Source organism: Hyperoodon ampullatus, assembly GCF_949752795.1.
Source record: "Hyperoodon ampullatus genome assembly, chromosome: 12".
NCBI lineage: Eukaryota > Metazoa > Chordata > Mammalia > Artiodactyla > Ziphiidae > Hyperoodon > Hyperoodon ampullatus.
In genome coordinates this window covers 39,546,750-39,673,736 of record NC_136925.1, presented here as the reverse complement: position 1 = coordinate 39,673,736, position 126,987 = coordinate 39,546,750, and the positions used below count along the sequence as shown (strand labels likewise).

Below are 126,987 nucleotides of genomic sequence, written 5' to 3'. Positions count from 1 at the left end.
TATTTAGTCAGGTTATCAAATTTGAAATGCAAACAGGCTTGAAAAAATGTACTAAGTACTTTGTATTCTGGAGGCATGAATTGCTTTTGAAGTCTGTCAGTATTATTGGTATTTTTCAATAAAGAATAATTTTTCTCCAATTTTTTTTGCTGTCTCAGTCTCTTAAAAAGTCATGACTTCACAATCGGTAGCTATTCTGTTTCTTTTGACTTTTTCATTAGCCATCACACTTAAATAATTCTGTAATCAGATGAGAGACTATTAAATGGCAAACCCTTGAAGTCACTTTGAAACATATAAAGAAAAGTTTTATTTTGGAAATAACTGGTACAGCCCCATGCCTTGTCCATTTTGGACTGAGATGTTTTAGGGGCCAAATAGAATTATTAAAAATTATTAGAAGCAAAGGCTAATTAGGGAGCCACTACAGAACAAAAAATGACACTGTCAAACAATTAGAAATAGCTCTAAATTTAATCAGAGCTGTTGTAATAACTCTCTTACTCATCGAAACATTTATTGAGCTCCATCTAGTGCCTATACATTTATAGTGTGCGATGGGAGGCACAGTTTTTTTTTTCTTTTTTTGCGGTACGCGGGGCCTCTCACTGTTGTGGCCTCTCCCGTTGCGGGGCACAGGCTCCGGACGCGCAGGCTCAGCGGCCATGGCTCACGGGCCCAGCCGCTCCGCGGCATGTGGGATCCTCCCAGACCGGGGCACGAACCCGTATCCCCTGCATCGGCAGGCGGACTCTCAACCACTGCGCCACCAGGGAAGCCCGGAGGCACAGTTTTGAATGGAGGTGATGTACTTACCTTCATGGCTGTACACCCTATTGAGAAGATAAGACTATCACCTTAGATAAAAATTATCTTCAATATATTTAAAGATATACATAAGCCCATTTCTAGTCAGCTTACAATAATATACAAATGGTCTTACCTATTGAACTTGCGTCATACCTCTGCCCTTTTCTGTCTGCTGCTGGGTTTTTTCATCATAGCAATACAGGTGAATCCAACAAGTAAAGTTGCACTGGATTTAGTTAAATTTTTACTCATTCTGCTTCTGCTCTTTGTTCTTTGCACTTGCTCTTGAAAATACAAAATTTCTAATAGAGGTTCTAATCAGTAGTAGGATGATCACAAAACAAGATAAACTGAGTTCATTACCTTCTTTCACTGAAGCTTATAAACTACTTACAAATCACGATTTGACATTTTAATGAGTAAAAAAGTGTGCTTATATCTAAAGTAAAAAGGCATGCCTGTGATACAAAGTTGATGTTTCACTACCTCCCATTTAACAGGTGTTTATTACTCAATGTTTTCTCAAAACTAAACACATAGGATTTCTAATGTCACTATAATCTTTGAAACTAATAGTTTCCAAGATAACTGGGGATGGTAAAATAGAATACACTATGGAATACCAAAACTCTCCCCAACAAGAGGAATTTTTTTTCTTAATCATGAATAGATTTCTGGTTGAGGTTTCCAAGATTCAATTTTTAAATCAGTTTTTTTGGTAAAAATTGGGGAACTTTTTTATTAGGTGAAACTTAATTCAGTATCTCTTACTATAAGAATGAGATTAAATTCTAAACATTTATGTATTTACCACAATTATTAACTTCATATAAGTAATGGTGATATTTTTAACTTAAAATTCATTTAAGAGTTAAGAGATTTTTAATTCTTCTAATGGTTTACCTATTTTCAAATTATTTTGATAACAGACCATTGGTAGATAAGTAAATAAATAAAACTTGTTGGATAAGCATGTTTTCCAAGCTTCCACATTTCACTCATTAAGATACTCAAATTTTGTCACATATTTGTGACTAGTGAATATCAAGGGAAAGCAAAAGGCAGGTAGATGAGGAGTGACATCACCAGTGAAGCTCCAGGTCCTTGTTCCCCATGAGACTGAGCTAACAACAATATAAGGACCAAAATACCTTTGTGAGAACTCTAGAAACCCCTTGGGAAGCTATAGCTCAGGCAAACACAAAACCACGAGAAGGCTGCACCAAAAGGTGTTAAGAAAATTTGGGGCATTTTGCTTGCCCTAGCCCTTTCCTTTGCCTAGCACAGCATGATGCAATTGAGAGGAAACTCCCAATTCGTGGCTCCTCCCTCAGGACAGAAAGGAAAAAGGTGAACTTGTGTCCAATATTCAGCTTGTCTGGGGGCTGTTTCAGGGACTGAATTCTGTCTCACCTGACTTGGAGCACTAGTGGGAGTGGCAGCATGGTTTGGATGCTGGTTGTGGGCCACTGAAAACAGAAGTGAGCATAGAGGTGCATTAGAGCAGCAGGGAGTCTACAGTTATGTAGCTAGGTACAGGAGATCCAAGAGAGTACAGCCAGGAATAAAATAGAAATTGGAACAGGAAGCTCCTGAGAAGAAACAGAGACAAGCCTCTTAGGTAAATTAAGACAGTTAAAAGCAGATATATATCTTGGAATAAAAGCATACACACATGCCCAAAGAAGATACGTCCCTGGAAGTAGCTATTTTTCAAATGCCCAAATCTCAACAAAGTTCACAAGGTATATAAATAAACAGAAGAATGTGGCAAAATCTAAGAAACAAATCTAGAGAAACCAACCCTAAAGCAATGTGGAAATCTGATTTACGTAACAGAATTTTTAACAGTTGTCTTAAAGATGCTCAATGAACTAAAAAAGAACAAGACTGACAAATCAGGAAAATGATGCATGAACAAAATGAGAATGTCACTAAAGAGAATAAAGAAGAATCAAATTCTGGAGCTGAAGAATACAATTAAGGGGAAAAAACCGAGTTCAACTGGAGATTTGATCAGAGAGAAGAATTAATCAGTGACCTTGAAGAGTTATTGATATTATCAATAACTTTGGAGTTACTCTTAGTAACCTTGGAGGTTATTTGATATTATCAAGTCAGAGGGACCAAAAGAGAAATGAAGAAAAGTGAGGAGAGCCTAAGGGACGTAGGGGGACATCAATAACCAAGTGGGGAGTGGGCAGAACTGTAAAGGAATGGCGTTTTGTATGCAAATCGAGTTCTTATCAGCTTAAAATATTCTTATAACTGTAACATTTTTAAACGTAATCCCCATGGTAATCACGAAGAAAATCTCTTTAGAATTTACACAAAAAGAAATGAGAAGGAAATCAAAGCATGTCACTACAAAAAAAAAAAAAAAAAAGTCAATGAAACACAAAGGGGGAAGAGGGGAAATGAGGTACAAAAAAGCTACAAAACTTGCAGAAAACAATTAACAAAATGGCAATAGTAAGTCCTTCCCTGTCAGTAATTACATCAAATGTAAATGAACTGAATCCCCCAATCAAAAGACATAGATTGGCCAAATGGATAAAATAAAAAAGAGGATTCAACTATATGCTATCTATAAGAAACTAACTTTAGATCTAAGGACACATATAGACTGAGAGTGAAAGGCTGGAAAAAGATATTCCATGCAAATGGTAACCAAAAGAGAGCAGAGGTGGCTATATGAATATCAGACAAAAGGGTCAATTCACCAGGAAGCTATAACAATTATAAACATATAGGCACCAAATACCTAAATATATGAAGCAAATGTTAATAGAATTGAAGAGAGAAATAGATAGCAACACAATAATAGTAGGAGATTCAATACCCACTTCCAAAAATGAATAGAACCAACAGAAGATAAATAAGGAAACAGAGGACATGAACAACACTATAGATTAGTTGGATCTATCAGACATATACAGAACATTTAAACAACAGAAGAATATACATTCTTCTCAAGTGCACATGGAACATTCTCCAGGACTGACCACATATTAAGTCACAAAACAAGTCTTAACAAATTTTAAAAGACTGAAATCATACAAAGTATCTTTTCTGATCATAATGGAATGAAACTAGTAATCGATTGCAGAAAGAAAAACTGGAAAGCCCACAAGTATGGAGAAATTAAACAGCACATTCTTAAAAAGCCATTGCAAAGAAGAAATCACAAATGGAATTAGAAAATATCTCGAGATAAATTAAAAACAGAACACACCAAAATTTATGGATGCAGTGCTAAGAGGGAAGTTTAGAGCTATAAACTCTTACATTAAAAAAGCAAAAAAGATCGCAAATCAACAACCTAACTTCACACGTCAAGGAACTAGACAAAGAACAATCCAAACCCAGAGCTAGCAGAAGGAAGGAAACATAGAGCAGAGATAAATAAAACAGACAACAGAAAACAACAGAAACAATAACAACAAAACAGTTGTTTGAAAAGATCAACAAAATTGACAAACCTTTAACTACATTAAGAAAAAAATCAAATATATAAAATCAGAAATGAAAAGTGGGACATTAACAACCAATGTAAAAAAAAAAAAAAAAAAGGATAGAGACTATTATGTATTGGGTGGGCCAAAAAGTGCCTTCGGTTTTTTAAGTAAAAATAAAAGACATTTTTCATTTTTACCAAGAACTTTACTGAACAATGCATTCACCCTTTTGTTCCACTTCCTTCTGCCATTTTTCAGGCAGCTTCATAATTCCATCTTCCCAAAACTTTTTTATCTTTTTTTAATACATTTTAAAATTAATTAATTATTTTTGGCTGAGTTGGGTCTTTGTTGCTGCGTGTGGGCTTTCTCTAGTTGTGGCGGGGGGGGCTACTCTTCATTGCGGCGCTCAGGCTTCTCATTGCAGTGGCTTCTCTTGTTGTGGAGCGCAGGCTCTAGGCATGTGGGCTTCAGTAGTTGTGGCTCGCAGGCTCTAGAGTGCAGGCTCAGTAGTTGTGGCACACGGGCTTAGTTGCTCCACAGCATGTGGGATCTTCCCAGACCAGGGCTCGAACCCCTGTCCCCTGCATTGGCAGGCAGATTCTTAACCACTGTGCCACCAGGGAAGCCCAACTTTTATCTTTTTGAGCAAAGAACTGTTCCAGGTGCCTTCTACAGTCTAAAATTTCAAAAAATTGAAATTTTTTCCATTAAGAGAATTTTGTAAAGAGCAAAATAAATGGAAATCCGAAGGTTCAATGTCCAGTGAATACGGCAGACGAATCAGAACTTCCCAGCCAGCTGTAACAGTTTTCACCTGGTCATCAAAGAAACATGCAGTCTTGCGTTATCCTGATGGAAGATTACGTGTTTCCTGTTGACTAATTCTGGATGCTTTTTGTCAAGTGATGCTTTCAGTTGGTTTAGTTGGGAGCAGTACTTGTTGGAATTAATCGTTTGGTTTTCTGGAAGGAGCTCATAATAGAGGACTCCCTTCCAATCCCGCCATATACACAACATCACCTTCTTTGGATGAAGACCAGCCTTTGGTGTGGTTGGTGGTCGTTCATTTCACTTGCCCCACGATCTCTTCCATTACACATTGTTGTACAGTATCCACTTTTCATCGTCTGTCACAATTTGTCTTAAAAACAATGTTTTCATTACATTTCAGTAGAGAATCACATGCAGAAATATGGTCGAGAAGGTTTTTTTCACTTAACTCATGTGGAATCCAAACATCAAAGCGATTCACATAACCAAGCTGGTGCAAATGATTTCAGTGCTTGATCTGGATATTTTGAGTATGTCGGCTATCTCCCACCAGGTATAACATTCATTGTTCTCAATTACTGTTTCAATTTGATCGCTATCAACTTCAACTGGTCTACCTGACCGTGGAGCATTGTCCAGTGAGAAATCTCCAACACGAAACTTCGCAAACCACTTCTGACACAATCAGTCACGGCACCTTCTCTATAAACTGCACAAATCTTTTTGTGCATTTCAGTTGTGTTTTTATCTTTCTTGAAATAATAAAGCATAATATGCCAAAAATGTTTTTTCTTCCATCTTCAATATTAAAATGGCTACGCAAAAATTCACCAATTTTGATGTCTTTTTTTAAATGCATGCTGATATGACAGCTGTCACATACAATCTAACAAAATTGTTCTGAATGACGTTAAAAACAACTAACGGCTACTACAGCCATCTTATGGAAAAAAACGAATGAAACTTTTGGCCAATGCAATAAACAAATTGGATAACTTAGAAACACACAACCTACCAAGACTGAATCATGAAGAAACAGAAAATCTGAACAGACCTATAACTAGTATGGAGATTGGAATCAGTAATCAAAAGCTCTCAACAAAGCCCAGGACCAAATGGTTTCACGGAAAAATTATGCCAAACATTTAAAGAAGAGTCAACACCAAACTCATCCAAAAAATTGAAGAAGAGGGGCTTCCCTGGCGGCGCAGTGGTTGAGAGTCCGCCTGCTGATGCAGGGGACACGGGTTCGTGCCCCAGTCTGGGAAGATACCACATGCCGCAGAGCAGCTGGGCCCGTGAGCCATGGCTGCCGAGCCTGTGCGTCTGGAGCCTGTGCTCCACAACGGGAGAGGCCACAACAGTAAGAGGCCTGCATACTGGAAAAAAAAAAAAAATTGAAGAAGAGGGAACACTTCCAAACTCATTCTATGAGGTCAGCATTACCCTGAAACCAAAGCCAGACAAAGCGGCTACAAGAAAACTACAGACCAATATCTCTGATGAATACTGTTGCAAAAATCCTTAATACTAGTAAAGAGAATTCAATGGCACATTTTAAAAATGAAGATAGGGCTTCCCTGGGGGCGCAGTGGTTGAGAGTCCGCCTGCCGATGCAGGGGACACGGGTTCGTATCCCGGTCCAGGAGGATCCCACATGCCGCAGAACGGCTGGGCCCGTGAGCCGTGGCCGCTGAGCCTGCGCGTCTGGAGCCTGTGCTCCGTGACGGGAGAGGCCACAGCAGTGAGAGGCCCGTGTAGCAAAGCAAAAAAAATAAGGGCTTCCCTGGTGGCGCAGTGGTTGAGAGTCCACCTGCCGATGCAGGGGACGTGGGTTCGTGCCCTGGTCCGGGAGGATCCCACATGCCGCGGAGCGGCTGGACCCATGAGGCTGGGCCCGTGAGCCATGGTCACTGAGCCTGCGCGTCCGGAGCCTGTGCTCCGCAACGGGAGAGGCCACAGCAGTGAGAGGCCCGCGTATCGCAAAAAAAAAAAAAAAAAAAAAAAAGAAGATAGATTCCTGAAATGCAAGGATGATTCAACATATAAAAATTGATCAGTGTAATACACCATGTTAACAGAATGAAGGGGGGAAAAACATATGATCATATCAATTGATGCAGAAAAATCATTTGGCATAATTCAACACCCTTTCATGATAAAAAATACTCAACAAACTAGTAGAAGGAAACAATCTCAATGTAATAAAGGTCATATGTGAAAAGCCCATAGCTAACATCATACTCTGTGAAAGACAAAGCTTTTCCTCTAAGATCAGGAACAAAACAAGGATGCCTACTCGCACGACTCATAGTACCAGAAGTCCTAGCCAGAGCAATTAGGCAAGAAAAAGACGTCCAAATTAGAAAAGAAATGTAAAATTATCTCTGTTTGCAAATGACATGATCTTATATATAGAAAATTCCCCCCTCACACACACACACAATAAAAAATTACATTTTAAAAACCTGTTGAAACTAAAATATTCAGCAAAGTTGCAAGATACAAAATCAGTTGCATTTTTATACACTAACAATGAGCAATCTAATAAGGAAACTATGGCAACAATTCCATTTATAATAGCATCAAAAAGAATAAAATACTTAGAAATAAATTTAACCAAAAGAGTTTAAAGACTTGACACTGAAAACTATAAAACATTACTATAAAAAACTAAAGGAGACACAAATAAATGGAAAAGGACCATTCAATGAGGAAAGGACTGTCTTTTCAACAAATGGTTCTGGGAAAACTGGATATCCACATGCAAAAACAATGAAGTTAGACCTTTACCTTACAACCATACACAAAAACTAACTAAAATGGATTAAAGACCTAAATGTAAAAACTAAAACTTTAAAACTCCTAGAAGAAAACATAGGGGGCAAAGCTTCAGGACACTGGATTTGGCAATGATTTATTTGACATAAGACCAAAAGGCAATGGAAAAAATAGATAAATGGAACTACATCAAACTTCTATGCATCAAAGGGCACAATCAACAGTAAAAAGGTAACCTACAGAATGGGAGAAAATATTTGTAAATCATGTATCTGATAAAGGCTTAATATCCAGAATATATAAAACTCCTTTAACTCAACAACTACCACCAAAAAACAACAAAACAAACAAAAACCCCACAAATAGAGACTGATTAAAAAATGGGCATCTTATAGTTTTCAGAGTACAGGTCTTTTGCCTCCTTAGGTAGGTTTATTCCTAGGTACATTATTCTTTTTGATGCTATCGTAAATGGGATTGTTTCCTTAACTTCTTTGTCTGATATTTCATTGTCGGTGTATGGAAAAGCAACAGATTTCTGTATATTAATTTTGTATCCTGCAAATTTACTGAATTTATTGATGAGGTCTAGTAGTTTTCTGGTGGCATCTAGGATTTTCTATGTATAGTATCATGTCATATGCAAACAGTGATAATCATACTACTTCTTTTCCAATTTGGATTCCTTTTAATTCTTTTTCTTCTCTGATTGCTATGATGAGGACTTCCAAAACTATGTTGAATAAAAGTGGTGAGAGTGGGCATCCTTTTCTTGTTCCTGATCTTAGAGGAAATGCTTTCAGATTTTTACTGTTGAGTATGATGTTAGCTGTGGGTTTGTCATATATGGCCTTTGTTATGTTGAAGTATGTTCCCTCTGTGACCACTTTCTGGAGAGTTTTTATTATAAATGGATGTTGAATTTTATCAAAAGCTTTTTCTGCATCTATTGAGATGATCATGTGATTTTTATTCTTCAGTTTGTTAATGTGGTGTATCACACTGATTGATTTGCAGATATTGAAAAATCCTTGCATCCCTGGGATAAAACCCACTTGATCATGGTGTATGATCCTTTTAATGTATTGTTGGAGTCAGTTTGCTAGTATTTTGTTGAGGATTTTTGCATCTATGTTTGTCAGTGATATTGGCCTGTAGTTTTCTTTTTTGTGATATCTTTGTCTGGTTTTGGTATCAGGGTGATGCTGGGCAAAAAGAGTGAGTTTGGAAGTGTTCTGTCCTCTGCAATTTTTTGGAATAGTTTCAGAAGAATAGGTGTTAACTCTTCTCTAAATGTTTGGTAGAATTCACCTGTGAAGCCATCTGGTCCTGGACTTTTGTTTATTGGAAGCCTTAAAATTACTGATTCAACGTCAGTACTGGTAATTGGTCTGTTCATATTTTCTATTTCTTCCTCATTCAGTCTTGGGAGACTGTACCTTTCTAAGAATTTGTCCATTTCTTCTAGGTTGTCCATTTTATTGGTGTAGAGTTACTCATAGTAGTCTCTTATGGTCCTTCTGGTATTCTGTGGTATGGTATTTCTGTGGAGTCTGTTGTAACTTCTTTTTCATTTCTGATTTTATTGATTTGGGCCTTCTCTCTTTTTATTCTTGGTGAGTCTGGCTAAAGGTTTATCAATTTTGTTTATCTTTTCAAAGAGCCAGCTTTTAGTTTCATTGATCTTTTGTGTGTGTGTGTGTGTCTCTATTTCATTTATTTCTGCTCTGATCTTAATGATTTCTTTCCTTCTACTAACTTTGGGTTTTGTTTGTTCTTTATCTAGTTGCTTTAGGTGTAAGGTTAGGTTGCTTGAGATTTTTCTTCTTTTTTTTTTCTTTTTTTTTTTTTTTGCGCGGTAAGCAGGCCTCTTACTGTTGTGGCCTCTCCCGTTGCGGAGCACAGGCTCCAGACTCACAGGCTCAGCGGCCATGGCTCACGGGCCCAGGCACTCCACGGCATGTGGGATCTTCCCAGACCAGGACATGAACCCATATCCCCTGCATCGGCAGGCGAACTCTCAACCACTGTGCCACCAGGGAAGCCCTCTTGTTTCTTGAGGTAAGCTCGTATTGCTATACACTTCCCTCTTAGAACTGCTTTTGCTGCATCCCATAGGTTTTGGATCATCATGTTTTCATTGTCATTTGTCTCCCGGCATTTTTTTATTTCCTCTTTGATTTACTCAGTGATCGATTGGTTGTTCAGTAGCATATTGTTTAGCCTCCACATGTTTGCGTTTTTTACAGTTTTTCCCTTGTAGCTGATTTCTAATCTCATAGTGTTGTGGTCAGAAAAGATGCTTGATATAATTTCAATTGTCTTAAATTGACCAAGGCCTGCTTTGAGGCTGAGTATGTGATCTATCCTGGAGAATGTTCCATGTGCACTTGAAAAGAATGTGTATTCTGCTGCTTTCAGACAGAATGCTCTGTAAATTAATCAGTTAAGTCCATCTGGTATAATGTGTCATATAAGGCTTACTGATCTTCTGTGTGGTTGATCTTTCCATCGATATAAGTGGAGTGTTAAAGTCCCCCACTATTGTGTTACTGTCAATTTCTCCTTTTATATCTGTTAACATAAGCCTTATATATTGAGGCGCCCCTATGTTGGGTGTATATATATTTACAATTGTTATATCTTCTTCTTAGATTGATCCCTTGATCATTATGTAGTGTCCTTCTTTGTCTCTTGTAACAGTCTTTATTTTAAAGTCTGTTTTGTCTGATATAAGTATTGCTACTCTAGCTTTCTTTTCATTTCCATTTGCATGGAATACCTTTTTCCATCTTCTCACTTTCAGGCTGTATGTGTCTCTAGATCTGAAGTCGCTCTCTTGTAGACAGTATATATATGGTTCTTGTTTTTGTATCCATTCAGCCAGTCTATGTCTTTTGGTCGGAGCATTCAGTCCATTTACATTTAAGGTAGTTATCATTACGAATGTTTTTTACTGCCATTTTGTTAATTGTTTTGGATTTGTTTTGGGAGGCCTTTTTTCTTTCCTTCTTCTTTTGTCCTCTTGTTATTTGATGACTATCTTTAGTGTTATGCTTTGATTCCTTTTTCTTTTTTGTGTGTATAGATTTTTGATTTGTGGTTACCATGAGGTTTTGGTATAGCAGTCTGTATATATACATGATTGTCTTAGTTGCTGATCTCTTAGTTTCAAATGCATTTTAAATACTTGCATTTGTACTCTCCTCCCCTCATGATTACTGGTTTTGATATATTTTACATCTAATTGTTTTGCATATCTCTTAACTGCTTATTGTGGATACAGATGATTTTACTACTTTTGTCTTTTAACTTCCCTATTTGTGTGTGGATGATTTCCTATCTTTACTGTATGTTTGCCTTTACTGGTGAGCTTTTCCATTTCATAATTTTCTTGTTTCTAGATGTGGTCTTTTCTTTTCTACCTAAAGAATTTCCTTTAGCATTTGTTGTAAAGCTAGTTTGGTGGTGCTGAATTCTTTGAGCTTTTGCTTGTCTGTAAAGCTTTTGATTTCTCTGTCAAAGTACAAGACCATAAACTATAAGTCCATGTACTCCATAAACTATAAGATGCTGATGAAAGAAATTGAAAATGACACAAACAGATGGAAAGATATACCATGTTCTTGGGTTGAAAGAATCAATATTGTTAAAATGACCATACGATCCAAGGCAATCTATAGATTCAATGCAATCCCTGTCAAATCATCAATGCCATTTTTCACAGAACTAGAACAAAATTTTTTAAAATTTGTATGTGAACACAAAAGACCCCAAGAGCCGAAGCCAGCTTGAGAAAGAAAAATGGAGCTGGAGAAATCACACTCCCTGACTTCAGACTATACTACAAAGCTATATTAATCAAAACAGTATGGTACAGGCACAAAAACAGGCATACAGATCAATGGAACAAATCAATGGAAAGCCCAGAAATAAACCCACACATCTACGGTCAATTAACATATGACAAAGGAGGCAAGAATATACAATGGAGAAGAGACAGTCTCTTCAACAAATGGTGCTGGGAAAACTGGACAGATACGTGTAAAAGAATGAAATTAGAACATTCATAAACTCAAAATGGATTAAAGACCTACTGTCAGACCTAAATGTAAGACCAGATACTATAAAACTTCTAGAGGAAAACTTAGGCAGAACACTCTTTACCATAAATCACAGCAATAGTTTTTTTGGATCCCTCTCCTAGAGTAATGGAAATAAAAACCAAAATAAACAAACAGGACCTAATTAAACTTAAAAGCTTTTGCACAGCAAAGGAAATCATAAACAAAACAAAAAGACAACCTACAGAATGGGAGAAAATATTTGCAAATGATGTGACCGACAAGAGATTAATTTCCAAAATATACAAACAGCTCATACAGCTTAATATCAAAAAAATAAACAGTCCAATCAAAAAATGGGCAGAAGATCTAAATAGACATTTCTCCAAAGAAGACATACAGATGGCCAATAGGCACATGAAAAGATGCTCAATTTTGCTAATTATTAGAGAAATGCAAATCAAAACTACAATGAGGTATCACTTCACTCCGATCAGAAAGGCCATCATCAAAAAGTGTACAAATAATAAATGCTGGAGAAGCTGTGGAGAAAAGGGAAGCCTCCTACACTGTTGGTGGGAATGTAAATTAGTGCAGCCACTATGGAGAACAGTATGGAGGTTCCTTAAAAAAAAACTAAAAATAGAGCTACCATATGACCCACCAATCCCACTCCTGGGCATATATTTGGAGAAACCTATAATTCGAAAAGATACACGCACCCCAATGTTCATAGCAGCACTATTTACAATATCCAAGATATGGAAGCAACCTAAGTGTCCACTGACAGATGAATGGAAAAAGAAGATGTGGTATATATACACAATGGAATATTACTCAGTCATAAAAGAAGAATGAAATAATGCCATTTACAGCAACATGGATGGACCTAGAGATTATTATACCAAGTGAAGTAAGTCAGACAGAGAAAGATAAATATAACGATATCACTTACTTATATGTGGAATCTAAAAAAATGATACAAATGAACTTATTTACAAACAGATATAGACTCACAGACATAGAAAGCAAACTTATGCTTACCAAAGGCGAAAGCGGGGTGGGAGAGGGATAAATTAGGAGTTTGGGATTAACATATACACACTACTATATATAAAATAGATAACAAGGACCTACTGTATAGCACAGGGAACTGTACTCAGTATCTTGTAATAACCTATAATGGAAATGAATCTAACAAATGTATGTATGTGTGTGTGTGTGTGTGTGTATTATATATATATATATATATCTGAATCACTTTGCTGTAAACCTGAAACTAACAGAACATTGTAAATCAACGATATTTCAATAAAAATTTTAAAATAATTATTTTTCAAAATAAATAAATAAAAATGGGCAAAGGACTTGAATAGACGTTTCTCCAAAGATGATATATATGGCCAAAAACCATACGAAAAGATACTCAATATCACTAATTATTAGAGAAATGCAAATCAAAACCAGAATGAGATACCATTTCACAACCATTAGGATGGCTACTATCAAAAAACCCCAAAAAACAAAAACAAAACAAACAAAAAACAGAAAATAGCAGGTGTTGGAGATGATGTAAAGAAATGGGAACCCTTGTGCACTGTTGGTGATGTGAAATAGCACAGCCTCTGTGGAAACCAGTATAGAGATTCCTCAAAAAATTAAAAATATTACTACTATATGATCCAGTAATTCCATTTCTGGGTATACACCCAAAGGAATTGAAAGCAGGATCTCAAAGATGTATTTACACACCCATGTTCATAGTAGCATTATTCACAATAGCCCTGAGAGAGAAGCAACCCAAATGTCCTTTGATGAATGAATGGATTAAAAAGTGTGATATAAACATACAAGGAAATATTATTCAGCCTTAAAAAGGAAGGAAATCCCATCACATGCCACAACATGGATGAACTTTGAGGACATTATGGCTAAGTAAAATAAGCCAGTCACAAAAAGACAAATGCTGTATGAAATATCTAAACTAGTCAAATCAAATTAATGGAAACAAAGTAGAATGGTGGTTTCTAGGGCCTGGGGAGAGGAGGAAATGGAGAGTTGTTTAATGGATTATAGAGTTTCAGTTTTGCAAGATGAAAAAGTTCTGGTGAACTGTTGCAGAACAATGTGAATAAAGTTAACACTACTGAACTGTACATTTAAAAATAGTTAAGATGGGGACTTCCCTGGTGGTCTAGTGGTTAAGACTCCACACTTCCTCCACAGGGGATGTGGGTTTGACCCCTGGTTGGGGAACTAAGATCCTACATGCCACACAGCACACCCCCCCAAAAAAATTTCTTTTTAAATTAAAAAAAAAATAGTTAAGATGGTAAATTTTATGTGTTTTTCACCATAATTTTTTTTTAAGGCAGGTAGATGGTTCCAAATGGTCCAGCTTGCACATAAGTCTGAGTATAACATGGAGGACAGGTACAATGGTATTCCACTATGAGTTATTATATTAGTTATAAATACAGAGGGTGCTGTTTTAGGGGGAAGAGAGTTTTATCTTTTTCACTGAAAGTAGAATATATAGCCTTCTATGGTTAAAATAAAGACTTAGATCTTCAAATGTTTTTGAGAGATTAGCCTGTCAGCCTTTTTAAAAATGATTTCAACTACTGGAGTGAATCTACTAGCATATAATTATGGATGAAAGACTTATGGATAAGGTGAGTGTCTCTAGAGGATTTTGCTGAGCCCCAACCAGGGATGAGCCCCAAACTAGAGGAGCCCTTGGTAAGTCTATTTGTTCCTGGAAATTTAGTTTTTTTCTAATAGATTTTAAGAACCCATCTAGGCGGGGATGCCTGCCTTCGTCCCATTAGTCTTGGTATTTTGTTAGCATGAGAGATGAGCTTTTTGGTTATTAATGGCTCATCTCTCACCCTACAGAGCAGAGTAGTAAATCTACTTTTATTTCCAAATCGCCTTTGGCTAATATGGGATAACAACGGTTATCTCAATTTCTTTGGTTTTTATCATTTATTCAAAGGCCAAACTTATCCTACAAAGAGTGGCAAACTAATTACCATCATAATTTATTGAGCACCTACTATACATCAGTCACTATACTGGACAATTTGCCCATTTTGTTTTTTTCCTAAACTACACGATATTAAAATAGATATTAATGCCATTTTACAGTTGAAGCTAAATAAATCAAGTTACTTGCCCAAGGCCGAAGCAGGAGAGAGCTAGGATTCAAACTGAGATCTGCCGTGCACTTAAGCCTACACTCTTTCTAGTACATTATATCACCTCCCTAGTCACAGAGAGTTATAAGTAGAAGAATTGTCTGGTCTACTCATTTTATTTCAAATGAAAATAAAAAGGTAAAATACTTCCTTTTCCATCTATTTTACTTATTTAGTAAAGAGTAGATGGCCCCAAGCAATCTTCTCTAAACGTTTCTGCTTACCCCTTCCCTTAATATGACAACCAGAAAAATACTGATACCTAACCAGAAAATTATTATTAGATGCTGTAAGAATTAGTGCAGATGCTTATGTAGTAATGTATTCCTAATAGTGTTGACCACCATTCTTTCTATACACAAAACCTAACAGTCTTCATTGCACAGTTCATTTACTGAACTGACAAGCACTTAAATTCTAGAATTGTTAAGTCAGGATTTTAAGACTAGAACTAAATTATTTAATAGAGAATAGAAGAAAAAGTCATTTACTTAGAAATCCCATGCATATATTTTCATCTTACATTTCTCATAGCAGAAAGTACAACATGTATATTCATTTTTCCATAATACCTAACAAGAAGAAATGCTTATTTCTTTTAAAATACTAAGACTACTCACTAAAATCAGTACCTGAAAAACTTTCAATATTTGTGAATACTGAAAAAAAGTTCACGTATGTTGCCACTTCTTAAGAATGAAGGAGACCTGACTTCCTGTTTCTGTTGTTAATCTGCATCATGTTAGAAAGAAGGAACAGGCAGGGGTTCCAGGAAGGTGTGATGACTCTGAATTCGGTTTAGAAGCTGCTGTGCCACCGGTTTAAATTCTGTTTCCCAATGGAGTTTGTGATAGTTTTTTAGGTCTTGGTCAAAACTCCCATTCAGTGCTAGTTCTTCATCTGTATCAGAAAAATTAACATGACAGCAATTATTTAGAAACATAATCCTACCGAATAAAGTTTAATTTTTGATGGCATGAGTTAAACTCATCCTGGGTCATCTCTAATTCCAACAAGGCTTTTTTTTTATGGGAGTAGTTCTTTAACTCTTTTCTGTTCTTTACAAAAACTTTAAGTATAGGTTAGTCTCTTATTTTAAAAAAGACAATAATCTTCTCAAAAAAAAAAAAATCCTAGATTGACTTGAGCTCTTACTTCAATTTATCCCTAACGTTTACATGTAAGTCTACATCCAAAAGTCAGATCACAATTTCTCAGAATAAACAAAGTATTAATAGTTTATTTCCTCATCTGCACATTAGAAAAGTTAATTACTTCAGTGGTTAACAGATATAAGTTAGGAAATCTTTGAGGAAAGTAGCACAGTTGAATTTGACACTGTAAACTTGACTAAAAATCAAATTGCTCATTTCAGAGCAGGCCGGACATACTTCTTTGAAAAGACAACCCCTCCCCCTGCCACCTTATGCTCTCACCAATAAAAGTGAAAAGTGGGAGACTGAGAATCCTAAGGAGTATCAGAATCCCAAGTGAGTCCATGGATAATGCAGAAAAGCACTTGTAAAAAAAAAATGCAATATTACAACCTTGATTTGCTTCTTAATCCAAGGGCACTCTGAATTCTGTGAATGTCATAAGTATATCCAACCCAAGTAGGAAGACAAATGGCGACTGAGGTTTCTGCACCGACCTGCCACTGCATTTTTCTTTGTTTATATTGGACCCCATGTGAAGGACTTCAGGGCAATGCACTGGCCTGCCAGTCGGAAGGTTGCTCTGCTACTTCCTAGGTCTGAGGCCTTCTTAAGTGGTAACCACTAAGTCCTAAAGTGACCACAAATATTGCTACTTGCATAATTTGCAAACTCTTTTCATAAGGCCAATTAAAATCCTACCATAAAATGCTTCATTAGTGTTTACATCAAATTTTCTACCCTGAATATTTTCAGTACACAGAGTGTACTTTGGCACTACTGGTGTTAGTGTCACCATCCAGGATAAGATAAGTCTGGAATCCCAGTCTGTACCTTCCCCTCCTCTCCTCCAGCCAAGTGGACAGCTATGCAGCTCCGAGATAAGTTCCGGGCAGACACACACACTTCAGCAAGGCTCTCCACGGAGACCCCTGTAAGCAAACCTGGCTCTCCCCACCCATGTGATAATCAGGGCCTTGAAAGAAAGAGAATACAGATGGCGTCCAATGCCTTCAAAGTCCTTCCCGTTGGGCTACTTCCAAACAAAAGGAGTCTGTGAGACTCTGAGTGCTTCTGAATTTCTAGATCTTCTTCCTGCTCATTCTTCTCCAGATTTTCTGAGCACTAAACTTTCATTAAAAATGAATTCTTGGGCTTCCCTGGTGGCGCAGTGGTTGAGAGTCCGCCTGCCGATGCAGGGGACGCGGGTTCGTGCCCTGGTCTGGGAGGATCCCACATGCCGCGGAGCGGCTGGGCCCGTGAGCCATGGCCACTGAGCCTGCGCGTCCGGAGCCTGTGCTCTTCAATGGGAGAGGCCACAACAGTGAGAGGCCCGCGTACCGCAAAAAAAAAAAAAAAAAGAGTTCTCTTGTTTCATGCCCTTCTTTCCCAAGCAGCTTAGGGCTGAGGGCTGCCCAGGCACCCCACAGTCCTTTCCTCTGCCCAGGGCTTTTGGTTGGATTTGATGGTTTTAGCCATCAAAGGCTTAGCATATAATTAGTTAATCTACACTCAGACCCTATTAATTGTAAATTGGGTTAGGCAAGATAACAAAAGTGGCCAAATACCTATAGGTAAGACAAAAGCAGTCTCAAGTTTCAAAGTAAATACAGCAAATGCATAAAATGTGTCATATTGCACTAGGTATTAAATTTTGGAACTTGTACTGCAAAGAATAGCAGAGGCTAATCCAAGAAAAATTTAGGTCTATGATTTTCAAACTTTTTTTTTTTACTGTGACCTAAGAAGCCCATATTACATGATGACTATATACACACACTTAAATATTCATATACAAATAGCAAATGTTTCACAATAGAATACTTATTTTTACTTTACTTATTTTACTTATTTATATATTACTACATGTACTATATATTTTTTTTTAAATAAATTTATTTATTTTTTGCTGCATTGGGTCTTTGTTGCTGTGTGTGGGCTTTCTCTAGTTGTGGTGAGCGGGGGCTACTCATTGCGGTGGCTTCTCTTGTTGTGAAGCACAGGCTCTAGGCACACGGGCTTCAGCAGTTGTAGCACGTGGGCTCAGTAGTTGTGGCGCACGGGCTTAGTTGCCCTCCGGCATGTGGGATCTTCCTGGACCAGGGATCAAACCCGAGTCCCCTACATTGGCAGGCGGATTCTCAACCACTGCACCACCAGGGAAGCCCCATGTACTATATTCTGATATTGTTTCTTTGCTACTTCATTTTTTAAAGATGCTGGTCACAGTGTGAAAAGTGCTGATTCAGATAACCAATTATTCTTAAGCTTTCTTTGTGCACAACATACTTCCAAATACTAGAATTTTAGGTAAGATATTAGAAAGGATTAAAGGACTCAAAACAAGTTTGTCAGTGACCATTATAACACAATCTCTATCTATTACAGTTGAAGGATCCTGCAGCATCAATAAAAGCTTCCCCTACTCACTGCACCATTTCCTAGCTTGCTGTTCAGCAGCAGGTGGCTCCTGAGGGTTCGATTATTGTTGTGACTATTATAAGGCACAGTCCTTACATGTTCCAGAAGCACCTGATGGCTCTTTGGCATGGGCTTGGTGATGTGATCCTCTAACTTGAACACTGGGTCCCCCTCTACCCCGTCATATAACCTAGGTGCTAAGTTCCACATACCACAGACGAACGTAAAATAACCTAGTGTCGTTTACGTTCACAATAACAAACTGCACACACTAATCACCATTTTCAGGCAACCCTGAGAGAAGCTCACAGTAGACTAGTGTGCCAGGGCACACCACTTAAGAACTTCAAGATAAACACATTGCTAATGAGTTTATAAGAAGTGGCTGCAGTACATCAGGAAGTTTCAGACAACATTCTTTTTAAGCCACTTTCCTAAAAGACTGTTAACATCCCAACCACATTGAGGACCATTACTTTCTTTTTCCAGTTCCCCATCAAGAAAAAGTTGGTTAACTTATTACATTGCTTTATCAATTGCCCTACCATTATTTCTAAAAACAGCGCTCACACTTCAGCGTGGGACTTTTGTGATTTAACAGCTCATCCTGTTTTCAAAATGGCCTGTTTTTTAGCTATTTTTGTAAAAGAATTGAAATTTAAGTATACTCTCACTCATATATCGATTTCACCTGGTGCCACCCAACTGGCCAGATGCAGCTACAACCCTGTCAGAAGTAAGGGTCTGATGCCCACACTGTGGAGAGAAGAGCCAGCAAGCAGCCGGTCCTCCACAGTGTGATGACCTGGCTCCCTGATGGACTATGTTGATTTTGGTTACCCATGCCTCTATCCCCTTCCACGGCAGGGTAGGGTAAGGGTATACTATGTAATGGAACAGCAGAAAAACACAGGGGCTAGATGTTTACTTTCTGATGAAGAGCCCTGGCCTTGCTACAGTATGATCTTAAACAAGTCACCTAACCCTCCTAGACCTACCTACCTCATCTGTCACCTAGCTGATGACCTTAGAGAGATCTTACAAGGATAGAATGAACGTGCTTTTAAAAGTATACAGCACTATTAAAGATACCACTATTGGGCTTCCCTGGTGGCACAGTGGTTAAGAGTCCGCCTGCCGATGCAGGGGATACGGGTTCGTGCCCCAGTCTGGGAGGATCCCACATGCCGCGGAGCGGCTGGGCCCGTGAGCCATGGCCGCTGAGTCTGAGCGTCCGGAGCCTGTGCTCCGCAACGGGAGAGGCCACAACAGTGAGAGGCCCGCGTACTGCAAAAAAAAAAAAAAAAAAGATACCACTATTGTCAGTTAATCCACAAGCATCAAGAACCTGCTTTGCACAAGGCAATATCCTTCCCCTAAAGTGTCTCCACTGGAGTGGGGAAAAAAGATAAAAGTTACAAAACAATAATACAGAACAAGTTACACAGCTCATGATTAATTGCTATATAAGTAGTATAGATTTCCTATGACCATGGGCTTGAAAAGCTCATGGGAAGGGCCTGCAAGGACTGGCAGCATTGGGCCAGGTAGGTAAGGGATACGGCACGAGCAAAGGTACAAGGTTAGGGAAGCACGCGAAGCCCAACCCGGCTGTAGGGAAGGTTGGGGGAGGGAAGAGGTAGGAACAGGCCCATTACAGTCGAGTGTCCGCCCGGTGTGCTGCCCCCTGCCGCGCAGCCAGCCGTGCCCACATCCCTTCAAGGTGCCACACGGCCCCACCATTTTGTTATATATCACTGACTGCCCCAGACTTAGGTGCCAAAGGAAACCACAGACAGCCTGTGGTCGAGGCAGCTGCTGCCTGAGGCACGAAAGCCCGACACCGCAGGAGAGTGACTCACGGAACCAGTCACACCTCCCCAATGGGACACAGAAAGTCATGCCAACAACAGAGGAGGCAGAGTCCCACTCACGGAGCACGGCAAGAAGCAGCCTCGAGGCAGCTGAAGCCACGGCCATGCAGGAGCCTAGAGGAAACGAGGGGGAGGAAGGGCTTTTCCCGCAAGAGCTGAGACGGAGCACGGCTGGGTCTCAGCAGGGTGCAGCAGACGACACCCGCTACTGAGGGGGCCACGCGGGGTCTCTGCTTTTCCACCTGGAACAACCTTCCTGGTCCTGAGTGCCTGTCCAGCGGGCTCTGGGCAATGCGCGTGTTTCCCGGCTTCCTTCCTCCCCGACATCCTCTCCTTCCACTCCTTCATTAACCAGGGCAGAGGTTCTCAGTGCTGCCTGAAGAGCACACTCACCTGTGGAACATTTTAACGCTGCAGATCATCAGCCTCCCACCCAGAGCTCCTGAAATCAATTCCTGGGGATGGGGCCAGGACAAGTGGTTTTTTGTGGTTGTTTTTGTTTTTTAATTCCACAGCTGATTCCAATGTTCTGCCACAGTTGAGAACTGAACTAAGGCAAGTTGAGCACGCCTCTGCTCCCGGCAACCTGAGAAAGTTTCATGTCCACGGAGCAGACTGTGAACCTCAATGATTTAAAATCACGCTCATTTTTCCTACTCTTATGCAAAATTTTATTTACCGGGAAAAAAGCAAATTTCACATCAACCTAGCACACCCTATTCTTTCAAATAGCTTCAAGTTCCGAGTTCCTGTTTAATAACATGCTGTTACGACACTTAGCGTCTATGAAGCACTTTCACAACCGTGATTTGAGGCCTTGCTGTGTGTCAGGCTCTGTATCAGGTTCTTTGTACAGGTCTGCTCATTTATTATCCTTACAAGTCTGCAAAGTGGACATCAATCATCCCCATCTTAGACATGAGAAAATATAAGCTCAGAGAGGTTAAGCCCAAGGTTAAAAGCTTGATAAAGCGAAGCCTTAACTCAGAATTGTCTGACTACAGCCTTCTGGTCTTCCCGGAGTGTTCTTAGGATGCTTGTTTGATTTTCACGACTCCCTGCAACAGGGCAGGGATATCATGTCCCCATTTTACAGACGAAAAGACAGGTTCTGAGAGATTCTCCTATCGAGTCACCCCACCCCACCCCCTCCCCCAGAGAGGCTGGATTTGAATCCACAGCCTCTGAGTCAAACCGAGTCTTTCCACACAGCCTTGCTGATCCAGCACAGTGCCTAGGCAATGGTAGGGACACCTCCGTTTTGGAAAAGAGATTATTTAAACACTCAAACTCATTTAATGACCCAAACCACTGCTGTTAGACCTAAGCCAGGATGAAAAAATTATCCTAAAAATAGAAATTTTTCAAGGTAAGACACTCTCATCTTTCCTTTGGTTTGCATCAGTGATTTCCCACCGTTCAATGTAGGGCGCCACTGTAATGTCACATAGTTTCACAGACCCTCCCTCATATAATTAACATAGATGCTAATCAAAACGTACGGGTTCATGAAAAGCGTGACTTAATTCAGAGTAGCTTTTAGCTGTATTTTCTCAATCACGACGTCTATATACTTTTTAAACAACAGCAATACATTTATGCCTAGATCTTCTATTTATGCAGTTTACAGAAAATGCAAACAAGGGGGAAAAGCCACGGAAGAAATCATGACATCAGGCAATGAGTTAAAAGTCCTTGCATCCCACTGTAAATAACATTCAGCCTCTTCCAGAGAGCTCCAAATTATAATAATCTTTAACATGCTCTTGTTACTTATAGAAACAAAGCCACCCAAACGCCTACCAATCTTTATCCATACAGGTCACAGAAAAAAAATTTTTCTCAATTTGATAAAACTCACAGACTCACAGTCAGGAGTCTTACCTAAAAACGACGAGAGCAGGACTAAGAGTGTGTTGGCGGCCTCATCTCCAAAACATGACGAAGCACTGGTGATATTTTCACTGAAGTTCCATAAAGTTTTGCACACCAAGCAGGCCAGCTGCCAATCAGTGGGGCCAAAATCCCTTAAACAATCCACTAACCTGAGTTAATAAAAGTCAAATTGAGAAGTTATTAGGACAGGATCTCTTTAATTTTTATATTTTTAACATGATGCTTAACTTTCTGTGATATTTCATATGCATTATATATAATTCAGTGTTATTAAAATTAATTTCATATCTACAAATTTAAGCAGCTCTAAAGTAGCAATAACCTACTTCTGAATTATTTTAAACATCCAATGGAACCTAAATCCCCCCTTTAGCCCTAGCTTGGCACTTCCAAATGTTGAAATACCTCTGCCTGGGAGAAATGAGGAGAGGGACCCAAGCTCCCCGGAAAACTGTGTCCTCTGAATCCTGACAGAGTCAGGACTCCATGCCTTGAACTTACTTTTTAATGCCACCTCCTTCTTTTAGGATGACACGCTTGTCTTTATCCACGGTGAGATTTAGAAGAACACCACAGGCAGAAAAGCAAATATCCTGATGCTTAGCATCCAGCAGAGCAATCATGAACTTGTGAACTGGGAGGGCAGAGAACGAATGCAGGCCAGTAAAGCTCAGGAGCCGCAGCTGTATTTCATTTCTCAAATGGCAAAGGGGAAATGGGGAGCAGCTTGCAAAACTGGAAACCCTGCTAGGGGACTCGGTCCACTCTTCCTAAGTGGACTTCACCCACTGCTCAGAAGCACCTTCCCCAACATCCACCACTTCAGAACCTGCTTCCCGCCGCCCAGGCCCCCTGTCGCGATATTGCTGTATCTGACGCAGGCATCAGCTCCCCCTCCCAAGCCGTGGTAGAGCCCCCGCCCATGGAGAGGAGGGAACCACGGCCTTCCAATCACACAGGTGCCATTCATTTCATCTCTACACAGGTGCCATTCATTTCATCTCTAACTTCTGGTTGTTCTCCAGGGCCCTTATGAACCTCCAGCAGCAACTTTCTTTAAATACACAGCCCTGGGAGAGGAGAGCACAGGCTCCAGTGGAGATCTTTCTGGAAGTCTTCCAGGGTCACAGCTTGTAAGAGAAGACTCGCGCAGACCGCAGGAAACAAGCCTGTAGTGAGGCTGGACTTCCAGGGTAGGGGATGTCTCATATCAGGACAGGCTCCCAGCCTTCCCTTATTCCTAGAAATGGAACTGCTTGTCCTGTCTTCTCATCCCCCAGCAGGGGCTGGGCAAAGGGTTGGGGGAGAACGAGTAAGGTGTGCGCTCTGTTCTCCTGCTCACCTGAGAGGTGGCCACCCTGTGCTGAGCTTGGCCTACTGATGTGTCACACAGTGAGCTTGGCAAAGGCTGCATCACATGTAAGTGTGTTTTTAAGAGTCTAAAGAATATACACTAAAATGTTAACAGTTATCTCTGGGGTAGTGTTTTTTTTTAATCTGTATTATCCAAAGTTTCTATCATGAACATAAATAATTCGGTATTTTTTACCGTTTTTACATGAAATATTTAAGACATACAAACAGTATGTTTAGTATACACTCTTGTGTACCTGCTACCCAGTTTAAGAAATAAAACATTACAGATTCAATTTTATATTTGGGGGCAACCATTCAAATGCAACTTTGTCTTAAATGTGGAGTTTATCATTTCCAACTACATTTATACCTTATTCCATTACCATGTGAGTATTACATAAATAATACCCAAGACTGTTTTGCAGGTTTTAAAACTATATTAATGGCATTATTTCATATATGTCCTCCGATTACTAGCCTTTTTGCTCCTATATTACACGTTTGAGGTTGACACATGGTGATACATGAACTTCTAGACCATTTATTTTCACTGCTATAGAAGCTTGGTTGCATGAATATAATGTAATGTACTTATCCTCTTACCTGCTGATGGACATTTAGGTTATTTCCATTTTTCACTATTACAAGCAGTACTATAATAGACATTCCAGTATATGATGGAGAATGTCTTTTGAGTCCATTCCCATGGACAGAGATGATGTGTACAGATTACTTGTTTTCCTTAAACACACACACAAGCACACATACACAGGCACACATGTGCCATCTCAAAACTCAGAAGACCACTTATGAAGGAGAGGGAAACGCTAAGAACACAGCCTAGGTCCGTCTTGGCATCCTGGGCTGAGAGCCTTACGGATGTACGGAACAGAATGTGAGGCACCACTTGTCCCAAAGCAGAAACAAGTATCACGTTGACATGACCCAAGCTGCAAAACCGCTCAGCTGTTTATTGGCAAGACATGCCTGTTTATGAATTTGAGTGTCATTAACTCACCATTTTTCTGCACAATGAAATCACAGATGTCATGGTCCTGGGAGAGATTTCCAAAAACGCGCACAGCCTCCAGGATTCCATCCATGTTGTGGCTCACAAGGAGCTTTAAGAGCACTGGGTTTTGTGACCAGAGAAATAAAATTAGTGAACTTAAGTTTCAAGTTAAAGGCTATTAGAAACCAATATCATGCTAAATACTGATAATTTTAACATTAAAAATGATAATAAAATTGCAACTGTAGGGGACTTTAGCCAGAACTAAGAAACTAATGTGTCCCCATATTCAACTTTCTTAGAAGTAAATCAGGCTCTTAGATAGCAGTACCAGAAATCAGAAAATATAAATGCCTCCAGTTCTGTGTTTAGTTAGTAAAGTCAAAACCTTAAATGAACATGCATTTACCCAAACCCGACTCTGAACCTTACATTCAGCAATATATAGCTTTTTGTCTTGAATTATGGAATTCTTCACTTGGTAGTAAGATAAGTTGTTGATCGCTGCCGTAGTGTTGATCACCAGCTCCTCACAATCATCAATGGACTTAGATTCTGAAATAAAGTGAGGACAAGGGTGTCAAAGACTCACTGCAGGGCAGAAACCACAACATCCTCACTGCAACCCCAGCAGTGGCAGGGACAAGCCGTTGTCCCAGGCAAGGGCTGTATGAGGGCAGTGTTTGCCCTTGCTGTTTGCTGCTTTATTTCCCATGACTCTTCCTGCAGGGAAATGCACCAAAGGCAGGGGACCACTCTGGGCCAGGGTTTAGAACACTCTAAGCTCAGTCCCTCCAGCCAAGGGTCTGGAAAAGTTGGGCTGATCTAGTTCCTGTGTACAAAGGTGCCAACACCAGTGAGCAGAGCTTGTTTGCCCTGACCCAGAGTCCCCCGGGCCCCCCACCCTGGAAGTCTGTTCCCCAGACCTGCCCCCCTCCCAGAAGAATGGCCCTCAGGTCATAATCCATCTGTAACTCCTATCAACGCTGCCTTCGAAACACGCAGTCTGATCGCCTCTCAGCTCCTCTGCTACCACCTAATCCACCTTTCACCTCCTCACTGGCTTCTCTTCTTCTGCCTTTGCCTCTCTGAGCCTGTCCTCGACGTGGTGGTCCTTTAAAATTCCCTCCGATATCACCACTCATCTCATCCGGCCCACAGCCCTGCCCCAGCTGCCCCAGTCCTGGCCTCCCCGGCCTCATTTGCCGCTCCAGCCCCCAGCTCCCCCCATCCCCATGCCCACCTCACCAGTCTTCTTGCTCTTTTTGAGCATGTCAGCCTGATCCTGCCAAAGAACCTCTGCACTGCTAGTCCCCCTGTCTGGAATGTTCCTTCCTCCAGTCATCCTGGCTCACTCCTCATGTCCTTTGGGCTGCTGCTTAGCTGTCACCTTACTGGACATACTTTCCTCAGCCACCCTATATAAAATAGCACTGCTACTCACTTTCCCCTCCCCCTCTTCTCTGTAACACGTGACCACCTGACTTGTTATGTTTAATGTCTGTCTTCCAGCTCTAAGGTGTAAGCTCCACAAGACTAGGGACTTGTTTTATTCATCACTGCATTCCCAGCATCTAGAACAGTGTCTGCACAGAGCGGTGCTCAATAGATAACTAATAAGAACCTACTGTACAGCACAGGGAACTCTACTCAATACTCTGTAATGACCTACATGGGAAAGGAATCTAAAAAAGAGGGGATGTGTGCATATATATAAACACAATATTGTAAATTAACTATACTCCAATAAAAATTAAAAAAAAGAAATCATTCCCTCTGGAGCTGAGCAGGAGGACTGTGCTAGCTCTTACATTCTCTGATTTAATTCTCTCTCCTTTTGGTCTTCTTTTCATTAAAGAGAATGACCTTTTTACAGTTTACTCTATTCAAAGGGAAATTCAGACATTTGTTACGCTACAGAAAACACATACTGGCCCTTCAGCCAGTCGTTCCTCCACCCACAGCAGCCAGCATGGGTGCAGTACCTGGTAGACACTCAATGAATACCTGGAGAAAGAAAGAATAAATGAGGCCCTAATTGCCTGGTTTGTTAGTTTAAATACATGGGAAGGGAATAAAGAACATAATTATCTTGGACTTCAGTATGGATTCCACAGCAAGGAAATATCCTAGTGGCCTCAGGCTTCTAGGAGATCTGTGAAAAGATCCCAGGTGTTTTTGAGGGAGGCAAGGTAAAAGTAGGGACATAGGACCCCCAAAAGTATCCTCGCTTGCTTCGCTGGGACACTGGAGCTGGAATCCTGATCTTCTACCTGCTGGCTGTGTGACCTTGTTCAAGTCATTTAACCTCCTTGGGCCTCAGTTTCCTTGTCTGAAAAGTGGGATAATAACTGCACCTACATTACAGATTTGTTACAAAGTTTAAATGCATTAATATTTGTAAAGGGCTTATAAAAGTGCACGGCACACTGTGGGTGCTAAATAAACATCTGTTAATGAACAGGAGGGCTATCCAGAATGATGGCTCATGGGGAATGGCTTGAGTGAATGTCTAAAACTTAGCAAAGAGGAAGTCTCATCCCTGGTTCCCTCCATCCCTGGACTGATGACCAAAGATCTTGGGCAGTGTCTAGGGATGTGTTTTTTTCTCTTGCCTTGGTAGGAGAATTTATTAGTTTGCCCAGAAAAAGGAATGTAGCTCTTATGTGTCACCACCCCCCTGTAGGATCTCATGTTTGGGAGCAGGGATAATGTCTGTCATCTGGGGCAAGAGGAGAGACATTCACAGCTACTAGGCATCTATCATGAACAGCACCAAGCACTTTCCATGCATGTAACCCCACAGAAGTTATTTATTAATAACGCTTTAAATGCACTTACATTTAAACCCACAATAATTAATACTCTAAAGGTGCACCTGCCTCAGTCAGCTCAGGCTGCCATAACAGAATGCCCTAAACTGAGTGGCTTAAACAACAGGAAATCATTTAACAGCTCTGGAGGTGAGAAGTCCAAGATCAGGGAGCCCGTATTGCTGGGCTCTGGTGAGGGCTCCTCCTGGCTTGCAGATGGCTGCTTTCTCTCTGTGTCCTCATGTAAAGCTAATTATTTCCCAAGTGCTCCATCTCCAAATACCATCACACTGGGGGTTAGCGCTTCAACACATGAATTTGAGGGACACAGTTTAGTCCACAGCAGCCTCTAATATCCCATTTTCTCCTCCCAGATGAGAACATTGAGGCTTAGAGAAGTTAAATACCTTGCCTGATTTCACAGAGCAGACATGTGAATCCAGGTCTGCCTGACTCCACCATCCTGCTCTTTGCACAGCATCTTGCTGAGTGCCTATTAGAGCCAGTTGGGGCAATAATTTGCCTCCAAAGAGCATGAGACACCCACACAGCCCTCTGTAGCTGACTCATGAATATAAGAGAATCTGGAATTTGGAGATTCCACTAAGGCAGCAAATCGCTGCATCTGGGCGCTTGCCGAGAAGGCTGGTCCTCACTAGAAATAATTTTGATTTTAAAAGACCCTCTGCAATGAGACTGGCCTCTGGAAGGGAGTCCTGGGGCACAAGCAACTCCTCTGTGAGGGGAGTAGGGCTGGGGAGACGGGGAGGACAAGGTCCCAAGGGACGCCTTTCCCACATGCCTGGGGGGAGGGTGCAGCGCAGCAAAGGTGTCAGGCTGGGAGGAGTGAGGACTAAGTGAGCACTGGGGACTCACAGGGCAACAGCTGCCTTGCCCTCAGCCAAGTGAGCAAGTCAGAGTCAAGCCGGCCCTGGCCTGCTTTCCAAAGCCACTACCAAGCTGGCTAAGGGAGGCAGGCGCTCTGAAGACCAGCTCCCTCTACCAGGATCTGATGGCCCTTCACTGATGCAGAGACTCCAGGTAGGAACCAGCAGAGACCAGTTTAGGGGGGCCTCGTAGGGCTCAGGACATTCACCCCTGCAGCTGAACTGCCAAGGGGAGGGTGAAGGCATATGATCCTCTGTCGAGGTGACTTCACCCCACTAGAGCTTTTCGTGGGAGGTCAAATCATTCAGGAGATAAAACAGACAAGGGATCCCACTGCCTCTGCCCAAACAGCTGCCCAGCATGGCAGGCTAGAGAGCAGGGTTTCTTCACTCAGGCTTAACCTCAGATGGCACTGAGCTCTAACATGCAGAGACTGAAGCATTCTCAAGTGAGACCTTCCACCACCCACATCAGGACCAGCCAAGGAGCTTTAAAAAAAAGCAGACTCCTGGGCTCCACACCTCACTTCATCAGTCACAACTTCTGAGGGTAGGGTGAAGAATCTGTGTCTTCCATAAGCTCCTTGCATGATTCTATGCACAAAGAAGTTTGCGAAGTACCAGATTTGAGTTTCACTGATTGCTTTAGAGCAAAAGCAAGAAAGCAGGCTATTCCCGAGTGACAGTAACCTCAAGAGGGTGCACTGGAGAGACCTCCCATGGGAATCCCCCAGTGACCAAGACAGAGCACCTACCCTCCCAGAGGACTTGGTGATGGAGGAACGCAGGGGACAGGCCCTAGCCTCCTAAGGACTCTAGCCAGGCCCCCCTGGTTAACCCTTTCAGCTCTGGCCAAATCTGCTTCTCAGCCTTTCTTCTGCCTCCAAAGCCTCAGTTTCCTAGAAGTCAAACACAAATTATCCATTGTACCTTTAGTTCATAGGTAGAAATGTAATTTCTAAGCTCAGAAAATACATATAAGACCAGGAATTTTCTCACTTCACATGTGAATATTAATAATTGCAGGAAAATGAATCATGTAGAGCTTTATTTCTTGACTAGCCACAGTGATGTGTCCAGGTGTCTAAGGGCAGGTCCTCAGGCTCTCCCCAGGTAGCTACAGTCAGGTGAAGCGATTTGGCCTGCCAGCAGATAAGAACTCACCGGGTGGGTTTCAGACACCTGCCAGCGCCTCACTAGCCAGAGAGGCTAAAGGTGGTTCTCTGGGCAGGTGGGTTTCAACATTTAAGGGGCAGGGGAGTAGTTGAAACGCATATTTCAAGACCCTAAAACCGTCCTTCAGGTAAAGCCTTTTTCTGGGTAAGACCAGAAACTGGAAAGGGTATTTTAATGAGCCCCATAGCTGACTCTGAGGCAGCTGGATCCCTGACTTCTGGGTGGAGAAGAATTGATCCTCCAGATACAGAAGGATCACCAGAAGACAGGGAGATAGTATGGTCCAAGTGCTGAAAGTTTTGAGGTTGTCAGAGAAACTGCATTTCTGGAACAGCTTGATGCAGGTTTGCACAGACGGTTTAATGTGCCGTCAGCAGCTTGGAAGACAGTCCCGCACTAAATGTGTAGGTTTTTGAGTTATCATGTGGAAGTGATTAAGTCACAAGGAAAGACCTCAGTCAGAATTTAATAATCCTTCCTTAAGACCAGCAACATGTAGGGACTTCCCTGGTGATCCAGTGGCTAAGACTCAGAGCTCCCAAAGCAGGGGGCCCTGGCTCGATCCCTAGTCAGGGAACTAAGATCCCAAGTGCAGCAACAAAGATCCTGCGTGCCTCAACTAAGACCCTGCAGAGCCAAAGAAATAAATAAACATTAAAAATAAAAACAAAAAAAAAAAGGATCAGCAACATGCAGAGTAACCCTGTCACTTACTAACTTTGTGACCTCTAAAAGTCACTTTATCTCACTAAGCCTGTTTCCTCCTCTGTGAAATGGCTAAAATAACAACAACCTAGCACAGCTGCTGTGAGGTAACAGATGTGAACATGCTTCTTACACTGTGCAGCTATGATGGTGATCATTTTATAATGTATAGAAATATCAAATCACTATGTTGTGTACCGGGAACTAATATAATGTTTTCGGTCAATTATACCCCAGTTAAAAAATAAATAAAATAGGGCTTCCCTGGTGGCACAGCGGTTGGGAGTCTGCCTGCCAACGCTGGGGACACGGGTTCGAGCCCTGGCCCGGGAGGGTCCCACATGCCGCGGAGCAGCTAGGCCCGTGCGCCACAACTGCTGAGCCTGAGCTCTGGGGCCCGCGGGCCACAACTGCTGGACCCACGTGCCACGGCTGTTGGGGCCTGCACGCCTGGAGCCCGTGCCCCGCAGCGGGAGAGGCCACGACGATGAGAGGCCCGTGCACTGCGGCAAGGGGTAGCCCCCGCTCGCCACAACTGGAGAGGGCCCGCGCACAGCAACGAGGAACCAACAGAGCCAAAAATAAATAAATAAATAAGCTTCTTAAAAAATTAAACAAATAAATAAATAAATACAATAAAAATAAATTACACAGCTCCACAACGAGGGAAGGCACGGTCACTTACACCCCCACACACCAAAAGCTGGGCCCCGTGGCTCTGTCCTCTCAGCTTTCATGTTCTGTGTACCCCTTGCTGCTGGCACTTTTCATAAGCTTCTTGTCTATACACCTGATATTCCTCCACCACATACCCTGAGTTCCTTGAAAGCAGATACCAACCTATACTTTTTTAAATGTTGTGCTGGCCTGAGTGTTTGTGTTCCCCTCCAAATTCATATGTTGAAGCCCTACCCGCAATGTGACTATATTTGGAGATAGGGCCTGTGAGGTGGTAAAAGTTAAATGAGGTCGTAAAGGTGGGGCCCTCATCCGATAGGGCTGGTGCCCTTAGAAGAAAAGGAGGAGACACCAGAGCTCTCTCTCCACCATGTGAGGACACAGCAAGAAGGTGGCCCTATACAAGCCAGAAAGAGGATTCTCACCAGACACCAACCCTGCTGGCACCTTGACCTTGGAATTCCAGCCTACAGACTGTGAGAAATAGATTTCTATTGTTTAAGTTACCCAGTCTGTGGTATTTTGTTACGGCATCCTGAGCAAACTAAGACAAACCTCTTTTAACATACAGCATAGGACTGATTATGCAGTGAAGACTCAATAAATGAGTGGCAAAGGGGCAAAGTTCAAAGATTACCCCAACACATCATTGTCATCAGGCATGAATGCTTCTTCCACAACAACACAATCTTTCAGAGTCTGGTAAGTAGTGGCAAAGTAGATCACTCTAGATGGCAGTCAATTTCCTTGCACACTGGTAGGCAGAGGTGCCCATGGGAAATGACAGGGTCTAAAAAGTGGAAGGGGGGTGCTATGGACTGAACTGTGCCCCTCCCAAATTTGTGTGTTGAAGCCCTCACCTCTAATGTGCCTGTTTTTGGAGGTAGAGCTGTTAGGAGGTAATTAGGGTTAGATGAGATCCTAAGGGTGGAGTCCTTATCCAATAGGATTGGTGGCATTAGAAGAAGAGGAAGAGAGAGAGAAGGCAGCCGTCTATAAGCCAGGAAGAGAGGCCTCACCAGAACCAACCACGCTGGCACCCTGATCTCAGACTTTCAGCCTCCGGAAGTGTGAGAAAGTGTCTGTTGTTTGAGCCACCCAGCCTATGCTATTTTATTGTGGCACCCTAAACAGACTGAGACAGGTTTGGGTGCCTAGCAGTGAGGTGCTACTGTAACAAATACCTAAAAGTATGGAGGCGGCTTTGGAACTGGGTAATGGGTAGAGGCTGGAGGAGTTCTGAGATGTATACAAGAAATACGGATGTTAAAGGTTGTGAAATAAAATTCATGTTTTATGGCAAGACAAGAAAAACTTAAACATAGAACTTCTTCTCTGCTCTTTGGCCTCCTCTCTCCCCACACTGTGCTTTGTGTATCTGCCTTATGCATCGACCAAACCTCTCCCATCGGTAGGAATACCTGTTCAACCATAAAGAGCAACATTCTTCCAGCACACAAGATGACTCCCTCCTTAAAAGATAACATTCCTTCTTGATCTTGTAAGGGGTCACATGACCCACCAGGATGATGCTTAGATCTGGATTATGTAAACTGCCAATAACACATCATTTGACGTACAGCCCTCTGTCTCAAAAAAACTTATGTAACTGTGCCTTGACTTCTAACCAGTGGAACAGTTCTCAGAGCTTTCTGAGATGCTCTTCCTGGGTTATAATCCTCAAATTTGGCTCGAATAAAATTTTCCAATTCTTTCTTTGATCCACTGATTATTTTTTTAAAGATAAATTTATTTATTTATTTATTTATTATTTTTGGCTGTGTTGAGTCTTCGTTGCTGCACGCGGGCTTTCTCTAGTTGCGGCGAGCAGGGGCTACTCTTTGTTACAGTGAGTGGGCTTCTCATTGCGGTGGCTTCTCTTGTTGCGGAGCAAGGGCTCTAGGCTCACAGGCTTCAGTAGTTGTGACACACGGGCTCAGTAGTTGTAGCACACAGGCTCAGTAGTTGTGGCTCACGGGCTCTAGAGCGCAGGCTCAGTAGTTGTGGTGCATGGGCTTAGCTGCTCCGCGGCATGTGGGATCTTCCCAGACCAGGGCTCGAACCCGTGTCCCCTGCATTGGCAGGCGGATTCTTAACCACTGCACCACCAGGGAAGCCCACTACTGATTAATTTTTTGTCAACTGGGTGATTCTGGCAAAGGCTCAAAGACAAGAGAGAGCTGGAGAGAAAGCTTCCATCTTCTTAGAGAACACAGAAATAATCATGAATACAATGCTGTTAGAAAGATGGACATTAAAGGCCACTCTGACAAAGTCTCAGATGGAAAGGAGGAACAGGTCCTTGGAAACTGCAGGAAAGGTGATCCTTGTTATTAAGTGGCAAAGAATTTGGCTGAATTGCTTGTGTTCTAGTGTTTTGTGGAAGGTCTAGTTTGCGAGCAATGATACTGGGTATTAGCTGAGAATTCCAAGCAAAGTGTTTAAGGAGAGGCTTGGCTCTTCCTGACTGCTTACAGTAACATATAAGAAGAGAGGGATGAAATGAAGAAGGAGTTGTTAAGCAAAAGGAACTAGAACTTGAAGATTTGGAAAATTCTCAGCCTGTCCATATTGCAAGAAAGAAGAAAGCATGTGCTGGACAGAATACCAAGGGTGTGGTTGGCCTATCACTCAGTAAAGAGTTTACAGGATTATGTGAGCAGAAACACTGCCAATTTGAACTGAAGCTGAGACAGGATCAAACGAAGGAAGGCTGTCAGACTCCTTGGATTTGACAGGACAGAGTGTACAGCTATTTGGCTGTGAATATGCACTATTCTAGTAGAGAAGAGAATGACCCCAGTGGTGATTCAGAGATCACCAGGGTCACTGCCTCAGTTTCAACAGGCCACACTGGCCTTCACCCCAAAGTTTTGAGGGCAAGACTGCCCTGCAGAGCCCTGGTGGCCTAGCTGACAGAGCTGTGGAGGAAGGGCCACTGCCCCAGCGGGTCTGCAAGGCAAAGCATCTAACCAAAGAGGATTATTCTCAAGCCTTAAGATCTGATGGGGGCTTCCCTGGTGGTGCAGTGGTTAAGAATCTGCCTGCCAATACAGGGGACACAGGTTCGAGCCCTGGTCCAGGAAGATCCCACATGCCGTGGAGCAGCTAAGCCCATACACCACAACTACTGAGCCTGCGCTCTAGAGCCTGCGAGCCATGACTACTGAGCCCGTGTGCCACAACTACTCAAGTCCACGTCCCTAGAGCCCAGCTTCACAACAAGAGAAGCCACCGCAATGAGAAGCCCACGCACTGCAACAAAGAGTAGCCCCCGCACTGCAACGAAGAGTAGCCCCCGCTCGCCACAACTAGAGAAAGCCCACACGCAGCCAAAAATAAAAAAATAAAATAAATAAATTTGTTTAAAAAAAAAAAAGATCTGATGGAATTCGCCTTACTAGGTTTGGGACTTGCTTGGGACCCATCACACTTTCTTTTTTTTTCCTATTTCTCTCTTCTGGATTGGGAATGTCTATCCTGTGCCTGTCCCACCATTGTATCTTGCATATAACTTGTCTGGTTTCACAGGTTCAAGCAAGAGAGGAATTGTTCCTCAGGATGCATCATATCTATCCGATTTAGATGATATTTAAATGAGATTTTGGACCTTAGACTTTAGAGTTGATGCTGGAATGAGTTAAAATTTGGGGGGCTGTTGGGATGGAATGAATGTATTTTGCATGTGAGAAGGACATGAATTTGGGGGACCAGGGGTAGAATACTATTGACTGAATTGTGTCCCTTCCCCCAAATTCATATATTGAAGCTCTAACCCCTAATGTCATTATTTTTGGAGACAGGGATTTTAGGAGGTAAAGTTAAATGAGGTCGTAAGGGTGGTGTCCGTATCTGATAGGGTGGTCTTATAAGAAGAGAAAAATCATTCTCTTTCCCATGTGCACATGCACACACTGAAGAAAAGTCACAAGAAGACTTAGTGAGAATGCAGCCACCTGCAAGCCAGGAAGAGGGCTCTCCCCAGAACAGAATCAGCGGGCACTTTGATCTTGGATTTCCAGCCTCCAGAGCTCTGAGAAATAAACTTGTGTTGCTTAAGCCACCCAGTCTGCAGCATTTTGTTATGGCAGCTCCAACTGACTAATGTGGGGTGGGCGGGGGAATGGGACCTGAATGACTAGGGGCTATAATTACTGATAATGTAAAAAGCTGAAAAAATAAAAAGATAAATAAACTTTAATCATGTGGACTATCCCAGGAAAAATTTGGGATTTTAAACTCTGTGGTTAGTTTGGCCAATTTGATTGGTATGCTTTCAAAAAAAATTGTGATATAATTCACATACTATAACATTCACCCTTTTAAATTGTACAGTTCAGTGAGTTTTAGTAATAATTTGTATTACTATTTTTTTCTTTTTTATCTTTTTTAAAAAAAATCTGGATGACTTTTGAGGCAGTTCTGAACAGAAAAGGAATGCTTCACAGCTGAGAAGGCCTGTTAAAGCGAGCCGACGGTACTGCTAAAGCCCCCATGGCACCCGAGCCCCGGGCCATCTCCTGGCAACACTCTTGCCACCAGGGGGCCTCGCTTCTTACCCAGCATGGCGATGAGCAGGCCCACGATGCGTGGGTGGGCGGCGATGGCTGGGCCCACGCTCGGGTGGATGGCCAGGTTGGCGAGCACGCGGGTCAGCTTGATGAGCACGTCCTCCGCCTGGGCCGGCCTCGGCGCCTTGGGCCTCTCTTCTCCTTCCCCCAGGGGCTTCTGGGAATGCAGATCCAGTTTGTAGAATGTATGGAATAAAGACAGCAGAGTTGGGATGCTCCCTTTCTCTTTGGAAAACTGCTCACGAGCCTGGTTATTTTTCGCTGTCAGGTTGCCAAGAATAAAAACAATACGAACAACTAAATCCTGCAATAAATTAAAGAGTCACAAGACCAAAGGGGTTGGGACAAGTTGTTGGGAAGAGGACAGTATTTAATTAATTCACAATTTAATTAATAGTAAAATGGAACACATCTGGCTTCTTCTGACTTGTACAGTATTTGATTCCCAAGATTGGTGCAAAGTGACAGAGGAGATTAAAAGCATTTGGCAACAATGAAAGAATACAAACTGATTGATGCTGTTAGCAAGGTCTATTAACTTCAGATCCTTCATCTGAAATGCTGGCTGGCCTTTTTTTGTTTTTTTTCCTGGAGAACAATTAGTTAAGCGGGATGACATTACTAACAATGTGTCATATAAATCTTAAGTCTTGACCCAAACAGGTTTCTTGAGCAGCCAAATCTTTTCCTAAAAGTCCATCTCTTGCTGAAGCACTGTGTTTCTAAACAGGGTGTTTGTCCCATAGTGGCTCATCAGCTTGTGTTACAGCAGGCTTTCTCAGCCTGGGCACTGCTGACTTTGGGGCCTGGATAATTCTTTGCTATGGGGGGCTGTTTATGTTTAATGGCATTCCTTTCCTACTAGATACCAGAAGCACTTCCCCAGATACCACAAGCAAAAATGTTTCAACGTCCCCTGGGAGCAAAATGGCCCCCAGGTGAGAACCACTGTTACAAAGTGTTCACCACTTTAAAGCAGTATTTGTCTTTCTTGACCAGGGTAGTGGTTACACGGGTGACACTTTTATAACCGTTTGCTAAATGGTACAAATGTGTTTTGCGCACTTTTCTGTATATAAGTCATATTTCACAATAAATAAACGTTTCTAAAAAATCCCAAGCTGAGAACACTTTACAACTGAACAAGAAACAGAAACAATTATGTTCTTAATTTGACAACAGCAGGCAGACATACCAGTTCGGTTGTTAAAGGAACACTTACTGAGGGGCTACAACTGGCCAGGGTGCTAATGCTCACTGTGCAGGTGCTGTGCTATTTACAGACAAGAAACTGGCTTGGAGAAGCTGCCTTGGTCACAGCCAGTGAGGGGTGGAGTCAGGATTTGAACCCAGGATTACCCAGACCTGGAGTCCTTCCTACACCCATGCCTGTCACGTGGCCTGTTATTTACGAACCTCCTTCGCCTACCCTGCTTTCAGAGCAGTAAAGGAATTATCTCCTTTTAAATGTAAATATGTCACCAGGAGGGATTCTGATAAACACTAATTTATCAGATCTGTAGTCAGCAATAGCCTTAAGGAACTGGGACAAAGGGCAAAGGGCTGGGTTGGTTTTTCTCCAGGTGGGACCTGGGGGATGGGAGCAGCACTGAGCACTGTGTGTGGCCTAGAGAGAGTGGGTGACCCAGGACAAAGGACAAGACACTGGGGTTTGCCTGGGTCTGCTCTGCCAATACCAACTTGTTCCTGCTTGTTCCTGAAAAAGTTTTCCCTGGCCCTGGTGAAGAAGCAGCCAGGCTGCTGCTTTTGAAGCTGGGAATCATTTGCCAACATTAAGAAAGGATGGAGTCTAACACGATGCGCTGGCCCAGGAGAGCATTCACACCGGTGGGGGGGATAAACCTCAGCTGGGCAGTGTGCAACCAATCACAGCAGGTGGTCCAGTCAGGGGACCCACTCCTGCCCCCACCCCAACTGGAATGCTAATCCTTGGGTATATTTTGAATGCTGGGGTCTGGGGGAAATACACACAAACAAGGATAAGGCAAGGTGCTCTGAAGAGTTAGAATCGACTTGAGAAAACAAGGCTAATGCATGAGGGGACACAGCAAAGACAGAAAGGCTAATAAGGAAGAAGTTAGACACCCTAGGGGATTACGACTCCCAGCAAGAGAGCCAGGCAGCCTGCGTCACACTTCACTTAGCTTCTTTGTGACTCGATTAACTCATCTGTAAAATGGGGGGAATATTGTGTTGCAAAATTAAGACAAAACAGATAAAGCACTTCCCTGGTGGCTCAGTGGTTAAGAATCCACCTGCCAATGCAGGGGACATGGGTTTGATCCCTGGTCCGGGAAGATCCCACATGCTGCGGAGCAACTAAGCCCGTGCACCACAACTACTGAGCCTGCGCTCTAGAGCCCGTGCAATGAGAAGCCCGCGCACCGCAACAAAGAGTAGCCCCCGCTCACCGGAACTAGAGGAAGCGCCGTGCACAGCAACGAAGACCCAACACAGACAAAAATAAACAAAAATAAAAATAAATTCATTAAAAAAAAAAACAGGTAAAGCACAGATTGTGGTGAGTGATGATTCAGGTACTGTTTTGGGTTTTGTTTTTTTTTTTGGCTACACCACGTGGCTTGTGGGATCTCAGTTCTCTGACCAGAGATTGAACCCGGGCCACGAGAGCGACGAATCCCAACCACTAGACCATGAGGGAACTCCCCTCAGGCACTGTTAAGAACCCTTTACTATCAATAGAATGTTAGTAGCGTTAACCGTGGTAAGTTCAACCTTGAAAAATGAATGAAAGCAGAGATGTGGCGGGGAACACAGGTGGGTTGGCAGGGGGAAAAGGAGCATGTCTTGAGAAAGAGGACCTAGAGCAGTCCCTTTCCGTGGCCTGGGGTCACCTAGTTTGTGTCTGATCACCAGACAGTTCCCTAAAGAAGCCGAAGCCTGTAGGCCTTAAATCTAAACCAAACACACAAAGTTTCGTTACAATACTCCAGTCGCCCTTCGCATGAAACCAATGGTTACTTCATGTAATTCCCGATGGTGCAAGCCCCTCCCTGGGCTCTGGAAGGAGAGCAGTCCTCCACCCTGGCAACACCCAGCAGCAAAGCAGACCATTTTCCAACCAGGACAGAGGCTACTTCTGAGAATTAGGCTCCCTGAAGGAAAATTCCACTGTATTTTCTAAATTGAGGAATATGAGCTTTTCACACAAACTGATACAAGATTTCTGATTAAACACACTCTACACTAGTCTTACCTCTGAAAATTGTAATAATTACTATTACTACTGATAGTAGTAGCAGCAACTAATACACTGTGTTTATGATGCACCAGGCACTGTTCCAAGCACCTAGGTACACAAATTAACTAATGCACTAAAAGTGACAATTTGCAGTTCTTTAATTTGAACAAAACGTTCCCAATCTCCACAATCTGGATAGACACCTCCCTCATGCCCCAGACAGCAGTTATGGCCAATATTTTTGGACTTCCTGGTATTCCCTGGATTGTGCTCTTATTTGCACAAAAGTACATTAAGCAAGTCAGGAAAGACATTATCAGTGCTCTTAAATGACTTCATAAAGAATACGATAAATAACTGTATTCTATTGGTTAAATCATTACCGGGACTAATCAAGTTACCTCCTAAAATGTCACTGCCGTCTTCTGAAGGATGCTAGACTATTTTTTTCTCCTTTCTCCCTCTTCCTAGCTCTGCTGCTTTACCTCCACCTCTGATGTTTGTTTTTCTGGTTGGTCTAACTCAGAAGGCTTCTCTGACCCTGTGCCACCTCCACCTGTCCCCGCTGATTTGCTGACCAGATCCCTGGCTGCAGGTAAAAAAAAAAAAAAGCAGGTTTCCTTAGAGGTCCTCATTGTTCATAATTCAAATGACCTCTACCCACTGTCACATGTGGTCAAATCTGGGAAGACTGAGTGCTGTTTTTCTTGTTTGAAAAATTCCCTCAGGCCCCTTCCACTTCTAAAATTCTTTGATTCAAATATCTCTGTGGATCCTAACATGGCACGGATTATTAAGCCTGATGTGGGAAGAAGAAACTTTAGGCTTCAGGGCAGGAAGAGTTAACCCTGCTGCAGTACCTCTCTCCCTTCCTTCAGATGGAAAAAGGAGGGGGTGGTTCCTGGCAGCAGTGGTGCCAACTGAAGGATGGCATGCAGAATCAACAAACGGGCTGGCAGATTGCAGCACCAAACTTCCAGCAACTGCTATGCTTGCTGTTTCTGTCCTCTTTCTCAGGGTTGGCTAAGGCATCTTTTTTTTTCCTCCCCCCATCCTCTCTCTCAAATATATTCTCTGTGAATCGAGGTAATAGGCCAGAAGAGCAGCAGTCTCACAGGAGGCTGGCAACAGTGGTGTTTCCTTACTCCCACGCCAGTGCTTGTCTGGACTCATCTGGAATCCGGAACAAGGAGGTTGACCAAGAGGGCTTAGCAGGGCCCCTGAGCTCCCTGCGGGTGGCCTCTGCGCTGTGCAGAGTACTGCCCCTGGATGGTGTTACGGAGAGGTTGTTTATTGTTCCGCAGCCCAATCTATCTCAAGTCTACCAAACATCACTTAATTAAAATCCTGTAAAGATTTGAAAAATTAGGCAAAGGCCAAAATCATCAGTCTGTAGAGAAACAATGTGCAGAAAACGATTTCATCGAGGGGCCATTCTCCTTTGAGGTTCAGAGGCTCTCCTTTATTCTTAGACAACATCTGAGAACCACCTATAAATCAACACTGCACTTTTTATAGCCTTCTTATTAAACTGAACACAAAGTTGCATATTCATACCACAACTATGTAGTTTTGAAACAGCAAAATGAAGATGAATCAGGAGACAGAATCTTATTTTTCTTTTTAAAGAAGGCAGTCTAGTATAACCAGTTCATATCGACTCTAATTTTGCTTAAAATGGAATCAGCCCAGCAACAGCTCCGGCCAACCAGAGCTCAGACAGGTACACCTACTGGACAAAGCCTGACTCAACTGTGCATCCCAGGTATAGCCTGTGGGATGTTCTCTTTGGTTTAGCATAAGCTATGCCCTCATGAGCAAGCATGTTACTCAGTCTGAATGGGCTCCCCATGCCTGTAAATAAAATTAACTGGAACAAAACAAGGAGCAGCACACTGCTGAAAAGAGTGGTCTCGGTCAAGTGTCAGCAGCAGCCGCCGTGTTGACTGTTACTTTCCACGTGAGAAAGACTGGCCTAAAGTCAATGGAGGAGATTCCCCACTACTCAGAGATGTAGAAACTGAGGCTTCAAGAGGCTCCCTGGCCCCAAAGTCCCACACTGGTGAAGAGAAGAGGCAGGACTTGGACAATCACTTCTGTACTCACAGATGGACTCCAAAACCACCTGAGCGCACCTGCTCATCTTCCCCAGGCTCAGCCCCAGAGGCATCTTCCATTCCTCCCTATCTCACTCCCCTCAGCAACCAGTCACCAAGTTCCCTCCAACCTGTCATCTCAAAATCAACCCTGGCTCCCCCGTCTGTAGACTCTTGTCGGAGACCCTTGACGGGCTCCACCCTCTGCGACCAAGGTGAACTCCACTTCTTGAAGCGCAGCTCTTACATCATCCCCTTGCTCAAAAACATCCACTGCCTATTAAATGCCAAAGCCAGCATCTAATGCACCATCTGGCCCCATGTGACCACTTCTACATTGCCTCACGTTATTCCCCACCCACGGCCCACCAATGGGATCGCACTCCTCCCCCACTCCCACACCCTTCCTACCGTAGTACCTTAAAATAACCCTTAAAACAGCCCACGTACATCATGTTGACCATGGGGAAGGAAATATATCGAGCTGTCACAGAAAGAATCAACGATGTCCAGCAGACTCCATTACTTACTTGGGAGAGGACTACTTCTTCGAAGTCAAGGAAAACATTTGAGAAAGGTTTTCAAGAATGGGTTGAAACTGAAAGAGCTGTAAACGTACTTAAAATCAGAACCCTCTCTTAACCAGAAAATTAAACTAATCAAGGTGCCCTGTTTAAATCTGGGTTAAAAAGCTCTCATGCGGGGGCTTCCCTGGTGGCGCAGTGGTTGAGAGCCCGCCTGCTGATGCAGGGGACACGGGTTCGTGCCCCGGTCCGGGAAGATCCCACATGCCACGGAGCGGCTGGGCCCGTGAGCCATGGCCGCTGAGCCTGCGCGTCCGGAGCCTGTGCTCCACAACGGGAGAGGCCACAACAGTGAGAGGCCCGCGTACAAAAAAAAAAAAAAAAGCTCTCATGCGATCTGGATCTGAGAGCTCAATCAGGATTTGCAATTTGCAACATTTATCCAACTTCTCACCCTCAAACAAAACCCCAACATTAATTGAGCTTATAGGTGGCTTGAAGAACAGATACATTTTACCAATCGGGAAGACAGACTGCAGTGCTGCAGAAATGCTAATTAACCTTAGGCTACTGAAAGTGGGTCAATGGTTTGCTGAAGCGCTGAGCCATACAGAGCGGAAGAATCTGAGATGTTGGAGACTCAAAACCAGAATCTAAGTAGAAAATCATTTGAAAACCAGAAGAGATTATCCTTGATGCTTCCATCCACCTATCCATTCCGTCAACAATCGTTTACTAAGCGCCCACTGTATGCTTCTGAATGCGGCTATCACTCAAAAGCACCAGGGCGATGTTAGAATTTCACTGGGCTCAGTTCTTTTTTAAGTCAGCAGACATAAATCAGGCATTTGGGTTCCGTGCTGAGTGGGGGAAAGAGCCAGTTCCACAAGGGCAAAGCAGCAGGAGCTGGAAAGAATGAACAAGCTAAGGGCTTGTTGTGCTGCCCGCCCGGTCAGGGGTACAGACCAAGGCCAAGGCCGAAAAAAGGAGCCAGCTCAGCCAAACGCTCGCGGCACCCACTGGGAATGTGCCTGCAGAGGGGCCGGGAAGAGAGCCACAGGGCGCGCTCCTGCCAGGCAGGAGGCGGAGGGCAAGCGGGGAGCCAAGTCACCATATAAAGGCGCCAGGGGAAGGGGTGGAGGCGCCTCCCTCACCAATCCTCTCCGGCCCCACAGAGGATGGAGGGGAGGGAGAGAGAGGTCGCGCTATCTCTGGCCTGCTCCTTGGCTGTGGCTGCATTGGAGGTGAACAGCTCCAAAAAGGGCAGATGTTTTTGCTTTCAGCCTATACTCTCCAGACATTCCAGGTCTCGTTTTCGACATCACGCTGCCTGAGCGCTCCAAATCAGACAGTGTTCCTCATGGCTGGAGACAGCTGCTTGCCCAGAAAGAGCTCTAAACAGGATGAGAGAGGCATGACTTTAAAAGCAACACAAGCAAGGACATGTCAGGGGATTCCCAGACAGTGTTCTCTGAGGTGCTGATGATTGCCCTGCATTTGGAGGTTCTATTTAAAAAAAGAAACACAAGAAGTTGACCATATCTAAAAGTGGAGAGGGTTAGACAGACAGTTGTTCAATGGACACAAGTGATGGGAATGTAGCTAAAGGTTATTCCTTTTGGACTGTGACCTTTGCAAAATAGTGCCAGTCTTATAAGTCTTATTTAAGGCATTTTACCAGATCTCCTGCCCAGTAGATATTTATAGAAGAAATGGGGGAAAATCCTTCCACGTTTTTCCAAAAAAGCAAACCCAAACGTATTTTGCTGAGCTGCTAAATGTGGCAACGCTGACGTCAGAGGCACCTCCTGAGGCGGGTCTGCTTCACAAGGCTGCTATGGCCAGCCCCTGCCCATGCCTTCGACACTAGGCCCATCTGTTTGCACATTTGGTTGTACCAAACGCAGTTTATACCATAAAGCATACAATATGTGCTTATTTCTAAATGAGATTTGCCATTTAATTGAATTTCAGTCAGCATTCTAAATAGATGCTTTACTTAATGTTAGAGTCTAGCTTACAAACTGCACCCAGCTGACTGAAGTGCTGCATTTTTCGGTCTCAGGTTCTGTGTGTGTGGGAACTGGGAGTTACTAGTTGGACCGTGGATCTTGGACAAATCAACCTCCTAGACAGACATGAGCCAAAGAAGTTTCCCTTGTTCTCCTTGGGGAAGTCCTTCATTAGAGCTGGGAGGAGTGGATTCCTTTTCTCTGAGACTGTTGATAACTAGAAACCCTTGGCTTATACCACAGCCATCATATTCTGACATGCCCCCGTCACTGAAGGGCTGTGTGTGGAGAGGGGTGTTATAAACCAAACCATGCGTTATTTAAAATGAACAAATCGCCCTCGGACTTTATCTGTTGCAAACTTACACGGTTAAGATATGGCTATCTACTGAAATGTCGCAAAGCAGACATAAAGCTTGGTGGTTGTTTCACTGACAAATGAATCAACAGCAGCTCGTGCTTGTCTAGCTAACGGAGGATAACGAACCCTCCCTTCTGCAGCCAATTCAAGGGTCCCGAGGGCCCGTGCTCACCTTTCCCCGTAGCCCACTCTGACCGGTGCCTGAAGCCCCATCGGTGCGATGGCCTAGTTATCAAATTGGGTTTGGTCTCAGGATGACTTGTTTGGACACAAATCTGGCAGAGAAAATTCCTGGAAGGGTCTAATGACCCATCTCATTTTCTCTGGCTAAGAAAGTGCTCCTTAGCTATTGTTGCAAAAGGCACAAGGCATGTGGTTATCACCACTCGCTGGCGAAACCTACACCAACACCTGGCATGTCTTGCTAATTTGGTTCCTACTTTGTGAGGGAGATTCAGTTTCAGCCACATGCCTGTAGAGAAAGACTGACCCTGTGTGGCTGCTTTGTTTTAATCACTTTAAAATCTCTTGAGGTTTTGTAGAAAACCCTCTGCTGTCGATATGGGGGAAAATATTGTTTTCAGGAGCCACCTTAATAATTTATACCACAGGTTCTCAAACCTGCTCTTCATTTGAATCACCTGTGCAGCCTCTTAAAAACAGGTTCTTGAGCCCTGTCCCAGATCTGAATCAAGATCTCCCAGGTGGGGCCTGAGAACCTGTATTTTATTTTTTTATTAGAGTATACTTGCTTTACAATATTGTGTTAGTTTCTGCTGTACAGCAAAGTGAATCAGCCACACATATACATATATCTCCTCTTCCTTGGACTTCCTTCCCATTTAGGTCATCAGAGGGCACTGAGTAGAGTTCCCCTGTGAGAACCTGTATTTTTAAAGCTCCCCAAGTTTAGGAGACACTGATTCAAGTCAAGAAAGACATAGAAATCTCACCACCTTAATACCTACTAACTGTTCTTATAATATCATGTTTAAAAATAATATGAATCCATGTTCCTTGTAAGTAATTCCCACAACACAGATGTGTAGAAAATAAAAGTGAAAATGCTCCTCCTACCCTTCATTATCAACTGACTCAATAGAGACAGATTAAGGACTTACCAAAAAGACCCATTCTCATATGCTGAAGTCAGACTTTACCCTTGAAAAGAGATGAATATGAATAATGTAAAAAAAAAAAAACAGGAAAACAATTTTTACTTTTGACATTTTCTCAAACAATTTTGTTTGTTTTTTTCCTTTAATGGGAAACAACATCGGATGGGGGAGGAAATATGCTACTTCTCCCATCAGCCATCAGCTCTCGTACTACCCAGTTCCAAGCAGGATTTCCTCCCGGGTGGACTGTGGAAGTGGCTGGGCAGTTTCCTGCCAAGCTCCTCACCTGGTTGATAAAAAACACTTAAAGAGGTGTGTGTAGGTGACAGTTCATCTATTACAAGAGAGGATTTTTCTTTTTGTTTTTGTTTGTTTTAGATTTTTGTTTCTATGTTCTTTGAAAATATACTTAGCCATAACATGAACTATGATTCATGATTTATGTTATGGCTAAGGCCCAGATAAATGAAATCTCCCAATTGCCAATGTAGTCTTCAGACTTCTAAGACAAAGGCAACACTAACCTCTCAAAACAAAGTCTATAGACTCTTTCTGATTATTAATCCCTGGGTGATATCTGTGTACATTAAGAGACTATAAAGCCTCCGAAGTACGTATGTGTCCACAATCCAAGTTAGCCTAAGAGAAACATTTCCTAGAGCTGAAACAAAAATAGTTCCAGGAAGTAATAACTCTATTTTAAAAGTTGCTGGAGGACTGGTGTATGTTTCAAAGATCAGTTCAAAGCCTCAGCGTCCAAGTAAACCTCAGATGGAGCAAAGTTTGAGCCACCAAAGATTAATACACTCACATCAGAATGTCATGTGCGGTTTCTGAAAATCACTTTTATCTCTAGGCAAAGAGGAAAAACAAATCTTATCCAACTGGTCACCTGGGCCAAGGGGAACAGGAACCTAAGATGCTGTGCTGGTCCAAAGTAATTTAAGATCCATCATTTCTGTTTTGCCATTGTGTATGGCAGCCCACCAATGTGAAAAATGTGGGGAAAATTATTATTTCCTCCTCCAAAGTAGGAAGAAGAAAGTAAACATTTAAGGAAGAAGTACTAGACGACTAGAAAAAAAAATACTGTATAATACTTTACAGATTCCAAAGCATCTCACATACTCAAAATTCATTCTTTCAGCACTTTAATCATGAGTCTGTTATGCCAAGAGTCATCTCAGTTTATAAAGACAAAGATTGTGTCCTTAGGAAATCCCAACAGTGGGTGAGGTAGCCACGCAAATGATAACCATTTGGAGAATCACAGTAGAAATATTTACAAAGACCTATGAGAGCTTTTGGTTAGTGATTTTAGGAAATAGTTGGGACACATAACTACTTCCTTGTAGCCTGAACAATTTCCCTGCTCTTCTAAAATATTTTGGTTTTGAGGAAAATATGAATTATACATATTTTTTCTTACTAGAAAAAAATCAAAGATGGTTCAAAACTGTAGTATTTCATTCTTCTACATAAGTAAAAGACAATATAGCGTCAAAGTATAATTTTTAAAAAGTTAACATGGCTCTCATAGAAATATAAAATTAACACATTAAAAAAATTATTTAATGAGGGAAGCCAATACAGTGGTAAAGTGGGCTCCAAGAACAATCAAAGAACTGGGGGGGGGGGGAGCCGTTTACAGGCATTAAAAAGAATGTTAGAATTAAGATTACTAGGTTAGATACACACCTGGCTAATAGCCTAAAGGTAACAAAACATAACTTTGAGGTTATCTTGTCTACCAGAGAGAAATCTACAAATTAATGTGTAACTTTATAGTGTCTGGGTTCTAATCAAATAGTAAACAGCAAGTTTAAACAAAGATATATTCTCCTTGAGAATTAAGCCCCGCCCATTAATGCCCCAGAATGACTTTGTCAGGACATCTAGGCTCCTACCCCACACCCTAGTTCTAAGTTTTCATTAATTTTTCTTAATAATAGTGAAATGGTTGAGGTTAGGGACATACTGCTTGGGTCCTGAGCTCTGGCTATACTAACTGGGTGTGCTAGCTACATTAAAGTCTTCAAAATGATGCATGCAGTATGTAAAATTTTGGGATTGGCTTTTTTTCACTCAGCATAATTGGAGATTCGTCCAAGTTGTAGTGTGTATAAATAGTTCACTCTTTTTTATTGCTGAATAGTATTCCATGGTATGGATATTCCACAGTTTGTTTAGCCATTTATCCAGTGAAGGACATCTGGTTGTTTCTAGTTTTTGACTATTACATATAAAGCTGCTACAAACATTTTAAAAATAAAAATAAAATGAAGCACTGATGAGGGAAAAATTGGCTGGTCTTAGAAGGCTTCACAGAGAAGGGAACACGAGCGCTACATCTTGAAACATGAATTGGCTTTTGAAGATGAGAAGGGACAAGAGAAACTTCATCAGAGAGTCCCTCCAGCCTTTCTCACTAAGAACCTATTCATGTTCAATTTTTAGACTATTTAGGTGTTACTTTTAACAAGTTTGGTTATGAGGTTCCCCTGCTAATTGCAAATAATTGCAAAAGACAGTTAATGATTACCAAAGGCAAAGTTAACAACCACGGAAAGGGAGAGAGAAATCTACAAGAAGAAGACACAGACATTTAAAGAACCTTATCAATAGACTCATGCTCCCAATGTAGAACAAGTAACCTCTAGAGTAACAATTAATACCTGTAATATTGACCTTTGGCATCAAGAAGAGGTTAAATTATTTTTAATATCCTCTAAGAAGGCAAGGAAATATGCAATATATTTGAATATGATTTTACCACAATGATTAAAATAATTTTGGTGATTAAGGGGATAAATTACACATTTCCTTGATGGTTCTGAAAACAACATATTACTGTACTTAGTTTGCAAGGTGCTCTTTATTCTTCTTTGGACCAAAATAACTTTAACAGGAACACAAAATTAAAACATAAATCAATAGAGAAGAATATGGCCTTTAAACACCAATTTTGCTTTACAGACAACTATTGGTCCAAAGTGAAAAGTAGTTCAGTAAGAAGTGCGTTAAAATTTTATGCCAATTAAACTTTAAGACATTTAGTCCCTTGAGACAGAAAAAGCATATCCTTAACCATACTGACATCTCAAGTATCTAATATTAGCAGGATACCAGGACTTTTCACTGTTTATTAAATATGACCATCATCTAAGCTACAATCAGAGAAACAGTTATGTGCTCATAATGCCGTAAGACAACAGGGATATTTGTCAGTACTGAAATGATAGGTTTTCTTCCTTTTCAAACAAATTACAGGTTATGACATAACTTGAAATCAAACTGTAAAACAGAAGTGTTTTCTTTCATCCACATTTGAAAACATCTTCTCCGGTTATGTCTAATCTAAGTCATCCATGATCAAAACACCAAAGCAAAAGAGAAACAATGATGGTAAAATAATATTACAATTAAAACCCATAAAGGAATCCCATAAAACAAAATTACAAAATAAAATCCATAACTAAATCCCTTTTTAGATATAATATTGAAAAGTTTCTTTTAATGTTATAGCAAACTATCTTTTCTACCCTTTTAATTTTTTCCTTAAAAAAGAAAACTAGGACTAGGAGTGCCTAAGCTCCTATGGGGTTAATTCACTTGTCTAAAGATTAGGGTTCTGGTAATATATTGTACCAAAATCTAAATCAATAAATGCTTAATGGACACTTAAATTAACACTGTGACTACTTTAAGATACATTAATCAAATTCATTCTCCACCTGACACAGCAAATTCTTATACCAGGAAATCTTTCAAGGTATGTAATTTAAAGAAAATACAAAATACACAAGGGAAAGCATTTGTAATCCAAATACTCAGAATCAGGAACTCAAGTGCCTATTTGTGAATCAGTTTTTTAAAGTTTAATAGAAACATTAACACTTTAAGCAAAGTTTTATCATCTTTAAAATGTAGTAATGGTGTAATATGAGCACAGAAATTTCTCTAACATCTGTATAACCAAAAAGACACTAGTAACCATTTAATAAATAGCCGATAATAGTGTAAAATATGACAAATTTAGTCATTCTGAGCAGAAGTACTTGGCTGGGTAAGAATAAGTGCAATGCTGTTTGTGGCAAACAGGGATTATATTTTGAGATGGTTTTGATATGGTTAATATAAACACAAAGCTTTATATTAAAATGGTCTTATATATAAATTATTTGGTTTTAAACTGGTGATACCTACTATGTGATTTTGAAAATTTACTGTATTTCAAATGAATATATATTGTCTTCATGTATAAACTGTCTCCACTAAAGAGTTGATGTCACTTTAAGCATTTTATTTATATACTGCATTTAATGAATATTCAAAAACTTATAATAAAAATTAACATTTGTACTAAGTATTATAATTTTATTAAGGGGAAGTCATTTGTGAGTTCCTTTTTTTTTCTTTTTAAACAGCTAAACACATTTTTGTCCGATCCATTAAAGCCAAATTATTTCCTTTAAATACTTACCTAGAAATGTCATCTTCTAAATACAGCAGTGTCAAGGAATTAGAGAATCTCAGGGCCAGAAGAATCTTTAGACTATATCCAGCATAGGAGATCCCAAACTTTAGTTTGCATCAGGAGTCCCTGCAGTTCTTGTTAAAGTGCAGATGGCTAGGCCCATGTGCACCCAGCTGGCTCAGCAGGCCTGGGGTGGGGCCTGGAAATAACCCGGTTAACCCCACCCCACCCAAAGATGCCTCTCATGTACGGGTCCACAAATCACTGGGAGGAGCAACACTGGGGGGGTCCACCCACCCTTCACCCCAAATTGTGAATCCTCCTACTGCATCCACATCCTACTGAGGCCATTTCTCCCTCAAACTACTCTCTCCCCACCTCCTCCATGGAACTCTGCCTCCTGGGGAAGCTCGTTACACATCGGATGGAAGCTTCTAATAGAAAACTATACATTCAAAACATAAAGTCATTCAACATGGGATTACACAGGGACTTGACTGGCAGTCCAGTGGTAAAGAATCTGCCTTCCAATGCAGGGGACGCAGGTTTGATCCCTGGTCAGGGAACTAAGATCCCACATGCTGCGGGGCAACTAAGCCCGCTGGCTGCAACTACTGAGCCTACGTGTCGCAGCTAAGACCCAACGCAGCCAAATAAATAAATATTTAAAAAAACAAAAAAAACATGGGCTTACACAAATACACCAATGCAAAGACACATTGAAGAATTAAATGTATGAAAAACTGACCTGCTTCGTCTGGTATTTGTTTATCAGATTCAAAAACAAGGCATAACATCTGGAGTAGTTGGCCAAGGCTACACAGCAGTCATGATAAGTAGTAACTTTGCTGCAGAAATGTCAAATGGAAAAAATTAAAATAAACTTTGTTTTTCAATAAAGTTCGACTATACCTAGGGTCACTTTAAATGCAGACCTTCAAAGCACTGTTCTGTGCATGAAAAGCAGTCTGGAAATACTGTACACACCAGTCCAGAGAAGCCTCAAGGAGGTGCACTGTCTGCTCTAGACTCCAGAGGCATAGAGTGGGAGGAGGGAAGATTTTTTTTCAAGTTCTTTGAAAAAGAGAAACCTGAAGCCTCTAACACATGTACAAGGTATGAATTTACACTGCCCATGTGGTTCAGAAAACACAAGCTAAGAAATTTACACAAAATCTGGCTGGATATCAACCAGTCAATCTCCTGGGACTCCAGTAGAAGTAAATGTTAAAATGCTCAAATATACTGGGCTGTTGGTGGTATATTAATATCAGGCAAGATAGACCTTAAGGCAAAAAGCCTTGAAAATAGCTTCAAATTTTCAAAAGCAAGAAAACAATGAAACTCAAAAGGTGGAGTTGACAAACCTACCTCAAACTGGGAGATGTTCATAAATTTCTCATTAAGTGATAGATTAATAGGTAAAACATCACTAATATTTTAAAAACTTGATCATGTGCCAGGCCATTAATAAGTCTCAGTAAATTTTCAGAGAACCAGTGTCTCAGATCACATTCTCTGGTCAAAGTACAATTAAATTAGAAATCAATGAAAAACAAAATGTTTAAAAAACTTACTTTTGGAAATTTAAAAACCCATAACTTATGGGTCAAATAAATAAGAAAATAGAAAAACACATATCTGAATAATAACAAAAACACTACAAATCAAAATTGAGATGCAGCTACAGCAGTAGCTAGAGGAAAATTTATAACCTTAAGAAAGCTGAAAAGAAGGGAATTGAATTTCTAATCAAAACAGAAGAAAGTATAATGTATCCAAAAAGAATAGAAGATAGGGATTATTAAGGATAAGAACAGAAGGAATAAAATACAAAATAAACATACAACAGAGTGGTTCGATAATCTGTTGGTTCTTCACAAAAACTAATAAATTGTCAAACCTTTGGCAAGACTGATCAATAGAAAAAGAGAAACCTCACAAATCATTAAAATAAGGAATAAAAATCAATATCAAAATGAAGAGGCGGTGTAACATAGCTTTTAAATGTATGAATTCTAGAGCCATACTACCTGGTTTAAATCATGACTGTGTGACCCTGGGAAAACTACCAAACCTCTCTATGCCTCAGTCTCCTCATATGTACAATGAAGATAATAATAATAGTACCCACCTTTTAAAGCTGTTATAAGGAATAAATGAATTAGTATCTGGAAAGTGCTTAGAACATTGCCTGGCACATAGTAGGCACTGTATAAGTATTTCTTAAATAAATAATATAAACAAAAGGGGCATAATTAGAGATGCAATAGAGATTAAAAGGATAATAGAATATTTGGGATGACTTTATGCAGTTTGAAAACTTAAATGGACAAATTCCTATAAAAATGTAACTTTTAGAAACTGAATCAAGTAGAAATAGGAAATATGACTAGACATGTAACTATTAAAGAAAGTGAATCAGTTGTCAATGACATTCACACATGCATGCATGCATGCATGCACACACACATATACACACACCAGGATAAAACAGCTTTCAAGCAAGTTCTACAAACTTCAAGAAACAGGTAAGTTTAATTTTCAGAAATTCTTCTAGAAGAGAGAAAATGTTGGTATATATCCCAGCTCATTTTATGAGGCTGGTATAAACTTGACATTAAAACCAGACACGGACAGTATGAGAGAGGAAACATACAGGTCAATGTAACTCATAACCATAGATGAAAAATACTAAACAGAATATTAGTTAAGCAAATCTAGCAATATATAATGGCTTAACATGAGAAAATCTGTTAAGAAAATCCACATAATCAAAATACATTTGAGGCAAGTATTCAAGGAAACTTAAAATCCATTAATGAGAGAAAATTGTTCCTTAACTGTCAAAGGGTATCTACAGAAACCTACAACAAACATTAATTTCAACTGGCAAAACCACAAGGATATTTCCTTTCAACTCAGGAGAAAGTCAGCTGGTTCAACACTCTCACAACTTTGTATTGGACATCCTAAGCCATGCACCTAAGAAAAAGGTGGGGACATGGGCCAAGAGTTGTAATCATGGGAAAAAACCCAAAAGTAGACTTATTTGCGTATATTTTGCATAGAAAATCGAAGAGAATCTATAGACTAACTCTTAGACCTAATGTTAATCAAGATGTCCTGGGGCTTCCCTGGTGGCGCAGGGGTTGAGAGTCTGCCTGCCAATGCAGGGGACACGGGTTCGTGCCCCAGTCCAGGAAGATCCCACATGCCGCGGAGCGGCTGGGCCCGTGCGCCATGGCCGCTCAGCCTGCGCGTCCGGAGCCTGTGCTCCGCAACGGGAGAGGCCACAACAGTGAGAGGCCCGCGTACCGCAAAAAAAAAAAAATGTTCTGGATACAAGATTAATAAGCAAACATCAATACTATCCATATACACTAGCAACACTCATTAGAATTGTTTTTTTTTGAAGATTGCATTCATAATTGCAGCAAGCGCCGTGAAGAAATGTATCTAACAAAAGATGTACAGAATCTTTTTGGAGAAAGTTATACAATTTTATTAAAAGAAGAAGACATCACAAATGTTTATGGATGGAAGACTCGATATCATAAAGATGCTAATCAATCATCCCCACGTCTGTCCCAGATACTCTATGCAGTCAATGTAGTTTCATGAAAAAATATCCAAAGTTCCTGTCATGGACTTTAGCTGATTCTCAAATTCATGACGAAGAGAAAATAAGAATTTGGATCTTAAAGGAGAAAAGAAGTGAGGGATTCATCTTATCCTACAGCAAGACTTAAATCCAGAATAGTAAAAACAGCATGGAACTGGTCTGAAGACAGACCAAACAGAATGTCCACAAACAGGCCTGCAAGTATATGGAACCTCGTGTTCTACTGACTAGGCATTCAAACGCAGTGAAAAAAGGATGGTGTATTCAATAACATGTGCTGGGAAAACTGTCCACGTGGGAAAAAAAATTAAATTGGATCTCTACATGCCACCATATACAAAAATAAACTCTTTATGATTTTATAGTGCTTCAAAATGGGACTAAGTACCCAGAATTAAGTACCCAGACAGGAAAGCACAGTGCTAAAAGATCAAAGCTGGACTCACATCCTCATATTGGGGTCAATTACCAATTCAGTCTTCAGGAAATTTTGTATTTCATTAAACAACTACAATATTATAGTTCAAGAAAGGCCCGGGTCTCTTGAGAAGGATCATTATGTAAAAACAATGGCAAAGAGCAGTGAGGGAAGAAATATAAATGCATAATTTAAAGACAGTTCCGAAATTTAGCCACATCTTGCTTTGAGGCAGCCTGGATTCAGGTGATCATTGCTTCTGGAGAAAAGTAAGTATAAACATGACTAGTGAATGTGTGAGCCAAAGTTCAGCCAAACAACTGAAATAAAATGACCTTCAATTACAAATTAAGTCAGATCAGTCTTTCTAAGCAGTGGCCTCCTTTTTCAGTTAAAATCCGTAAGCATTGTTTCCAAGCGCACCAGAAGGTTTGCCATGTTTTGTGATATAGTTCTTTTATCTCCAATAAGCTGAGAGGAAGTTTTGTTTGTTTGTTTTGTAAAAATACTAGGACAACTCACAACTTTAGTTACAGTAACTTAAAATCAATGAGTTTGGAATCACAATAGAAATACATAAGAAATGAAGTCATTAGTTTAAATCATTTTTTAAAAACTCGGGACACTAGATTTACCTTTTCTTTGAGGTGACATAAAAAGCAAAAACAGGGCTTCCCTGGTGGCGCAGTGGTTGAGAGTCCGCCTGCCCATGCAGGGGACGCGGGTTCGTGCCCCGGTCCGGGAGGATCCCACATGCCGCGGAGCGGCTGGGCCCGTGGGCCATGGCCGCTGGGCCTGCGCGTCCGGAGCCTGTGCTCCGCGGGGGGAGAGGCCACAACAGTGAGAGGCCCGCATAACGCAAAAAAAAAAAAAAAAAAAAAAAAGCAAAAACAGGATTCCTTGCCAGTCACACATACAAATATTAAAAATAACCCCCTAAATCTAAACATTAGCATTTTTGTAAGGCTACTTTGTTTTCCTAGTCTACCTACCTGAATATTCTGGCAACATTGGTGCAGACATCCTTGTCATCTATGTACTGTCCCATCACCGTGCAGAGCTGGGGAAGGGCACTGATGATTAGCAACTTACTTCTTGCTAGTGGTGAGTCAACCAAGTTTCTCAGCGTAGCAGTCATCTATGAAAAAAAACACATTAGTGCCATTTTTAAAAATTAGAAAATACAGCAACACTAATCGGCACAGCATAATTCATACCATAAGTTTCGTTACATCAGTAGCTAAACCGAGGCCCTGTTATGCATCTCCCATCAGAGAACATGGGCCTATATGCACAAGTAGCACAAAATGAAAACCAAGAAATGAATACAAAGAAAGCCTACTTTGGTTCAAAAGTAATGAATGAAATATTCGTGTTAAGAAGCAATTAGTATACCAAAACCCCAGGGTTAAGCAAATCGTCATCTGGGTTTAGTAGAAGTCATAAGATCATCCATTGACCCTGTGACATGCCACATGAGTTCCACAGAACAGAAATTCCTTGTTCCATATTCTTATAAATACCATCAAATGACAATGCTGTAGCCAAAGAATATTTAAGACTGTTAGTCTCATTCTCTTCCAAGTGGCAAGGATTGATGTCTTGCAAATTTATTTTATTTTGTAAAAAATGTTCAGAAAAGCTATGTACTTTAACCCTTGTCTGAAAGTGGAGAACAATTTAATAAATCCATAAACGAAAGTTGCTGTTATCTAATAATTTTAAATATGCAGGGTGATCTTTCCTCGTGAGATAGTACAGGCAGGCTACTGGTTAAGAGAGTCAGCTTGGGAGCTGGATGGCCTGGTCAAATCCCAGCCCTACCACTCACCAGTTTAGGTTAGTTAACCTCCCAGAGCACATTTTTCTCAACAGTAAAGCGGGGATGGTGATAATTGCCCTGGAGTTATTAGGATTCAGTGAGATGAGATGCATGAGTGGCATTGCCACTGCTGATTAACTAACAGGAGCTCAAAAGTCATGGGTCCCATCCCCGCCTTTGTTGTGGGTCTTCACACCCAAAATGCAGAAGAAGGGAGATCGCTGGTCGTAGAGTCAAAGGATGGAGATTCAAGTCTGAAATCTCTTCCTAAATAAATGACTGAGGCACTCACTCGTTCCTCAGCTTCCCCATTTCCTCATCTGTGAAAAGGGGGTTACAACTCCTGCTCACCAGCCAGGGTTGTGTGTATCAGGTGGAAAAAATGTAACACTGTTTTTGTACACTGTAGAGCATTATGTAAATATAAAGCCATAATTAATAAACTTTTAAAACACTTATTAAGATGACATGTATCTTTGATTAGTTTTCCCTTGTAACAACCACAACAAAAAGATTTTGTTAAAATATAACCCACTACCTTCTAAAGCAGAGAAAATAAAATTAATGCTTCAAATAAATGTGTGCAAGTCTTTTGTAGTCAATTCAATTATGCAGCAATTTAGTAAATTCTTCCCTGAAAGATTCAGTATCCAAAACACTGGAGGGGAAACAAACTATTCTACCATTCCACTTTACCAGAGATCTACAACGCAGTCTCTTGAGCTAAGGAAGGCTAACAAACCATTCTAGGCACTTCAAGCCATCACTGCCATAAAATGGAAAATTCTCATCATCGGACCTGGCTCTACCTGTTCTCCTTCTTCAGAGACAGCCCAGGCACTTGAGCACTGCTGGTTTATGTCAATCCAAAGGGAGACTCAGAGGCTTCCCCACTCCGACACCAAAGAGCACAGATGCCCAAGTGAATCCTGGCCTGAACCAGACAGAGACGGTGGCAGATCACGGAACACTCATTCCACCCACGGTGCACACAAACGCCTCCCCTTCCCTGGCCCCCACGGCTTCACAGACTGGGCACCTCAATCCGTTGTCATCTTCTGGCTTCCCAACTCAACCTCTGGCAGGGGGCGCTGTCAGCAGGAGGGACCAGACTTTTCTTAGGAGCTTTTATTTTCTTGTTTCAACCTCAGTTTTGGTGGGGTTTTTTTCTCCCTTTCAACCCTTTTTCTCACCTCATTAGCAAAAGTTAAGACAGCTCATGGTTCTTTTGCCCCGAATACATAACTTTTATAAATGGCCCAAATCAAGAGTGGAAGCACACATTTATATGTGACACATCACCTGATTTTAAATCCCTATCTATTTACTGTTTGTATCAATCACATTATATGGAGTACAGGGAGTTGAGTGAGTTGAATGTTTCCAAATTTGTCAGTTGTGATGCTAGTAGAATAATATACATGAAACATATACCATGCACTCGAAAAATACATAGTGATGCCTCAATATATGACACTACCATCAACACAGTGTCTCAAGTTGCAAAACTTCAGACACATTCCAGAACTTGCCTTTCTGCTTTCTGTCACCCTAAGCCCTACTGGCTTTTTGTCTATTGCTCCTAGAATATGACTCCATTTCCTGGCCTTGGTGTACAAGGCCTGGTATGGTCTGACTCTTGCCAACTCCTCAAATTTCATCTCATACCACACATCCCTCACAAACTACTTTATGTTAGGTTATTTAATATTACGTTTTGTTGTCTATTTCTCTATACTAGAAGCTTCAGTGAGGGTATACACTTTGTCTTTTCACCATTGTGCCTCCCAGGCCCAAATCTAGTGCCTGGCACACAGTGGGTCCTCAATAAACATTTGTTGATGGAATGGACGAATGGATTAATACCTACAAAGGAAACACTGGTATAAATAGAAAGGTTGGGATTCAGAAAACCATGGATGAACCAGACAATATCTCAGGTAGATGGACTTTAAGATGATTTAAAAGGAGCGGAGGGGGCTTCCCTGGTGGCGCAGTGGTTGAGAGTCCGCCTGCCGATGCAGGGGACACGGGTTCATTCCCCGGTCTGGGAGGATCCCACATGCCGCGGAGCGGCTGGGCCCGTGAGCCATGGCCGCTGAGCCTGCGCGTCCGGAGCCTGTGCTCCGCAACGGGAGAGGCCACAACAGTGAGAGGCCCGCGTACCGCAAAAAAAAAAATAAAAAAAAATAAAAATAAAAAAAATAAAAGGAGCGGAGGAATAAAAAAATAATCGATGAGAGAAAAGTGGACTTCCTGGAGGGGGACTAGTGTATTCCCTATTCATCTCCTTCACGACAGCAGCTCCTTCCTAGGCTCCTAACTCCTTTCCCTCCTTCCCTTTCAACAGCTGATTAATCACCTGATCTACCTCTTCTTCCCATCTTCAAGGCTGCTGGTTCTGTTTAAGCCCATTTCATCTCTCTCCCAAACTCTACACTCCCTGCATGGGCTCCTTCCACTCCCTCCACTGTTGGGCTCAACTCCCCACAGCGTCTCCCTGCCGCCAGAGGGAGCATCTTGAAACCCAACCTTCCCTGTTCAGACTTCCTCTGACTTCCGGTGGCCTACTGGGCAAAATCCATCTCCTAAAGGCTATTCACTCTCTAAAGCCCGGTTCACCCCCCGCAAGCTCATCCCCTTCACCTCCCCTTTCCTCCCTCTCCATCTTTCAGACTCTGCACCATACACAACCTCCTCATCCTTTCACAATTCCAAGCCTTTGAAGGGACTGCTGCCTCTGCCCCGAATGTCCCCCTCCATCACACTCTGCCGCCCCTTCTCCAACCTGCCCACCTCCTGCTCGGGTTTATGGACACAGCTCAGGCTCACTTCTCCTCTGTGAAGACTTTTCAGCGGTTGATTGCTTCTCTTCCAGGTGAACAGACCTTCCTGTTCCACACCCATCACAGACTCCTAACCACTAGTTTCAGGTACCTTCTCTCCCACTGTGAGCTCCTCCACAGTCCAAACAGTTTCTTATTCCTTTTCCTACCCAGAGGACAATAAATATGCCCATAAAAAGCTTACTGGATGGGGTTTCCCAGGTGGCGCAGTGGTTGAGAGTCCGCCTGCCGATGCTGGGGGCACGGGTTCGTGCCCCGGTCCGGGAAGATCCCACATGCCGCAGAGCGGCTGGGCCCGTGAGCCATGGCCGCTGAGCCTGCGCGTCCGGAGCCTGTGCTCCGCAACGGGAGAGGCCACAACAGTGAGAGGCCCGCGTACCGCAAAAAAAATAAAAATAAAAATAAAAAATCTTACTGGATGATACACATCAGGAAAAGGGAAGGAAGAGGGGATGAGGAGGGGAAAGAAGGAAAGGAGGAGGAGGAAGGAAATGAAGGGACAAGGGAGACGGGAGACAGAAAAGGAGGCTTTTCCCCTTTAAGAAGCCTCTGACAAGAAAGTGCCCCGGCATTAGCAGAGGCCTGGTGGTAAACCAGAGCTTAAATCCCTGGGGAGGAGGGTCAGGAGGAGGTCGCCAGGCAGATGCAGCCGTGAAGGCCCCCCATTTGAAAGACTGGCTGTGAGCCAATGATCTCACTGCGGGAGGGGCTGGGGCTGAACAGACAAGCGGCTTTTTCTGGGAAAAATATAAACAGATCAGTGGGAGGAGAGTCTAGCTAAATACTGTGGTAACAGTAAAGGCAAATTCCAAGTCAACCCACCTAACTCTCAGCCTCGCTCCAACTTTTTAAAAGAGATATATTTGCAGAAATTGTTAATGAGCTGTGTGCTCTGCCGCTGAGTCTTTGTTTTCCACCCCGCAGGAAAGCCCACCCACTGGGCCTGCACCCATAGCAGGAGTTCACCGAAGTCCGAGCTTCATGCTGGGAGAAATGTATCTGTTCCTTTCTTAACTTTCCTTTCTAGTTTATATTGTTCCTAATTCCACTGAGTTATGTACTCTTCTATTTTACTGCATACAATCTTTTAAGCCATCTAAAATACTTTATGACAAAAAAAAGAAAAAGAAGTACAAGTTAGATGCATATACAGATGCTTGTTTAGCTTCTAAAGGACTTTACTGGAACAATTCCCAACTTCTTAACTGTCATCTCACCAAGAAATAGCAAACTGAAAAACAGGAGTTTCCATTCTTCTTTTTCCCATCACTTAAATGTGCAACCCCTTGGGACAGATATACTGAGTCAGAAGGCAACCAGTGGGAAGAAGAAAAATGAGAAGAATATGGAACTGGTAATCCACAAAAAGGACTGATAAAAATTTAAGTGTCCTTGCTTATTAGCAGCTGTTAGATGATGTCTGGGACAAAAGGGGACCTAAATGTTTGGTATATATCAGGGAAGAAACATGCCGGTGTGATTCTGGTTGCTAATCTACTGCTGGAAAATGACTGAGCCACACACACACTCTACAGCTTTGTGGTGCTCACTTTTCCTGAGGCAGCTGGGTTTTCCCAAACTCCTTGATCGTCAGATTGGGCCCCAACCTCAATCAGCATCTCCAGGTAAAACACCTGGTGAGTTTGGTAAAGCTGTCCTATCTCACACTGAACTAGTTGGGCCTCAAAGTCTTCACCATGCAGTCAACATTGGGAGACCCATTTTAAAGGGAAAAATTCTATCAAGAAGTGATTATTTTATAAGGGCTCAAAAAGCATTTTAGTAAAGCAAAATTAGAATTCAAAAGATTTAGCATTAAAAAAATCAATTTAGGTACTTCATTATCGATTTTAAATTATGTTTCCAATTATTAATTATTTGAAAAACCTAAGCAAACACATGAAATATTTGCCTTAAAATATGAGGCCCTCCTGATTTATATCAATGAACTTAAGAATGACAGTGCAGGCCCAGCAGCTGTGGCCTCATCCCCAGCATTCTCTACTGCAGGGGGGTGGGTGCATGGTGGGGAGGGCTGGTTGGTCCACCTGGGCCTCCATATACTGCTCATTTCTCGAGTGGATGACTTCTCTACTCCCTTTGCACTCTCCCTCCATCAGAGTCCTCAGTCCCCAGGGAACTCACCAGATTCTTCTGCCCTAGGAGGCATTCAGCCATCAGAGCTGGCCCAGATCGGAGGGGCTTGCAGCTCACAGCCCACCACAGAATTCCTGTTTAGGTGCATCAGAAATTGAACAGGCTCTTTGGCTAGCCCGGGAACTTCACCGTCAATCATGGTATTATTCCTTGGAGAAATATTTTCCCAATTTCAAAAAACCGGCTTTCAAAGAAAACTTCGGAACATAATGCAATTGAAAATTGCACTAACAGTCTGAAAGTTATTATGCTTCCTCTACCAAAATTAGCATCATGAGTCATTTTATTTTTATACATTGAATGCTATTATGAAAAAAATATGAGCAGCTACTTTATTTTTTATAAAGCTATCTTGTGAGCTTGATCGCATTTGCTCCCTGAATGTTGTAGACAGGAAAGGTATCCTGAGCTCCAATTTTCAGATGAGGAAACGGAAGCTCAGAAAGTCTACCAGCTCCAGGTAGATGGGCATCTGGTGCTCTAACGACTCCTCATCTGTTGTCTCCCCAGCTCCATTTGACTGTCTCCTAAAAGCATTCATTTTATTGCTCAATCATCTGGAATATCCATAACCAAAATCCCTAGAGCTTTATCTCAACTTAACTGCCAACTGCAAAATGGTTCACTTCCCGCTGATGATGTGAAAGAATAAACACAGCCGCCAGAGACCACAAACAGTGTCAAATGATTTAAGACCAAAGCCACACCATTTTCCAACCTCAGCAAAACCATCTCCCTCTATTAATGAAAGCATATTCATTTTCTGGATTTGTACCCAATTGAGACCACATATATGCCAAAACCAGAGCCCATGTGGTAACCCAAGAAGTTTCATATTGTCTCATGTATGATTAGTACAGTTCTGCCTGAGAAAAAGGAAACCAATTGTAAGATGCCACTATATACATGAAACCACTAGTTCCAAAACTTCCTAAGCATTTTCTTGGAGTTAAGATACATGCATGTGAAAGTAATATTAATTCACAATCCTCAGTAATGCTTGGTGCCTGGCTGTGGAGCCTATTTGGCACATTCCTACCATGAGTGTCCTACTTCTGCGGGAAATGGTTCTGCCCTCCTCAAGCTCCAGTGCCCTACTTTGAGACTCTTATTTAACATTTGCCTATGTTTATTACTGTTTCTCCATTTACTGCCACTATGTCAGTTACACCTTGGTAAAATGAGTAGGTAGCTGGTTCTTCCAGTTGTGGCCGTTATATGTATCAATACAGCTGAAATTTGAATGTCATCTAAACTATACAGAATGCCAGAGCAGTAAAATAAAGAAAATGAGTCTGAAAAAGGTAATGCTTTAAGAACTACAGAGTAATAACACTGATTTTCAGAATTACATGTTAAAGTTAGTGACATTTCTTTATTGCCACAACTAATATGTCTACAGGGAAGAGATGAGACTGAGCAGATATGACAGCAATTGAAAAGCAAATGGCTCTCCCCAGAAGCAGGTGGCATAGGAATACTTACTTCCCACACCTGATGTTCCTTCCTTGTGAGGTGACTTTTCTTAGCATCATCTCCTGGTCACTCTCCACCCCTCACTTCCTGCTTGGTGAGCACAGGTGTTCTCTGCTCCTCCTGGGGCAGGCGTGGCCTGTGACTGGGTGGGCAAGTCTGATTCAGGGGTTCAGGATTAGAAAGCACACCCACCTCAGCTATAAACTACATCCTTCAACTTTCTTCCCCATCTGCCTTAGTCTCTTATTTCTAATTCAAAGCCCAAGGCGTTACATGTTTGGGATCTCTGACTCCCCCCAAGTCTTCAGGTATGCCATCCGTGGAGAGTCAAAGTTGAACAAGAGTTGCCTATATGTAGCCCTTTCCCAGGAAAGGGAAGAGTAGGCTCTGACTGCCCGCTCTCTCATGCCAGTTGGATGACTGAGTGGTCACTTACACTACTGGGTATTCCTTTATAGGAAGGAAACCTCATAAGTAGAAATAGCTCCCGTTCCCACTAACAAATACATCATTAAAAAATTAGCAAGCCTAATAACCAAACTAAAGACTGTGACAAAAAAAGAGACTCACCGAATCTCAAAAATAATATGCAAATAAGTAAAATAGTTAATGGTATCATACCCATATCAGTTTCCCCCTTTTAATAATGTCCTACAGTTATGTAAGATGTCATCATTGGGAGAAGCAGGGTGATTGGGAAAATAGGACCCCTCTACTATTTTTGCAACATCTTGTGAACCTATACTGAGTTCAGAATAAAAGATAAAAAGGAAAGCCACACACACACACAAAATACACAAAGATGAAATCCATCTTCAACTCTGTCATCTTAATTGTTGTGATTAATTTTTTCTTATCAGAAATAATTGCTCTTTGAAGCTTCAAGTTTTGGTGATTCTGATCTCACTTTGTTTAATAAATTTCTGCTGAGTGCCATCTACGTGCCATGTCTTGTTCTAGGTGCTTCAATAGATCATCTTGTTTAACTCTCCTGACTACCCTCTACCCCAGGCATGGCCAGTCACTGGGAGATGAGGAGGGCAAGGCTCACAGAATGTCAGCGCTGAACCGCCAGTTCAGGCCTGTGCTCCCGTCACTAGTCCACGAGGCAGCAATGAGCCCTGTCCCCGCCGGGCACAAAGCCAGAGGGACCATCAGGGCTCCGGAAGACGATGGTACCGCGTGCTGGGGACGTGGAATACACAATACAGGAGCGAACTCGCATCAGCCAAAGCAGGGAGTTTACTCTAGGGCTTAGAAATTAAAAAACAAAAACCCAACTGTATCAAAACATCTCTTAATTTAAAAGTGTAGAGATAAAGAAATCATTTAAGATTTAAAGAGAGTGCGGACAGACCCCCTGCAACAGGACGCGACCCCACCTGCCCACTCAAATTGCCCCACATGGTAGCGGAATTCCTCTTTCCCCGTGTGCTTGCCGTAGCACTTGCCAAAGCTGACCAATCCTTGCTCTACCCTCTTCTACACTGTCCTTTCTGAATTTTCTGGTCACTTCTCTTGTCTCTCCCTATTCCACACATCTGGCCATTTTATGGAACCTGTCCTCAGCCCTCCTCTAGCCCTACCCTCTCTCTCTACTCTCCCTTTGAGTAGTATCATTGTCTTTTCTCGACTTCAACGGTCAACTCCATGTAGATGATGCTAAGTCTGCTTTTTTGGCTTTACTTTCTCTGCTAAGCATGGGTTCTTCTCTCCAGTTTCCTACCGGACAGTCCCACTTGGCTGTTCTGCTGGCACCTTAAAGTTTTACACGAGGGCTAATTACATAATTTCCCTCCCTCCTCTCGCCAAATCAGTTCCCTTACATAACCCTCTAATTTCTGACAATAACATTATCATTTTCTGAGCTACCCAGGGTCAAATCTCTGTTTAATTCACTCTCCTTTTCCCCACACTCTAGAGCCAAAGTGGAGGAGAGGGACTGCCAAGGGGTGGGAAGACCGACCTTCCTGAGAAACTTCCGCTTAGAAAAAGGAAGAACTGGACAGTGGAGCTGTACTGAGCAAGAAGGGTGAAAGATTAGGACTTGAAGGACCCTCTGGGTGGCAGGTTTAGAGGTCAGAGAAGAGAGACCAGGTGTAAGACAAAGGAAAGAAACCATGTTATCTGGGGGGGTGCCAGACAGTTCTAACTTCAAAAATGTTAAGTCTAAAGCAGGGAAAGGATATATTTCTGTAAGAATTGAACTCAAAATCAAGTGGGTCAGGCTGTAAAGAAGAAAAGGCTGGAAATACAAAGGAATCCATAAAAATAGGAACATTAGTTTAAATCAACCTGGGTTTAATAGTTACGTTATATACCTACAAATTACCTAACTGTAAATGTGAGTACCTTGAGATTTTCTTCAATTACAGTAAAGCAGCTTTGTACATAGTGTCCTCAAGACACAAGAGGACAAATGAGACACCAGGGGAATTGGGGCTTGTTTGCGACTGTGACGCATACCAAAGACTCTTCTCCAGTCCCCAGAAGGGGGGCACGATGGAAACCACAACAGACTTACTGATGGAGGTGACTCCAGGAATTTTCCTCAGTTCCTGTATTATCCCCTCCCAACTGTCGGGCCTTAGAAGCCAGAAATGAACCCTAACACCTCCTGATAATCCACCGAGATTAATATTGACAAACCCCTATTTCGTCTGTGTCACCTCCTTAGGTGATGCAATTTAATGCTGGAACCTAGGGGGCCTAGCCTTTTAGCTGGTCTGTATTTCTCTTTTTCCAGGTTTCAAGGAGCTCTCCCGAAAGCCTAACATTCTGGAATTTAGTGATCATGCACAGATTAACCTTCTTTACGCTAATGATTTTGCAGACAAACTCCTGTCTCCAGTTTTGCCAGACTGGGAATATTAATACTTCCACTTAAGTGGAAAGTGGTGCTGGTCCCTCTGAGCATCAACGATCATCCTCTCAACCTTCTCAAAATGCTATTAAGCATCTGACAGGTAGAACTGAACTAGTGGAAGTACCAGAGTTTTGTCAAAGAACAGGGCATCAGAATACTATTATCTGGACATGGGGATCATCAAAAAGTAGGCCCCCTGGGCTTCCCTGATGGCGCAGTGGTTGAGAATCTGCCTGCCAATGCAGGGGATATGCGTCGAGCCCCGGTATGGGAGGATCCCACATGCCGCAGAGCAACTGGGCCCGTGAGCCACAACTACTAAGCCTGCCCGTCTGGAGCCTGTGCTCCGCAACAAGAGAGGCCGCGACAGTGAGAGGTCCACGCACCGCGATGAAGAGTGGCCCCTGCTTGCCACAACTAGAGAAAGCCCTTGCACAGAAACGAAGACCCAACACAGCCAAAAATAAATAAATAAATAAATTTAAAAAGTAGGCCCCTACTGGCAGCTCTCTTGCCCTCCACTGCCTTACTAATCACCCAAAGCATGCCTGGCACAGAGCAGCCACTGCACAAACACTTGTGAAATCAATGTCTCTTGATGTCAGTGGTGCAGTAATAAACATACATGTATGTGTATACAAATACATATATGTAAGAAACAATGCAAAGGAAACTTTCAAAAATCTCAACACTTCAGTATTTTTTCCTCTAAGCATCACTGGCCCCTATGCTGTGGAGGAGCTTTTTTTTCTTTCGTGCCCATTCCTTGATCTCGATCCTTTAGCTCCATTATAATCAGTCTAAAATCTAGTAACTGCAGCAACACCTCTTAATTGGGGCTGCTGTGTGTAAGATCTTAACCCTCCAATCCGTCCGTACCACTGACACACTCTCCTGCCACATTTCAGCTTTTCAGCCTTTATCAGTTTAACATCTTGCGCATGCCCACCTGTCTGCCACTCTGATCTCATCTCCTCCTCCCCTTGCACTGACCTCCAGCCGTTCTGTGTTACTCCAAGTCTGCAGTCTGTAGCCTGGTATTCGAGGCCCATGACCGTAGCCTCTGAATCTCACCTCCCACGCCTCCCCCACGGAACTCTCTGCTCTGGACAGACCTACCTTTTCAGCAGCCCCCAAACACACCGTATCCCTTTTCCTCAGTGACAGTTTCCCAAATCCTACACAACCTGTAGGACCCAGCTTCAGATGCCTTCTACTCTTTCAATGGCCTCCAACAGGGCTGCTTTAAGGAGACAGGACGACTCTAGCACTGGGTCGGATGGCAGCATGTGCAAAGTTTTAATAGCAGTTAAAGTCATAAAAGAGAGGAAGTCCTGCCTTTATCTTTTTGCCTTGCTGTGTTCTCTATGGCTTACAGACATTATTCTATTAGTACAGCCGTCATTTATTTATTTTTTCAATTGAACAAAGTTGCTTTTAAAAAATGCCTTGAGCTAGAGTTACCAGTTCTGAAGGCTGGCGTAATTGAACAATTCTGCCCATGGCCAGATCTGTTTGGGTGAATGTGCACATGAGCAAGTGGTAAAAAGCCAGTCAGTGCGACACATTCGCAAGAGTAGAGATTTTCATCTGTTCTTTTTTTTTTTTTTTTTTTTTGTGGTACGCGGGCCTCTCACCGCTGTGGCCCCTCCCACTGCGGAGCACAGGCTCCGGAAGCGCAGGCCCAGGGGCCATGGCTCACGGGCCCAGCCGCTCCACAGCATGTGGGATCTTCCCAGACGGGGGCATGAACCCATGTCCCCTGCATCGGCAGGCGGACTCTCAATCACTGCGCCACCAGGGAAGCCCTCATCTGTTCTTATAGTGAAGTCAAGTTGCTTACATTTTTAACTTTCGGATGATACAAAACAGATTTTCTTTGTTTTAATTAAACACAAGGGAATGTCCAGTTCAGGGGATTCTGCAAATGAAATAGCCTAAAACAATATCACCCTTCCCCCAAATTTGTAAACATACACACACATAGTGACAGTGTACAGTTGATACAAATGGCTCTTGGTGACCACAGCAGGAGCACATTCTCAGGTGGAAGCAATAATGGGCCCCTTTCTCCTGCTGGACAGGGATGTGGGCTGCTGACTGCGCTCCTGAGAGAGGCCTGGGGCTGTGTAAGACCCTCCCCCGCCAGATCCCAGGCAGGTTCAGAGGAAAGCTTTGGAGATGATGACAGTGCCCGGCGAGTGGTGGTGGGCAGCGAGGAGGGAGATACTACAGCGCCCTTTCCCCCACACCCTAGAGGGACGCAAGGATGTCGGGACAAGAAAGGGGCACCTGACCCACTGAGTCAGTTTGCGTTTGAGGAGGCCGAAGCAAGGGAAGAGGGAAAGGAGAGGAGCGTAGGGAGAAGTGCACTGTACTTACTGGCATACCAGAGGTTCTAGCTCTGGATTTGATGTATTTTTGGTCACAATAATACTCAATTCTCCTTTATACCAACTGATTTAATTATATATTTTTATTCTATACAAATACATTTATATATTTGTTTTTATTTTTAAATTTATAAATTATGTATAAATATATAAATGCATATACATATATCCAGTCAGCACTCCTATCTGTAGGTTCCACATCTGCAGATTCAACTAGCCATGGACGGTGTACTATATCCATGGATACAGAGGACCGAGTATGGGACCTGAGCATCTGTGGACTTTAGTATCTGGGGCAGGTCCCCCATGGATGCTGAGGGACAACTATATATACATAAAAGAGCTTTTTAAAACAAGACAAGAATTCCAAAAGCTTTTACATAAAAATTAAAAGCAGAGTTATCTCAATGGAAGAATGGTTGAGAATTTGAGGTACATCTTCATCACAGAATATTATGCTGCCAATAAAAAGAATAAGTCTCTTGAGTTTTTTACTATGTATTATTAAAATAGAAAAGAGAAGTGCACAGAATATTTCATTTTTGAAAACCTATGAGTGGGGTTTCCCTGCTGGCACTGTGGTTAAGAATCTGCCTGCCAATGCAGGTGACATGGGTTTGAGCCCTGGTCCAGTAAGATCCCACATGCCGTGGAGCAACTAAGCCCGTGCACCACAACTACTGAGCCTGCGCTCTAGAGCCCGCGAGCCACAACTACTGAGCCCACGTGCCACAACTACTGAAGCCCACATACCTAGACCATGTGATCCACAACAAGAGAAACCACCTCAATGAGAAGCCCGCGCACCTCAACAAAGAGTAGCCCCTGCTCGCCGCAACTAGAGAAAGCCCGCACACGGCAATGAAGACCCAACGCAGCCAAAAATAAATAAATAAAAATAAATTAAAAAAAAAAAAAAGAAAACCTATGAGTGTATTAAAAGGTGCTGAGCACATCTGTGTGAACAATATTGGCTAACAGGGAGAACCAGGAGGAGAAACAAGCAGGAAAAGAGGGTGACGGAAAACAAGCAAAAACAACTCTTAGAAAGAGGAAGTTCATGATAAAAAGCAAGAATTATATAAAATTATACATATGTAAGTATATATAATATATATGCATGTAAAATGCATGGAAGAATGGTTACTAAAATGTTGGAGGTGGATTATCTAAGGGTGAAAATAATTCAGGTGATTTTTACACTCTTCCTCATACTTCTTTTTTTGCATTTTAACAAGAAACATAATTATATAACCCAAATAACTATTTTCATTGAGGGAAAAATTTAAATAACTCCATAACACTGTCAGCATGAAAATAATGTTTCTTAAGTCTCCCTAGCCAAAAGATGGCACATCCAGTAGAATCCTGAATCACTCATAACTAAAGGAGGTTTTCACAGTCTTTTTCGAAATGGAGACAGACCACAAAGTCCAAAATTAATAATTATCATATACACTTGAAGCATCTTTAAGGCAGGGACTAAATCTAATTTTTAACACACTTTCCCCAAGGCTTCGAACACGCAGTCCTTGATCAAGACCCATTAACTGACAAGCACATTTCAAATCTCATCAATTATTACACCAAAGATGCTATTATCTGATATACAAATGCTATTAAAGAGTAAAATCTCTTCTAAAGAAGAATTCGAGACCTGAAGCAGCTCCAATGAAAGTAATTCAACTATGAAATTTAATCTGCCACAAAAGAAGTAATGAAACTCTAACACATAACACATTTTTTCTTCCTGCCCTGGTCATACTAAATGTATCTGGCTTTGCTACCACCGTCTACACACATCCTCAACAACTGTCCACTCAGTGTCATTAAATTCTGTTTTCTTTATTGTAGATACAATATTTATGATATAAGCTACCAATCTTCATGAACAATCTCCAGGCTAGACCTGTCTTAAACTCTGAAAGTTAACACTCTGCCTATTAAAATTCTGATTATAACATGCAATTGTTTTGAAGAGGTGCTAACTTTTCATTCTTCCAGGCCTGCTTTCTCCGCAGGGTAGTGGAAATAGATGTCTACATGCTGGAGACCTGCTCCGTGAAAAGCCATGGAATAGCCTTTCCAGAGGAAATGGGCACACACGGGGCAGAGGTGTGGCTAGGGCTGCTACCCTGATCCCCGAGGCCAGGCACCCTCACCTGGCTACAGATAACAGCCCACCTGTTTCCTGTTACACCCACTGGCAGGTAAGTGGTATTAGACAATGTGAAGGCTAACTTTACATGTCTAACTCTTTCAAGTAAAATACTTACTTGGACTAACAAGTGGCCTGAATTAGGCAAACATGTACCAGATTTCTTGGTGTTCTCGCTTATTTGCGTCATCAAATTCATCAATATTTCAACAGCACCTTTGCCAATCATCTCATGAAGAAATCCTGGATTTCCAGAAATGAATTTGATCACCCCCATGCAGTATAAGAAAGCTTCGGTGTTAGTTTGCAGCTCTTCACTTCTCAGGACCTCCAATAATGATTCTGTCAAAAAGATGAATTATTACAAATGGATGAGTAGATCAGCTGGAAAGAGAGATATTAAAGCACTTGTATGTGAACATCAAATACAATTTGTAAAATGTTAGCCAGAACCTACATTCAAATGCTTGTGAAGAGTTGCTCACATGGCATAAACAGGAAAGCTTACTTTTAGCTAAGACAAATCTCTGTAACAGTAATGACAGCAAAAAGATGGGATTATTATATATAAATAAGAACGTGTTCTTTTAACTGAATGCCATTCCTTGCCTCTTATTAATATTTGCCAAACTTTATTTTTGGTTACAAACAGTTTGAGTTATTATAGAATAACTAATAATCAAAGCAATTTAATCAAAGCAAATCAAAGAGTTAAATTTCAACAAACCTTTAAGAATATAGTGGTTGCTGTATGAATGGAAAGTTAATCAAGATAGGAACTTTTAAAAGTATCTCAACAGTAGAAAGGGGTGCTTCGAATATAACATCCACCCTTTCCCAAGACAACTTAAAGAACATCCATCCAAATAACATACAAGTACTAGGTTTTAGGATTAGTCCAGGCAGCTCTCATAAAGTTAAACATGCCTATCTCACATTAATTTTTATTAATGTCAGTGTGATCATCTGTCAGAACCTTTCTTTGTTTTTAGTCTGTTACTCTCAATGAGCTGATTCAGTGTTAGAAATTTCTTTCAGCACTGGCTTTGTCCCTGTCTGCTGGGATTAAAAAAAAAAAGAAAAAGAAAGAAGAAGACCATTTATCCTATGTTGCAAAAAGAGGACTTAAAGTCTTTTCCATGTTGCTGCCTTCCCTTAGATCAACAATACTAATTCATAAAAGATTTCTGTTTAGGTAACTATTTAAGCATCTTAAGTATTTAAGGGTATATAAAGAATTACACATGATTAGCTAGATAATTAGAACGTATTACAATTTCTCTACCTACATATTTGAAACACATCTGACACACTGTGATGTCAATTTTATACAACAGTTATAGATGTTTTCCCAGTTTTAACCATTCCTACTATATCAAAAGATCAAACATTTCAATTATGTCAAACACTATTAAATGTATTTTTTCTAGTAGTAAAACCAAGACCAGGAAATGAATTTTTAAATAGGAACCACTTTATAAATTATATATTATTACTACAGGCATTTAAAAAAAAATAGCAGGTTATCCTCCTAGGTTCCAAAGGATACATTAAATGAAACATGGAAAACATAGAGGACAGAGAAAAAACACGCATCACCTAACTTCTGCATATTATGAGAAAATAAAATATTCCAGCTATCATTAATTATAACTTTGCTCTCCAAACTTTTCATTCATACCCAAGTACAACATTTGCTCAATGGTAGTGCTGAATAATACTCACCCAGGATGCCATCATTTTGAATCAGAGAATCATTCTTCTCACTCCTGCTAATTTTAAATATAAGCTTGCAGACGTTAAGAAGATTCTTTCCACTCACTTTAAGCTGCAGAGAAAGAAATCACATTTCCACTGCAGGGAAATAAAGATATGCCGTAATTTTTAAACATAAACATCTAACTTAAAAAGTGCAGCAAGAGAATTTTAAAAACATAAATAAAAGTTCTAAGGAACTCAACTTTCAAAAGTTTTGGCCTCATATTTGCCAACTATGGTATCTAATTAACTCACTTATAGTAAGTACAATAGAAGTGATATTTAGAGTAAGCACATTTTAATGATAAGCCTTTATTTCTTACTTCATGAAGTCTCATGCTTATATGTGAAATTATTACTTTTTAAAGAATATATGAGGAAAAGGGGGGGCTGCTGTTGATAAATTTAATTAAATGGAGTAAATTGCCTTCCACAAAAGTAAAGGAAGATGGATACTAAAATTTCAGATTAAACTAACCTAGAAAAGAATACATCATGGAGGTGAAGGAAAGAAAAGAAAGGGGAAAAGTACAATTATATTTATCATTTGTATAAAATAAAATGAAAAAGTAATATTCTTTGATTAGATAATACATATGTATTTATTACAATATTTAAGCCTATTTCTGGAATGCTTTGAGAAAATCGCAAGTAACGTTCAAAGGTTAAAATTACCTTCTAAATCACAGAAAAATATTCAAGTAAATTAAGCAATAAGGAAGTATACTCTTTAAAAAAAAAACACAGGGGCTTCCCTGGTGGCGCAGTGGTTGAGAGTCCGCCTGCCGATGCAGGGGACACGGGTTCGTGCCCCGGTACGGGAGGATCCCGCATGCCGCGGAGCGGCTGGGCCCGTAAGCCATGGCCGCCGGGCCTGCGCGTCCGGAGCCTGTGCTCCGCGACGGGAGAGGCCACAACAGTGAGAGGCCCGCGTACCGCAAAAAAAAAATAAAAAATAATAAAAAAATAAAAAAAAACACAGTATAGGAGGACTGAATCAAATGGTCTAAATTAGCTGCATATTTATGTAAAGTAGTAAAAATTAAAATAAAAAATCCTAAATGCCCAACATTTACGAATAGTTTAATAAATTGTGGAACATCAATACTATTCATATTAAGCAGTCACAAAAGTATAACAGTGAACACCATGCATAAAAAGACATAACCTACTGTAAGATGGAAATACTATGTGCCCTCACTGCAAGAGTGTAGAATATATTTGTAGGAATGAGGTCATCCGAACAAATAAATATATCTGTGTGAAAAGGATGGCATATAGGTCATTATTTTATAATTAAAAAGTATCCTTAAAAAAAAAAAAAGGGTCTTCCCTGGTGGCACAGTGGTTAAGAATAAGCCTGCCAATGCAGGGGACACGGATTCGAGCACTAGTCTGGAACGATCCCACGTGCCGTGGAGCAACTAAGCCCATGCGTCATAACTACTGAGCCTGCACTCTAGAGCCACAACTACTGAGCCCACGTCCCTAGAGCCCGTGCTCCACAACAAGAAAAGCCACTGCAATGAGAAGCCCGCGCACCGCAACGAAGAGTAGCCCCTGCTTGCCGCAAGTAGAGAAAGCCCACGTGCAGCAACGAAGACCCAACGCAGCCAAAAATAAATAATCTAAAAAAAGAGAAAAAATTCCTTTAGAAAAAAAGTAGTCTTAAAATTATCTTCAATATTGTTTACTTATTTTTAAAATTTTATTTATTTATGTATTTAGGGCTGTGTTGGGTCTTGGTTGCTGCGTGCGGGCTTCCTCTAGTTGCAGTGAACTGGGGCTACTCTTTGTTGCAGTGCGCGGGCTTCTCATTGTGGTGGCTTCTCTTGTAGCAGAGCATGGGCTCTAGGCACGTGGGCTTCAGTAGTTGTGGCTCGTGGGCTCTAGAGCGCAGGCTCAGTAGTTGTGGTGCACGGGCTTACTTGCTCCGCGGCATGTGGGATCTTCCCAGACCAGGGCTCGAACCTGTGTCCCCTGCATTGGCAGGCAGATTCCCAACCACTGCACCACCAGGGAAGTCCTCAATATTGTTCATTAATGAGTTTTCAGCTAGTAAAAAAAAAAAAAAAGATAATGGAATTTGTCAGACATATTCTTAAAAGATTCATTCTATGTTTGATCCACAAATATTATTGAGCTCCTATTGTGTACCAGGCGCTGTGCTGTTTGCTGTAGGAAATACCAAGGTGAACGTGGTCAGCCCCGAGCTGGAGAGAAAGGGGGAGGTGAGTATTATTCATGGAGCAGCTTCTGTCTGCCCCTCTGCTCTGGTGCTTTTCATGACATCTCAGAGCAAACCCTGCAAATTAGCTATAGTTATTCCCATTTTGCAACTGAAGAGTCTGCTCCTCAGACAGGCCATGTCATCTCATCTCAGCATCACCTGGGTGTGTATTAGAAATGCAGAATCTCGGGCCCCACCAGCTGTATTGAACCAGAATCTGCATTTTACAACTTTGCCAGGGGATCGTGTGTACATTCAAGTCTGAGAAGCTCTGTTATGGAAGGCTCAGAAACTGTCACACGTGGCAGAATGGAAATTCTTTCTGTTCTCAGGATGAAAAAAGGAAATGGAAACTTAAAAAAAATGTTTTCAATGTTTAGGTATTTTTAAAATGTTGTTTAAAAACCTAGGGGAAAAAAGCTGACTAGAGAGAAAAAAAATCTGTATCAATGGAAATATATATTGCCCTTTATATTTGGGAATATATTTTAATCTGTTGGCAATCTTCCACTACATTATGAGCCTCTGAGGTCAAAACCATGATTTGTTACTCTTTCTACATGTGGAACGTAGCATCTGCTATGTACTTAGTGAAACTTGTTGCATAAATGAATGAATACAACTAACCTCACTCCCCACTCCAAGTCTTATATTTTTAGTGAAAAGTGGGAAAGAAAGAAAGAAAAAAAAAAGAACACCTGGTATCAGAGTTTTCATTAAAAAACCCCCAACAAACCCCACCATTTCCAGGCCTGCTATAAGGTCAGTTTACATTCAAAGCAAATTCCTATACCTTCTCTTTTGGTAACTGTAAAATTATGACTTTGAGACAAAAAAGACAATAAAACATTAAATTATATGCAAGGAATATAGACTACCCTATATAAAACAGCACTTGCCCCAACACAGGCCATTCCCTTTACTCTGCTTTATTTTTCTCCCACAGTGCTCATCAGCCCCTTTAGCACTTTAAGTGTTTACTCTCTGTCTCTCCTTCTACATGGCCAGCCTGCCGGGCAGGGGTTATTTTATTCACTTTCATTCCCTGGCACAAAGTAGGTTCTTGCAGTGGGGTAGTTCACCTTTATGTTAAACATAGGAGTTTATTTTATTTAAAGCAAATTTGGAAAATTAAAGAAAAGGGAAGTTTAAAAATCACTCATAACACTGCCACTATATATAGTCACTGTTGACATACTGCTATTTCTTTTCTGTTTTTCCCCCTGTATAGGATGTTAGATTGTCCTCCCTTCCTGAATGTAGTTGCTTTCACACTGTATATATGTTTGTACTCTAAAAAAATCTTAAAATAGGCAGATATATTTTTGTAAGATTTTTTTGATACAAAGGTTAAAATGAAAATGGCTATCTGGCAAACCCCACTTAACTGAAGAATGCAAGAAATCAGAACTAACATTATACTCACTGGATTTTTTTAAAACTATAAATAATTTTAAATGTCTGAATTATAATATTAAACTGGTAGATAAAATATTAGCAGAAGTTACTTAAAAAAATTTTAGTCCTATTATCTTCAGTTTTTTGTCAAATTTTTTTTTCTTCAACAGCTTTTTATGATGTCCTTAAAAAAAACATTTACATAGAACCCCATTACCAAGGTCTAAGGGAAGCAATGTCTTGCCTGGAGCATTATAGAAGATTCACGTAGCAGATGGGAAGTAGGACTTGTTGGTCGATCCTGGCCGCCATCTACAGTCAATCAAAAAGGACAGCCCACCCACCTCTGCGCACTCTGGACTGTAGCCTAGCGGTCTTGCCCGATTCAGCCAGGCAGACAGTGTCATGGAAAGGGCTTTATCTAAACATATGTTTCGTTCAGAATGTGTTCACTGCCTGGCAGATCACAGCCTTTTGCCCTAAAATACTTAAATTGTGCCATGTATATAATTAATTTGAATGGCACCTTTAATAACCAAGATGACATTTTCTCTGCAGAGCATTAACAAATTCATGGCATTTTCCTTCTTCCTTTCTCTCTCTCTTTTATTTATTTACTTACTTGGTACAGAGCACAATGCCTAGGATGAAAAACAAAGGCAGTCCCTGGGCAGCTGGTTGCTTGGGTCCAGCCCAGGGCAGCTACACCAGTAGAGCCCTCCAGCCTCACACTGGGGTCTCCTGAGCCAGGAGGTGCCCCAAATCCAGGGCTGGAGAAGGAACTGGGCATGTGTGCGGTTATCTTTTCATCTCTACTTATAACTTCTGACTTTAAATCCTCCGTGTGGTTTATGTTCTTTCTGTTACATTAAAACTGATCCATTTTCATCAATGAGAGGGGATTAAACTGCTACTGAAATCATTATTTCAAGGAAATGTTGCTTTCTGCATCACATATCATATCACAGTTTTTACAAAGAGGGTGAATAGTTTAGGGTGGCAGCTAAATAAGAACATACTTCTCCAAAACACTGCATAGAATATGTAGTCAGAATATGCTGCTTTATGAAATACTTCAAAGTAAGAAATAGTGGGCACCCTTACTAAACTATTAGTAAGTATGCCAACACTTACCTTCACTGTGTACTTTAAGATTTTAAATTATATGAATTATGGGTGTTAATAGCTTTTACTTTTATGGAACCAGGTAAACAAAGCTTCATTCATTTGTTTTAGCGGCTCTCTTAGAACGGTCTATAATAATTGTGTCTTATCTTTTGGTTCCAACTGTTTATGGCTGTGACAACAAAGGGCTGCACTCAAACAATGATATCATTTTGTTTGAGACAGAGTTCTACAGACTTTCATTAAAGGTGTCTGGCCTTTTCTTCTAACACCTCACAGGAGCCTTCTATGACCACCTTCCCATGACCACTAAGCAGCTGGTTCTGTTTCACGCGGCCTCATAAAGCACCTGGCCACTATGACCACAGCCCAAGTTATCTGAAGTTATTTATTAAATCATGTGATAGAACCAAGCACCCAGCAGAAACCGTAGGGCAGAAACCACAGTGGGCTCTCCGATACTGATCTCCAGTCAGGTTACCTGAGCGACTGTTTTGAATGTGTTTGCCTGTTGTCACTTTTTTAAAAAACCTTGCCACAGTCCATGTGTAGGCGGTTATTTGAACATTTTATCTGTACTCAGCCTTAGTTCCTTAGATGGTACTTTCTGGTCAAAATTCTGGGATGTCAGTTTACCACCTTAATTTTTTTTCAAGATTCTAAACGAACACACTGCATTTCTAATCTTCTTTGTAATATTTACAAATAAAGCATTAAACAGAACTTTTACGTGCTACAGTCTACGAGACCAGAGGAAAGAAAAACTTACTGCTAGAATAATTTTTGCAAGTTTAAGGCTCAGCAAGTCTGAGCCAACATCAACTAGTTTATATAGGGTCTTCAGGAGAATACTTCTTCTCTTAAATTTACTTCCAAGCATGTTTCCTTCCTCTAAAGCGTGGTGAAGTTGTGTGCAAGCAGCACAAACCGTTTCAATGTTTTCCTCTGTCAGGGCAAAGAGAGCAAAGCAGAACTTACTCATTGAGGTCAAGTTTACAAGTGTGTCAAACACAGAAGGTATAAGTAAAACCCTATAATTATTTCCCTGGACATCTTCAAATTCCTGAACTATGTTTCTTTTTTTTCCATTTCTTATCATTTCCATCTACCTGATTTTTTTTTTCCATTTTGTTGCTCCATCTCCTACCATGTTGACTTCTTTACTAATCAGTTAGCTTATGTAAAACACACAGTCTTTCAAAGAGTGTATTGAGAAGTGGAGCTGCATTATCTCAGCTGCTCTCCTTTATTCCTGATGAGCCACCCACCAATGCTCTGCTCAGGGCCCCAGAAGCATTCCACTCATGTCTCTGCCATTGACCCTCCGCCACACAGTTCCAAGGGCCCAGAATGTTCTCCTTACCCTCGTCGCTACTGACTTTGGTCCTTCAAGGCTCTGTTTACTTTCTGGCTCTCTCGAAAAGGTGCACCATGCAACATTCAACAAATACTGTTACTTTTCACATACATATGCATGTTGTGTTACATGCCCAATGCCCTCAAACAGATGTCATGCTAAGTGAGTAGGAACCACGTCTGACGCATCTTTGTACCGATAGTGCATGGTGCAGTGAAAATACTGTACTGACAGCCTATAACATAGTTTAATGCAGATTCATTTTCTAATATGTCTATTGATGAAAACGATGATCAACAATTTTCCTATGAGAATAATGCTCATTATCTGAGAAAGGAAGGTGCAAGTGGAACAAAATCTCAAAATGTCACCACATCCACCATTATTTGGAGGTGGGTATTAGCAAAGAGGATAATAAAAAGAAGACTTTAGTTAGGAAACGGGAGACCTAGACCACTTCATTTTATAATTAGAATTCTGAGGAAAGCAATTTTTGAAAGTGGTAGCCCTACCAACAGGCATACAAGGAAGAAAAGTAGCACACAAAATAGAACATGAGGGGAATATAAGGATCCAAGGTATAAGGCATTCAGTTGAAAAATATTATCTCTGATAGATTCCGTCACAAAATTTAAAAGTAGGAAACCAATCTTAAATAAATACCATAATGTGCTCTTGAAAGCCCGCATAGAGGAAGTGTGCGCCTGCAGAAGGAAATGACTCAGGCCATTTTTAGCTCTTTTCAACAATAACATCTAAGAAAAAATTTTAAACCTCAATAGCTAAGTAACCTTCCATGCCTTTCAGTTATGCACTGAAATAAATGAATTGATGGGAAATGACTTAGACTAACTTTAAATAAAGGGAAAAACCTGAGCTCTACTGTAAGAAATAGTTTTGTTTTGTTGTTTTATTCTTCTGTTACTGGCAGTTTCTTCACAAACCCAAGTCCAGGCTGAGGGCTACTCTGTGGCAGTGGGTAGACTTCAAGCTATTTTTCTAATACTTCCCTCCACAAACTCTTCAGCCTGGTGGGTTCTACTTAAGAGTAGCTGTTTTAGCTTAAAAGAAATTAAAAAGGAAGGCTCCCGGGTCAAATTTTAAACTATTGATCAAATTACCTCTTTCTACCAGTTGGTCTGTTATAACTGCCACGTAGCCTCAAAAGACAGCTTGAATCTAAAAGCTATCAAGATTCTCAAGGGGCTAAAGCTAGTGCGTGAAAGTTTGATGAGTAACAGAAAGCAAGGTAGGTAGACTCAAAGTAACTTCTCCCCATAAGATACCTATTAATTAGAAAGGGAAAAACAGTGATTTTACGGTGGAAAAACCGGGCAGACACCACCTTCCCCAAGTGATCAAAGTCCACATCACCAGTAAAGGACCAAATCAGCATCACGTGCCTCCTGATATGATACACTGGGAAGGACACAGCACCACTCATGCTGCACACTGCCCCAAATACCTAATAAGCATCTAATGGTGAGAAAAAACCAGACAAACCCAATTTGTGGGGCAGTCTATAAAATAATTGGCCTTTTCTCCTCAAATACATCAAGATCATAAAAGAGACATGACAAACAACGGTATTTTCTTTCTCTAAAGGAAATCATTAGGATAACTGGCAAAATCTGAATAAGGTTTGTAATTTCCAGATACGTAACAGAATGCCCTTGTTTCTAAAAATACATGCTAGAGTACTTAGGGATATGGGGTATCATGAGGGCAATTTGTTCTCAAATGGTTCAAAAAAGGGAAAAGAACCATGTGTGCGTGTGTTGGGGGGTGTGTAGAGAAAAAGAGAGCAAGAGGGAGAGAGGGAGGCAGGGAGAGAGAGAATGATAAAGCTCATGTGGTAAAACGTTAATATTTTGGGAATCTGGGGGAAGAGCATACAGGAGTTCTTTGTACTATTCTTGCAACTTTTCTAAAAGTCTGATATTATGTCAAAATAAAAAGTAAAAGAAAGAAAGAAGGGAGGGAGGGAAGGAGGAAGGGAGGAAGGAAAGATCTCAAAGGGTCAAGTAACCTAGTCCTACCACCACTTGCTGTTCTTAAAGTTGTCTATGGAAGAGATGTCATCCTTCAGCACTTAATAATCCCCCAAGAAGGGAGATTCATCCACATTTCAAACCCCAAACTCCTGCTAAGTTTTCTCTGTTAGTGCCTGTGGTGACAGAGCCCTCAGAACCCTCTTAAAATCCTTCAAGCTGAAGACTTTCTCCAAGACAGGCCTTTGTGCTGCCCCTATCCTCCCCACTGTGCTCCTCCTGGTATGTTTTTTTCTTTAACCTTTGCCCAGATTGATTGCTCTTCCCATTAGTTTTTAGGCACATCTCCTAAAATAAAGGACCCGATGGTAATCAGGCTATCATGAGGGTGAAAACGATTGACCCTAGGGGGAACAAAGTCATCATGGTCTTATTCTCAGGGTTTTGAGCTGCAGTGGACTTTGGTGATGTTCTAGCCTCGGCTATGCCTCACCTGGCAGGTGAGAGCACCTCTGCGCACAGAGATCAGGTGATTCCCAGCCATCTGCTTCGTTAGCAGCACCAGGACCAGAAACCCCATCCAGGGCTCCCACATAACCAGAAGCACTGCCAAGCATCATCAGAGAGCCCAGGAGGGGTGAGGTCATTTGAACCTTTAAGGAAGTAGGTCTTTTGCACAACTTCCCTGGTTGGTTGGTGGGAAGGACTCATTTACCCTGCTTCTCCTAGGGCTTCTTCCGGTGGCTACCATGCTGGTTCACTCATCCAAGGAGCACTTATTCCACAGTTGTTAGTGAGGGCCTCATGTGTGCTGTGGGCCAGGCACTGGGCTCGGCCCTGGGCCAGGACTGTAGCTCCAGAGGAGCCCATTTCAACTTCAGAAGTGGAATCCCTGAGGAGCAGCAAGGGGGCAGAAGGTGGGATCGGGGGGTGGGTATTCCATAGGTCAAGCTTTCCATAGGTGACCTTGGCAGAGACCCATGGGTTGTGAGCCTTCCTTGCTGGGGCATTCCAGAGTGTAAGGGTTGGGCGTATCCCAGGCCGCTTCCTGCTCTGAGTGGCCTCCCTGACACACATGCTCAACCTTAGGAAAGACGACATACAGTCCTCCCTCAGGATCCACAGGGGATTGGTTCTAGGACCCCTGCATATACCAAAATCCGTGGATGCTCAAGTCCCTTGTATAAAATGACATAGTGTAGTCGGCCCTCCATATCCGCGGGTTCTGCATCCTCGAATTCAAACAACCACGGATCAAAATTCCATTTGCAGTTGGTTGAATCTGTGGGTGTGGAACCTGCAGCCATGGAGGGCCGACTGTATACGTTTGGATCTAGAAAACCACAGGCACACCTGCCAAGGATGCCAGTCTATGAGACTTAGGGTTTCAGAGGCCTGAAATCTGTTTTAATTTTTCACCGTTTTTCATGAACTGCCACTCTACAGTGTTCAAACTGGCATTTCCTTGGGAAGAGGAGGTGATAATTTATATTCCAAAGGGAATTTCACAAGTAGGTTCTTTTGCTGCATTTAAAGTATAATTTTACTCATTGAAAATTAAGTTTACATGTATTGATAATATCTAATACATACATTACTGGGTAAATAAAATAGATGACTTCATTTGTTTTTGAACATGTTCACAGAAATGACAGTCAAAGTGTGCTGAAAATATCAGGGCAATGAGGAACATATAAATAAGTGCATATATTTTTAATGTAAAACAACTTTTTTTTTTTTACCTTTTTCTAATTCACGCAAAATCGGTACAATCCTTGTATTCCAAAAGACTTCACCTACTTCTATTTCTGTATCCTTTTCTTGCAAGTCGAGTTTTGAGTCTGCAATAGAAACCCAGAAGAGGAGAAAGAGCCATGAAAAAGGAGTTATAACTGGAGCACCGCCATGAGACTGTGTTATCCATCCCTATAATTAACAAACTCTAGAATTACATTACGCTTTGCCCCCCAAGCCCAACTAATTCTAATTAGAACTACATTTCTTCTAATCAAATCATCCCAAATTAAACTCAGATAAGATAATGTAAAGAAATCAGAACTTTAAACTCTCGGACACTGCATAAAGTCTTTAGCTTTGTAAATGCTGAAATTATTATCAGTGAGGCAAAGAGTTTGGAGTTTTTTTGTTTGTTTGTTTTTTTACTTAAACATATCCCTCTGTAATATAAAATAAATAGAAAACTATCGATATGAAAAGAATAAGGATTTTGAACATGTTTAATGAAAAATTATCTGAAAGGGAGGCCTGCAGGGACTATCTTTCCTATAGAAAATAAAATGTCCACATTATTGTGAGGCCAGTGCCGTTCACGACCGTGGCTTTGTGTGGGGCAGTGGGAAGCCCGAGCTCTGTGTGCTGGCAGATCTCAGTTCAAATCCCAACTCCATTACTGATGCCCTGGGTGACAGGGGTCTGGTTTCTTATCCTTTCTGAGCCTCATCAGCAAAACAGAGATTAAACTATTTGCCTTCGGGGTTATGAGAATTCAGAGACATGATATAGGCAAAGCTCTGAGCCCAGTGCCTAGCGTCTAGTAATACTCAATCAATATGGATTTCACTTCCCTGATTAAAAAACCAACAAACAGATCATCACTGTCTGAAGCGTATCGGGCTGTAGGATGTCACCACATCACCGAGAAGAGATGCTGCCTGTGGTTGCAGGCTGTGGAAGAGTAATAGCTCCCACAGCTTGTATACTTTAGATCCAGCAGGCCTGTATTTAATTTCTGTCACACTATGAGGAGGTCCCCAAACTGTCACTAGTTTCCAGATGAAGAAAGTGGGGCTCAGGGTTATTAAGTTACCTGCCCAAGGTCATAGAGCTCCATAGCCCTTGCACCTGACCTCTTCAGGGCCATTCTGCCCTGAAGCAAACTGGAAAACTAGAAGGTAACGTTGGGGAGAAATGTAAATCACATTAGAAACTGCAAATAATGATTACATTTCACGCAGGCAAGATCTCCAGGTCTAAAACACTGACAGTATAGCCGGAGGGGGCACCGCTGTGCCGGGCACTAAGAAGCAGTGCTACAGACAAAATCCTCAGCCTTCCTTCTCTGAAGGCCACCCCCTAAGGCCCTCACCTGGCACCCAACCTATACTGGTTCAGGGAGTCCGTGCCTGCTTAGAGCAGACCTGGTACCAGTTAAGTGCCCCCGCAGTGGGTGCCTGGACCCTAAAAATGTCACATGGAGAGTTAGAAATCACAGGGGCAATCAGAAGGTTCTGCAGAGAGAGAGAGAGTAGTGAAAGGGTGTGTGGCTTGTATATCTTTAGGGCGTTTTAACTCAAAACCAAGACAAGCTGACCAGGGAAGCCTGTTAAGAGCACTGGTTCTGGAGTCACTGTCTGGGTTTGACTCCTAGCTCTGTCACCGACTAGCTGACTTTGGGCAAGTTGCTTCACTTTCCCTCTGTAAAATGGGGTAACAATGAGCATCTCCAAGTATTGGGATTACAGGTTATTATCTTCTTTTATGTGCTCCTGTGTTTTCCGAAACCTCTCATGTATTACTCTTGAGAAAAAAATACACAACACATATTAAATTTTCCAAGCAGTGGTGATGTCACCCAGGAGAACCTGGACAGCTCTCCCGCCCAGCGTACAGGCCTCTCCCTGACACTCCGTGCTGGAAACGGCCACCCCCAGCTGCCGTGAGTCCAAGCTTGCTTTTATCACACCTTCCTAATATCAAGAGGGGCCGATGCACACTGGGCATGAAGAGCATTTGAGCAGCAAAAGCAGAGAGAAAGGATGTCAACAAAGCTGTTATTAAACAATGTAGGTGCTGTCAATGGTTTTCATAGCAAGGTTGCACAGAATCTGCCCAACCCAAAAGGAAGAATTCACCAAAACACATAGTTGAATTGTCTTTAGGACAAAACCAGTCCATATCAGTTCACAATCCCGTAGCCAAAACCTTTGGGACCAGACGTGGTTGGGGATTCAGAAAATTTTGAATTTGAGTAAGGCAATATGGTGCCCACACTGCATGACATACCACCCCCAGCGGGGTCTCCTGAGGCAGCACCCTGCAGCAAAACATGTGAATACTCACACTAAAGAAACAAAGACTGTAACTGGCCTCCCATCAGTGAGGGTCAGGCATTGCCACTAAATGAGTTTGTGCAGTACTTCAGCTTTCAGAGCTTTTGGGGTTTCAGAATTGCAGGAAAAGGATTGCAGACCACCATCTCCATCTTTTGGCTTATTACTTTTATGAATCTTCCCTAACATTGATAAATTATGGTTATGGATCCTAAAAGTAGACATGACTATTCAAGCAATATGAAAAAGCCATAGTGGCTCATATTCCCAGGTATCAGGCATAGTCAAAGTCTAAAGTATGCGAATAAATTCAACATATATCAGGGCAAGGGGAAAGCCAGGAGATAATAAGCCAGGCAAAAATATAATAGACAACTATTTATGACACACTTACATTTATTAGAAATACAGACTTCAAGTCCAATCAGTTCAAATCAGCCTTTTCACCTTCTATGCGACATGCTCTTTAGCAGGACCGCTCTGTGAGAAACCACGATTATCAAACCGTTTGTCAGGACAAACAAAACTGATAACATGTTCACCCCAGGAAGAGCTGAATTACAGGGGTGAGCCAGAAATCACAGAGCAGTTTATTTAGCCTTTGGAAAGGAAAGGCCCTCGTAGGCCCTTCTGAATGTTTCTGAGACTTGTTTCTTCTCAGAACAGAAGTTTGCCAGACACTGTGGTGTAAGTCTGCTTTCAACTCTCTCCCAGGAACCCCTGTGCAAGCAGTGGTGTCCGGCTATGGCCTTTCACGTCACACACCTCGTCCAACTCTGCTCTCCACAAAAACCCCATTTTATACACTAACCCAGCTTCTACCCTAGAAACTGAAGCCTAGAGTCATGTGACTACTTTTTAAGATCCACAGATGACAAATAAATACAGTTTGTCTCAGTCCTGGGCAACAACCCATTTAGAAAGCACTTTCATCTAGGTTCACAGTTTGCTAAATATAAAAATTATGATTCAACAGGAAATTGGGTAAGTCAAGCAGAAATTTCAGCATGTTTTTGAAGATTCTGCTGTCTCAGTTGTTATAGTTCTTAACCACAGCTTCGAGTTGTGGACACAAAAACTTGACACAATGTTTATTGGCTGCTGTTTTTAGCATGTACACGTAAGATGCTTAGTAACAATGCTGATGAGGAAATCAGTCTAAGATTTTCCTAAGTACTACAGAAATTCCCACTGGTCACAAAAGTCATTTGATTGATAAGAAATTAGTTCTGAAGGTAATAAAATATTTTTGAACTGAATATTAGTTTGGTTTCATAAAAGATCATGTGCACCAAAAAAAGTATGAAGAATATAACAAACACCTGTGTACCCACAAATAGTTTGGTCAAATACTAACTGTATTTTCATTCTCCTCCTTATTTCAAAGAAATAAACATTACAGATATTGTTAATGCTCTCTGTGTGCCTACCCCATCCATTCCCCTCCCCAGGGGTTACCACCACTCTAAATTGAATGATTATTTTTATCATGCTTGACTTTACATGTTTACCACATAGATCTGTAACCATAAACAACACATGGCATTGTTTTTCCAACTTAATTTTTTCATGTAATGTTATGTTTGTAGTCATTTCATTCAATATTATAAATGTGCTCTGGTTCATTTTTCTAACTGCTATGTTCCATTGTATGAATACACTTTGTAGCATTTCTAGCCTGTGATTTATATTGTTATATACTTTCTCAAACAGTTTAAAGTTGCAAAGGGCTGATTTCATATAGTTAATATAGTTTCATTTAAGGGAGCCATGATTTTGACTCAAGTATTGAACTTAAGAACAATGTGGATGTCAAGTTTTGCAACCTTCCAAGTGCTTTCACAAAATAATTTCTGTGCAGTCATTAAGATTGTAATCTACAGATGCTTGAGGCACTAGAGCTGGGTAACGGTAAGAGTGCTAAGACTGTTGTGAAAATAATAAAAATTTATCAAAATAAATGCCGACATGTGACCAAGCTGGACTAAGTTCCTGGAATTTTCAAAGAGTGAGCCAACATCAGACCTCTTTAGTGCAAATGATTATCCTACAGACGGAGATTCTGAGGATAAGATGAAGGAGTGCTGGGGACCTCTAAGAACACAGGAGCCTCACCTGTTTTGGTGTCTAGCCTGCTCCGGTCTGAGCTTCGGGAGCATAAGGAGGCCCCTGAACGCCTCTTCTCCTGGTCCCTGGGAGGAAGAGGAATACACACAACACTCAGCACAAAAGCCAAAGCAGTTCTCTTTTTGTTAAGTGTCAAGAGTCAACAGTTGGCTAAATATAACTTCTAAAGAAACCAGAAATGGAGTTTGGTACTCCATATCTCATTTAAAGCAACCTCTGATTTTCAACTGAGATTTACCTTTTAAAGACAAGTCAGATTTGCTTTACAATATGAAATACAGCTACTAGAAACAACAACAAAATAAATCCAAAGTTTATTTTGCAAATCAAAAAAACTGATTAAGGATCTACACCACAAGAGGTCACTGTTGCAGTAAGAAAGAACTCTGGTATGCTTGAATCACAAAAGCCTAGTAGCGTTTAGGGGCTGGAAAAGACCCCTTTCTCTCACACTCTGGTACACACGTGCTCCAGGCAAGAAGACTGTTCCCAAATTGGTCAGATGTGGCGAGGATCACACGGCAGGGTCAGATCTGGAACCCACGTCTCATTTTTCCAATTCACTGCTCTTTCCACTAAATCACTAAGTCTCCTGTCTCCATTTTATAATTTTAAAATTAATTAATATTCTCTAAAAAAAATTTTTGTTAAAGAAATATTTGACATGATAAAAAATCGAAGGTAAATTCAAGCAGTCCCCAGATGACAAATATTTTGTGTTTCAAATGAAAATTTGGTGGCTGGCCAACAGCAGGATTATATGCCTGGGTTTTTTGTTTTGAAGCTTATATACAATGTAGAGATGGTCTATGAAGGACATAACTTCTCTTTAGCTAGAGCTGATACTTAAAACACTTACTTTTAAATATCTGTACAAAATTCCAAGGTAAAAAAAAAACCTTAGAGAATAATAGTGCAAGTTTTACAACAAAAATTTCATTTTCGCCATCAAATATAATATTTGCTGCAAAAATCATAAAGAATGCACACTCATGTGGCCAGGGTCACCCATGAACATCTGTGGCTGTCCACTGCTCCTGCTTCCTGTGTAGTGAGATCCGCAGCAAATGTTCAGTGCTGTGTCTTGGCCCTTGGCCTTGACTACTGCCCCAAGGATTCGATTCTCCAAATATCGTTTTTTCCATAAACATTTCCTTTTTTAAAAAACACTTGATTTAACACTTCCTTTTATCGTACAATAGAGAAAAGATCGAGTTACTCTCCCCAAAAGGGTCTACTTAGTTAATACTCTGAAACAATTGCTTTATTTTTATATACAGTAAAATCATAGATCTGGTAGCAAGATGTTCTGGCCAATCCAAGAAAGAAATGGGGATGGGAGCCTTTCTGTCAACACTCTCACAGTAGAGATGCAAATGGAGATCTCAAAGAAGACAGAAGTAAAGAAAATCAACACTACGAAAAGGTAGAATACCAAAAGTTTGGCAGGGTGTAACGCCAAGGAAGTTCCCAGACTTCAATTCTAGAAATAGCAAGAAAGTTTGAGGACCACAGAGACAAGCCTTTCTTTTCATTATGGTCCTAAACAGCTACTGAAATCAAGCAGGATAGTTTGCATCTAATGCAAGTCCCTGATCCATCCTCCCTGAGGACATGGCCGTGATGAGGCTGCCTCCGTAAATACCGCATTTGTGTGTCCCCATTTGGAGGGGCAGTTAAGAGGGGTCCTTCTTATCAAATACCAAACCTTGACAGTGCTGGGTCCTACTGGTTCTCAAGAAGAGCGCAGGGTCGGCATCCACTAATCCTCTGTGTGATCATCATGGTACAATGGTTGAGTGTGCAGGCTCTGGACCTAAACTCCCTGGGGTCTAATCCTGGGTCCAAGTATTGTCAGCCATGTGGCCTTGGTAAGTTACTTAACCTCTTGGCCTTGTTTTCCTTTTCTTAAAATAAGGGCAATGTCTCTACTTAGCACAGTGACTGGTATGTTTGAAGAACTTAATTGTCAATAATCTTTTTCTCTTTTGTTCCGAGTCAACAAGCACCTGTCTGAGCAGCCCAGTGCTGGGTGTGACTGTGATAAAGAACGTATAAGACATTGCCCAGAAGTTTAAAATCTACTTTGAGGAACTAAGGAAGTTTTTCTTTTTTTTAATGGAAAATTCTAATGGATTCTCTAATCAAATACTAGAACGTGAAATTCAGCAGGTGACAAGGACTAGAGGGATGCTGAGGAGGAAGTGATTACTGAGAGGGAGAAGTGGACCACAGGGTGGGACTTAAAAGCATAAAAGTCAAACTGACAAATGACAACACTGCTCTCAGTGGGGTGGGGGGGGAGTAGCATGAGTGAAGGTAAAGAGGAGCATGAGAAGCCTGGTGGGTAGGGTAAGGGGGTAACTGCACAGGGCCAGCAATGTAGGAATAGGTCTCTGCCGGCAGGTATCAGGAACAGCCGTCTGAAACTCTGCATTGAATCAATGGACCCAATTAGATGGGCAATAAGGGTCTGTCCTAGGTTCTTATACGAGGAAATGGTGAGGTTTGGAGTTATGTGATGATGAAAGTATTTAGGAGACTTGGAGGGAAGTAACAAGGACTCATTCTTTGAAGGTGATAGTGGGACTGGAGAAGCAGGAACAAATGCAAGAGACCCTATAAATGAAAAGTTGATAGGATTCAGTGGATGATTTCAGGCAGAAGAAAGATGAAAAGGCAGAGCTGGAGGAACAGGACAGCAGGGTTGCCATACAGAAATGGGGAGGTGAGAGAGCAGCACAGTTTGAGGGGTAAAGCAGGTCTCTGTTTTGCCATGTTGAGTTTCTGATGAAAAACGGAGTGTCAGCAAAGGAGATGTGGAAATCAGGAAAGGAGCTCCGTGAAAAGTCAAAGCAGTACTCCGGGACTAGAGTTATCAGAAGAGTGGCTCAAAGACCAGAATCTCAGGACACGGCCTTGTCTCAGACAGTCACAGGTAAAGGACAGACGCAGGAAAACGAGTCCAAAGCAAGAAGACAGAGAAAACATGCTCTCGTGCAGTCCAGCATGTTGAGAAAGCGAGCATGACTGACAGGTCCAGGAAGATGAGGATGGAGGAAGAACCATCCGGTCTGGAGAGGGTAAGCCTAACAGGGTTTCCGCACAGCTCAGGACCCACAGAAAGCATGAAGCGGGGAGAGAGGCATCCAGAAAAGAAATTCGCTCTCTGCTCAAGACTAGATGCCCTTGTACTCAAAGAAGAACTGTCTCACTGTAACTTTTACCCATTGATCTTGGCTCTACTAATGAAACAAATCTTTATCCTTCTTTCTCTTGACCATCGTTGTGGTCACCACTTAAGTTCATCTCCTACGGCTTAAATCCTATGGTTCCGCCACTTCTTAGCTGTGTGACCTCGGGTTAAGTTTTTAACCTAAGCTTTGGTTTCCGTATCTGCATATGAGGGGGTGGTAAAGAACAGTGCCCCCAACGTAAGGCTGTGGTGAGGATTCGACGACGTGATGTGGAATCGCTTAGCACAGTTCCAGGCACACAGTAAATACTCAGCAAGTGTTTACTACTATCACGGCTGTCATCACTGTTGTCATTAACAAACTCCAGTCCCTTCAACTGTTCCTCATCAAATCCCTCCGTCAGCCTGTTCAGTTACTCAGAGTGAGTGTCAGTTTGTCTGGAACCCAGCACTGAGCTAAAGGTATGGCCTGAGGAGCAAAGAGGAAAGCTTCGATATGATGCAGCCTAAAACTGCGTGAGCCATTTTGGTGGTCACATCACAGTGTTGGTCAATTCTCGTCTTTTCTTCCATATGCAGCTAAAGGCAGATTTCCCCCATCTATGTTGGACTCATTAAATTTCAGTGTTATACTTGGCAAAGGGTTTCTGCCTATTAAATGTTTCTAGATCTTGATTCAAACATCCAGTATAATTGTTCTTCTTCTCAGCTTTCTGTTCCATGCTGTTAAAGACCATAATTAATTTTTTTTGGAATATCTTTTTTTTTTTTTTTTTTTTTTTTTTTTTTTTTTTTTTTTTTTTTTTTTTTTTTTGTGGTACGCGGGCCTCTCACTGTTGTGGCCTCTCCCGTTGCGGAGCACAGGCTCCGGATGCGCAGGCTCAGCAGCCATGGCTCACGGGCCCAGCCGCTCCGCGGCATATGGGATCCTCCCAGACCGGGGCACGAACCCGTATCCCCTGCATCGGCAGGCGGACTCTCAACCACTGCGCCACCAGGGAGGCCCTGGAATATCTTTTGATGTACCAAGAATAAAACAATTCCAGAAAATATTCTTTAAAGCTCTTTTGTGAAATCCTTCTTTTTTTTCTGCGGTACGCAGGCCTCTCACTGCTGTGACCTCTCCCATTGCGGAGCACAGGCTCCGGACACACAGGCCCAGCGGCCATGGCTCACGGGCCCAGCCGCTCTGCGGCATGTGGGATCTTCCCGGACCGGGGCAGGAACCTGTGTCCCCTGCATCAGCAGGCGGACTCTCAACCACTGCACCACCAGGGAAGCCCTGTGAAATCCTTCTTAAAGCCCCCAAAAGACCATTTCATTAGGATATCTTCATCTACAAATAACAGAAACCTAATTCTAACTGACTTAAACAGTAACTAGTATTGGCTCATGTAACCCAAAAGTCAAGCACTAGGGGTGGGTTTTAGGTGTGGTGTGATCAGGGCACTGGCTCCATCTTTCTGCAATTCTCTGCAGAGCTCTGCCCTTCCTCTGGTTCCATCTGTAATCCGGTTGGAGTCCTGAGGAAAGCATAGTGCGTATGGCACTCCCAGGTCTCTCTGCTGTAGCCCACATGTTTCAGAGCAAAAACAAGGTCTTCTTTTCCCAATCATTAACAAGAGTCCCACCTTTCACTCTGAACAACCAGAACCAAGCTCTGTAGCCAAGGCAACGTCATACACTGACCGAGTTACTACTGCCCATCCATGCATCAGTCACATTGGCAACATCTACTTCTGGATCATTTACACTCCAAAGAAAGAAAAGTATATTTCTTTAAAAGTATTCCAAAATTCAGATTTTGCTATAATTCAGACAGTTCTTCCAATTATTATGACTGAGGTTCTTTAGTCAGGGGTCAGCAACTTTTTCTTAAAGAGCCAGACAGTATATATTTTACACTTTGTGGGCCAAGTGGCAAAACAGAGGCTATTAATGTAGGTACTTTTGTAACCGTTTAAAATGTAATGATTTTAAAATGCAGAAAAAAATTCTCAGCTTAAGGGCTATAAAACAAACAAACAACAAAGAAACAGACGGCTGGCCAGATCTTGCTCCAGGGCTATAGATTGTTGACTCCTTCTCTGGAGCAATAGCTAAAAAGATATTAAGAAGCAGACTAAACGGTAGGATTTGGAATTAAGAAAAAAAATATGGTAAATTTCTTTCCATTTGGGAAAAAATTACATGTAAAAAAATGGAAAAGGAAATTTTAAAGGATATACATGATAAAAAGAAATATAGGAAATTTGAGCTAACATTTTCCTTGCCCTAAGAAGATGACACTTCATTTTTAGAATTAGAGTCAAGTTGTATAGATTCCAGTCAGGTAGTAAATATCTTAGGCTCTGCAGTCACTTAGTCTCTGTCACAACTACTCAGTTCTGTGGCTATAGTGTGAAAGCAGCCAGGGACAGTAGGTAAATGAATGGGCGTGACTGTGTTCCAATAAAACTTTATTTACAAAAACAGGTAATAGGCTGGATTTGGCCCATGGGCCTTAGTTTGCTGGCCCCTGCTTTGTAGTCTCTTTGATTTTTTTTACTGCAATTTAAGAATACCACCACCAAAAGGTGGTGGTCCCTTTATCATGTCTTCATAGCCTGAAACACCAGATGCACAGTTTCTAGACATTAGCACTCTGTCTTAATAACTAACACTAAAATAGAATTCTACTTAAATGGTTAAAGAGAAACACAGTGAAATTAAAGAACATGATTTTAAAGGAATGGTCCTAAGATCAAAAGTTTGATAAAGTTCTCCAAGGTAACCATAGCATTGGGCTGGTGGTCCAAGATTTAAAATATACATTTTGTAAAGATGATGCATATATTCTTGTACCTTTTTCAATGATCACTAACTGGTTATTACTCAAGTTCTATATGCAGAAACTTGATTGGACACTGCTTTGTAGCTAACCGCATTAGCTTAACTTAGTTAGGCTTCAATTCCCTTAGCTTAGAGTAAGAGCCCACAGTTTCACGCTCCCCTTCACCTGCACAGCTCCAGTCTCAAGGCGCCTCACGTGAGGAGTGCTGTAACTTTTCACTGCGGCAGCTACGGGTACTTCAGCACAGGGGAGAGTTGCTGGCACTACCCTCTTACGTGGCGTTACTGTGGAAATGATTCCACACCGGTTTCCACGATCTGCTCTCCATCCCAATGTCCCAGTGGGCTGCTCCAGCTCACACATCACCGTCTCCCACCAGAACTGCTACTGCTCCCCCGTCTCCGATCCTCCTTCACGCGGCTGCCAGCGTCACTCTCCTGAAAACCTCTCAGCACTCCACGTAGTCTACAGCCTCAGGACCCATGCTTCCACTACACTGGGCCATCTGCCTTTCTTTGAACCTGCCACCACCAAGTCCAATCCCCCTCTGCTTATGCTGCTCCTTTAGCAAAGAACATAGAGCCCCACCTCTTTTGAAAACCAGCCTCACGGGGCAATCCAAACTCCACAGACCCCAGGAAACCTTCCCTGATCTTTAAGTCAGAGTTAGGTGCTCTCACCTCTAAACTCCCAAGGCGCTTTCTTTCAATTCTCCTTTGATTCCTCCAGCATTAGAGTCAATCGTTGAACAGTGCTTCTAAAACTTTGTGTGAATTCAAATCACTTGGATACCTTATAAAAATGCAGATTCTAATTCAGCAGGTCTGGGGTGGAGCGTGAGATCCTGCATTTCTAACAAGCTCCCACGTGATACTGATGCTGCTGGTCTAGGGACCGCACTTGAGCCTCAGAGCCTGACATGCTGGTAGGGTTCTCATGGACAGGGTCCATTTGTGTATCTCCCAACCCCGCTAGCGCAGGGTTTTGCTTATCAACAAATTCTTATCGAATGGAAGCTGTCAAATAAGGCGGGATTCTACAAAGTCATTTTGATCAATGACTATCTTTTCTGAATGCAAACAGTTTCTCAGCCACATTAATTAATTTCTTAAAAGAATAATGACTTCATTATTTTTGAAAAAATGATATATTTATTATTTTTTAAGGCCAGGCAATATAAGAAGTACAAAGAAGATTTAGAAAACCATCTAAGATCCCACCACCCAGAAATAGATATCGTTAATGTGTGGCAAACATCATTCCAGACATATTTTGCATATATTCAGATGAAAAGATAAAAGAATGAAAGAACAGAAGGGCGACTTAGAGGGAAGGGCAGATAAAAGATACATATAAATGGAATCATAGCATACGTGTCGTTGTGATTAAAAAGTAGGAAGTATAAATTTTACTTGAATATGTATGACGGAGAAACAGAAATTGAGGTGAAACCGAAGGAATTGTAGAACTTCAGATGAATGGGTCTTCACAAGAGACATTAGTTTCTAAAAGATCTCTCTAAAGTTAAGAAAAGAATGAAAAACATTAGGGGGCTAAAATCACTCTTTTTTAACTATATATTTCAATTTCAGACTATAGCTACTGACAAATCTACTCCGTACTATGAAGTGAAGCGATTAGTACTCACACTTCCTCCCAAGTACCAGTTTTGGTTCTTTATGCTAATATTACACTGTCAAGGTTTCTGTTCCGTAACCATCATTTTCAGAGTTGTTTAGCTTTAATTCAGTAACTCACCATCATGAATGCTTTTACCATAGCTTCTCCATTCGAGTTCTGAATTTTGACTCATCATTTTGTTGTCAAAAAGTTTTCCAGAAAGTGCATGAGTACCATAGTCCCCAAATCCATTCACATTTGAAAATGTCTGTTGCCTTTTTGCTGAAGGAACTTGGCTGGCAATGTAATTCTTGGGTTATCCTTCCTGTACTTAGGACTTCATAAGCCTTACTCCACTGTCTTGTGGCACCGAGAGGAGCTCTAACAGAGCCAGAGGCAGCCTGCCTTTTTTTCCTTCTATGTGACTTGCTTGTTCAGCCTGATGGCCATAGGATACCTTCTCGCATTTACCCACCCAATCAACAATTACTAATGGAGTGTGTACTATGTACTGGGTAGTATTCCGGTGCTGAGCACTACTGGAGATGTCTTAGTGTGGATTACTCCATATCGAATTTTGTTGGGACATGATGTGTCCATTGGAGCCTCAGATTCAAATCTTTATTTCAGAAAGTTGTCTTCTATTATGTTGATATTTTTCATTATCTCTGCCGTTCTCAGTGGGTTGTTGTGAATATTAAATGAGTTAATACATGTAAATCACTTGGAAGAGTGCCTAGCACTTAGTCAAAGTAAGATGGAGGACGGGGAGGGGGAGGACAAGGACGACTTTCCTCTTCAGGAATACAAGTGTCATTCCTTCCATACCTATCTTAATCTCTCTGATGATTTTTCTATTTTCTTATTCATTTCTTTATGTATGATTTCCTCTAGCTTATCCACCATGTCTGATTGCATTTTCAGCTGCTTTTATTCTCACTTTTAATTTCTAATGTGGCTTTTCTCTCCATGTTTATACATTTTTCTTTCATTTCTTTTTTGAGAACTGTGAGCATATTTTCATTCTTTATGTGGGCTTAAAATCTCTAACTTGAATTCTTATAACCCAACAAAGGGCTCTTTTCGTCTTTTTTTAAAAAGAGGGTAACAACATTATCTGTAATTTCTTTGACACTATGGACAATTGTTTTAACTCTCCTTATTCTTGGAGGGTAGTTCCTTTTGTGATCCATTTCCTTCATCTGTCTTTTGTTATGTTCCTCACAAAGCCCATGCTCAAGTTCCATGTTAACTCTTGTGCTAACATTATTTATCTTGAAACAGAGCCATGTATTTGTTGAAGAATGAAAATGGTCCATGGAGGGAGAGAACTGGGGTGCTCAGTAGCTTCAACTTTAGTTTTCCTGAATATCCATCCACCAGGTCTGTTATTTTTCTTGACCTGCAGTGTGTGTTCCCTTGGTTTGTATGTACCAGGTTTCATGACTCACAGAAAAGCCTCTTTACAGGCTAGGTTCCTTGGGTTCTAATCTATCAAACTCCCTCCCCCATAAACACACACACCAACTGGCTGGATCACAGGAAAGGAGGAGAGTGTGTCACCCTCAACTCTATTCCCCCGTGTCACTTCACGCTCTGGATCTTTTCCTTTTTTTTTTGGCCATGCCGCACAGCTTATGGGATCTTAGTTCCCTGACCAGGGACTGAACCTGGCCCCTCAGCAATGAAAACACGGAGCCCTAACCACTGGACCACCAGGGAATTCCCCACACTCTGGATCTTGAAGGGGGCCTCTACTGTGGCTTCCCCACTTCTCCTGTCATTTCTTTAATTAAAGACTACTGGATACACCTTTCTTAAATAAGAGACTCGCTTTTAGTGAAATTTGTTTCTTGCTCAAGTCTGAGGAGGTGTCTGCTCTCAAATTACCTCCTTGTCCTCATCTGTATTTCATAAAGTCTAGCAGGTTAACTAGACCCTTTTGGTTGCAATATTCCAAGTGACATAAAACTAATCTTAAGTACCATTAGCTGTTCCTGTCAAAATAAATCAATCAAGGAAAGAAGAAAGATAAAAAAGGAAAGAAAAGAAAAAGGAAGGAAGGAAGGAAGCAAGGAAGAAGAGTGTAAGAGAGAGAGAAAGAAAAAGGAACATACTGGCTCATGAAACAGAGCAGTCTGCATTGTGGATGTGGTGGCCTCAGGCACAGCTGGATCTAGGGGTTTATATGTCATCCTTGAACTCAGTCACTGACTCCGTTCCTCGGCTCTGTTTATACATCACTTCCCAGACAGACTCACCCTCCACAAGGCAATGAAATAGCCACTGTTGGCTCCAAGACAACATCATCTTTACAGCTTGTGAACTTGGAGAAAGAGCACTTTCCCCAAAGGCTTTGGCAAAAGTCCCAGGGAAGGATTCAATTGGTCTGGCTTGGATCATGTACCCACCTCTAAGCCAACTGCTATCATTCCACAGCCTATAGTGAGGGCTGGGAGGAGATGGAAGTGAAGGAGAACACTTTTTTCCACTTTATAGATTAGAAAACTGACCCCCTGAAAGTGTTCAGAGACTTGTCAAAGTACAGCTGAATCAAGTGGCTGAGAGAGAACCAATCCTAAATCCACAGACTCTGGCCACCCAACAAAGAGCTCTTGACTCTCCACAACTGACTGCTGTTGGGCTTTCCTCCTAAAAATCACATTTCCAAACCATGAGAGTTTCAACAATATTTATACAGAAAGCCTTAAAAGGTTTGAAAAAGCAGATGTATAAAGGGATTCATCAGATAGAACCACTGGATGGATGATGGATGGAGATATACACACATACATATTCTAATGGAAGCTATTTTCAAAACATATGGCAACATAAAGTAAGAGAAGACGGGGTGTTGCTAAGAGCAGGCCTGCCAAACCTTGACTGACTCCTCAAACAGACACATGGACCGTCGTACTTGGCACGCTGTTTGAAGACGACAGTTCAATAGGGGCTAGAGATTGTGTTCTCTCCTGGAAAGTGAGAGGGTGCTCCCTCCCCACCCACCTTGCTTGCAATGATGCCTTGCTCAGCAAGTCCTTTTTCCATCGTGACCAGCATAAAGTTAAACTCCAGTCCATCCCAGGTCTGAGCTTATTCTAAATTAAAGGTTTCCCTAAAATCAATGTGGTTTCATTGAATTAAGCTACTCCTTTCTCTCCCTGGCCCAAGAAGCCCTGACATGAAGGTGGAGGTTCCCACGCCGGACTGGCAGCAAGGAGCCTGCGCGGGAACATGACCTCACTTCCTCTGTCCCCTTTACACAAGCTGCTCGCACTCCTTCTCAGCCCTCAGCCCGCTGTCGGCTCCTGCTGCCCCCTCTTCCACTTATGCAATCCCGTCCCTCCCTCCTCCTGCCAGCCCAGTTCACTGACAAGAGTCTTCATTTTCCACTTTCTGGTGTAAACATGAAAACATGTTAATTGAGGGTAGGGCTTTAGCATCAAGACTGGGAATACTCCACTGCAGAGCAAAGATCATTTCTTGGAATTACTCACTTAAATGTTTACCAGAAACAACTATCAAGTGTTCCAGATTGATTCACAAATGTAATTAGTGAAAGAACTGCGAATAGTTTCCATTTTCTGGTTTGTTTTAATCCTACTGTATAAAAATATTTTGTGGGGGAATCACCTCAACAAAAGTTCCTTCCAATGACTAAAGGAGGTAAAGATTCCGAAAGCCAAAATGTTACTGGAAGTTAAACTTGCCAGAGTGTATGACAAACCCAAAACAGACACAATCACTATACGACGCAAAAGCCGTCCTAACAAGGCAAAAAGAAAACAATTAGTGCTGCCGCCAGTGCCTCACAATTTTGGACAGTCAGGAAGAAGTGCCTCCAGTCCCTAATTGATTTCTCCTTTGCTGTTCGTGGGATAAAATATGTAACTGAAAATGCCTTTGCTGTCCCAGACTGAGGAAGACATAATGAACCCTGGCTTGCCAGATTATTCTGCAACATCTGAAGGCTTGCAAAAAGAAAAAAGAAAACAGCTCTTGTCTGGTTTTTCCTAGTCAACTTTAATTACTGTAAGGATGGGTGCAGCAAGATAAATGTTTCCTTTTCAGTTCAGTGCTGAAAGAAACACAAGTTTTCCTGCTGCCTTTTATGTTTAAGCTCTGAGGTCCGCAGCCTATTCTTATTCACTAACTGGAAAAGATTCGTTGCAATGGCCAGTTTGATGTTTTGTGCTCAACTCCCAAAGTCCCAATTTGAAGTCCTCTTCCACTTAAGGAGACATTTCATTTTTACTTTAATTTAAAAAATGTTCTGAATGCAAAGAGACATTACAAGGACTACTAGGTTGCCTAATATAAATTCTGTGTGTGCAAAGCTCTTCAGGCTGTGTCAGCAGACAAGGTCAGTTCAGCTAAACTAACCAGCTGCCAAGCAGCCAGTAGGGGTGGGAGGAGTTTTAAGCACACAACATGTGGACAAGCCAAAGTCAGACCCAAATCTAAGTGAGGGCAACGAGCATTTGGTCTTAAAATGGCCCATGGAATTTAATCTTGTTAAGCAAATTTGAACTGGGCAGTTGCCCACAATGACCCAATGGAAAGTCGTAGAAAAATATCTCTAACTGAGTGCCCCTGTCCAGTGCAAGACCTTCTGCCTATCTTAGCATCACTACTGGCTGGGACTGGAAAACAGAGCCTGCTCTGTTCCCCACCCTGGTTCCCCAGTTAGTCAAGGCTTCTTTAGGAAAATACCAGTGTAAGAATTCACACAGTCCATACAGTGAACATTCTCTACAACTTCTTAATATGGTAGGAAAATTGCTCCTCAATTTTCTAGGGGAAGCCTAGAAAGCCCTATACAGGAACACGGTATGAATTTAGGGGTTCCTAGATGGGATGGGGGTGAAAGGATCACAGACTGGGGTGAAAAAAGCCTTATCTAGGAACATGGTATGAAATAGAGTAATCCTCAATCGTTCATTTTATGAGGGATTAGTAGTGAGATATCATAGATAAGAGAAAACCGTAGGACTCTCCTGTTTTAACTATTAGTTTCCAAAATAAATATTCTAATCCAAGTTTCTACTGGAGAATAAAATAAATCAAGTGTCCACTCTTTGGTGGAGTCAACAACAGCGAACTAACCTAAAGGGAGGTAATGAGACATTCCAGCCTGGGCAAGAATCCCAAGTAACACAAACAGAATGATCAGTCATCACTCAAGGGCTTGCTGGAACAGCCCAAATAAAGCAGAGACATTATTCTGACAGTCCTATCAAAGCAGCATTTTGGCAGGTATGAATGTTTTCCTGAGGATTAAAGAGGGAGATGTAAAATCAACCTCATTCAGCTGTGAGAAGAAATCTCTCCTATTCATGCATCATTAACTTAAATTTTGTTTATATAAAAGGGGAAAATGCAAATCAATCTTCTACATAAGACAGAGAGCAAACTGGTAAATGACATAGTCGTCCTGACCGGAAAGTTAAATGAAAAGAATACTGACCCTCCACTTCTGAGATGAGATGGCAAGGATGCTGCCCCTTTGAAAATTTCTTGCTCCTTGATTTCACCGAAGTCTCCGTCATACGTTAGCTGAAGTGGGTGACTCAAGTGGCTGATGGCATTTGATTCTGTTAAATAAATCCCATGTATTTTCACCATAGAGTCCCCCATCGTAACTGTTTCTTTGGATTCCACTCTCTTCTTTGCTGTAATAACCAAGGAAACGTTTTGTCAAAGCATTTCTTATTTTAGGAATCACTATCTTTCAATATATTTTTCAATCCAAGAATTTATACAATTTTAAAACTACATATGACTTATAGTAATCAAGTCTGGAATTGTATGGATAAAACCCCCCTGAACATATGCAAGACCTCACCACTATTTTAGGTTTGACATCATCAATATAGCAGGTAAAAATGAATAGAATCTTAGCTCTGTTAGCTTTGAGTCTACCTGTAGGTAAATACTCTAATTGAGGTTTATGAACTACCTAAGTCCACATAAATACATCTGTGTCGGGGCTTCCCTGGTGGCGCAGTGGTTGAGAGCCCGCCTGCTGATGCAGGGGACGTGGGTTCGTGCCCCAGTCCGGGAAGATCCCACATGCCGCGGAGCAGCTGGGCCCGTGAGCCATGGCCGCTGAGCCTGCGCATCCGGAGCCTGTGCTCCGCGACGGGAGAGGCCACAACAGTGAGAGGCCCGCGTACCGCAAAAAAAAAAAAAAAAAAAACTACTTCTGTGTCCCATAACAATGCTTCTTCCTGAATTTGATCATGTTAGTAATTTTTCATTCAGAAATACTGAGTGCCTTCCTGATGTCAGACACTGTCCTAAGCACTTGGGATGCATCAGTGACAGAACAAAGATCCCTGCCCTCATAGGGCTTACATCCTAACAGTACACCTGTTTACACAATAGACAATAAGTAACAGACCATAATAAATGAAGTATATAAGATAATAAGTGCTATGGAAAAAAGCAAAAGTAGAAAAGTGGAGAAGGGTAAAAGGGGATTGGGAATGGGGGCAGGTAGCAATTTTGAGCAGGTGGGCATGGCAGGCAAACCCTTACTGGAGGTAAGGCATCAAGCCATCAGATGATGAGGGACAGTATTTCCAGCAGAGGGAACAGCTGGTGCGGAGGCCCAAAGGCAGGAGTGTGCCTGGCATGCTCAAGTGGAGTGTGTGACGGGAAGGGGAGGAGAAAGGTGATCAGAGGAGCAGGCACCGGCTCTTGGAGGCCCAGCAGACAACTCCCAGGCGGGGACACAGGAGGGCACTGAAACACTTAGAAGGCTTTCTAAAAAGGAATAAGATAAAGTTGCAAAAAAGAAGTCCAGTCTCTGAACTGAAACACCTACTGTGTTTACGGCTACAGATCCTTAGACTTAAAATACAACACTGTTTCTTCATCAGCAAATTGACATTAGGAATAGCTTACCCACGATGCTGCTACTATACTCTAGTCCGTGATAAAACATGTTTTTCAAAGGGGCAAGAGCTTCATATAGAGAAATAGTTTTGCAAGCTTTTCCAAAATGACTCAAGGTTTCCTTTTCTGCACTTGAACCATCAAACCAATAAAAACCAACACTAACAAATCCACCTTGTCTGCTCCTCTAAGCTCCGTGCTTTCCAAACACTGAATTTTACAACAGAAAGGAACCTTGGAGATTGGCTGGTCTAACCTTCATTTTTCAGATGAGAAAATGGAGAACCCAAAAGGAAAGGTGACCAGTCTAAGGTCACAGAGCAGGTTCGGGAGGGCCGAGACTGTATGGTGGGGAGAGCATGGGCTTGGCATTCCCTCAGACTTGGGGTCAAGTACAGGCTGTGTGATGCAGGCAGCTCACTCAGCTTCTCTCCCCTTCCTCAAGTGGTCCCAAGTGATAATGGCCTGGTAAAGTGACTTCCGTGGTGCCAGCACACTCAAAACCTAGAAGTTATGATCATTATTATTAATGGAACCCACGAATCCTGACTTCTAGTCCAGGGCTCTCTCCACAGCACCAGACAACCTTAAATATCTTTAGGTCTGAATTACAAAGCACATACTTCATCTTAGATTACAAAGCATTGTTAGACTGTCCCTATATTTTAGTATTCGTTTCTTTCACTCCACAAATATTTATGAAGCATCCACTGCCGTGTGCCAGATGCTGTTCCAGGGGCTGGTGGTCCAGTGGTGAACTGAGAAGCCCCAGCCGCCATGGAGCTTCTGTTCTAGAGGGAAAAATGCAACCCTACTTGTGGACGGAGGAGCTGCAGCCCCTCTGTCTTCACAATCTACTGGAGCGAGCTGTCAGTTATTACTACAGCGAAGAGTGGCCCCGGGGCTCACTCTTACTCCTGCTAGATGTCCACCATTCAACTGAACATGAGTAACAATGCTCTGGGTCTCTCTGGAAAATATGTGCAGCACGTTGTACTAATTTTGTAACAGATCATGGTACACTTCAAAAGGATTCTACAACCAGTAGCCTTACAGTGTAGGAACTGTCCTGTTTCACAGATATTTTCTTTGGCACTTACTATAGACTATGCCCTGTTTCAAACTCTCGGGCTTCAAATAGAGAAAACCCCTTTTCCTACTGAAGTTGTTCTGTCTAGTAGGGGAAACGGAGAGGCAGATGCGTCCAGACAGAGATTCAGTACAGTGTGGTCTGCGCCAGGTAAGGACGAATAAGAGAGCAGGGGAGGCCTGAGGGGCTGCAGTTGGTCAGGGAAAGATTCATAGAGAAGGTGGAGCCTGAAAAGCATTCCAAAGGGTTAACAGGAGGCCAAAAAAGAGTTCTGAGAAAAGGCAACAAAAGTCTGGCGTGAGAGTCAGCTTCAAGCGTGTCCAAGCTGTACAGTCAAGCAGGGCCCCATGCTTTGAAGGGCCTTGCACTTGGTTTAATGCTTTGCTGTTGCCATCTTGAAATTCTAAACAATTTTTGAAGAGCTCCACATTTTCATTATGCTTGGGTCCAGCGAATTATATAGCGGAGACCACATGAGGCATGAAACAGCAGGATGGGTGTGGGGAACTGCAAGGGCTCCATATTGCTGGTGCACAGACCAGGGGCAGGGGGTGGAGGCAGGCAAAGGAGAGGGGCGAGAAGGGCCTGGAATGTTAGGCTGGGGCAGAACCACGCACGCTGCACAGTGAAGACTTCATCCCCTGGACCAGGAGTCGGCAAACTGCAGCCCCACCGAATCTGGCCTGCCGCATGTTTCTGTATAGCCTGCAAGCTAAGAAGGGCTTTTATACTTTTAAATGGTTGAGCAAAAAAAAAAGAAATCAAAAGAACAATATTTTGTAACATGTGAAAATTATATGAAATTCAAATTTTAGCGGCCATAAATCAGTCTATGGTTGATTTCCTGCTGCAATGGCAGAGTTGAGTAGGTTGAACAGAGACTCTATGGCCCACTAGGTCTAAAATATTCACTCTCTGGCCCTATACAGAAGAAGTTCGCCAACTTCTGCACTAGGTCGGTGTTTCCCAAACTGTGTTCCCCAAAAGGCAGATTCCACAGTCAAGTAGGTTTGTAAAATGCTGGGCTGAATTAAAATGAAACAGGTGACTTCACTAGATGGCCTTCCCCTCCCTTTAATATGCTCACGTGCACTGTGGCTCTCCAGGAGGGAGAGGAAGTAGGCACACATTGAGCACAGGACCCTTCCTCCAAGGAAAAGCTATTAATATTTTTGCCAAAAGTGTTCCCTGGAACTGTTTGGCAAGCACTCCTTTAGGCACGGGGGCCCCTCTGAAAGGTTTTCAGCAAGTAGATGATGCAATCTAATTTTTATTTGCTTCCTGACCTCTCGTCCCTTATGGCACATGGAGAGAAAACCATCATCTTTCAAGGCCCACTGGGATGAAGGGACAAGGCCGCTGGTCACAGCCATGTCTGTGTGGGCACTTGGTGCCCATGCTCTGCTGGCTGTCCCAAGGGCCAGGGTCCTTGTGCTGACCCACCTGCAGCCCCTCAGCGAGCGGAGGGTGGAGAAGGAAAGGAGCACTGGACGACCAGGGACAAGGCAAGAGGTGATAAAAGCAGTGGGGCAGTTGGGATGGAGAATACAGAGAATACAGACCCGGGGATATTTAGGAAGCCCACGCAGGAAGCCTGTCCGTGGTGGCTAAGATGACAGAGATCGTGCAAAGGTGGAGCCTGCACTGAGGTCTCCGTCCAGCTGGAGTAACAGGGGCGTTAGCGACACGGTCACCTCCAGCCAAAAACCCTATTTGAACACAAGCGATTAAACTGCTGGCCCTACGAACATGACGACACACATCTCTTCTTTCACTTTCTTCAAACAGGAATTCCGAACCTGCCACGGCACCAAACCAGCCCTGCCGGGGGAGGTGTCAGCTACTAATGACTTCACACCAGGGGCAGGGACACTCCCTCTGTCTCAGTCTCCACCACAGGCCTTTATAGCCTGTTACCCAACAAAGGATACCTTTTCTAAACAATAGGGACTCCGAAACAAGCCCAGGGAGCTCCTGTACAAAGGACAATGAGTCCAAGGCTGGAGCATTAGAATGGTTTTTTAAATGGGGTGATGTGTGCTTTTAGAAGACAATGACTTTTTACTGCCTCTGTTCCCTGGGTGCTGACGCAGGACGCAGGGATGATGGGAGTGGTGAAGGGGGGCAACTCCCAACAGGGTGGATGGAAGAACGGAAACAGAGACATGCTTCGGCTGGTGGGGAGACATCTGTCTCTCCTGTCACCTTCACATACATGGCAACAGCCCAGCAAGCAGCAGGATTTTCAAATGGGAGCCACCGAGAGTTAAATGTGTGCGGCATTCAGGCTCAGAAGCAAAAACATCTGATAAACAACAGCTCTGCAACCCTCACTCCAGCTCTGCCATCCATTTACAAGAAGTGACCCTGTTCCTATCCGAGTCTGACCTCACCCTGCACCGTGGCTCCCAAGCCCACTGCCTCTCACCTTGGCAAGGACTCGGCTCCCGTAAGTACCAATCCTTTCTGATGTAACTGGTCTGACCGGGGCCCTGGTGGTGCAACGTCTGAAAAGTTCCTCGGGTGAGTCTAAACGTGCAGCTACTCTTAAGAAACAGAAATCAGATGATGTCTCTCCCTTGCTTAAACCCTGCCCTGGCTTTTCACTGCAGGAAGAATAAAGTCCTGGCCATGTCCCCCCTGGCCCGGCCCTGAATGGGTCCTGTGTCCTCAGCTCCCTCCCCCTTCCAGCCACGTGGGCCTTGGGGTCCACCAGCCGAGTCTGCGCCCATCTCCGGCCTCAGCTTCAGCCTGGGCACTGTGTTTACAGATTTCCACCCGGCTGTCTTCTCATTATTCACATTTCAACTCAGAGGCCACCTCCTCAAGGACACCTTCCAGAGGTGACCCGATTCCTCCTGCCACAGTCACTCCCCAGCCCAGCATCTAGCTCACCTTCTTCTTAGCACTCAGAACCCAACTGTTGTCTTACTTCTTGGCTTTCCAGTTGATTGCCTGTCTCCCCTCACAAGCTCTTTGAGGGCAGGACTCTGTTGGCCTAGACTGGTACCTGGCAGTTAGTAAGGGCTCAATAAATATCTGATTGACTATTAGAAAAGAAACGAACTGGGACACCAAGGTAAAGCAGATTGCCTACTTACACACTCCGTCCGCCATTGAGGTGTGGCCCGCACACCCCGCGCTGCCTCTGTCGTTTCCTTTCTCCTTGATTCTACCTCTTCAGCTGCGTCAGGGATCATTAGGGACCAGCCAGGAAAAAGAGTGCAGTGGGCCGGGGAGACATGGGGACTGCAGATCATATCCCGGGCTAATGGGGCTGGGGACTACTCAGCTCAATCACTCCCCATTGGGGCTGCACAGAAAGCGGGCCCAGCGCAGCCAGATCTTCCAATTTTTCACAAAAAGTCATACATCTAGATTCTTCCATGAGACCTTCTACATTTAAATGTTGGTGACTAATTAAAAGAAAAAGCTTGTATGCCAAACAAGTAGGATCCTAAAGTGGTGGCTTGTAACTTTTGGGATCATCTTCAGATTATCTCCTCTCTGTGAATGTAAACCTATCCCTCCTCTTCATCAATCCTGTTGACTGAAGGAGGGCCAATTCTAACAGCCCCTGTTAAAGTGGATTTCTAACTTTTGGGGCTACATATAGTTATGATAAATTTTTAATATAAATATAATGTATAGTAAACTTGTAATATGATCCTGAACACACATGTACGTGACTGAAGTAAAGTCCTTGAAGCCACACTAACATTTATTGTCTGCAATGTGCCCTGACATTTTCCATTCTATTTTATTCTACTTCATTGTTTTAAATGTTGGTGTGATCCACTAAATCGATTGTCATCCAACTAATGGGACATTTCCTACAGTTTGAAAAAACTCTTAGTGTGCCCTGGACAGGGTGTGATTCCAATTATTGGGGGCATTCCTTAGGATTTGAGGTTTTTAGCTTCTCTGTTTCCAGGTTTAGATACATGCCAGCACTTCTGTGGCCACAGGATAAGCCCCATTCAAATTGTGCTTACATTTTCACATGGGATCAGAAAGGTATTTTCAAAGACCTAAGCTTAGTGTACATTATATGAATCTTAAATATACCTAATGAAATTAACAACTTTTTGAACTCTAATTTAGAAATGATTTCCAATATATCAATAGGTGAACGCATTCATTAAAGAACACTTATCCCAATATTCTTTTTCTACCAAGTAACTTTTTTTTTTTTTTTTTTTTTTGCGGTACACTGGCCTCTCACTGTTGTGGCCTCTCCCGTTGCGGAGCACAGGCTCTGGATGCGCAGGCTCAGCGGCCATGGCTCACGGGCCCAGCTACTCCACGGTATGTGGGATCTTCCCAGACCGGGGCACGAACCCGCGTCCCCTGCATCGGCAGGCGGACTCCCAACCGCTGCGCCACCAGGGAAGCCCCCAAGTAACTTTTTTTTAAAAAACCTTAATAAACACCCATAAAATGTTTCTTAACCAGCTTTTGCACAATATTAACTAAGTTAACATAAAAAATCATGTACAGTTTGAAAAACATCATATAACAGTAACGTTTGTGTGCAAACTCAAGAAACATGCTTGCCCCCAGGTTTTAAAGGATGTTATGTGGGCTTACGCTGAGCAGGAGGAAGGGTCATGTCTGGCAGAAGAGCCCCCTGCGAGGCCACCCTGAATAAGCGCGCCCGGGCACTGCTTATCCTTCTAATCTTCGCAGGGTCCACTGGGAGTTTTGGAAAGGAAGGGTAGGGATCCTCTTCTGTGGCAGGAGGTGCTGGAGCTTTTGGTTTCTGGAAAGAGATTTTTTTTTTAATGATTGGCATTAGTTTGTCTTGAATAAGACTCACCACCCGGAGCTGGCCCTGACACTTCCAGAGGAGCACAGGGCTTCCTGCCTGGCTTCTCCTCAGGCCCCTGGTTCTCCGTCTCATTGGCCCACCTTACTTAATGTGTTAGGTATATAACACTTTTTCATTGTATTGTCAATTATATTGTATGAAATACTCTACTGTCCTGCTTAGTGTATTTGAAAAGAAAGGTTTACCCATGCCAGCAAACAGATCTCTATAAGAGACTATAAAATATGGTATAGTACATTCAACATACTTTGTAAATTTTTGTGTTCGATTCAGCTCAGAAAACATTTATTGGGCACCCATATGTGCCAAGAACTGTGTAGAATTTAAATACTACCTTTATATATTTTGGACTCGACAGAAGTATCTTTTTAATGATATAAAAAATTTCTAATAATGTAGATTAAAAAGTCACAAAACAGAAGAGCAATAAGTAGTCTTGGACTTATGACATGAAAATGTTTTATTTGCTACATCTCAAAAATTCTATGCTGATACCCTTAGAAAAGGGACATTACTAGCAAAATTCCAATTCCTTAAAGACTTAAAACCACCTGCACCAAGCAGTGTGCCACCCAGAGCACCCTCTGGCCTAACCTCCAGATGGCAGTGGCCTCCAACCCAACCTGGGGCCGCAGCCTCACAGGGGCCTAAACTCCCACTTTTAGTGTTGCCTGGTGGTCCAAGGCAACAAGATTATCTGTCTATGAAAGTACAATCTTATGCAGCAAGTGCTTCTAGCTCTCTAGCCAAAAGTAATCAAGTCACTGAAGTCACTCAAGTCACTTACATACTGTGTGAAATGAGTGACTCTCAATCCAATAGGTTAATTAACAAATTTTTTAAAAATCCAGTGTGATATTTAAGTCAGATAATTTAGAAAAATGGGTGAGGTCATCTATCATATATGACACAGAATTTCACTCATTTTCTCATATACATTAATAGAACATAGACATCTATATTAGTGTTCTCCTCTCAAGAAGCTGCTTATTTCAATAATGGTAACATTTTTCAAAATATTTTTTATATCCTCTTGTTCATTTTCATCTGTAAACGGTTCATAAACCAGACCAAAAAAAATCGGTTTTATGACTATAGAGATACATTCTTCTAAACACAGTTAAAAAAGCATAAATAAAATAATCAGCATAATAGACAGGAAGAGTAAATGACTCTGAGATCAAACCCACTTACTAGTTATGTGAACTTGGGTGGGCCATTTACTTCTTTGAACTTGCCCAGCTATCAAATGGAGACAGCAGTTCCCTTCTTGCAGGGACACTGATGTATATACAAGTCTTCTTATGGAGACTCAAGATATGCTAGCTCCCTCACTAGCATATCTCGGTAAGCTGCTCACCCTTTACATATTTACCAGATTTGGTTCCAAGTTACTTTTAAGTCTCAAAAGCTAAGGCCCTAGATCCTGAGGCAACCTTGCTGGAAAAAAGAACCCGAATTCAGAGGGGTTTATTCTGAAGGAGACAACACTCATCTATCTGTATAAATTATGTTATATTTGTTTAATAAAGAGTCGCTTTACTTTTCAGCCTCCTTAATTTGTTGCAAAATATTCATAAGAATGTGACTTAGGCCATGAAATTAATAGCAACAAAAAAATCTAAGAGTATGATATAGGCAAATAAGTGCTTTACATTTAATTATGAAAGATGAAATACATAAGTATAACCTTCTCAATACTGAATGTGGATTCAAGGTTTTCTTATCTCAGAATGTCTGTACTCTGCAGGTACCTTGCATCTGAAACAAAAGATTGAGAAGTCTGCCAAATAATAATAATACAGACAAAGTAACTGGCTGCTTTTACAGATGCCTTAACTATTAGAAATGTTTTGGGTACTAAATAAACGATCTTATAAAATAGAAAATGTGGTTTTGCAATGCTAATTTTTACCCAGAAGGGAATAACTGAATTATCTCTGGATGGCAAGATAAATCCCCTTAACTGCTCCTTGATAAAAGGCATTATTTTCCTAGTGCAAAATTAGTCATTGCTTGCATAATAAAAAATTAGTTCCCTTTTACTACTGACCTTTACTAAATTATGTATCCCATTTAAACATATACCTCATTGGACTACTTAAAATATAAAGTGATGCATGTGAAGCATTTTTAATTCTCCAAGGGAAAATGAAACAAGCCATCAATTTCTATCATGCCAGGTTCTACAAAATGTTCTTTCACTCTGTGGAACAAAATGGCTTTTTTGAAGCACAAGAGTAAAAATTTTTTCCTATAAAATTCACTTCATTTTATAATTCAGAGAATGTTGCAAGTGGGTTTAAATCTTCACTTGAGAACCTTACCTCCCTCAAGTTTTGTGTCATAATACTAGCCAGTGACTGGCATATAACCAAGGTACTGGAAAAGTCAGATTTCAAGATCTGTCCTGTTTGAGAAAACAGCTAGAGTCCCTTGAAGACTGAAAGACTATTTTCATAGAACAACCCAATCAACAAAGACAAACCCCCTAGAATATTTAAGGGGTCTGGCTGGCCTTGACTCTCATCCCAGCACAATGGGCCCTGATCAGCTTCTGACCTGGCTCCTCTGGATCACCAGCTGGGAAGGTGGGGTCCCACTCTACATGAAGACTGGAAAAGGGGGTCCAAGACCTCCCATCTCAGAAAGTTGCTGTGATTTAATCTGTAAGGCAACAGAAGACACACACACACACACACACACACACACACACACACACACACGCCCTCTTGCAAGTTACAAAGCAAATATGTAGTAAAAATTCCCCCAAGCACATAACCTTTGGATGTGCCAATTGTAGGTGCATTTCTATTACTATGATTTTCTCCACAGGTCCTCTGGGCTCCTCTGTCACTCCCAGCATGTGATTCACTGCTGTAATGTCACCCTTCCGCTTCAGAAACAGTGAAAGAAAAAACACTGCTTTGACATTTGCATTCTGCTCTTTCTTACCCTGGACCTCCCCTAGTCCAAAGGTATATATGGGCTTCTAAGTCCCTTTCTTTTTAAAATATATTCAGTTTTGTTTTACTTGTCAAATACTTGGAACTTGGTTCCTATAAAATACAAAAACGGGCTGAAACTAATCTATGCTGTGAGAAGTCGGGATGGTGGTCACCCTGGGAAGGTGGTTTCTGGGGCGCTGGTAACGACCTGTTTCTTTCTTCTTCAATGCTGGTTACCGAGTCTGTGGAGTCTGCATAAATTTATCAAGCTGTACTCTTATGATCTGTGTCTTTTCAGTATGTCAATAAAAAGTTTAATTAATAAAAATACCTGGGGACTTCCCTGGCGGTCCAGTGGTTAAGACTCCATGCTTCCACTGCAGGGGGCACGGGTTCCATCCCTGGTCGGGGAACTAAGATGCTGCATGGTGCAGCCAAAAAAAAAAAAAATACTTGGAGCTTAAATAACTAGGCTTTGTAAGTTTCAGAAACATAAGGAGAACTCTGTTTTGACAATGATAATGATGAAAGACAAAACTTCCTATTTCCTCAATCCCTTTTCCTACTTTATACAACCCTATAAATCAGAATATCAGCTAACTAACCCGAGTGGCAGAATGGAAATAGAAATAACCATCACTACACAACAGCCCCACATCTCAGAGCTGTCATGGGAAGGGGGAGAGCTGCTGAGAAAGAGAAAGCTGTGCACAGCCCACCTACATAGAAGGTGGATATAAATGCTCATGGCAGACTGCAAACTGCAGTGCTTTCCCCTGGCTTATAAGATTACAGGTGCTAACGGGAACCCTGGTGAGCCGGGACCAGGAGTGTCAGTTCTCCTGTCATTCTCAGAAGCCCAGGGCGCTTCTAAGTGTAGGCAGCCCACTCCTGCTGGAGGCTGTGGGAGGAGCACAGGCCGATACGGGGAGGGGGTGGGCGGGGAGGGGACAGAGAGAGCTGTCAGCCTACAGGTGCAAAGGGTTGAGAGGATTTGTTAAATGTAGGAGCCGGAATGGGTCCCTCTTCCCTGCCTGACTGCTGGGTGAGGAACTATTAAAAGGCAAACCAGCCTGAGAAAGTGTCCCAGATCCAAAAAAGTGCTGAAATTCAACTGTTTAGGTCTTCACAAATTCTTTCAGCAAATGCATCCTTAGGGGACTTAAGTGTGCACCACCCCTCCCCCACCCTCTAGGGGTCGTTACCTCTCTCTCCCTGGGCTCCCACTGCCCCTGATCTCCCCTCTTTGTCAATTTAGTGGTCACCAGAGTCAACGGGTTCTTTAAAAGGTCTAGCGGAAAGGAGGAGAAAAGCTGGAAGGGGAGGTAGTTATGAGGCCACTTTCAGGTTTTTTTGACTGGGAGCTCCAAACTTTAATTATGGTTTAAAACGAAATACACCTGAGACCCTTAAATAATCCAGTCTAACAAAAAAACTCAAACTAACGGAGTTATTCTTAGCCTGATTTGCACATAGCACCCAACCATTCTGCAGTAAAGAAATTTAACTGCAGTGATCCTAAACAGAGGCAAATGCCAACATTATCTTTGCCTAACACCTAATCCTGCAGTCTAAGAACTATACTTTGGCAGGGACCACGTGAACTCTAGAAATTTAGATTTTCAGGAAAGAGTGAGTCCCCCAAAATTACAGCAATATTAAAAACAAAGCATAGGAGTCAAATGACAGAACTGTAGAATGGAGAGCCACTCTTCAACAAGGCAGGCCTACTGGGCTGCTAAACCGGGGGCCCTCTTGCTGTTGCTGGCTCAAAACCCAAGTGGTTTCCAAGGCTGTAGGTGCAAGAAGCCATACGTCAACGATGGCTGACAAAGTACAATACTTATTGCACACTGGTTCATGCTTCCAATTTTGGAATCTTATTTTTGTCATCTGTAATATAAGAACAAGTATAATCTTCCTCACAGAGGCATTTTGATGAGTACTTTGGGAATATATGATGCATTTTGAAACAATCGGGGTCATTTGGGCATGGACTATACATTAAATGATACTACTGAGTAATGTTAATTTTCTGAGCTGTGATGATAGCATTGAGGTGTAGGAGACTGTCCCTGTTAATATGAGATGCATGCTTAAATTTTTGTGGAAAAAGTCTTATAAGGGCTACAACTTACTTTAAAATAGTTCATCAAAAACAAACATACAGGGGCTTCCCTGGTGGCGCAGTGGTTGAGAGTCTGCCTGCCAATGCAGGGGACACGGGTTCGAGCCCTGGTCTGGGAGGATCCCACATGCCGCAGAGCGACTGGGGCCGTGAGCCACAGCTGCTGAGCCTGCGCGTCTGGAGCCTGTGCTCTGCAACAAGAGAGGCCGTGATAGTGAGAGGCCTGTGCACCGCGATGAAGAGTGGCCCCCGCTTGCCACAATTAGAGAAAGCCCTCGCACAGAAACGAAGACCCAACACAGCAAAAATAAATTAATTAATTAATAAACTCCTACCCCCGACATCTTGTTTAAAAAAAAAAAGGTCATTATTGGTATAATTGGGAAAACGTAATAAGGTCTGTAGATTAGATAATAGTAATATTATAAAAAAATCAAAAAAACCCCCAAACATACACACACATATGCAGTAATAAAAACTGAGAAGCAGCTTGACTGACGCCCCCGTTCCATGAAAGTCTAAGGAACTGGTATCACCAGGTACTTGCGGTAGCAGGGCCATAAAGGCAGGGGTGCCTAAAGAAAATTGGTTGAAAGTCTGTGTAACTCCTCCCCTCCCACCTCTACGCAGTCAGGCTACTGGACCCAGGATTGGATGGGGAGTGTGTTCTTCGGAGAGGATGAAACAGAGGGTCTCTGAATCAGGCTAACCAGACACAGCAGAGAGTCAGGGTACTTAATGTAAACATAGATATTAACTGAATATTTACATACTGAATGCTATAGGCATTCCTACCTTCTTCCTCCTGGCTCCTAGAAGTTAGTGTATGTATGGTCAGGCCACTCAAAATGACTGATCTCTTGCTCCCTGTACATCCCCTGCATGAGCAGCATCTGCTTCACCTAAACCCTACTCACATGACTGACCTTCCTACATATTTGCCCCTGACCCAGCTGGTGACTGTTCTAGTCTTTAGATCAGAACATCTCCACCTGATAGCTTATCAAAGGGGAAGTGAAAGGCATGCACCTCTGCTGGTTCCCCTGAGAAACTGAGCCAGAGAAATTGCCCCCTATAACTGGTCTCTATTGCCGACTCTGGGCTCTTTCTTCAGTCTTAAAGCTGGGCAAGCCCAGGCGCTGCAGGCCTGCAGGGTGCAGCCTAACAGTTAGCAACCAGCCTTTATCCTCCAAGAAATATTCTACAGAGAACTGAGCAGCCCACAAGGAAAGCCCTGAAGATATTGCTATTGAGGGTCTCACAAACAACACAGCCCAGCCAAATCCCCCTAAATGTAGGTTTGGGTAGGTATCACTTGTGGGTTGACCAATCCATTCCACATGCTTCCACTCTCAAATAAGAACAGCCAAACAAGCAGCATGAGCTATCAGAGGAGAGTCTCTTGAGAAAAAAGAGAGACCAAGGCAAACATAAAACTGCAACAGAGACACAGAGGACAGACCGTGTGAAGACACAGGAAGACAATGGCCATCTATAATCCAAGAAGAAAGATCTGAGGAGAAATCAACCCTGTTGCCAGCTTGATCTTGAACTTCTAATCTTTAGAACTGTGAGAAAATAAATTTCTCTTTTTTAAGCCCTCCCCCCAACATACACAAAAGCAACAGAGATTTTAAAAGAAGAAAACAATTAAAAAATCAAAACTACCATTAATATACTGAGATAAGATGCTGCAACCATGAAATAAGAACAGAATACCATATATTAAAAAAAAGATAATTTAGAGGGGGAAAAGCTTTAGGAAATTAAAAATATCATAGCAGAAATGAAAAGGACTCAGTAAAAGGATTAGAAGATAAAGCCTCATCCAAAAAATGATGAGAACCAGAAAAGAGAAAATAAGAAAATTGAAGGGCCAGTCCAGGGGATCCTACATCCGAATAATAAATTGCAGAAAGGGCAAAAAGAACAGAAAAGAGGGGAAGACACATCAAAATGATTCAAGGACATTTCCCAGAGCTGAAGGGTACAAGATTTCACATTGAAAGTGCTCAGCATCAGCACATTTCAGAACACTGGGAACAAGAAGAAAAAATCCTACAAACTTCCAGAGGGAAAAAACAGCCGTCGAGGTCTCAAATAATTCATTTCCCATACATCCTTTCTCAAGAAGCTACTGGAGGGAGTACTCTGCTAAAACAAGAGTAAATCAAGAAAAAGGAGGACTTGGGATACAGGAAATACAAAAGCCAGCACAGGAAGGAGTAGCAAGCTGTGTGCAGATGCCCAGGGCAAGTGGTCCAGGAGGGAGTGTGAAAAGTTCTCCAAGGAGATGAATCAATACCTCATGTGTCTGAATATATGAAGGAAATTTAGGCCACTGGAGAAGAGTCTGGAGTTGAAACAATAATAACACAAAACTAAAAAAGCAAGGCAATTATTAACACCAGGGAAAACAAAGAGTGGTGCAGGGAAGAAGTAATCATCATTAATCATCATTAGTTCAAGGCTCAGCTATAAACAGGATTTATATAATCACAGTCAGAGAAAAGGGATCTAACCAAAATTATGATATATCTATACTGGGAGTAGCAGTGGGGACAGAAAGGGTGAATGTGTTGTGAGGAGGTGTGTGGGAAGACAGACAAGGGTTAAATCTTCATCTTCCCTGGCAGGAAGTCATTAGATAGTTCCTCAAGCTCCTAAGTCAGAGAGCAGCAAGCCACTGTGTTATTTAAAAATTTGGATGTAAATACCAAAAGAATGTGCCAAAAGAGTTTAAAGTGAGAGCCACTGGGGAGTGGAGAATGAAAAATAAGGGGATGGAAGACTGCTGGAGGGTTTTTTGGTAACAAATCTTTGATTATGTACATGCATCTATAATTTATTTGTATATGTAACTACTGAAAATAAAATACATATGCATAATTTAAAAGATACTGTGAAACATTCTGTTTGCCAAGTTACTACATATCTCTAAAATTCCTCTTTATTATGAAACTATAGGTGAATAATAAACGTGTTTCATTATATACAAACCATTATATTTGAAAAAGTATAAAAGAATTTGCTTTCATATTAAATTATTAATACAATTAGGTCTATGTGATCATTTTCTTAGCATATATAAGTGTTGATTCCAAGTACTGGGGCCAATTCCATTTCATAGCACCTGTGGTAATATAAAGTACTCACAAGCTCTAGTGGACTGAGACGTGTGCCAAAGATGGGCCTGGAATCGGAGGACTCAAAACTGGATGCACGGACGCTAGCATAGGAGACAGAATAGAAGTGTTAGTTTGTAAAGAATCATTTTTTAAAATTTCTAGTATATGTTAGTTAACTCTAGCCCCAAAACAAGTAAAAGCATTCAATGCATAAGCCTTGAGGAAGAAGCAATTTTTAAAAATCATAGTACTTTAAACATTTTATTAACAACTCTTTTCTTGCTTTTAGGAGGATTGTAAATATTGAATAATGAAAAGAAGGAATGTATACTGTGATTTTTTTTAAAGCTTTGTTCATATCACTTTATAAAGTTGGTATGACAATCATTATTAACCATTTCAAACCAAAGCAACTTCTTGGACCCAAGGTCTGGAAATATCTTTAGAAATCTTGAACAGATATAAGAGGTATAATTAGCAGAAGTCACACTTAGAAAAGCAACTATCCATAACTAGAATTAAGGGAAAATGTCATCTTCATACATATATATATACTTGAGTGTATAGGCAAGTGAAATTTTAAATACCTGAAGGAAGACGGGGGTCTATTTTCTGGTGTTCTTGAACATGCACGTCCAAATAGTTTTCTTTGGTCTTCCCGTGGTGTAAATGGTCTTTGGGTCCTAACAGTTCTTAAGGCATTTCGTGCTTCACTTATGATTTCTGCACTAGTCTTCCGCTCGGACACTGAAGGTCGGTAGAACGGATCTAGCTTTTCTAACTTTTTATCATTTGGAGACAGCATCTTTCCTTTTAAAGTGCAATGTTCTTCAGGTAGACACCACACCCTGCAAATATAGGGTACAAAATATCAACTATTTTCATCCAGTCATTTAGAAAGGAGTGCTCAAACCCAACCATACATACTTAAACCATTCCTGTATATTAAACTTGAAAAAAAATCACAGCTTTTAATTAAAAATCTACCATGCAGTTACACTTAGAAGATCAGGAAGGGAAAAGAGCTTTCAAAAAAAATAGGTTGACGTGCACAGTGATGCCTTTGGGAATACATGCGATTGAGGGAAATGACGCGCAGGGAAGAGACCTAGAGTGAAAGCTAAACCTGGAGAGGAAGAGGATAAATCGTGAAAGAAGACACCCCAGGAAGGGAAAACCATCTCATAGTCTCCAATCTATAAAAAACACACTGGGTGGCGGGGCAGAGGGGTTCTGCTAAAATGTTTAACTGAAGTTTCCCTTTTTTTCCCACTGCCCTCCACATAAAATGCTAGTATAAGATTAAAATTAGATGGGGCCTCTATCCAAACTATATCAGCTTTTATAAATGTAGCTTGTAAACTCAGAGAAAGGTTCAGCCTTCCATTTGCCTATGATATATTTGAATGAGTTGATTCAAATCACCTTCAATTTGAGATAATGTCCTACATGAATAAATACTGAATATCGATATCAAATGATCCTTTCCCAGGCCACCGCCCTCGGTTAAAAAGTTAAAGTCACGCACAAGGGCCATGAGAATGCAGATCCTTCTTTATGCTCGTGTGCCCATGGAGGCCTGGCTAACTTGGCAACACACCTCTGACAGCTCTATACTTTAAAATAGTCGAGATTTTTAAAACTTAATTCTAATCAGTACATTTAGTGTTCATTAAAAAAAAAAGTTGTATCTCCAGGGAGACTGAGGTCTGTAAATTATTCATATATCTCAGTTGCCCAATTTTAGAATAACTTCTGCAAAAAAGAAAGAAGTTTTGTGACATATGCCCAAGGAAACTAAAAAGACACCATTTTTGTAAATAGAATCTACAGGTGATTCCTTAGACAATTAAAGAGGACTTAACTGTATTATGATTCTATACATTAAGGTGTTACTTAACAACAGACAACAAGAACATTTGTTTAGTTCTACCCTCCATGAGAGTTTTTGAGGAAAAGAATATGATAACTGCAAACAATATGCTCTTCCTTTCATATGGAAAGGCCAGGTGTTGAAGTAAAACAGTAATAAATTACTAGATAAGCAACACTATTCTAGGAATTTTTGATATAGGAGTTCCAATTTAAGCAAGGTCTCTGGAATTATGTAATTAGAACAATTAACAAAAACTGTGGCAGGCCTGGTACATTTACTTCTAATATGATATGATAGCCTCTTTACTAAAAAATATTCAATGTTAATTATTAAAAATACATATAAAGTGTTTCATACACACTATATATATGTATATATATATATACATAAATTTTTGATGCATAATAATACAAATTCAGAACCACAACATCTAACTTCAGTGTCCATGGCAAGTTTGTTTGGTTTGTTTTTAAAAGGCCCACTGAAGTAAGAAAAGAAGACATTTCAGTACAATGAACAAGTTTCTTCCAGAGACCAAATGAGGTTTGTGACGCCTTAGCCCCACATGGCACTAATAAGTTTAGGGATGTCCAAAGGTGATCTGGCAAAACTAATTAAGATTAGAGAACGTGCTTTGGATGAGTAATAATGGACCATCATTCCTGACTAAGGTTGTCCTTGGCTGTATTTTAGTTTACATTGAAAACTATACCCTTTCATAGAGTTATGAAGGAGGCCAAATTCTAAGACCTCTGTAAATTATTTGGGCATACAGGAGTTTAGATTGATCAAATACTGCTGGAAACGATGTACATAATGGGTTTAAAAATCTTTTTGTCTGTAAATTTTTACCACAAATTCTAACACAACTTTCTCTCTCCCTTTGCCTCTCTTCCCCGCAAATCCCACTTTAGCAGCTATATTGTGAGAAACTGTTTCAATAATGTAGTATCTGCTCAGTTAATCTATTATCATATCAATATTAATATATTAGTAACTAAATCAAACATGGAAATGTTCAATAATGCAAGTGAACTGAGTTAGGAGTGGGTTTTTTTTCAGGGGGGGAGTATTTTCTTTATAATTATTAAATTACACATTCTTATTAGAGATGGTTTTTGCCAATTTAAAAAACGATCAGAGTTTGAAAGCTTGTCTATTTATAGTAAAATATGCCTGAACCATAACGCAATAGTATCACAGAAAATTTTAACTTTACAAAAATTCTCCTGACAACTGGAACAAATCCATTCAGCTAGTATAGATGAACTGTTTCCTCCCCCTTGGATCTCTGGGAACACAGACAGGAATAAACACTGTCTTCACTCTCAGGCAAGGACCAACCACTAATGCTAGTTCAACATTTACTTTAATACCAAGCAGTGTGCTAAGTACTCTCAAGTACATCATCTCAATTAACTCTATGAGGCGGATAAAGTCTTAAGCAATCACACACACACACACACACACACACACACACACACACACACACACACACACATACACACACACACACCCCAAGACATACACCCAGGGCTGATATTGAAACTATTACCCACTGGATGACGTGGTGGAAGGTGGGGACTCAGAGGCCCTGGGCTGCAGCTATTTACACACCAATATAGAAACATGCCGGTGTTTTCACAAGTAGAGCAGCTTTCTTGGCGTGAACTAGCTGGGTATCATTCCTGCTTGTACCCACATGCTTTTAATACAAGGTAGAAACTGATGGGGGAAATACAAAAAATAGGGATAAACTACCATGTGATTATGAAAGAGAAAGGGATTTCTGATTGGGAGGTGTCAGGCAGACATCCTAGAGGAGGTGATGCTTGAGCTAGGTTCTGGAAAATGGTCTGAATTTGAACAAATGACAATGGCTGACATTGGGGCTGGAATAGAGGAGGAATTTCCAACCAAGTCAATGAGTGAGTCAAGGCAGAGTATCAAGGACATATGGGGTGTGCGCTGGAGAGGAAGGAGCTCTGGAAATGAAGACTGGAGTTGTAGCAAAGACAGAACTGAATGGCAGGTCAGGAAAGTAAATAAAAGCTGATAAGCAAATTAAAAGATGTTGAGGCATGATGTGATGGCAGGAATGGGCAGGATGGAAAGGATGGAAAAAACTAGAAGGGACAAGATCAGGCAGTTTTTATATAACCACCCAGCTAACTCTTAGAGGTCCTCAAGAAAGCTTTCCTGGACATGCCTCTCCCACCCTCCCAGCCTCAACTAGGTGTCCCTGCGCCATACTCTGCAAGGTCCCCTGTGGTCTCTGTTAGCATACCCCACCCCTCACTGGGTTAGAATGGCTCGTGCACCTGGTGTTGCCCCACCAGACTCTGAGCCTTAGCTCTTCACGAGAAGCACAGCTTAAAGTCAGCATTTGTATAATTGCTGGACTCCATTTTCAAATACAGACCCAAGCTAGAAAATATCCAGATGAAGGCTGCATGGCTTCTGAATTGGAAGCATTTGTTACAGTGGATTAAGAAAGCACATGGGGGCCTCCCTGGTGGCGCAGTGGTTGAGAGTCCGCCTGCCGATGCAGGGGATACGGGTTCGTGCCCCGGTCTGGGAGGATCCCATATGCCGCGGAGCGGCTGGGCCCGTGAGCCATGGCTGCTGAGCCTGCGCATCCGGAGCCTGTGCTCCGCAACGGGAGAGGCCACAACAGTGAGAGGCCCGCGTACCACAAAAAAAAAAAAAAAAAAAAAAAAAAAAAAGAAAAGAAAGCACATGGGACTTTATTTCAAATGGCATCTGATTCTTGATGCCATGGGATAATATGAGATCAAATTTAGCCCCTTTTTGCTTTCTTGCTTTCACTTCAAGTTGCCCAGCATGGAGTAAGACTTGATAAATGTTGTGATTAGTGGATGGGGCACTGAAAGCCTGAAGTATAGGAGTGAAGGTGAAATAGAGTAAGAAGAGAGATGAGAACAAGTAAGGTGCACCAAGAACACAAGCACCAACAGGATTTGGCATCTGAGAGGGCAGGAAGGGGGCAGAGGTGACACTGGGTATGCAAACTTAGGGAGGTTGGGAGGGCAAGGTGGCCTTTTAAAAGAAAACAGGAGGAGGGACCTCCCTGGTGGTCCAGTGGTTAAGACTCTGCGCTTCCAATGCAGGCGGCCTGGGTTCGATCCCTGGTCCGGGAACTAGATCCCGCATGCCGCAGGACCCGGCACAGCCAAATAAATAAATATTTTTTTAAAAAATAAAAGAAAACAGGAGGGGATGTGGACTTTGAAGGGAAAGCAGCAGCTGAGTTCTGTCTTGCATCACTGTCTTGAGTTTATGATGTCCACAGGACCTCTAGAGGATGACCACCACCAGCGGTAGGAAATTTGAAACTGGCAACCTTTTCAAACAAAATATTTCTTATTGGTTAGGCGGAAAGTTGTGAGTTGTCACCTGTAAGTTTATACCTAATTATAAAGATCTGTCTTTACCTCTGCTGCTAACAGTCATCTGAAACAGGCTTCTTGCTAAATGCAACATGGCACTATCAGGATGTTTGCAACAGAGGAAAGACTGGCCATCTCCATACTCTTTTCCCTGAAAATCAAACACTCAGGACCCTTACCATGATTTTGAATGACTTTCATGTTAATATGAGTATCCAAAGAAGCAGTGGTTAAATGCTTAGATGCTGGAGTAAAGGTTCAAATAATCTGACAATTTGCAGCTACGTAACCTTGGGCAAGGCTTCTAACATCTCTAAGCCTCAGTTTCTTCAGCTGTAAAAAGTGAGTAGTAATAGTAATTGCTTCATAGGATTGTTTTGAGAATTAAATGACAAAATTAATGTAAAGTGCTTTAGCATGGGGCCTGGCCCTTAAAAAACATTAAATACTGTCCAAGCACTACGTGATAAAAGGATACAACAAAAAATTTTCTCATGAATGAAAAGCTGCATTTAAAAAAAAGAAATTGCAAAAGAAAGGAAATGACATTTGTTCAGTGTTTTCATACATTTTATAAGTTTTAAAATTTAAACCAGGGTGTTTTGCTCTGTGAAAAAAGAATCTTAAGTACCTTATTGAATATCAGCTATGTCAAAACAACAATTGATCCGAATTTTATAGATTCACAAAACAGGATACAAATAAAGAGTGGTACTTGCTTTTCTACCAAGTAAAATAATTCTAAATCAGGGTGAGATGGAAGATGTGCTCTGATACTCATAGGAATGGATTATAAAAGGCATTATATGTATGTACAATATATTTTAATGCATATTGTTACATATACACTTATTTATTAAGACCCTATGTATTGCCTAGAGGAGCCCAGGTACAATTTGTGTGACCTTAGCTGGGTCACTGTATGCCTAAACAAAGTCCCTTAGTCTATCACTCTCATTCAACAAATACTACTGAGTTTCTACTAAGCACCACGCGCTTGGCTAAATGCTCAGTGTATAGAAATAAAGACAGCCGCGGCCCGACCCCGACAGGCGTGCACAGGGCACTCTCATCACCTCTCCCCCCATACACGGACAGAAGGCGGATGACAGCAGGAGGGGTGCCGGGTGAACCGGCGGGGGACGCCTCACCTCCCACGCAGACAGCTGCTTCCCCACTCCCGGCAATACCCCCTCCTCCACCGGTCCAGGCCAGAGCAGAGCCCAACAGCATCTTCACTCTGCCCGCCAGCCATCTAGCCAGCCTGCTGGCTCGCCCGCTCGGCCGGGCCCGCCAGTGTCTCCATGGTAACCGTACACAAACTATTTACCCGGGACGCCCAGCCCGCCTCCCTGCAGAGCCAGGAAGCTGCTGGACAGGCGGAGTGGGCGCAGGGAAGGGGGCTTCCGGCCAGACCCAAAGCACCTGTAGGTAGCGGTGGAGACAGTGACAACTGCGGAGATTCAGCTCATCCTCCAGCTTTCCCCAGGCGGCGACGGCGGCAGCAGCAGCCACCGAGAGCAGGCGGGGCCCAGCAGGTTGGGGCCGGGCGAGGAGTGACTGAGAGGTCCCTCAGCCGCCGCTGGGCCACTGGACTTGCGCAGGTCTCCCCAACGCATGCGTAGAAACACTGAGGCGTGGGCGCCAGCAGGCGGGGAGTGGGAGGAGCGTGGGCGAGGGCCCGTGGCCGGGAGTATGAGCATCAGGTGCTGCGAGAAAGGGCGACCGGTAAGCTTGGAAGAGCGGGGGTGGGAAGGCGTCTGTTTTAAATCAGCAGTTTACGGAACCGCGTTTGTTGAGCCCCTATGAGATATCAGCGCCTCTATTAAATAGCAATAAGCAGGACAGCAGCTTAGTGTTTAGGAGTAAGATTCAGGATTTACTGGTTCAAGTTGCGTGCGGTTCAGTATAATCTTGAACTAGTTGTTTAACCCTCTCAGTCTCTCCTCATCTATAAAATGGAGGGAATAATAGTACCTAGCTAGGTCTTGGGGTGGTTGTGAAGATTGAATGAGAAAACATTTAAAGTGCTATGCATGTGGCAGTCAACGAATGTTAAACTGTTGCTATTATTAAGACCTTGCACTTGTGAAGCACTTTAGAGTTTACAAACAGTATTTCACTGTATAGTATCTTTTTGAGCGTCCCTGGCACTCTGAGGTAGCCAGCCTGGCATCCCCATTCACAGAAAACAAAATCGGGGCCCGAGGTCTAGTGAGTGACAGCGGTAGGTTCAAGTCTAGGCCTCCCATCAGCAGTCATTTTTTGCTCCTACTGCATCATCACAGTTGACTGGCAGAAGAACCCCATTTATATGTTTCTGGTTTAAATTCTGTTCTCTCCTGTTAGACCATTCAGCAACACTTTACAGTGTTAAATACAAGTGAGACCATAATCACTCTCCATTCAGGATTGCACCACATTTTATAAATATGGGGATTTTTCAGCTGAAGTGTTGTTGTCAACATTGGGAAAATGCCACATCCCTTGGTGCTAAGTATCTTGTAAAGAATAATTAAATTGAAAATATTTTTGAGCACATACTATGTGTAAGGCATGGTGTTAGGTGGGAAATGATACAAACCTGAACTAAAGGAATCTAATTATTCTTCGAAGCACCCAACAGGATTTCACATATAACAAACAATAAATACTTATTAGTTGACTGGGTAATTTTAGGGCCTGAAACAAAGCATTTGCGTTCTTCAGGGTTGAAATCTTTTCTAGTGACTCGACCGGAATTATATCAAGTCCCTTTTACTGGCCATTGGACTCTACTGTGCAAAGGGACTTTTTCCCATTTAACATAAACCATAACTAGTACTTTGAGTTCACAACTTGTGAGATATGACCAAAATGCAACTTTAGTTTTGTGTCTCACTGCCATTTAAAAATATATTCAGTGTTGGTTATCTTCCCCTGCCCCTGGATGGAAAGCTGGGTAGAGTTGTATTTTCTGCTCGTTTATAGATAACTGATAGTCCTCTAGTAACTAAGTCTCAACCACAGCTTCATTCCAAAATTCTAATGTTGGGTACAAGATATAAACAAATGCATCAAACTTAACTTGGAAGTAAGGCCTCATCCCTCTCTTCCCTTCTCAGGCTTAAGGTCTGTAATTGGCTTTCCCAGAGGGGATGCGGTTGGCTTAGGCTCACCACTTCCCCATTGACTAGAGGCTCCTTAAGACCCAGGCTGGGTGGAGGTGGGCAGGAAGCAGGGAAAGGAGAAAGCCAAGAGCTGGAGCACTCGTTCCTGGAGCTGATGGCTTTGAGCTTGCTGTGCCTGGCCTATGATTAAAGCAACCCACATGGGTCTTTCCTGAGTCCTTCAGAGTTTCCTGTTAATGGGGACCTCTCTCCCTGAGACTCTGGGTGGGTGCAGTGCTATTCTATTGGTTGCTTGTAGCTCCATCCCATCCTCTAGAAATCCAGGGTTCACTCCAGACCCTTTAGATGGATCCCAAGATGGCTCCACATCTTGTCCCAGGGAAATCCCACACATCTCTTGCCTCTGAGACTCTGAGAGTACAGGCCTATGCAGTCCCCTCCATGCTATCCCAGGATGGAGCTTTAGTTTTCCCAGGACCACCTAACTGCAGTCTCTGGGAAGCCCCTCTTGCTGAGTTTGAGAAGAGGGAATTGGCAACCCCACACTCCAAAGACATTTTCTCATACATCCTCCCTCTCCTCCACTCTCTGAGTCCTTATTTTTAGCCTCAGCCTGGACACTTAGGTCCAGGGAGTCTGTATGTTTCTTTGTAACTGGCCCTATGGAGACTTTGCCTCACCTTCATTTTGGAACTGATGATTATACAATTACCATCTCATTTGAAACTTCAGTTTAAAAACCTGTTGTAGAGTCAATTACTAACTATGGTCTTTGCACCCTAGGATCTTGGGCTAAAACAGACCTCGTAAGCACACTACTGGAGCGTGAAGCTGGCCGGCTCAGTTGGCCAGGAAATGTCTGCCAGGCAAGTCAGAACGATTGAAAAGAATGACAAGGGCAGAATTATAGGCAGCAGTTATTTAAAAGCAATAAAGCTGCCCAGCTTACCTCACTGAAGGGCATGACATGGGAAAGTCTTGAGGATATCATAGCAATGGCCTATTATATTGACCTGGCTGTTCCTCCATGGTTACCTGATGGCTATTTAACCGAATTTGACATAGTTAAGCTTATAAGTGGAATTATTTTAGAAACAAAATTGTTGACATTTCTTATACCTTAGAAAGATGAAAGAGGAAAACATTTAGGGCTTCCCTGGTGGCGCAGTGGCTGAGGGTCCGCCTGCCGATGCAGGGGACACGGGTTCGTACCCCGGTCTGGGAAGATCCCACATGCCGCGGAGTGGCTGGGCCCGTGAGCCATGGCCTCTGAGCCCGCGCGTCCAGGGCCTGTGCTCCGCAACGGGAGAGGCCACAACAGCGAGAGGCCCGCGTACTGCAAAAAAAAAAAAAAAAAAAAAAAAAAAGAGGAAAACATTTAGTCTCTAACATTTATAAAGCACTTTATAGTTTCTAAACTGCTTTCATTTGGAGCATTTCCTTTTTATTGTTTTATTTAGAGTTTAGAGTTTACAGTAAGCCTGAGAGGTAGTTGGTTTGGGGATTATTATCCCAATTTGAGAGTGGACAAAACTGAGGTTCAGAGAAGGTAAGTGACCTGCCCACAGTCACACAGCTAGTAAAGTGATCTGAGACCTGGTGTTTTTGATGCCCAGGTCCCATGTGTCATACACCACTGTACACATGTAAATGTAATTTTTCAGGCTGAGGCCTCTTGTTCATAGCATTGAGAGGTACCTCCTAGGCTGCCGATGCTGTTAAGATATGCTCTTCATTTTCTCCCCTCACTTATCTCAAAGTATATCCTGTGTGGGGCTATAGGGAGCAAGAGGAACTTAAGAATCTTTACATTCACCTGAAAATGTCTGCTGGATTTCTGGATTTGGGGTTAAGGTGAGAATTATATAGGTGTTAGAGCAGGTAATAATATAATTTTACGTACCCTAAGATGCAGAAGTACAACAGAATGACAGCTACTTTCAACCACAGACGACCAGTGTGTTTTATAGTTTATACTAGTTTACATTACATATACTTCATATTTAATATCTATAACCTGTCTTTATTTATACATTAGACATATTCTTGAAAAGACACAAGTTAAATAAATACTTCTTTCATGCTCACAATTCCTTCAATGGTTTTTATGACCATAACAAAGATGTGACTCACAGAGAAAAAAAAAAATGCTTCTGGCTTGAAATAAAAATCACCAGTTTAGAATTCTAATATTCCCTTTGAGATACTTTCTGCTTTTGCCAATATGGAATCTCAGTGCTTTAATTATTTTTATCATGTAATCCCTGTGAGGCGTTCATCAAATTGATAGCCTATGCAGACTTTGCACACAGATTTAAAGGTACAAATACATTAGAATGGAACTTGGTGAGAATTTACAGTTCAATGGAAGTTAACTAATTTCATGGAACTGGATAGACACAAGACTGTGGAAATGTCCTAAAACGTATTCACTGAAAAAAAAATTACATGAAAAGTCTATTTAATGGAGCTCAGCTCTAATCTGTGCACCTTCGGTCTTTGCCTTTAAACACGTTATCTTACCATGGAACCTGCACCACCTGGGCCAAGCTCTGCAGGAGCAGCCAAGTGAAGCATTGCTGAGGATGCTAACAAAGAGGGTCCATTTAACTACCAGGTGATTACAAAGAGTCTCTAACTACCTAGTATTTCATTGGATGGGAGAGGGTTCTAGTTTTCAGGGATTGAGTCAGGAGTCTTAGCTACAAATTGCTTCATCTTAAAACAACTGCTGAAGTACCTCCTGTAGAAGAGACCATCAGAAACCCCCATTCTTTGTCAAACTCACCTGTGAGGCATTACTAAGTGAGGATGCCTATATCTTTTGGAAGCTTTCAGCTGTGAATAACAGGATACTCTATGAAAAGTAGCTTAAATACCAAGGACATTTATTATGTTGCTTAAATCTCAAAGTGGGCTATTTCAGGGTTGTTCCTGAAGCTCAGGGATGGCATTAAGGAGTGTCAGTCATGCCTCCTCCCCACATCGTCACAAGACAGTGGTGGCAGCACTGACCTGTGCGTTCTCACATGATAGCGTCTCAGAGCAGGGAAGAGAGAGAGAAGAGTCGGAGCGCTCTCCATACACTCGTTACACCGAGAAGGAAAAAATGTCCCAGCAGCGCCTCAGCTGTGTTCTCCTTACACCTCATTGGCCAGAACTGTGTCACGTGTCCCCACAGCAGTTGCTGGCAGAGATGAAGAGGATGACTATGACTATGATTGATTTAGATCAATCGAGTTTCGTCCCCTGGGGGTTGGGGGAGGAGCCCATCTTCTCTCAGTATTTTGCCGCCACAACCTGAACCAAACTGGAGGTTGTTCATCAGGGAGAAGGGGCAATGGCTGTTGGGTAGATGCCAACAACGTCTGCCACAATGTCTGGATGAACTAATGAAGAATGTCTCCTGATAGGCAAGAGATTTTGAAAGCTGCTCGTCCTGATTGGAACAAGAGAAGCAAACGAGTAATGCCCAGGCAGGGTGCTCTGGTGCCAAGTCCTGAAGTGAGGCTGTGGTCCCTGGTCTCACTGCTGCCCAATCGTGGCTGCCATTAGAATCACCCAGAGAGCTTCAAAAAAGCATCTCTGGGGACTTCCCTGGTGGCGCAGTGGTTAAGAATCTGCCTGCCAATGCAGGGGACACAAGTTCGATCCCCGGTCCAGGAAGGTCCCACATGCCGCGGAGCAACTAAGCCCATGCGCCACAACTGCTGAGCCTGCACTCTAGAGCCCACAAGCCACAACTACTGAAGCCTGAGCGCCTAGAGCCCGTGCTCCACAACAAGAGAAGCCACCGCAATGAGAAGCCCGCACACCGTAACGAAGAGTAGCCCCCGCTTGCCACAACTAGAGAAAGCCCGCGTGCAGCAACGAAGACCCAAAGCAGCCAAGAACGAATTAATTAATTAATTAATTAATTATTTTAAAAAGCATATGTGCCCAGCACCAACCCCAATGTTGGTTCAGTTGCTGGGGGAGGGGAGCACAGGGCAAAGGGTTCGGCGGTTTTTAGAGCTGCCGAGGAAGCTATAACATGCAGCAACCAGCATGGAGAACCTCAGCCCCAGTGAAGGTCAGAGCTCCCCTGTCTGAAGGCCTCAGCCAGGATCCAAACAGGAGGCAGAGATGTCCCAAGAATCCTTGGCTTCAGAGCAGAAGGAAAAGAGAGAACTCTTACGATGCATGACTCAGAGATGAGTCTCAGAGACTCAGGGTGCTATCCTTGATGTGCCCCCACCCTGTTACCATGCCATCTTGGCACTTTTTATATCTACTCTCCACCTGGTCCCTCTGACCCCACTCCATTCTCCTCCTGCTCCAAGTCCATCCTACAGGCAGCAACCAAAGTAACTGTCATAGACCACAGTCCTGGATGTGCCTGTCTCTGCTCACAAGCTCTCACTGTGCGCCCATCGACCACCAAAGTGTATCCCAGATCCTCTGGGTTCTGTACTGCAGCTGCTGCTTCTACCTTTTTATAATAACTAGGATTTATTTGGGGGGTATAACAGCACTTAGCCGTGTGGTAAGTGCTTCGATGACTTTAAACTGGCAAATCTTTCAACCCTGAAGTTCTACAATTATTCTCATTTTACATGCGAGGAAACTGCGGTTTAGTTTATTTGCCCAGGTCACACAGTTGGTAAAAATGGTGGATCT

At 42.0% G+C, this 126,987-nt stretch overlaps 1 protein-coding gene across 2 annotated transcripts; it reads right to left on the bottom strand.

The window, feature by feature from the left end:
- Nucleotides 1-15,829: 15,829 nt before the first annotated feature.
- On the bottom strand, nucleotides 15,830-114,752 carry ARMC2 (armadillo repeat containing 2; the record flags this gene model as incomplete). 2 transcript variants are annotated; one of them, XM_079716587.1, is made up of 17 exons in its annotated part: nucleotides 15,830-15,987; nucleotides 22,421-22,581; nucleotides 22,934-23,066; nucleotides 24,807-24,920; nucleotides 25,233-25,355; nucleotides 35,619-35,934; nucleotides 50,190-50,289; nucleotides 54,477-54,622; nucleotides 69,321-69,544; nucleotides 70,928-71,030; nucleotides 76,483-76,658; nucleotides 80,804-80,902; nucleotides 85,247-85,323; nucleotides 98,375-98,579; nucleotides 105,488-105,659; nucleotides 113,961-114,033; nucleotides 114,520-114,737. In XM_079716587.1, 17 exons carry the CDS (start codon nucleotides 114,735-114,737, stop codon nucleotides 15,830-15,832), a joined length of 2,598 nt encoding a protein of 865 aa, XP_079572713.1. The 2 variants fall into 2 exon arrangements, with proteins under 2 accessions (XP_079572713.1, XP_079572714.1); XM_079716588.1 differs by lacking the exon at nucleotides 85,247-85,323 and having other exon boundaries at nucleotides 98,304-98,579; nucleotides 114,520-114,752.
- Between the last annotated feature and the right edge of the window lie 12,235 nt (nucleotides 114,753-126,987).